The 144,179-nt window shown below is 43.7% G+C and overlaps 2 protein-coding genes and 1 long non-coding RNA gene across 6 annotated transcripts in view; 1 reads left to right on the top strand and 2 right to left on the bottom strand.

Moving 5' to 3' along the window:
- Nucleotides 1-40,233, bottom strand: part of LOC139565345 (protein CBFA2T2-like) — a 50,590-nt gene extending 10,357 nt beyond the window's left edge. The window contains exons 1-4 of one of the 4 annotated variants that reach the window (XM_071385598.1): nucleotides 40,009-40,233; nucleotides 2,190-2,342; nucleotides 1,113-1,354; nucleotides 1-76 (exon numbers count right to left, since the gene is read on the bottom strand). The exon at nucleotides 1-76 is cut by the window's left edge and continues 14 nt beyond it. In XM_071385598.1, coding sequence (XP_071241699.1) covers nucleotides 1-76; nucleotides 1,113-1,354; nucleotides 2,190-2,342; nucleotides 40,009-40,036 — 499 coding nt within the window. In that variant the 5' untranslated portion in view covers nucleotides 40,037-40,233. Of the gene's footprint in view, nucleotides 77-1,112; nucleotides 1,355-2,189; nucleotides 2,343-5,683; nucleotides 5,995-8,590; nucleotides 8,766-23,227; nucleotides 23,560-40,008 lie in introns of those variants that run through there. The other 3 variants (XM_071385609.1, XM_071385588.1, XM_071385619.1) reach the window with 3 other exon arrangements.
- An 18,024-nt stretch (nucleotides 40,234-58,257) lies between these two features.
- LOC139565342 (uncharacterized) lies at nucleotides 58,258-67,701 on the bottom strand. The gene is made up of 6 exons (XR_011672892.1): nucleotides 67,144-67,701; nucleotides 65,750-66,722; nucleotides 65,143-65,394; nucleotides 64,652-64,947; nucleotides 60,354-64,573; nucleotides 58,258-60,022 (listed from the first exon to the last, which is right to left on the bottom strand). It is a non-coding gene; the product is annotated as an uncharacterized lncRNA (long non-coding RNA).
- Nucleotides 67,702-73,565: 5,864 nt separating this feature from the next.
- Nucleotides 73,566-143,315, top strand: LOC139565333 (alpha-1-syntrophin-like). The gene is made up of 8 exons (XM_071385564.1): nucleotides 73,566-73,920; nucleotides 92,228-92,413; nucleotides 116,021-116,207; nucleotides 117,175-117,364; nucleotides 120,017-120,147; nucleotides 121,134-121,330; nucleotides 122,558-122,745; nucleotides 141,639-143,315. Exons 1-8 carry the CDS (start codon nucleotides 73,638-73,640, stop codon nucleotides 141,729-141,731), a joined length of 1,455 nt encoding a protein of 484 aa, XP_071241665.1. The 5' UTR covers nucleotides 73,566-73,637; the 3' UTR covers nucleotides 141,732-143,315.
- The last annotated feature ends 864 nt before the right edge of the window (nucleotides 143,316-144,179 follow it).

The following is a 144,179-nucleotide window of genomic DNA, read 5'->3' as shown; positions in this document are numbered from 1 at the left end:
TGACGAATGGTCTCAGGGGGAAGTTGGTGGCCTCTTGGAGCCGCGAGTGGAACTCCTCGATGGTGACCGTTGAATTCTGGGACACAGGGGAGAGATCAGCCAATCACAGTTCCCCCCTCAAGGTTTAAAGTCTCCAACACTGAGCTAGACAATTGTGCGTGTTTCAGATCAACCACCGTTGCAGTCGTCAGCAACCGCAGACTGACTGATCTACAAATCAGTTGGCGTCATAAATAGTCCAACTACGGTGGATCAGTCCATTTGTAGATCAGTCAAAATGGATGCTCTCGGACAGGATGATAAGACTTTGAAATCGCTTCGATCACTGAGTGACCAGAGCAATAACTACAGAGCAGTTTCTCTTTCAACTGTCAATCAACCTGTCGACGGATGAAAGATGATTGTGCACAAATGATAGATAGGTATCAATATGTTGCAGATGGGGCCTGTCAAAACCCAATACTGTGGGTCCACTTAAGCCACATAGAGCGATTATACGGGCATATAAGCCTACATAAATAAACATATTTTTTATACTGAACAAAATTAGAAATGCAACATGTAAAGTGTTGGTCCCATGTTTCATGAGCTGAAAGAAAAGCTCCCAGAAATGTTTTATAAGCACAAATGCTTATTTCTCAAATGGTTGTGCGTAGATTGGGTTAACATCCAAATTTGTGAGCATTTCTCCTTTGCCAAGATAATCCATCCACCTGACAAGTGTGGCATATCAAATAGCTGATTAAACAGCATGGTCATTTCACAGGTTCACCTAGTGCTGGGGACAATAATAGGCCACTCGAAAATGTGCACCCGGACAGCTGATGAAACTGAGGGGTATTTCTGATTTACTTATATGAACTGTAACTAAGTAAAATCTGTGAAATTGTTGCATGCTGCATTTATATTTTTGTTCAGTATATATGTTTGGCAGATATTTGTATTGAAATCAACATTTATGTTGAAATATCTCATTCGATTAAATACAATTCTGTTAAACTCAATTCAGTTTATTCATCCCGAGGGTAAATGATCATATCGCTTCGAAAAATCAAATGCAACACATCGACGTCTCCATCCATCGTTCCTAAAATGTTATATCAACCACTTACCACGAGGGCCAGCACCAGGTTGCGGACGCTCTCTCCGATTTCGGGCGAGATGTCGTTGCCGAACTGCTGCAGCGTCGTCAGGAAGCGTTTGAGCTTGCTGAGCTGCCTGGCGCCGCACGTGGCCGGGAGCTGCTGATTGGCCAGCGAGGAGGAAGAAGAGGAGCTAGGCCCATTGCTATAGCGCTGGGGCGGCGAGGGCACGGCGTTTAGCATGGGTGGGGAGTGGTGGATCCCATTGGTCACTGGGGGAGGGAAGAGGTGGGATGGGGAGGGAGAAGAGCCAATGAGAGGTCAAAGAAGTTATCAGAGGAGTTGATAGACTGAATGGGTTGACACAATCTTTCATACTGGAATCCTCACATCTTTTATCATGTTGAAGATTTAAGGCCATTAATTAAGGCCGACAAAGAAATGAAGACATAAATATAGCAAAATCATGTACCACGATCCACTAATCCAGGGGTGTCAAACTCATTCCACGGATGGCAGAGTGTCTGCAAGTTTTTGTTTTCTCCTTTCAATTAAGATCTAGACAACCAGGTGAGGGGAGTTCCTTACTAATTAGTGACCTTAATTCATCAATCAAGTACAAGGGTGGAGCGGAAACCCGCAGACACTCGGCCCTCCGTGGTATGGGTTTGCCACCCTTGGATCAGGGGATTGTGGTACATGATTTTGATATATTCATATTTTGGTACTCATTTATATGAGTTTGACACATGTGCCCTAATCAATGTATGGATCACACAGCTCAAATCTGCTGGTTGCTATTAAAGGGTTCAATCACAACTTCCATTTAAGTCACAATTTTCACTTGATGTCACATGCGGTTACGATTCACCCCAAAGCGTGCAGGTCCCTGGAGGCTCCTCTAGGGGGGGCTAGTGGCGGTGGGCGCTGTCATGGTGGCAGCGAGACTATGTAGAGTGGCATGTATGGTCAAGTTGCCACTAGAAGCTCATCATGGGTCAGTTTTGTATTTCCCCCATTGATGTTTGAGTTTGGGATTGGGAGAGGAGAACAGGATCTTAAAATCTGCACCTAAGGGAAACTTCACCCCGGGCACTCGGTACTCACGTGTGGTGGAGGAGAAGGAGGCTGGCCGGGGCCCGCTGGGGTTGATGGAGGGCAGGGGGGGCATGGTGGCGCTGCTGCTGGGGGCTGGTTTGGAATGAGTCTTGACATCCACAGGAGAGCCGGGCATGGCAGGGGTCTTCTTCTCTCCACTGTCTGAAGGGGGAGAAAGAGGGGAGGGGGGGAGAGAGAGAGAGGAGGCGTGGTCAATAGGTGCATGTGGGGAGTGGTCATTACGTGGTCGAGGTGTATGTACACACACACACACCTCAGTTGGTAGAGCATGGCGCTTGCAACGCCAGAGTTGTGGGTTCAATTCCCACGGGGGGACCAGTATGCAAAAAAAAGTATGAAAATGTATGAACTCACATGAACTAAGTCACTCTGGATAAGAGCGTCTGCTAAATGACAAAAACATTTAATGTAAGTAGGTTTGAAGTCTAGTTTTGATCATCAGCCACTCAAGTTAAAACACACACTATCCTAAGCCTCAGTGTGCATGCGTGCTATGAAACGCAATCCAACATTTTCAGATCCAGCTCAATCTTCTCAATGCAGACTCTTCAAGTCCCTGCCTTTGTCAGAGAAAATAAATAAATAAATAAATGAAAAAACAGCAACAGAACTTCCCGCCTCCACACCCACCCCCGTTTGCCCCTACTAGAGAAACCCAGATGTCTTGGGGTCTAGCCTTGCGATCCTCCACCCCTCCATTGAGATCCATGGCAGAAGTGCTAATGAAGAAAAACCATTGTGTCCATGGAGAAGAATGGCTTTTCATTGAGACAGAGGGACAGGGGCCGAAGAGAGAGGGGGAAAGAAGGAGAGAAAAAAAAAAGTGGGGTCCGGGAGCTATTTCACGCTTTACTAACAAGATCGCAAAAGCTTTTGAATGTTAAACGCATACTTCTCAATATGCCACGGCCAATGAATGAAATGAATGGGACCACCAGATCAGGGGATGGGAAGAGAGAGAGAGAGGGAGAGAGAGGGAGGGAGAGAGAGAAAGATGGTAATAATCTTTGGATCAGAGGGTGTCTTTGTTGGGGCAGATCCCATGAAGGCTGCATCTTGTCTCCATTTGGAGTGGATCAGACGCTTCCAACTGCTTTTAGACGGACGATTAATAGACAAGCAGGGTTTTAAAGGGTCAAAGGTTGGGTGAAACGGCTCTTTTCAATGGAGTTCCGTGGCTTTAGGGTGGGACTATTGTGCTCTTTTGATGCTATGAACTGAGTGTCTGTCTCGTCGTACAAAAACATATGAATGCAATAGCCAGCACTTCAGTGACGTTTAAGTGCGTATGAATCCCCGATGGAAAGCGATATTGCATTTCATATACAAGCGTGTGACCACAGAAATGTGGGTAAAAACTAGGGTGAAATCAAAAGACAGAACACTTTCGATATGGCTCCAATGTGGAGTTATTTGGCATGTGGAAATAAACAATAAGCATCGCGACTCATTGGCTCGTAGACGTAACCCTCAGAAAAGGGAAAAGAAACAAAAAAGGTATATGCTTGCTTTGTAGTAGTTACTTCTCTTTTTGAATTGTCAAAGCCAGCACACAAGCGTGTACACACACATTCCCACACAACAGCGAGGGTTGACTTGAACTGTCAGGCTTGCAACCGCTGCACCCCACGATTTGACAGCTCCTTCTGCCCCCGAGCCCCACTTTGACTCTACCCTCCCTTTCTCCCTCTTCTTGTCCTCCTCTCTCTCTCCATCCCTCTCCCTCCACATCCCGTGGCCTGCCTGCTATCGTTCCACCTGTTCACTAGAGCAGGGGGCAGGAAGGAGGGCTATACAGAGCCATTTGGGCTTCCGTCACACACACACACACACTCCGTGCCAGCACGTCACAGGGAGCCGCATGGCGCACACTCACTCCCAGGTTCCAACGCTCCACAGAATCCTTATGGTCAGGAAATGAGGATGACGTCTCAATAGCACAATCCACGGGACGTATAACTTAATAATAATAATATCTGTGCCAACACAATTAGTATGCATTATGCATTCTATTCAGGACTGATATGCAACCCAACCCTCCATTGCTTTCAAAATATTCATTTTTATTTCAGTTGATCCCCGACCTCTATGTACTGGTACGCCGTGTATATAGCCATGTTACGTTTACTCTTTATTGTTAATCACTGTGTATTTATTCCTCGTATCACTATTTCTCTCTATACGTTTATAAATAAAAAACATCTTTATCTTAACTCTGCATTGTTGGATAAGGATTCGTAAGTAAGCATTTCACTGTTTGTCTACACCTGTTGTTTACAAAGCATGTGACAAGTACAATTTGATTTGTGCTTCGCTTGAGTACATCCGCCTCAGGTCAGAAGAAGACAACGCTGTCTGGGTTCACGCTCTTCTCAAGAGGTCATTTCCCAGGATTTTTAAATAACATTTCTACCAGGACATAAAAAGGGAGACAGATTTCAGACACGGCCTCGGTCTCGGTCTTACCTACTACTTACTAAAACTTAAAATGCTTAATAGTAAGGACTTAAATATGGGTATTCGGACATGGCCAGTACTTGAGCAGACGGTGTATTACAAGAACGCTTTCTTATGAAGCCAATTTTGTAGCATGATTTACTACAGTACCCCACACAGCTCTAGCATCACGCACTAGTCAAATCAAAAACTGGGAAACCTTGGCTATGACAAAGGTCATCGAGAAGACAATGCATGGCACCGTTACAGATCATTTAAACGCAATGTTTACATTAGTGGGCCACAGCCGGACGACTTCATTTTTTTTTTGCCTGGCACCTGAGACCCCTACTACTGTCAGTCTGAAGGACACGTCAAGCAGCTGGCACGTCAGCCCAAACACACACACACACACACTATTAGGGTATAAAGAATATGGTCCAGCGGTAGCTCGGAAAGACACCTGTGTTTACCAGTCAATATTTGCCTTGTGCCAGAAGTTTGTCTAGCTGGCCTGAGTGCCACCTGTCACCATATCCCTGATATGGATAAAAAAAAAAAAAAGGATGACCATAGAGAGAACAACAACAAAGAAAATGAAAAGTAATGCTGTAGTGTACATAGAAATACAATCTAGAATGGCTTGACTTGAGGCCCATTCCATAGCTTCTATTTTTATGGGAATGTGAACATTCCCTGAAGTTGTTTCAAAGACCTGGTTTATTTAAAAATTATTTTTCGTGCAAAGGATAATACAATAGATTAGAATACACTGGAATAGATGGCTTTTAAATGTTCCCCTCCCTACTCAGAACACTCCCAGCAACATTATTGCTTGAGAAATTGCTCTTTGCTAAGAAGCCATTTTTGACTAGTGTAATTGAAAAAAAGTCACAGTAAGGTACTTAATTGTTACCATGAAATTATTACGGCTGCATTGGTCCTTTAATCTGCATACTATGTATTACTACTAAATCGTACTACATCCTGTTTAGTACAAACGTATACCATATGAAACAAATATCAACATTACTACTCATCCATACTGTGAAGGCGTCATCGAATTCGGAATCGCACTTGTTCAGAGCCAAAATCGTTGATTTTTGTCGAGAATTGTTCCTCTATTCTGATTATCAGCTGTCGAACACACGTGGGTGTGAAAAGACAATTATCTTCCTCGAGAGTGTGCAGCAAATTCTACTAGATGAAAAGCCGAAATGAGTATGACATCTGGGCATTTAAAATACTAATTTATCAAAATATTATTTAGGCCGACTAAAACTGAAAAAGAATTACAACCTTCAACGGCCTACTACGTAGGACGGAAGTACGCGTATTTGGACACAGCCTACCTCTTAAATCGTTCATGTTATTTTCTTATTCTATATAGATAGATATCTCCTGTGCACCAGGTGTCTCCAATCTCCCACTCTAATAAGCAATCTAACAGCTGTGGAGAGACTGTCACTCAGGGGGGGTAGATAGGTTTTGAGAAACAGATGAAGCAGTGAACTGGAATGGCCGACATCCTCCTTGCTGTGGTCTATTCCCTCATGGCCCGTAAAAGAGTCACTGCATTTAATAACTAGATCAAATGTGACACGTGTGTCTTGAGGGTAATTGCGTTATATTTGAGTGGGTAATCAGATGACAAATGCAGATGAAAGAAGAAAGTTGAAGTTTAATGTTTAATTGATAAGAGTGACTGAGATAGGAGTGTGGTAGAGAAATGTCAATTATATGTCATCAGATACGAAAGCTCTGAGTCTCATACTGGGATGAAGGCAAGGAAACAAGGATACAAGGAAGGAAATAAAGCATACTATAGAGTCTCCAAACTCCACTCTGGACCTTGAAAAAATGACCTTGAAAAAAAAACTGGCTTCATTGTTCCCCTCTAATCAGGGACTGATTTAGACCTGAGACACCAGGTGTGTACAATTAATTATCAAGTAGAACAGAAAACCAGCAGACTCCTGACCTCGTAGGGTAAGAGTTGAATACCCGTTATAGGGTGCCCCGAGCGGATTGAAAACATGCTTTGGTGATGAAATGTTACATCTTTGTTATAAAATATACTAAACAAAAATCAAAAAAATTAACATGCAACAATGAATGATTTTACTGAGTTACATGTCATATAAGGAAATCGGTTAATTGAAAAATTCATTAGGCCCTGATTTATGGGAATACAGATATGCATCTGTTGGTCACAGATACCTAAAAAAAAAAGAAAGGTAGGGCGTGGATCAGAAAAACCAGTCACTATCTGGTGTGACCACCATTTGCCTCATGCAGCGCGACACATCTCCTTCGCATAGAGTTGAACAGGCTGTTGATTGTGGCCTGTGGAATGTTGTCCCACTCGTCTTCAATGGCTGTGCAAAGTTGCTGGATATTGGCGGGAACTGGAACACGCTGTCGTGCACGTCGATCCAGAGCATCCCAAACATGCTCAATGGGTGACATGTCTGGTGAGTATACAGGCCATGGAAGAACTGGGACATTTTCATCTTCCAGGAATTGTTTACAGATCCTTGCGACATGGGTCCGTGCGTTATCATGCTGAAACATGAGGTGATGGCGGCGGATGATTGGCACGACAATGGGCCTCAGGATCTTGACAAGGTATCTCTGTGCATTCAAATTTCCATCGATATAATGCAATTGTGTTTGTTTTCCATAGCTTATTCCTGCCCATACCATAACCCCACAGCCACCATGGGGCACTCGGTTCCCAACGTTGACATCAGCAAACTGCTAGCCCACACAATGCCATACACGTGGTCAGAGGTTGTGAGGCCGGTTGGACGCACTGCCAAATTCTCTAAAACGACATTGGAGGTGGCTTATGGTAGAGAAATGAAAATGTAACTCTGGTGGACAATTCTGCAGTCCGCATGCCAATTGCACGCTCCCTCAGAATTGGAGACATGTGGCATTGAGTTGTGTGACAAAACTGCACATTTTAGAGTGGCCTTTTATTTTCCCCTGCACAAGGTGCACCTGTATAATGATCATGCTGTTTAATCAGCTTCTTGATATGCCACACCTGTCAGGTGGATAAATTATCTTGGCAAAGGAGAAATGCTCACTAACAGAGATGTAAACACATTTGTGCATAACATTTGAGAGACATAAGCTTTTTTGTGCGTATGGAACATTTCTGGGATCTTTCATTTCAGCTCATGAAACCAAACACTTTACATGTTGCGTTTATATTTTTGTTCATTGTACATTTTACCAAGACAAATATAATTATTTATGTTCTGAATCGTTCAGTGGGGTCTTTAACATATCATTATATCCCAAAAAACTAGATTCGTAACCTAATACATCTGATAATAAGCACCGAGCTCTGTTGACATGTTTCTTGTCACAACTTTTGAGGAACTTTTCCGTGGGTCGCAAAAAGCTAAATTAGCATGACATGAGCCGAATTAAACATAAAAGGCAATGAAATTAAAATGCTTGGTCCAGAACTCCATTGATATTTCATAGAAATATGCTTATTTTTGTGAGAAATATTAGAAAGAGGAATTAATAATTAGTATACTAAAATTGAGATCCAGCTTACCTCTATATTGTTTTGTGTCCTGCAGATTCGAGAAGAAAGATGAGTTGGGGAAAGTGAGCCTTAATTCTTGCACAGAATTTCTCTCTGGCCTCCATTGATTTAGTTATCCTAATTCTGACCATCCTACAAGGGTAAAAACTCCAATAACTTTTGAACAGATGATGATAGAGACAAGAGGTTTGGACCATTGTTTTCTTTTATAGGATTATATACATCATTAACATATTTGACCCATTGGTCAAAATGTATATTTATGGATCGACAACTCATAGCCATGTCTGACATGTATTGGGGTGCACAATCATAGCTTGATTTAAAAAGCAATAGAAGAATCTTAAAATGAATTCTAAAAAAATAAAACAAAAAATAAACTCACAAACAGCCAGTGCAGAGACTTTAAATCCGGTGTAATGTCTGCTCTCCGTCTTGTCTTGGTCAGTACCCATGCTGAAACATTCAGTGCACAACACATCAAGTCACAACTCTGGGATATTTCCTGGCGTGTGGCCATTCCGACCCACACATAGCCAAACGTTATGTTGTAAATCAAGGACACCTGACAGACAATGTGACAGTCCCACAACGACGACACCAATGTCTCAAACAACAAACGGAAAAGAGCTTCTGCATTTGAGTAAATAGTCAAAATGACTCGCCTTTCGCTTCACAAGCAAGTCACGTAGAGCGCTTCTAAATGACTAATTCTACTTGTGTTTATAGAAAGATACATTTCCATCAAAAGGCCTCGGTAGTTCTACGCTCTGAATGCTTAGAAATCCATATAAAAGAAATGACAAAACCCCCCAAAAAAGGACCATTGCACCCACCTAACTACCGCCCTCGCACTCCAACCGACAAAACTCTCAGGAGATAGATATATACATAGAGAGAGAGAATGAAAAAAAGAGATAGCGAGAGAAAGAGTTGGTCAAAAAGAGGACAAGAAGAGAAGGCTGCCCGCAAAGCCAAGGACACCAAAGGGTTAAGCTGTCGGCCCCTTAGCACCACCACCGCTACCATTGCTGCCTCAATCCCTCCAACCCCGGTCCCCCCCCCCCGCCATATGGATCTAATCGGGCAAGAGGCTGGCCAGCTGGGACCCCCAACAGTCACCTGTGATGGAGAAAGAGGAGACAGAAGGGCCTCAGCTCCCCCAGCCAAGGGGAGAGACACAATACTGTGTTCCAAGGGAAGGAGGAGGGAGAGAGGGATAGAGGGAGGAGGGGTAAAGACACGAGGCACTGAATGCAGCGGGGTGAGAGTGGACTTAAGGCTGGAAACAAAGCCTGCACCTGGTCTCTGCCCGTCCACACGCACTGACAATACAGCTCACATCTGTTACCCTCTCTGCCTTTCTCTAGCTCGGTCTGTCGCCCATACACACACAAACACATGCGCAAAAACACACAGCACAAACACACAAAAGCACACACGCAAAATAACACAGACATTTCACACAAACACCTGCGGTCGGGCCGAGCCATCCTCGTGTCCTCCACAGCTAAGCAACAGGTTTGAACAACTTCCCCCATGACAACTGGGTAAATAAAAGCTTAGGGCTTGCTCCTAAATCGGGGATATGTCTGTGTGTGTGAGTGTGTGGTGTCAGCTTTCTGATATGCGGGAGGCATACGCTGATAGCTCCATTCAGCTCATTTGAAGAAGAAAAAATAACTTTATTTATAGTCTTTGCCTCGACGGCGACAACTCCAACCTGCCAATGAAACATTTTATAGTAACCTACCTAGTGTCCAATCAACTGGGGTTGTTAAAATTATTAATTTACTACCTATGGACAGGTAAATAAAATCTAGAATATTCTGTGGGGCCTTGATCCAAGAAAGACTCAAATTAAGTCCTGCCTAACATTTCAGACAGCCAAACTGTATCCCAAACGGCTGCCTATTCCCTATATAGTGGAGCCCTATGGCCTCTGATCAAAACGAGTGCACTATTAAGGGAATGGGCAGCCATTTGGGACGTACCCCAAGTCTGTTGGACAAGCAACGTCGGGGAAAAGAAATTGGTCTACGCGTTAGAGGCGCCACAGAGGGGAAAAGGCCTCGAAACGGCCCGGCTGTGTGTTTGTCTTGGCTCGCCTTACATCTCCAGCCCGCAGCAAACTACATAGATGGACCCAGGCCCCACGTCAACAGGGTACCTTTGTGTGTGTTTGTGTGTGTGTCCGCGTGTGTGTGTCCCGAGTGCGTGTGAGTAAGTAACAGATGTGTCGTCGACGTGGGCCCATCGTGTTTCTCAGAGACGGAGGGATGGGAGAAAAGAGGAGGGGGAGGCTTCTCCTGACCGATCAGGGTGGGAGCACACTTTGGCCCCAACCCCCCCCCCAAAAAAAAATCCAGTCTATAACCTCGTCTCTCAGCAGTAATTACAAAAACACAAAACGGCTGTCCTGTCTGGTGCCTGTAAAAAATGAATGCGGGGATGGAATAGCACTTACTGGCACTGAACGACAGAGACACAGCAGAGAGAGAGGAGAATGAAAAACGAGAGAGCAAAAGCATAGGACTGTACGGTGGGAAAACGCCAGCTATAAAATAAAATAAAAAGTGGACCCGTGACAAAAAAAAGTGACATTGAATTCAAAAAGCAGGGAAAGAACGGGGCGATTGGGAGAGAGGACTCATAAATACTGTAGGGCCAGTGGGAAGGGAACGGCTTCCACGTGGAGATGAGATCAGAACTCTGGGTTTAAATGGCCCTCCATGTGTGTGACAGGGTGCATCCCATAAGGCTCTGGTCAAAGTAGGGCACTATATAGGAAATACGGTGCCTCTACACCCCCCCTGGACACTACTCAATCCCAATTGTTAAGAATGGCTGTGCCATTCTTCTATTTCACAGAGACAATGGGGGTTTGCCTTCATATTGTGCATTTTGGGTGTGTTTCCGTTCCACACAGAGTATTGTTGCATTTGATGAATGTATGAATCCAAATGGCTTCGGCCAACCTCTAGAAACCTGGTTAACGGATTTGATTGAATAAGGTCATTTTAAAATCTCTGTGGACTGCATCTTCATTTAACAAAACAAGTAATAGGGAAGTCTTCTGATATACTAGTATGTTGGACTCTGAAACAGAGCCACACACACACACAGTCTGCAACCAATGGCTCGATTGTCACTTTTTGACTGGGAGTATCATCCATTTCAGAGTGGCACAACACACACCTGTGTCACTGAGTGCCGCTGGGTGCAATCTGTCTGTCTTTCTGTAGAGGCTAGTACCAGGTGTGGGGTCAGTCACCACGTGAGTGGGAAACTCATACAAAATTCGGTGAACACACCTGTGCAAAACAAAATGCTTGTCCAAAAGCCAAAGATCACACACACCGGATGAAGTGACATAACCCCTATTCCCATCCTTCATCCATCCCCATACCAGCAGCACTCCTTCTCATTGCCCTGTAGATGATCTGCTTATAGGGTTACAGCCCTTCTCACCTCTCCGTGCCAAATTGATTTGCTTGCAAACAATCATCCGAGTCCCCACCACCCTGATGTCTCTTTCAACTCCAGCTGCGCCCATGAAAAACGACCGCCGACAATTACACGACACATAAAAAAAACGGGGAAGCGGCGCGAGTAGTGTTGTCGTCCATTCGGATTTTACCTCAACTTTCTGCCGCCACTTTTGATTGACGATCCGGCTCGCAAAAAAACACACCGATAAAACTCCCTTGACACGGCGCACGGTCGTAAATCAGAGAGTGGTGGGTGCTTTTGAGTTCTTCCGTCTTTGGAAGGGTCAGACAAACCGGCTCCTATTCATTACGAACCGCCTGACATTCCACTTAACCTGCTGGCCTGGACAGCACTCGTTTTTTATCATGTCGGACATGGACAGTCAGAGAGGCAGCTCCGAGGCAAAAGTGTGTGACACTAGTCTACTATAGCAGGCACAGGCAGCGTTAGTCTGATTAAGCAGCCTGTAAAACCAAATTAGTTGGTATATACAGCCTGAAACTAATGACTGCAAAATCCCGGAAAGTATCCTTACAAGCCAGAATGTTTAATAAAATTACATGTAAAGTAGGCGACTAAACTTGGCGTCTGAGTTGAGTGTCCACTAGTGTGCCCAGCGGACTGGAGCCCCAACGTTACATAAAATAAAATTATCAAAAACAACTTATTTCAGAACCCAATGAATAGCCTGCAATGACACAGAACAACGTTGTGTGTAATTCCTCAAGTCTGCACACACATCGTCGCCGCTCAACTCCATCGTAAATGGCGGAGCGGAGTTTAATCGGCTACATTTAAACTTAAAGCGGCAATGTATAGAGGGTATGAAGCTTCACAGTTGTGAAGCTTCCAGAGGTCTGCAGAGGCCAAATCAAGTACCATACAGCATTTGTTTTTTACATTGCATAGGCTCGGTATAGTTCCACATTGACATGATTGGTTAACGGAAGACGGAAGGGGCGGTACGTTCTGTATAAACCTGCTCTGTGAGGTGCTTGTGTGCAATAACTCAAATTGCCTTTTGCACTCCTTCCAAACAGCGTGATAAAAAATTTAAAAAAAGGGGGTAAAGTCTACAAAACTTGGTGCACTCTGTTCATAACAGATTCTAGTTTTGGGAACAAATGTTGAATCGATGATAACATTTGCAGAATGTAGGCCAAAATCCATCTTGTTCCATCTTCTCCCACTGCCCGCCAGTGGGCTTCCTCTCACTAACATATTTGGTAGTAAGAGGAAACGCCAACCGGATGCTTCACATTTATACATCTAGTGAAATATCTTTCTCATTGTTCTATCTGTGGCTCTACTCTGCTCCCTGAAGTACAATAAGTATGAATGCCCTGACTTCTGAAGAGGCCGCATTGCAGTAAATGCTGTACGGCCAATGAAGACTCCATATTGACCATGCTTCTAGCTTTCCTCGGTTGTCTGTGCGGTTTGTCCTTCAGCTGCTCATAATTTGAGTCAAAAATATCCACAGGATAGTAATGTTAACCCCACTTAGAGTCGGTAGGTAGCTTATATGGTTTGCTTTGGCACCAAGGTAAACGTTAGTTTTATATTGGATAGGCCTATTTGGTTCTCTCATCAATAGCTATTGAACCAAGCATGCCATGACAATGAAAATATTCTGAGTCAGGGGAATATGGAGAACAATCCATACCTTAAAATATATATATATGTATATCTTTAGATGTTTTTGAAGATTGAAAACTTGAACATACCATTTTCATTAATACATTCCTGTAGTTATGTCTAAAATAAGAGTACGTTTAAATCTGGCTTGTATAGGGACCATTTCCATGATTTTGCAGGCATTAGTTTCAGGATGTGTACATACCAATTCATTGTGTATTACAGCCTGATTGAACAAACTAAGGCAGTGTTGTTCATACAATTGGATGCAGGCTTTCAACAGGAACGAGAGAGGCTAGTAAGACAAGCGTGTTTGAGACCAGGTGCAAGGAGGGAGGATTAATATGCACAGCTCCACCAAGGCAAACAGGAGGTCAATCAAAGCCAGATGTTCAATACGCCACAGGCCGTGTTTAACGCATTAATAAGCCTTGGGTTTTCACGACGCAGATTATGACGGTGGAATACTTGCACGTAGACAGAGGGAAAAACAACAGAAGATGAGTAATAAAAGTGATAAATAGTCAGATATGGGAAATGTTCGGAGTATACCCGCTGAACTCAAAATGTTCTAAGTTGTTAAATGGTTGGGAGCAAGCCAGGAGAATGGCCCTGGAGTATGTGTGTAAAGCATTGCAGTGTAATGTTGGACTTATAACCTACTGTCTTGCATTGACGTGGAGCCTACAGGCCTCTTCACATGCAATGTAGGCTTATCCTTACCCAATTTATTTGCCAATTTACTTGATTCATGAATTAGCTTTCAAGAGTCCACTAATAGCCTAATATTCTCTCTGCAACTTCAACATGAAACCCGTGACCTAAGGAATGAGGGTGGAGTGAATAAAAATACACACATGGAGACATAACTATTTCCACATTCATGCAATGCCCCATTAATCATCAGCCAGCCATATGTGCCCATTTCCCAGGTGTGTGCCAGAGTAGGCCCATGTATGTACTAATCCACTGGGGTTGAGCTATGGGTTAAGGCGTCCTCATACTACGTTCTGTTTGCGTCTAGCAGAACTCGGCTAGGCGTAACCGAACGTCTGTGCTCGCATACTCCCGATAAGACCTTCGCATGCAAAATGAGAAAAAAAATGACTTGTTTGTCCCAACAAACAAGCAACAAAATAGCCACAGTACAGTTCAAATAAAATGTGATTTGTTGCACGCGCCGAATTCAACAGGTGTAGCCCTTACAGTGAAATGCTTACTTACAAGCCCTTAACCAACAATGCTTTCAGAAGAAAAACATTAAGTAAAAAATATAAGTAAAATAATTCAACAGCGGCAGTAAAATAACAATAGCGAGGCTATATAAAGGGGGTACCAGTATAGAGTCAATGTGCGGGGGCACCGGTTAGTCGAGGTAATATGTACATGTAGGTAGAGTTAAAGTGACCACGCATGGATGATAAACAGAGAGTAGCAGCAGTAAAAGAGGGGTCTGGGTAGCCCTTTGATTAGCTGTTCAGGATTCTTATGGCTTGGGGGTAGAAGCTGTTAAGAAGCCTTTTGGACCAAGACTTGGTGCTCCGGTACCACTTGCCGTGCGATAGCAGAGAGAACAGTCTATGACTAGGGTGGCTGGAGTCTTTGACAATTTTTAAGGCCTTCCTCTGAGACCACCTGTTATAGAGGTCCTGGATGGCGGGAAGCTTGGCCCCAGTGAGGTACTGACCATACGCACTACCCTCTGTAGTGCCTTGCTGTCGAAGGCCGAGCAGTTGCCATACCAGGCAGTGATGCAACCAGTCAGGATGCTCTCGATGGTGCAACTGTACCCATGCCAAATCTTTTCAATCTCCTGAGGGGGAAATAGGCTTTGTCGTGCCCTCTTCACGACTGTCTTAGTGTGTTTGGACCATGATAGTTTGTTGGTGATGTGGACACCAAGGAACTTGAAGCTCTCAACCTGCTCCATTGCAGCTCCGTTGATGAGAATGGGGGCGTGCTAGGTCCTCCTTTTCCTGTCACCTACAATCATCTCCTTTGTCTTAATCACGTTGAGGGAGAGGTTGTTATCCTGGAACCAAACGGCCAGGTCTCTGAACTCCTCCATATAGGCTGTCTCATCGCTGTTGGTGTCATCGGCAAACTTGATGAAGGTGTTGGAGTCATGCCTGGCCATGCAGTCATGAGTGAACAGGGAGTACAAGAGGGGACTGAGCACCCACCCCTGATGGCCCCCTGTGTTGAGGATCAGCATGGCGGATGTGTTGTTACCTATCCTTACCACTTGGGGGCGGCCCATCAGGAAGTCCAGGATCCAGTTGCAGAGGGAGGTGTTTAGTCCCAGGGTCCCTATCTTAGTGATGAGCTTTGAGGGCACTATGGCATGAATAGCATTCTCACATAGGTATTCATTTTGTCCAGGAGGGAAAGGGCAGTGTTGAGTGCAACAGAGATTGCATCAGCTGTGGATCTGTTGGGGCGGTATGCAAATTGGAGTGGGTCTAGGGTGTCTGGGATAATGGTATTGATGTGAGCCATGACCAGCCTTTCAAAGCACTTCATGGCTACAGATGTGAATGCTATGTGTCGGTAGTCATTTAGGCAGGTTACCTTAGTGTTCTTGGGCACGGGGACCGTGGTGGTCTGTTTGAAACATGTTGCCATTACAGACTCAGTCAGGGACAGTTTGAAAATGTCAGTGAAGACACTTGCCAGTTGGTCAGCGCATGCTCAGAGTACACGTCTGCCTTGTGAAAGTTGACCTGTTTAGAGGTCTTACTCACATCGGCTACGGAGAGAGTGATCACAGTCGTCCGGGAACAGCTGATGCTCTCAAGCGAGAGCCCTGCCACATCCGATAAGCGTCGGAGCCGGTGTAGTACGATTAAATTTTTGTCCTGCATTGACGCTTTGCCTGTTTTTGGTTCGCCGGAGGGCATAGGGACGATGTCATGTCATGGATGGCGATGTCATCGATGCACTTATGAAGCCAGTGACCAATGTGGTGTCCTCCTCAATGTCAGAATTTTTTATTTATTTAACTAGGCAAGTCAGTTAAGAACAAATTCTTATTTACAATGACAGCCTACCCCGGCCAAACCCGGACAACGCTGGGCAAATTGTACACCGCCCTATGGGACTCCCAATCACAGCCGGATGTGATGCAGCCTGGATCCGAACCAGGGACTGCAGTGACCCCTATTGCACTGAGATGCAGTGCCTTAGACTGCTGCGCCACTCGGAAGCCCAGAACATATTCCAGTCTGTGCTAGCAAAACAGTCCTGTAGCTTAGCATCTGCTTCCTCTGACCATTTTCTTATTGACCGAATCACTGGTGCTTCCTGCTTTAGTTTGTTTGTAAGCAGGAATCAGGAGGTTAGAATTATGGTCAGATTTACCAAATGGAGGGCGAGGGAGAGCTTTGTACGCGTCTCTGTGTGTGGAGAAAAGGTGATCTAGAGTTTTTTTCCCCTCTGGTTGCACATTTAACATGCTGGTAGAAAATAGATCAAACGGATTTGAGTTTTCCTGCATTCAAGTCCCCGGCCACTAGGAGCGCCGCCTCTGGATGAGCATTTTCCTGTTTACTTATGGCCGTATATAGCTCATTGAGTGCGGCCCTAGTGCCAGCATCGGTTTGTGGTGGTATGTAGACAGCTACGAAAAATACAGATAAACTCTTGGTAAATAGTGTGGTCTACAGCATATCATGAGATACTCTACCTCAGGCAAGCAAAACCTTGAGACTTCCTTATATTTCGTGCACCAGCTGTTGTTGAGAAATATACATAGACCGCCACCCCTTGTCTTACCAGAGGCCGCTGTTCTATCCCGCCAGCTGTATGTTATTCATGTCGTTCGTTCAGCCACGACTCGGTGAAATATAAGATATTCGTTTTTAATATCCCGTTGGTAGGATATATGTGATCGTAGTTCATCTATTTTATTATCAATTGATTGTATGTTGGCTAATAGGACACTATGGTAAAGGTAGATTACCCTCTTGGCAACGGATCCTAACAAAGCACCCGGATCTTCATCCACGATACCTCCGTCTCTTTCTCCTGCAGATGACGGTGATGACGGCCTTGTCAGGCGTCTGAAGTAAATCCTTCCCGTCTGACTCGTTGAAGAAAAAGTATTCCTCCAGTACGGGGTGAGTAATCACTGTCCTGACATCTAGAAGCTATTTCCGGTCATAAGACACAGTGGCAGAAACATTATGTGCAAAATAACTTACAAATAACGCGAAAAAACATACAAAATTGCACAATTGGTTACGGGATCGTAAAACAGCAGCCATCTCCTTCGGCGCCATTCTAGCGCAGTTCCTCAAAATAGTCTGAATTAATTTAAGATAAATCAAGAAATCTGTAAATCATTTTGTCGTTTTTGCCGGGGAGGCCTTTGTCGCTTCATTTTTCATCAGGCTAAGATGTTTGGTGCAAACTAACTTCTACTTGCCTCAAGGACAAATGTAGTGTAAACAAACAGCCGGAAAAAATCTCTGCCGAACTCCAAAACAAACTAAAACATCACAAAATGTCATCATAATATACAGTATGTGCGAACAGGCGCGCCAAGTTTCGACTGGATAGCATGCGACAGGCTTTAGTCAGTCCTAATGTTGGAGCTCCACTGCCTTTGCCAGAGAGAGAGATAAGGACAACAAAGGGACCAGCTGTGCTTAGAACAATGGAGAAAATTTGTGTGGGGGGGGGTGCTGGGGATGGGTGTATATGCATTTGTGTGTTTCAGTGCAGTTGTGTTACGGCTGTGAAGATACCAGTATCGCAATATTATTTTTATAGCAAAAATGAAAACACGAAGCAGATCAGGCTCTTTGGTCCTTTCAAAACCTGCTGTATGTAAAATATTGTGTGCTATAGCTTGATAAATAAATCAAATGTGACTCTGGATGACAACATAATGATGTTTTCCTAAAGTAGTTATATCCGCTTCTTATTTTGTTTCCTTGCCATGCTACTAACGAGTATCGCGATACTGGTATCGTCCCGGCCCTGATTGTGTGTGGGTGTTCCACACAGTGTGTGTGCACATGATTGTGCGTTTCTAAGAGCGTGTCTGTGCGCAAGATTGTGTGTTCCTACTTGGGTGTGTGGGGAGTGCAATACTGTTTTTCTATGCTCTATACTACCTACATTCGGGGGCCCAAAGCGGGGGTGCGTCTCGCTTCTCTGTACAGTCAGTCGCAGGTCCATACCTCACGGCTTAGGAGAGGAAAATAGACAATAGGACAGAGAAGACCGCAGAGAGTTTGTTTGCGCGCCATAATTAAATACATACTTGGTAATGTGAAACAGAAACCTGGGAGTGGAACAGAGGAGGCTAGCGGCAGGAGCTATGGGAGGACATGCTCATTGGGACGGCTGGAATGGAATAAATGGAACAAAAATCAAGCACATCAAACAAATGGCAACCACATGTTTGACTCCGTTCCATTAATCCCATTCCAGCCATTACAATGAACCCGCCCTCTTATAGTTCCTCCCACCAGCCTCCTTTGGAAGGGAGGCATGTGCTGACTTGAGAGGAAGGGGGGGGGGGGAGTAGGAGGGAGGGAGGGAAGGAGAGTGAGGAAGGTAAAGGAGGAAGAGAGAAAGGAGAGGGATCAATAGGAAGGGAAAGAAAGAAGAGAGAGAGAACCGTGAGAAAGGAGAGGATAGAGTATGGAGAGTGCAATAGTAAGAAAGACAGAAAACGGGGCTACAGTACGAAACATATGAAAAAGAGAGCGGGGGGGGGTTCAACAAAAGGGGAGCGAGAGGAGAGTGGATAGTGTAGAGAGGGTAAGGGAGAAAAAGGGGGAGGAGAGACAGAAGTGTTTGTGTTGGATGGTGGCTGTCGTACAGCCTGTGAGGTGGGCCTGAGCCAACACACACACACACACACTCTGTAGAGGTCACGGATGATAGATAGATCAGAGAGAGGGAGAGAGAAAAACAGATATAGAGAGAGAGAGAGAGGTGTACCTCTGGCAGTCTGTGGGCCCTGAGCATGGTTCTGATTGAGGTCATGCATGGGGAAAGGGAAAAGAACACACCAAACAATCTCCTTTAAAGGGATACTGTGTGATGTAGGTTGTTTATCTACTCAGACAAACTCACGAAGACCATTTTTGTCTCTTTGTGCAGTTTATTGAAGTTAGCATATCGTTAGCCTAGCACAATAGCTGGAAGTATTTTACCTTTATTTAAAATCGGCATGTCAGCTAAGACGGCCTAGGAACAGTGGGTTAACTGCCATGTTCAGGGGCGGAACGACAGATTTTTACCTTGTCAGCTCGGGATTTGATCTTGCAACCTTTCGGTTACTAGTCCAACGCTCTAACCACTAGGCTACCTGCCGTCCCATAAAGTATCCCGTTACAGTAGCCGGCTCCTCTCAAAAGCAGGGGCCTAGACAGATACAACATTGCGCCTGACTTGGTAAGTAGATAAAACAACCTAAATCTCCCTTTAACACAGCTTCTATCTACGAATCAACCTCTCACTTACACACACCGCGACAAAACAGTGTCTCCCTTGAAAGCAACTCCCTACCCACACAGAACCTAATATATACAAATCACACACACACGTACTTTCCCTTACACACAAACACAGAGAGGAGCAGGTTGAGAACTTCAAGTTCCTTGGTGTCCACATCACCAACAAACTATCAAGGTCCAAACACACTAAGACAGTTGTGAAGAGGGCACGACAAAGCCTATTCCACCTCAGGAGACTGAAAAGAATTGGCATGGGTCCTCAGATCCTAAAAAGGTTCTACAGCTGCACCATCGAGAGCATCCTGACGGGTTGCATCACTCCCTGTTGTGGCAACTGCTCAGCCTCCGACCGCAAGGCACTACAGAGGGTAGTGCGTACGGTCAGTACATCACTGGGGCCAAGCTTCCCGCCATCCAGGACCTCTATATCAGGCGGTGTCAGAGGAAGGCCCTAAAAATGTCAAAGACTCCGGCCACCTTAGTCATAGACTGTTCTCTCTGCTACCGCACGGCAAGTGGTACCGGAGCGCCACGTCTAGGTCCAAAAGACTTCTTAACAGCTTCTACCCCCAAGCCATAAGACTTCTGAACAGCCAATCAAAGGGCTACCCAGACCCCTCTTTTATGCTGCTGCTACTACTACTCTCTGTTTATTATCTATTTATGGTCACTTTAACTCTACCTACATGTACATATTACCTCGACTAACCGGTGCCCCCGCACATTGACTCTGTACTGGTACCCCCTGTATATAGCCTCACTGTTGCTATTGTTATTTTACTGCTGCTGTTTAATTATTTGTAACTTCTTTCACATTTTACTTATCTATTTTTTTACTTAACACGTTTTTTCTTCTTAACTTCTTAAAGCATTGCTGGTTGAGGGCTTGTAAGTAGGCATTTCACTGTAAGGTCTACTACACCTGTTGTATTCGACACGTGACAAATACAATTTGATTTGTACTCCCTACACACACAGAACCTAATATATACAAATCACACATACGTACTTTCTCTTACACACACACTACTTTTTCTTACACACACACACAACACTCAAAGGACCACAGACGATAGGGTTCACCAACCACCACTGACACTAAGGGCCATTTCTCAGGGGCTCAACATGCCGTTTAGCGCCGTCACTCCCCCCCCCCCCCCCCCCAAGACGGGAAACATATCTCTTCAAACCAGTACAGTGAACAAAGGCCTGCGGTTCTGGGTCACTGGGCTGGGGCACAAGGCATTACCCTGAGCAGTCCCCACCAGAGCCATAGGCTCCAAGCCAGACCTATGACTCTGACACTTCTCAAAAGAAGGGGGCCCTCATAGGACCTCAATGGAGAACTGGTTGGGGGGGGGGGCATTCACACACACTCATGAACTTACACGCTCATACACTTAAACACAGGCAATATCTTCCCCCCCACACCACACAAGCACTCTCTCTCATACACACACACACTAACTCCTCATATACATATAGACAGTTTGCTCTAAAATGGACATTTAGAGAGAGCAAATTGTTGTGATTGGGGCCTCTTCTGAGCACAAGATGACAGGTCATCGTCATCCCCACCTCACCCCTCTTCCTCCCCCAGGCTAGATATCACAGGCCTAATCACTGGAACTATTCAAGAGCTTCCTGCTCCGCAATGTTTGAAGCAGCTGCTTGGAACTTCTGTGTGTGTGTGTGTGTGTGTGTGTGTGTGTGTGTGTGTGTGTGTGTGTGTGTGTGTGTGTGTGTGTGTGTGTGTGTGTGTGTACCAAAGAGAGCGATGGAAAGAGGGAGGGGAAAATAAATGTAGCATTCTAAGGATTTTAATGCTGAGTGGACAAAGGTTAATGGTGTCGATGACTTCATGACAGTCTGATCTTTCTCATTCATCTCAGCAATTAATCACTAATAATTGGTATAGACTAGGTATGCATTCATACTTCATAGGTAAGAGAACGTAGGTGGATGAGTGTTTGAATGGATTTTTCAAAACTGTATTGTAAAAGTGTATCACAACTGTGTATCACACAGTTTTGTGATACAAAACTGTATCACAATATCCTAATATTTCTATATAAACCAAATGACAAATGATTCGACTTTGAAACTGTTGAAAATGCACGTGTGGAGACGGAAGAAAATGGGGGCCCATATCTTTCTCTCTCACACACACACGGCTCCTGCTGTCAGGGGTGTGACAATGTCCAGCCGGCCCCCAGACTCGAGACTTCATGGTTTGAGCCTGCCCAGTCCTATCTCCCTACAGGCATGGAGTCCTGCTCTACTTGGCTGAGACTTGCCAGGTCCCCTCTCTGTCTGTCTCTCTCTCTCTCTCCCTCCATTCCTCTCTCTCCATCCACTCCACCCCAGCAAACATAAATACACAGAGACGAGTCCATTCACTGTACCAATAAGACTAGCCTTCCCCTTCATTGTTTTACCTCAAAACATGCCCAGGCATCACCCTTTGATGCAGCAGAGCTCTTCTTGAAAAATATATAGCTTGCCCTACACTATAATACATGTACTAGGTATGTACTTGAGTTGCTAACAATTTCAATTAATTATTAGCTATGGAAAAGTGTGAGGCTTGCACACAGTTTTAGCAACAAGAGTATTCTCTGGATCATGGCTCTCCAACCCTGTTCCTGGAGAGCTACCATCCTGTAGGTAGCTCTCTGATTCTAATAATTAGCTGGTTGATAAGCTGAATCAGGTTAGTTACAACTGGTGTTGGATTGAAAACCTACAGGACGGTAGCTCTCTAGGAACAGGGATGGAGTGCCCTGCTCTGGATATTACTCTTAACAACGTGTTGCCAGGTAAACTTTTAGGCATAAGGAAAGCATGAAAGATCGCAATATCCTTCCTTAAATCGTCACTGACTCGTCATAGCCTCACCTCAACATAAGCGTTCATTTTGTTTACCTTGAAAGCATGGAATAGCCTGGCAGTACAGCCCACAAGCAAATGATCACTTGTCACTCAAAACAACTGAAAAAGATCTAAACGACTAAGCAACCTCCGAGTAGTAAGTAGTCCTGCATTTACAGTGTCGGTTCCAATTCAAAACCAGACCCAATGCCATAGCAAACAGTCATTTGCAATAAATACTGAGCTGACAGAATTGGTCTCAAAAGGCTGCGGTTTTGTTGGTGCTAAGCTAACTCTTAGCCATGTGCATCCCTCTCTTCCCTTGGCAGACAATGATAAAGAGATGAGGAGAAGATAAGAAAAGGGGGGGATGATGCACCATCTGTACAGAGGCTAATTGGGCTAGACAAAGCACACACACACACACTCTCCTTCGCTCAATCACACACCGAACTCACTGAAGCGCATACACAGAGACAGATTAAATACAACAAAAATAGAATATGCACTTGGCGCACACGAGGAAAAGTGAAGGAATATGTTTTTACCTCCACCCTAGTAGAGTCGGCTCTTGTCGGTCCTACTTCAGCTGGGGTGCCTTTGCTTTCTTATCTTTATCTTCTCTCCCTCTCCACGCCTTCATATGTCAGGCATGTGTTTGCGTTCCCACATATGTGAGCCCCAGTGTGGCCGAGTCCAGAGCCAAAGAAACACAGATGGCTCCCAGATGGAAGAGGATATCCAGGCAGTCCAGCTCTGTTCGTTCTCTCTCGCTCTGTGCCTGTTCTCTTGCTCTCTCTTTGTCACTGCTCTCTCTCTCTCTGTCACACACACACTGTGTGTTCTCTCTCTACCTCTCGCTCTGCTGTGTGAACCTCGCTCTCTCGCCCTCCCTCTGTCTGTCTGTCTCTCTGACTCCTCCTCCCTTTTCCCACAGACTCTCTCCTCTTTTTCCAGGGACAGTCTGCTGGGCTGATGTCACCGACAAGGCCACGTCCCCCCTATTTAATGTATTTACCGACGGACCTCGTGATTAACATAACTAATTGTACTGGCACCTTCAGGCTAAACAAAGGCTGTGACAAGTAAGGGGGGGGGGTTGGGGTTGGGGGGCATTACTTTCCTCTATACCCCCCCCCCCCTTCAAGAGTGGGGCTCTCACAATGTTTTATACCCCCTCTGTAGCCCTTTTTCTTTCTTTGGCTCTCTTTTTGTTTCACCACCTTAATGCAGTCTGGTAGGCCATTGAATCCAGTGTGTGCACACTTGAGGGGAGATGAATGCAACCTCTTGTCCTCAAGCTTCACTGAGTTAAATTTAAGCCAGCAACTGATTTATCGGCAGTACAAGAGAGAAAGCGAGAAAGACTGATACAAATCGTAGAAAGTGGATGGTTTTGCTTTTCGCCAACATTTTGGGGGGGGAATGAAACCTCTAAAAAAATATAATTATAATGCAGATTTTAGATTGTCAAGACTGGGTTCCTTCTAATTCTGTGGTGAGTCAATGATTAGGCTCTATAATTGACAACTGGCAAACCACGTACATATAATCAAGGCATTTCAAGGCTCCAGACAGGAGTACTCTAAATAGCACACAAGTGCTCAAACAAACAAACAAACAGCAGTCCAAGACAAACACTAACAGTTCATTAAGACGTGATATAACCCGTCCTTGCACACACACACACACACACACACACACACACACACACACACACACACACACACACACACACACACACACACACACACACACACACACACACACACACACACACACACACACATCCTAATTGCCTCCCAAGGTTCAGCTGATACTGCAGGTTAAAACGAGGCAACTGAGCCAAGCGCAGACACACACACACACACACACACACACACACACACACACACACACACACACACACACACACACACACACACACACACACGCAGAGCACAGCTTTATTTGATATCCTTGGACTGATACATTTAGAGAGTGCATCTGGCCAAGGGAGAGAGGGCCAGGTGGCCGTGGCAGAAGGAACAGGAGGTGCAGCACTGACTGCGGGTGCTCTGCAGATGATAAGCCCAGACGCTACGCTCGCTAGCCCTACAGGTCAGTGTGTCCATGCTAGCTAGCACTTAATTCAGATAACACACACCAACCAACCATTCTTACTTAGCCTTTAGCTTTCTCTGCCACGCATACCGTCTGAACTGTCTATGTTTTGCCAATAATCGCTGCATAGAGGGAGAAAGCAAAGCATACACTTATGTAGTCATTTTTTTAAGGGGGAAAGTCAATATTGAATGCGGTATGGAATTGCTTTAGCTCCTTCATGCAGTCTCCCACAGCTGTTAACCATTGTGCTAGGCTATGCGGCCGAGACTGGGGAAAAAAAGGAAAAGGGGACGTTGCTAGCTGCCCACAAAATGAGACACCCCAGTGAACCTCGAGCATCTGTTTCTGTTCACACGCTCTCTCTCTCCGAACATCTACTTTTAGAAAAATAAACAGAGTGCTTAAACGACAGCACCGGCACTCTCCTGTAGTCCAGGGGTGGGAGGAACGAGGAGTTTGGGGAGTTTGGATGTTTGGAGGGTCTAAAGGGTAGAGAGAGAAATATATAATCATTACCTCACCCACTCACTAATTACGCCTTGTGATGGATAGCTTGTTGTGTGAGTGAGGGGAATAGAAGGAGGATTGTGGCCTTGAGTCCACAATGAGCTCATACAATGCAGCTATGGGTCGAATAGATACAGATGTGTAGGGCCAATACCTTGACCATTTGGAGCGTGTGTGACTGTGTGTGTGTGTGTCACCTGCTTCGTAAAACAAAAGGTGTAGACTAACAGTGAAGTGCTTACCTACGGGCCCTTCACAACAATGCAGAGAAAATAATAACACAGGGAATAAATACACAATAAGTAACAATAACTTTGCTATATACACGGGGTACCACTACCGAGTCGATGTGCAGGGGTACGAGGTAATTGAGGTAGATATGTACACATAGGTAGGGATAAAGTGACTAGGCAACAGGATAGATAATAAACAGTAGCAGCAGCGTATGTGATGAGTCAAATGAGTTAGTGCAAAAAGGGTCAATGCAGATATTCCGGGTCGCTATTGGTTAACTATTTAACTAACTAGCAGTCTTATGGCTTGGGGGTAGAAGCTGTTCAGGGTCCTGTTGGTTCCAGACTTGGTGGATTGGTACCGCTTGCTGTGCGGTAGCAGAGAGGACAGTATGACTTGGGTGTCTGGCGTTTTTGACCATTTTTAGGGCCTTCCTCTGACACCACCTGGTATAGAGGTCCTGGATGGCAGGGAGCTTGGCCCCAGTGATGTACCAGGTCGTATGCACTACCCTCTGTAGCACCTTGCGGTCGGATGCTAAGCAGTTGCCATACCAAGCAGTGATGCAGCCAGTCAAGATGTTCTCAGTGGTGCAGCTTTATAACTCTTTTAGGATCTGAGAGTCCATGCTGAATCTTTTCAGCCTCCTAAGGGGGAACAGGCGTTGTCGTGCCTTCTTCGCGACTGGGTTGGTGTGTGCAGACAATGTTAATTCCTAAGTGATGCGTACACCGAGGAACTTGAAGCTCTAGACCCGCTCAATGTGGATCGGGGTGTGCTCGGCCCTCCGTTTCCTGGAATCCACAATCAGCAATCACAATCAATCCTTTGTCTTGTTGAGGGAGAGGTTGTTGTCCTGGCACCACACAGCCAGGTCACTGACCTCCTCCCTAATAGGCTTTCTCATCGTCATCGGTGGTCAGGCCAACCACCGTTGTGTCGTCAGCAAAATTAATGATGGTGGTGGAGTCGTGCTTGGCCACGCAGTTGTGGGTGAATAGGGAGTACAGGAGGGGACTAAGCACTCACCCCTGAGGGGCCTCCGTGTTGAGGGTCAGTATGGCGGATGTGTTGTTGCCTACCCTCACCATCTGGAGGTGGTCCGTCAAGAAGTGCAGGATCCAGTTGCAGAGGGAGGTGTTCAGTCCTAGGGTCCTGAGCTTAGTGATGAGGGTACTATGGTGTTGAACACTGAGCTATAGTCAATGAACAGCATTATCACGTACAGTAGGTGTTCCTCTTGTCCAGGTGGGAGAGGGAAAAGGGGACATTGTGGTCACACCTCGGTAAGTGATAATTTTTTGGAGGACCCAATATCAGTGAAAATGACACAATTCCCTTCACTATTGAGCAGAGACTAGGGACACTCCCGGGACCACTCTTTACATTTCCTGAAATTTTTTATGACAAGACCCGGGAAATTAGCCTACAACATTTCCCCCCAATGTTGCACTCATGCAATTACACAAAATACACAAGATGCGCAGCAGCAGATTGTCCCAAAAAATAAAAAAGCACATTAACAGCACATCCAAACAGGTTGTTGCATAGAAACCTTTAGAATAGTGTATTTACACAAAGTCACCATAAAATCAAAGCACATGAATGATTGACACTGCCGGACTGCACACTAGACGGACTGCACACTAGACCCGAATGCAGTTAAGAGTTCTAATCAGATCTGAAAATTACATCCCGGTCCGACTCAAGCCCGGTGACCTGAAGCCCGAGCCCAGGCCTGGTACGAGATCACAGAAATGAAATGAGCCCGAAAAAAGGCTATATTGATTTAAACTGGTGTTGAGAACAAAGGGGCAGAGGCGGGCGGCAGCGGAGTGAGGAGACAAGGAAACAGCCATAACTCATAACCCACCTTAGTTATGATCAACTGAATGATGAAAATATTGGAATAAAGTAGGATAATGCAATTGAAGGCATGTATCAAATTCTTGTTTGTACTGAAACTCCCAAAGTCATATCCAACCGTTATACTAAGTTAAATGTATGTGGTCACCTAGATTATATTTCCCAGCGCCGTTTTGATTGGGATAGCGCCATCGCGCGGCTTTGAGACGAGCGTGGGAGACTCATCTAGGTAATTCAATCATTATCAGATTTTTGTTTGTTTCCACTGTATCTCTGTTTGGATATTTGGTAACAATTTCGGCTGGGGAAAGTTGACGTGAGGGCTAATGATAATCTTTATTCTAGTTTGCTCGTCTATTAGATGATCAGGAACATTTTGCTAAGCATGTCGTACGAGTGGATTTTTGCTTTTCACTCCCGTCCTACCCCCGACCAAAAACCCGTGACTTGTCTGATAATTAGTAAATGTGATTTTTTCCCCCACTGAATCTCTGCCTGTATATTTGGTTAACGGATCTCTGGCTGGAAGTGGAGGTGGCAAGCTCATTTATTCATTCGCTCATCTATCACTGATCAGAAAAACAATTTAGCATGCAATAATGTAGCCCGAATCAAGTGTATTATATATCTATTGACTCACGTAGTAGTAGCCTATATATAGAGTTAAGTCCAAGTGGTGCATTCTGAGACCAAGTTGAGTCGAGTACCAAGTTCTTTTCAAGTCAAGTCTCAAGGCAAGTCAAAAAAATCTATACATGCAACTACTTGTTCAACTCCATATCTTGGTCTATTTATTAAGGCTACCAGACAGACATTTTCATTCTTCTATCTACAACACATTTAGATTATTCTATGTAATTATAAAATAGGGACCTTGTAGCAGTGGTAAGGGCATGAAATCAGCAGAAGGCAAGGCAGCTTGACGTGCTCAGTGTAGATTTATTTGCAGGTCTTGGTGATCCAATGGTGAAAGCACCATATCATACAAAACATACAAGTAGATTTACCAAATATAATAGCCCAAAAAAAATAGCCTCCGTATCAGGCTTAACCAGTCCTAAATGAACGGACACTGGTAGAGGACAAGACAGCATAGCCTCCCCTTGAGAACCCAAATCAAATCTGTCCAGCAGGAGCTCAAACAGGTACATAATATAAGCACTTGGCTCCCAGGACCATACAATTACCCATTTGGCAATTACAACCACTGGTTCTACATTGTAAAAGGCAATTTCCACATCCATTGTTACATTTGTCTTAATCAGACTTAATGATTATTGATATTTCAACACCATGCATACGTGGAACAATCCTTTTCTACTATTCAAAGTTCAGACTCCAAAGCATGGAGCGCAGGCCACGTAGCCTATTTCGATGCGCACCGAGGCGCGCGCGCTCCTATTACGCGCGAACAAAAATGTCAGCGACACAGACACGTCGAACTCCCGACATAACCTGGGAAATATGAACGAAGGAAGCCATACATTGAGTAAACAGAACTTCTACCTGCAAGCTTCATAAGTTAATGATCAATTTCAAGCAATTTGTACATACCTTTGCTAGTAATTGTTGCCACATTGCTGGTGAGCTTGCAAAGTAAACAGTTAATAATATTCTTGATCACCATTTTTTTTTTATTAAAAAATGCTCCATATTTATTTATTATGGCAATCCTCTCTCACTACAATTTGATGTTTGCGCTGCACCCGATCCTATAGCTATACTGCAAATCAGCAATCTGTTCGCTAGCTCACCTAACCTGTGTTGATTGACAGTCCAATCAGACGGCCGAGTGTGCGTTTCAATAGCCAATCTGTTGCAGGTTTTTTTGTAAGGGCAAAACTGTGACTACTGTCTCTGGCTGCATGTAGAGTAATCCAGGTAGACTCTGTGCCACAAAATGACTGACAAAATATGACAAAACGTGAGTCCACAACTCTGCTATTTTCCTATCATCCCAATCCCACTGAAACCCAAAATCCTGACTCCCGTCTTGCATGAAAATTCCTAACTTTATTCTGTAATCCATAGGTTGCATTATCAAAGCACGTTTCGCCTATACATTTCAAAATAGAGCTAAAACATTTCCCCCCGCCTCTCTGTGCTGTCTTGTATTGCTGCCCATATGAGAGCTTCCGTAGAGAATGTGTGATCAACAAATGGGATGTGACTAGATATGGATTTTTTTTTAATGAGCTGATGAGATATGTCATTGTTTGAGGTTATCTAGCAAGTTTAGTAACTTTGGTCATTTTACTTTTGTTTGACTGCCGTTACAAAGTTTGTATGATTCAACAACTCTATAGCCTACTCGGGCTGCTTCCTGAGCGCGCTCTGTGTCGAGATACCCTAGGCCTACTGGTAAAATGCACTGAATTAATTGAGGAACATAACGCTCAGAATTTGTGAACGGCCTGTTTCGAAATTCACAACAATGTCATTGGCGATCAAAGTTACTCTATCATTACTAAATATCAGTTTCATCTGCTGTTAAATCTTTACATAGTGGAGCAGCCAAGACAGCAATGTGGCCCAGCGCCCCTCTCATTTTGGGAGAACCCTAGCATAGTGACCATATCTTGGATTTAAATGCTTTAATAAATGGGCACTTACATTTTTTGCGGTATTTCCCAGGACTCTGGAGATAAATATGAATTATTCCCGGGAATTGAAACTTGTTAGATTTTCAGGAAAATATGAATCCCTAGCAGAGACAATCAATACCCCATCATGACCATAGTCACATTACCCAAATGTACTTATCAGGGATGGAATATGTCGTGTGGTCTCAATCAAAAACCATCCTCATTCAGTGAAAGACCTAGACACAAACAGTTATGCTCCCCTCTTGGAGCGAACCCAAAAGCCTTTACACACAATTTACACTCGCACCACCTTGTGCTAGGAAAACACAGCCAACCCCGGTCAGCTGAGGTAACTACTGAAAGGTGTCATTATCATCACAAAAGGTGGCCACGTAGCCTCATGAATGGCTGTGGTAGCGCTGATGGGAGGCTCCATCTCAAAGGGGGGGGCTGGAGTAGAAGAACCTTGCTTCTTAAATGGGCAATTATCTCTAGGCTTTTAACATGCCCCCAAGGGCAACAAAGCTGGGGCTAGCCCAACAGCACTTTGGGCCCTGCTCTTATCCGTGCGGGAGAAAGCTACCAAGCACCACAACGCAACAGGAGCCCCAGGAGCCCAATTGTGCTAAGGCGACACACGAATGATCTGAATGCAATCAACGGCTAATGTATTAGCATTAGCGCTACGTTTGGTTTACATCTGTGACGGCTTCAGTCAAGTGTCGTGCAGTATTAGCATACGAAGCCATTCAAGAAAGTTTTAGATAACAAAAGTTTGAGAACCATGCAGGGGGGAAGGCAGCAGCATTTACTTAAATGACATTGGTGATAATGGCGTCATGAACGTTAATGCTTAGTAAACATGCTAATGACAGACAAACAAGGTAGCCAACTCAGGAATTAAACAAACAAGGCAGCTTGAGTGTTTGCAAATGCATTTTCTATAAGCCACGCGACTTAATCATTAACTTTATTTGCAATGCTGCGCAAGCATGCTAACGCTAGCCAAATTGAGATCCATGCAGGAAGTCAACAACAACAACACTGGGATGCTGCAAAGTGTCTTTCTTTCAGCAGTAAAGTACCTATTCTCCCCCACACATTGTTTTAAGTAGACACTTGTGAGTGTTTGTATGTGTGTGTTATTGTGTACGTCTGTTGGCGGCCACGCTTGTCTTTCGTCATTCACAGGCTTGAGAGCCAGCCAAAACAGCTCACTCCTTTGGCTTGCCTCCCACTCACCATATCTCAGCCCACAGGAGTTCCTTTGGAATCAATGAAAGCACAATGCACCTGCATCTCTGACTCTCACTCTCTATCTTCTGCTTTTATTTTCAAGACTCCCGCCTTAGATTTCTGGAGGAGGAAACCGCAGTCCCGTCTGATCTTTTAATGCCATATTTTCCATTACATCTGCTGTAGGGACAACTTGACGGGAGACATAATCATTTTCTCCATGTCTGGTAGGGTCATTAGCAGTGAAGGAAAAACATGCAAAATAAATAAGATGCTTGGCAGTGGTATGGTCACACGCTAAATCTAGGGGACTATTTTATTCGCTGCATACTCAGCACAATAATGATATCAAATCGGAACAGGCCATGTGAAGTCCTATGGGTGTTCTCTTCTTGGCCTCGTCTCGTCTCCCCCCTCTTTGCAGCAACTCAATTCAAAGCTATCGATTCACTCAAAGGCTCGTTCGCATATCATCCTGGGGATATTAAAAACAAATGGGTGGGTGGGGGGGGGGACGCTCCTAGCGAAAACACAAGAAAATCCATTGACTGCTACTTTACCCCCCCCCCCCCCCCCCCCCATTTACTCCCCTCCCCTCCATTACCCCCAAGCTCCACCTTACCCTCCCCATGAGCTATTGTACCCTCCCTTTCAGACACTCCTATATCACCAATAACAAATGGGTCCCTTTTTTTTTCTTTCTTTCTTTCTCTCTCTCACTCACCCCCCCCCCCTTTCTTGTTCCCTCTCTCTCCTTCTCTCCCTTGCTCTCGATGAAAGGCAGGCATTGAGCCGGCAGTGGCATTCCAAAACCTCAGCCCACGGCTCCAGAGTGTCTGGCTATTCAACACTGCTGGGAGCGATTAGTTTAAGTAAGGCCTGACCCGCCTACTCACCCATGGAAAACCGTCAGATCTCTTGTTACACTTTGGTTGGAGAAGGGAGGACTGTGCATTCGAGTGCCTGTGTGTGCAACTGTGCATGTGGTGTGTTAATGTGCGAGTGTGTGTGTGTGGTTGTGAGAGAGCGTGTGTGTGCAACTGTGCATGTGGTGTGTTAATGTGCGAGTGTGTGTGTGTGTGGTTGTGAGAGAGCGTGTGTGTGTGTGTGCGCACACGCTAAGAATTTATGAGAGGTGGGTCACACGCTCACTTGGCTGCATCTTCCCTAAGTTTCCACAGAGGAAGGCCAAGAGTGGGACAGACGCCAAACCTTTTCTCCAATAACTCTGTTAAACGATATTCAATAACCACCTTCTCCTTTTCTCTCCAGTTAAACCGTGCACCAGATAAACCAACCGGGCTATCCGTGGCTGACTCCATATATAGCTAAAGCCTTACATGCCCTTACTTACAGTATTCTAATCATTAAAGTGTACAAGGCAGCGAAAGATCTCTTGAAGTTTGGCCTGCTCTGCCAACCTTACCAAAATCTCAGCACATAAACAACTGCTTAGAAGCAAAAATAAATGCCAGACCGACAGTCGGAGTGCAATGTGCATGCTTTCTATGATGGTACTGTTGCGTTCATACCTACAGTATGCAGGCATAAAGCCTTCTTTCTATAGTATAGCCTAGTAACATATACAATATGCATACTACGTTCTTAGTTTCTTATAGTCTACACCTACAGTGTTATAAGTCATTTGAAGTCTACGGTTAACATAAGCACAGTGCATTAATGTACTTAACAGCCACCTTGTAAAACAATGGTGACTTTGCTACTGCTTTTTATAGGGAACAGACATTTCGCATGGCAGTATAGGGCAAGTAAAAAAATAAATAAGCACGAACCGCATTCCTCTTAATATTAAATGGTTTAACCTGAGCTTCATTCCAAGATGGTGGTTTGTCGTCCATTGTGCTTGCAGGAAGGACCTGACAATAGTGCCACTTTCAGCCCTACAAAGAACTTTATTGTTCCTGTCATGTCAGAGACGAAACAATAGACAGGTGAAATGAAACGTACGTCAACACGGGGGCCCAGGAAAGAGAAAGTCCTCATCTTTTGGATTCAAAGGCGTGCTTTGACATCGCCAGCCAAAGACCTCTCATCTCATTGGGGTGTTCGGTTACTGTGTGTGTGTGTGTGTGTGTAGTTATTTTGTATGTGTGTGTGTGTTTCTTCCTCCACCTGCAGTTGATCCCATAATAACCTTCTAGTTATCCCTCGGGCCGGAGCAGCTGTGTTGTGCTCTTGCCTGGCGACGGCCACACCTGTGTGGTGTGTTTTGCAGGTGGCTCATCTGGAGGGTTACATTGGAAACACCTGGCCAAGCAGAGATAGAGCCTGCGGGGGGGATTTGTGAAGGGCTCAATTACAGCTTGGCTAGATAAGGACTCTGGGGCATAGCCCAAACACACACACATACACACACACACACAGACATGCCTTACTCAAGGTTCAGTCGCAGGGATGTTTAGACTTATCGAAGGTGCGCTCCTCTCCAAGGTGTGTGTGTGTGTGTGTGTGTAAAAGAGAGAGAGAGAGAACCAAACCCCCCAGACTGAGGATGATGAGCCCACCTGCCTCGGCTTTGTGACTATAAGAGTAAAACGAACAAAAAACACTACTAGAGGAAAGAGACATTAACATCACATACACTACATGACCAAAAGTATGTGGACACCTGCTCGTCGAACGTCTCATTCTAAAATCATGGCCATTAATATGGAGTTGGTCCCCCCTTTGCTGCGATAACAGCCTCCACTCTTCTGGGAAGGCTTTCCACTAGATGTTTGAATATCGCTGCGGGGACTTGCTTTCATTCAGCCACAAGAGCATTAGTGATATCGGGCACTGATGTTGGGAGATTAGGCCTGGCTTGCAGTCTGCATTCCAATTCATCCCAAAGGTGTTTGATGGGGTTGAGGTCAGGGCTCTGTGCAGGACAGTCAAGTTCTTCCACACTGACAGTTCTTCTCGACAAACCATTTCTGTATGGACCTCGCTTTGTGCACGGAGGCATGGTCATGCTGAAACAGGAAAGGGCCTTCCCCAAACTGTTGCCACAAAGTTGGAAGCTCAGAATCATCTAGAATGTCATTGTATGCTGTAGCGTTAAGATTTCCCTTTACTGGAACTAAGGGGCCTACCTCGAACCATGAAAACAGACCCAGACCATTAATCCTCCTTCACCAAACTTTACAGTTGGCACTATGCATGTTCTTCTGGCATCCACCAACACCAGATTTGTCCGTCGGACTGCTAGATGGTGAAGCATAATTCATCCCTCCAGAGAACGCGTTTCCACTGCTCCAGAGTCCAATGGTGTCGAGCTTTACACCACTCCAGCCAACGCTTGGCATTGCGCATGGTGAGCTTAGGCATGTGTGTGGCTGCTCGGCCATGGAAACCCATTTCATGAAGCTCCAGACGAAAAGTTATTGTACTGAAATTGCTTCAGAGGCAGTTTGGAACTCGGTAGTGAGTGTTGCAACCGAGGACAGACAATTTTTACGCACTACGCGCTTCAGCACTCGGCGCTCCCATTCTGTGAGCTTGTGGTCTACCACTTCGCGGCTGAGCCGTTATTGCTCCTAGACATTTCCACTTCACAATAACAGCACTTACAGTTGACCGGGGCAGCTCTAGCAAGGCAGAAATTTGATGAACTGACTTGTTGGAAAGGTGGCAGCCTATGACGGCGCCACGTTGAAAGTCGCTGAGCTCTTCAGTAAGGCCATTCTACTGCCCGTGTTTGCCTATAGAGATTGTATGGCTGTATACTCGATTTTATACACATGTCAAAAATGGGTGTGGCTGAAATAACCAAATCCACTAATTTGAAGGGGTGTCCACATACTTTTGTATATATAGTATAGGTCTGAATAGATCACATTCCAACAAAACATACTGAGAGCAAGTTGGTCTGGTAAATTGGAGATACATGAATAACGGAACAACAGTAGGGTGGTTGTTTGTTGGTTTGGCAATGCCACTGTCAGCCAGAGAAATACGCCGAGAAGGATTATTACCAAGGCAAGCAAGGTGCTTGGAGTCAAACAGACAGGCCTGGATGAGATCTTTAAGGTCAGAACTCCGCTTCAAGGGGGGTTTAGACCCAACCCACCCCTGGACTTTGAACTACTCCCCTCTGGGCGCAGGTATAGGGCACCCCTCGGCAGGAAAAACAGAACTAGACAATCATTTGTGCCATGTGTCACATCCCTCCTAAATAGCTCGGGCTAATGTTCCTCTCGACCCAGTAAGGCCAGCAGGCTAGTCTCATTTTATTGGTATGTAACTGTTATGAAAGTTATATTGTCAATTTGTTTTATATTTAAACGCCACTTTAAAAGTGTATGTGACACTGCAACAAAATTTCCCCACGGGGACAAAGTCAGTAAAATAAGAACTGCATTCAGTATGATCTAAAAGACTGATCCTAGATCAGGACTTTATGATTACAAACCCTGAACAGACCTCCATCCATGAGCGGCTCTGAGGCTCAGCAGGACTGGAAACAGAGCAGAGACGGATGGGGTGCAGTTTGATGAGATAGCATGAGGAGTCATAAAGCACTCGTACAACAGAGACACATGGGAAGAGTTGTAAGGGAGACTTTTCCTGAATCTTTCATCATCCGCCTTCATGACGCAAGCCTTGATTTAGGTCAGCCGGTTAGCCAGAAAAGGTTAGCATGAGCTCTAAAGCACATAACAAGACAGACTTGGACAGTGTTACGCATTCTTTGTCATGAGCTGATGTTTTCTTTTACAGCCAATGATGTGTCGCGTCAATATCCCGATTATGACAATGTAAAGAATGCTTTGCGAGAGAAGGTTCGCAGCAACGTTGTCCAAACTTGAGTTTCTCATTTGAAAACCAGTCCATATTGTACTATCAGTCTTCAATGGGAAACTCATACAAGCATGGATTTTAACTCTCCTCTGGGTGCTGACAAGCCCACTGCAGCTGAGCCCCAACCCCATTGACCAGGAGAGAGAGTAAGCGAGAGGGGTAGAATATCCCCGAAAGCCGTGGAGAATAGGGGGAACCAATCCTAACTAGGCTTTGTCTGGGCTGGAAGAGGGAAGAACGGGTATTAAAAAAGCATAATGTGGTGATAAGTTCCTTTCAGTTCCCTTTTTACACTGTGAACGCTCTAATTTACTACTGGGTGACTAGTACTTTTGTTCTCGGTCAATGTCCTCCTCTTAAAGTAGGAGACTAAATAAATGCCTGCATATAATAAGGCCACCACGTCCCACCAGTCAAATGCCCGAAAAATACAGCTGGGTAGAAAGGATACATGCATTTCCAATGACGGTTTTGAAAGAAACACTTTTCACAGCAGGACACAAAGGTCTTATCCATTTTGGGGAACTTTCAAAAGCCCCTAAGAAATATGCTAAACATATTCCGAACCCCATAGCTGGTTTCAAACCCTTGAATGTGTCATATAATATCAATGTGTAACGCGGCTACAATGACACTACCTACATTATGAGGCTAGTTAGTCAAACAAAATGACAGTGTTAACAGCTCTGCGAAGAGAGCCCTGTAGTCAACTCAACGCCATAACAAAAAGACCCTGAGAAGTAATCATCTTAAGACGGTCTGCTGAAAAACAAACCAAGGGTTTGACATGGAGAGAGGAGCGGAGAGTGGAGAGAGGAGCGGAGAGAGGAGCGGAGCACGCCCCAGCGCAGTCCCACTAATAGGTCTCGTCTCCTGTAGACTGGCATTCCAGAGGATTGTTATTGGCGGGCGATCCGAAGAGCAGGGCCCACATCTGGATCCAATCCTCCCACCCGGTCCGTGCAGCGCGCAGCAACAAGAAACAGCTGTGCGAACCTGGCGTCAATTAGCTTCACATTCTCCTGACAGTTAATCCGTTCCTCTCCCTTTTTTTTCTCTTCCTCCCTCACTCTCTCTTTCTGTCTCTCTCTCTCCTTCACTTTAGGTTGCCTCACAGGCTGAAGTAATAGGGGTTTGTGAAATAAGGAGCAGTCAATAAGGAGCATGGATGGCCGACGACTATCTCATGAAAACACGCAACATGAGGGTCTGTCAAGGGAGAGCCATTGAGTCAGTGAGTCGTGTTTAGCCTTTTGGAGGAGATTTAGGGTAGATGTCATGACTGTCAAAACATGGGTCAACTTCAAAATGGATGTGAGGGAATAGATTGATTTATTTTGGGTGAAAGGTTGGTTTTCATTTAGACTTTTGGAGTTGGTATTTAGTAGTTTAGTAGATTAAGACCCTCATTACTGAATAGAAGACTTTGGAACAGAATAATTGTTTTTGTTGTGGCTCTAACTGATGAGGTTATGGAATAGCGAGGCACCCTGATATTACTCAACACTAAGCATGAAAGTGTGCTCAAGTTGTTTCCACTCATAACAACACTTCACAAATGTCTAAGAATGATCTGCCTGTGCACACACATTGAACAAAATGTCATCACCCATCAGTGATGAGTCAAACCTCAAACCCAATTCAATTCCACCCCGCTCAAATCATCCGCATTTCTGAATCAAACATATATTCATCCTCTGATAGTTAATGGGAGCCAGACTTAGAGCAAACCTCCTCCAATCTGATGGGCCTGACGACGGAGCTGGATGAGCCCCCAGCCAGAGCAATACCGTGGGGCCCAGTAAAGCATTAACAGGTGTTACTGGTGGAAAAGACCCACTCGGAGACCAGAGAGAGCAGCACATGAGAGGAAATGAGGATGCTGGGCTGACTCACTCCCGCTACAGGCAGCTCTCTCTCCAGAGCGCCAGGGAAATTGTCCCACACGACAACACAAAGGGGCCAGATCTGGCAACCCGGACGAGCCACTCGAGCCAAACTCAATTAGGAGCCTAATGCAAACCTGCAGGGCTTTGTAATTTATTTCCCTTTTAAAAGTCAGGGGATTGGAATCTGACTCGCTCACACACACACACAAAAACAAGCGAGAAAGAAAGAAGGAAAAAGGGGGAAATTGTAGAAGCGTCCAACTTGGCCACATGTTTTCAAGTGGATTTAATTTAATCAAGAGACTAAACAGCAACAATTTGGGGGAATGATTGAGAAAGAACATGAGGGATGGTGTACTCTCTTTGACACGTTTGTTATCACACACTATCTCCCAGCAAAGACAACGAAGGCACCACTCTCCCATCCATACTCTAAAACCGTTAATTTCATTACAAAAAAACAACTACGTACTACCTAGATGTCATTTAACATGTATTCAGGTAAACATTTTGGACCAAAATCCCAGAACACTAAGAACCGTAAAACGATTACAGTTCTAACATGGCTGCCAGAGGAGCTCTGCTGCTCCCTGCTGGTTACTGTAACAAAATATGAGCATCATTATCATCATCATTACTGTCTTGTCTTTGTCAGGCCATCGTTTGTTATTATGACGTTAGGGAAAAAAGGGAGACGAATTGGTGCCCCCGGGTCAAACAATGATACAGTTGTGCCCTGAGGCTCTGGCTAGAACTGGCGACCCCACTTGCATTGCATGACTGTGCCTTTGTCCCACAGGCTAAGTAGACAAGTGGGAGTTCTCGATTGGCAGTCTTTCGACCGCCTGGTGTTATTGTCTTGAAAAGCTGTAAACTCCAGATGGTGCAAAACTTTGCCTGGTGGATTAATTCCAAATCCTCCAATGAAAAGGCACATTTAGAGTGGCGGCCATGCTATTGAATCAAATTGGAGCATAATAGCAGGATAGTATGAGCTATATGAGGGCAAAGCTCACAACAGAAGGAAATGCATGTTCTAATAGCCTAATGTTAGGCTACAAAAATGTAATTATCTAACCATGACATGAATGAAACTGGTTGATTATGTTTACTTACGATGAAAGTTATGAGGTAATAAAACAATGTATTTGGTGAAATAATGAGACACATTTGCATTGACACCGAATGTGTGAATATTTTGGTAAATGTTGGTCCCATTGAACGTTTGCACTTTCAGTCAAAATATTGAGGTGAAACTGAAAAATGTCTGCATGCTGAACATCATAACATTACATTAGGCTACAAAACACCCTGGACAAAAGACTGTTTCCGCATTGGTCCTGAGTGTGCGAGACCCAGGTGTAGGTGACGTAGGTTTATGTGATTTTTGCACTTTTCCTGTTGAAAAGTGATATCCCAAGTATAAATATAGTAAAGTAAGCACACTAAAAGGGTCAAAAAATATGTTTTGAGAAAAATCGTGTTTTTGAGACACAACTGCAAACTTCAAGGAGCAGAGCATTAGATGAGTTGGTTTGATGGGAAGTTGTGATGTCATCGGCCTCCCCCTTGCTTGAGGAACAATAGATAACAAAAGAGGAAAGCCCCCCCCCACTTGACTTACCTGGACCACCTAACCACCTATTGAGATGTGCCTTTTGTTAAGTAAATCAGGTGTTAAATGAGGTGAAAATGAGTCTGACTGCCACTTTAAATTAGCAGAGACGGAAGAGGAAGCCAGACACCCCACTCCCCTGTTTGTTTTCCTTTTTTTCCTGGTTAGTTCATTGCCTTTAATTTACGTAGACCAGACCCAGCTACTATTGCATTGGTGTCTATGGGAGACAGACCCAGTTAAGTAGACCGGAACTGAACAATTATATTCAATGGTAAACGACCTGAGTAATATATCTTCATTTATCCACCATCTTTGATTTTAGCGCATCTGATCCACACAAATTGTCATAGGATAATATACAAATAATCCAAATAATAATACCCAAAACGCCCACAAACACGTGTTGCGTGTATTTTACAACACCAAAACATATACCACCCCACAGCATTAGCCTACATAGATACTAGTTTAGTTAGGCTACTTACATTGAAAAGCACCCGGAATCCCGACCATGCTCTTCGCACTTTGAATGACAGTGTGCACGTTTCAAGGTACAGCCAACTGTAATTAAAATGATATGCTCGTCGATTGATATCTCGCATTGGCTTGTTGTTTCTCAATAAAGATAAAAGCCCGCTGTGATTCGTAACACTGCATCAGGTATCACCGGGCATAGGCTGCTACTGTAGCAAGATTGCACTGAATATTTGAGTGGGCGGGACTATTTGTAATCCTTTCGCCAAAAAGCAAATACACTGCTGCGTTATTACACCGTCGTAACAGCAGGGAAATACGGACACCAGTGTTTTGGAAATGATTAACGCGAGTCACGACAATAGACCACCACTTGCTCACATATCGGTTTAGACCAAATGTTTTTTTTGCTTGGAGCCATTTCTCTTAAATCAAGATATCAATTAGGTTTTTGGCAATGCGTATAGGTCATATACTGTAGTCTTAATATCATTAGGCAACATTTTATCCATGGTGAGAATGTTTAGATTGATTCGGTGCTGTATTTTGGTCATGTTGTAGGCTAATTTGAGCCATCACATGTGCTAATCAGTACATTTATATTTACGAAAAAAGTCTAAAAATCTATGAACTCATTACTCTTAGTCGTTCTGGATAAGAGCATCTGCAAATGACTAAAATGTAAAATATTTGATAATATAATAATAATGTATATTTCACAGATGGACGTAGGCCTAAAACACATACACATCCAATATTTATTTGAGGCATCCTCGTGCCATGTATAGTGTTGCTTTCTTGCCTTTCAACAACACAACAACCTATTGAAAGCAAGGAATGATTGGCATTGGACCCCATCCAGGCCCTCATATGTTGTTTCTCTAGCAAACACGATATTTAATTTGGTTGCTGAGAGCTAGCCTTCCAACCCCCCATTCCCCTCCCCCAACCACGCAAACACATGCCACATGCTCCTGCCTCCTTCCCCCTCTTCTCCTCCCCCATCCACCACCCCTGCAAGGCTGCCACCTGCTCTAGGGAGCATGATGCACAGCTGCTGAGTTACAATAACAAATGAACGCCCACCATGATCCGGTCCAATACCTGCTACTACAGGCTGCAGCCCATCAACCCAACCAGGGACCTTCACCTATCGGAGGGTGGCTTGAAGAGGAAGCAAGAGAGCTTGTCATCTTTGGGTCTGCTCTTGTCTGCTTTCTCAACTGCATCGAACTGATCTGTACGAGAGTGTGTTTGGACAAGGAGTGAGAGAGGGGGGAGGGAGATATTATGGTCGTATGTGTTTACTTTGACAATGTAGGAAAAGTGCTTTAACTTTCCATGTCAATAAAGTTTATTGAATTGCATTGACAGAGGGAGAGGTTGTCACCTTTGAGTCTGCACTCAACTGCATCTACAGCATCTTCCAACATTTGAGGTGGGAACAGGCATTTTGCATGTAATCCCCTATTTTTTTCATCATCTCCATCCACATAGTTTACTATTCTAGGGAACAGATGAATAGGGAATAGATTAATAACATTTATGATGGAAGAAATTCAAGGCTGGGTTTGATAGGTCAAATTCTCACACCATGGCGGAATTATATATATATATATATATATATATATATATACAGTACCAGTCAAAAGTTTGGACACACCTACTCATTCAAGGGTTTTTCTTTATTTTTACTATTTTCTACATTGTGGAATAATAGTGATGACATCAAAACTATGAAATAACACAAAACTATGAAATAACACATATGGAATCATGTTGTAACCAAAAAAAGTGTTGAAATAAATTTTATATTTGAGATTCTTCAAAGTAGTTGCCTTGATGACAGATTTGCACACTCTTGGCATTCTCTTAGCCAGCTTCATGAAGTAGTCACCTGAAATGCATTTCAATTAACAGGTGTGCCTTGTTAAAAGTAAATATGTGGAATTTTCTTCTTAATGCATTTGAACCAATCAGATGTGTTGTGACAAGGTATGGATGGTATACAAAAGATAGCCCTATTTGGTAAAATACCAAGTCCATATTATGGCAAGAATAGCTCAAATAAGCAAAGAGAAATGACAGTCCATTACTTTAAGACATTAAGGTCAGTCAATCTGGAACATCTCAAGAACTTCGAAGATTTCTTCAAGTTCAGTTGCAAAAACCATCAGGCGTTATGATGAATTTGGCTCTCATGAGGACAGCCACAGGAGAGGAATACCCAGAGTTACCTCTGCTGCAGAGGATACGTTCATTAGAGTTGCAGCCCAAATAAATGCTTCACAGAGTTCAAACAAGAGACACATCTCAACATCAACTGTTCAGAGGAGACTGTGTGAATCAAGCCTTCATGGTCAAATTGCTGCAAAGAAACCACTACTAAAGGATACCAATAAGAAGAAGAGACTTGCTTGGCCAAGAAACATAAGCAATGGACATTAGACCAGGGGAAATCTGTCCTTTGGTCTGATGAGTCCAAATTTGAGATATTTGGTTCCAACCGCCGTGTCTTTGTGAGACGCAGAGTAGGTGAATCGATGATCTCATCATGTGTGGTTCCCACCGTGAATCATGGAGGAGGTGTGATGTTGTGGGGGTGCTTGCTGGTGACACTGCCAGTGATTTATTTAGAATTCAAGGCACACATAACCAGCATGGCAACCACAGCATTCTGCAGTGATACGCAGTGTACTATCATTTATTTTTCAACAGGACAATGACCCAAAACACACTCCAGGTTGTGTATGGGCAATTTGACCAAGAAGGAGAGTGATGGTGCTGCATCAGATGACCTGACCTTCACAATCACCCAACCTTAACCTAATTGAGATGGTTTGGGATGAGTTGGAACGCAGAGTGAAGGAAAAGCAGCCAACAAGTGCTCAGCATATGTGAGAACTCTTTCAAGACTGTTGGAAAAGCATTCCACATGAAGCTGGTTGAGAGAATGCCAAGAGTGTGCAAAGCTGTCATCAATGCAAAGGGTGGCTACTTTTATGAATCGGTTACTACATGATTCCATGTGTTATTTCATAGTTTTTTATGTCTTCGCTATTAGTCTACAATGTAGAAAATAGTAAAAATAAAGAAAAATCCTTGAATGAGTAGGTGTGTCCAAACTTTTGACTGGTGCTGTATATATATATATATATATATATGCCATTTAGCATACGCTTTTATCCATGCATGCATACATTTTACATTTGGGTGGTCCAGGAAAGTGTTGACAAGTGATAACCTTTTAGAGTAACTAAACAGTACCTAAAACCGCTAGTAAAACAACTCAGTAACACGTTAACAAAAGATGGCTAAAGTCAAAGACTGGAGAGTCAGACGGCCGGGATTTGCCGTCATTATTTCCCTGTGCGTGACAGCTGGCCTCGGCGTCTTTGTCACCGCTCCTTTAATCACACACCAGCAGGTCTGCTGCAGCCTGCCACTGAGCTGTGGGTGACCTGACAGATCGCACACCCTGCCACACTTCCTGCTCCTACTGACTGTTCGGCCCTTGTCCGGTGACTCTTAACCTGACCCGGGGCCGAATTTGGGTCTGGCGGGGTTAGGTGGGGTTAGGGCCAAGGCCATGGTCTGGTGGGTTTGGGGGGCCAGCAAGATGGGTCGCGGTTGTCGTGGTCGCTGTGGTCGTCATTCATCAACTCTGTGTCTGCTGTCCACTTGTCCTCCTCCCCCTCTTTTTTTGTCCTCCGCATGTTGATCCCACACAGCGGCACGCGTATCAGCTGAGCTCAGGAAACGGTCGTGTCAGAGGGGTCATGCGGCAGACGCCGTGTTAATTCTCTAGAATTAGCACTGCCATCACCCTCAACGTGCGCGCACACACACAGACACGCACACCATCCGTCTTGACACACACATGCACACCACCACCCCTCAACACGCACGCACGCGCACATACACACACACACAACCTCAATACACACATGCTCCAAATCCCGCTAGTACTACCCCATCAATCAAATATGAGACAGTGCAAAGGGCATCCATATCATGCGTGGGGTTAAGCGTAGGGGGGAGAGCAGGGGAGGAACCCCAGACAGACAGACAGTGTGGATTACAACATCCATGGGCCAGATGGAGAGAGAGAGATAGCCCATTATGTAGATCCTCCCTCTGTCCTCATGCATCTATACCTTTACATTATTCAGGAAGAAAAGGGCAAAAGTAAATAATGAGCGCAACGAACGCCGAGGGGACAATAGAGGACAGAGCGATAGGGCAGAAGGCGCACAGGTCTCAGGTGCAGCCTCCCTGACCTCGAACTCTCCTTTGACCCCTCATTGCCATCCAAAATCTCACTCATGACTCGAGTCACCTCTGTCTGTGGTACTGTATATTCCAGGTGGGGGATGGATGGTTAATGGATGGACTGAGTCGCCCTAACCTATCCACCCCAACTTATTAAAACGCATTGCAATGTAAAGTACTATATGCGCACTGCGTTCATCTGAAACCAGCTGTTGCCAACTAACTAGGGTGTGGGAAGATGGATGTTCTCTCTGTCCCTGTCTCTGTCCCTGTCCCTGTCCCTGTCCCTGTCCCTCTCCCTCTCCCTCTCCCTCTCCCTCTCTCTTTCTCTCTCTCTCTCTCACACGCGCGCGCGCACACACACACACACACACACACACACACACACACACACACACACACACACACACACACACACACACACACACACACACACACACACACACACACACACACACACACACACACACACACACACACACACACACACACACACACACACACACACACACACACACACACACACACACACACACACACACAAACAAACTCCTGGTTTGACAGTGGAACAGGTGGACCAGGCTAACAGTCAGGGCCCTGGGCCGCGTAACCTTGTCTCAATCAGGGTGGCAGAGCCCAACCTCCATCCCTCCCCCCACCAACCCCTTGACAAGCTGCTGGGGGTAGCAGGCCAGGCTGCCAGCCGTCCACTCAGACAGACACACTGGCCCATATGGCAGCAGCTCTGCAGATCTGGAGAGGGGGAAGGGGGTTGAGGTGGAGGGGGGAGTTTAAATTAATCAGCAGACCATCCCCAACTGTCCACCACTCCACCGCCACCGTCTTCAGGGAGTTGAGACCGTCTTCAGGGAGTTGAGACATGGTTTAGATTGTGGTTGATTGTGGTTACGTGTCTGTTTTTTTGAGGGGAGGATTGTGTTTGTATTTGTGAATGCATATGTTATGTTTGTATATGCATACACACACACACACACATGACCCTCAAAATACACACATATAGTGCCTTCAGAAAGTATTCACACCCCTTTACTTTTTCCACATTTTGTTATTACAGCCTGAAATTTTAATTAATTAAATGGAGATTTTGTGTCACTGACCTACACCAATACCCCATAATGTCAAAGTGGAATTATGTTATTTTATTAATTAATTTAAAATGAAAAGCTGAAATGTCTTGAGTCATTAAGTATTCAACCCCTTCATTATGTCAAGCCTAAGTAAATTCAGGAGTAAAAATGTGCTTAATAAGTGGCATGGACACTGTGTGCAATAATAGTGTTTAACATGATTGTTGAACAACTACCTCATCTCTGTACCCCGCACATACAATCATTTGTAAGACCCCTTAGTCGAGCCGTGAAAATCAAACACAGATTCAACCACAAAGATCAGGGAGGTTTTACAATGCCTCGCAAAGATGGTCACCTATTGGCAGATTTTTAAAAATCAAGAAAAAACAGCAGACATTGAATATCCCTTTGAGCATGTTGAAGTTAATAATAACATTTTAGATGGTGTATCAACCCACCCAGTCACTACAAAGATACAGACATCCTTCCTAACTCAGTTGCCGGAGAGGAATGAAACCTCTCAGGGATTTCATCATGAGACCATGGGTGACAGTTACAGAGTTTAATGGCTGTGATAGGAGGAAACTGGATCAACAACATTGTAGTTACTCCACAATACTAACCTAAATAACAGACTAGTTTCTCTTCATTACTCACAACCCTGCGTGTTGGAGATTTTCTAGGGTTGTGTCCCCTTCTCTACTCTCGCTAATCTCTCTCTTCTACCCTTTTTTTTGGACGGACCAGGAGGCAGCAACAGTAACAGTGGCTTGACTGCGGCTGGCGCTGCCTTTCTGGTCCAGCAGAAAAGACCGGTAATGCCTGAAGGACTGGAAGGACCCCAGACAGCATCACTCCCCCCAGACAGCATCACCACCAGAACCAGAGGCGAGGACGAAGGACCAAAGAGACCAACCTACGCCGGGAGCGAGCAGACCACAGGGGAGTCGCATCCAGCAACTGCCAGCTACCGCTACCCCTCCCCAACACAAAGACACAAACACACCGTCAACAACTCTACCAGACCAACCATAGCCGACTGACTAACAAATTGAAGGACTGATGATTGTTACATGATATTTGATTGAATTAATGTAGTTTTTGTTTTTGGTAATTGTTTTTTTGTTTTTGTTTTGATTTGAAAAACTTAAGTTAGATTATCGATTATTTATTGTTAGAATTTTTGTTTTTGAATCTTAACATTTTATTTGAAATTTGACCATGTAACGATTTTTGAAATATTCCAATAAATTGACCTAAATGAAAATAAGGAGGTCTACACAGAATAAACATATTCCAAAACATGCATCCTGTTTGCAATAAAACAGTAAAAGTAAAAAAAATGTGGCAAAGAAATGAACTTTATGGCTCGAATACAAAGCGGTATGTTTGGGGCAAATCCAACACAACACATCACTGTGTATCACTTTTTCATATTTTCAAGCATGGTGATGGCTGCATCATAACATGGGTATGCTTGTCATTGGCATGGACTAGGGAGTTTTTGGGGGGATAAAAATAAACGGAATAGAGCCAAGCACAGGCAAAATCCTAGAGGAAAACGTGGTTCGGTCGGCTTTCGAATTGACACTGGGAGACAAATTCACCTTTCAGCAGGACAATAACCTAAAACACAAGGCCAAATATACACTGGAATTGGTTACCAAGATGACATTGAATGTTGTGGCCTAGGTACAGTTTTGACTTAAATCAGCTTGAAAATCTATGGCAAGATTTGAAAATGGCTGTCTAGCAATGACAGCCTACTTGACAGAGCTTGAATCATTTTTTAAAGAATAATGTCCAAATATTGTACAATCCAAGTGATTCTAACATGTATTCTCAGGGGGTTGAATAGTTATTTAATCAAGATATATGTGTTTTATTTTTCCTTAATTTTTCACAAATGTTTGAATTTTTATTCCACTTTGATATTACAGATTATTTTGTGTAGATCGTTGACAAAAATGACAATTAAATCCATTTGAATCCCACTTTGTTACACAACAAAATGTGGATAAAATCAAGGGGTGTGAATACATTCTGAAGGTACTGTACACACACACACACACACACACACACACACACACACACACACACACACACACACACACACACACACACACACACACACACACACACACACACACACACACACACACACACACACACACACACACACACACACACACACACACACCCGCCTCCCAAACACACCTGCACGCACACAAACACACACACGTGCGCTCACACATACAAACACACACACAAGGAAATCAGAATCATCTGCATCTATGCAAAGTTTAATCTTCCTGAAGATGATTGTGTGCTTATATATATAGCTGCGTGTGCTCACTTTGGTGTATACCTGTGTGCAAATGCATTAGTGTGTGCTGGCTCCATTGTGTATGTTTGGATCTACACACGAGTGTGTGTGTGTGTGGGATATTTTGTGTTTGTATGGATCTATACGGTTAACCCTCAAGTGTGTGTTTGTAACTACGCTCATGGGCCTTTGTTGAGTCTTATATGAACCCATGGTGTTCCATTCATTGTAGCTTTTAAGAATATTAAATTGTATCCTTTAGAATGGCTTGGGGTGGCCACCTGCCGTACAAATTACAAAGGAGCAACAGCATGACAGATGTATGAAGACTAGGTCATATGGTCAAAGAATTTGTCATAATTGTGCCCATTGTTATGTGTGCCACTCAAATCAAGCAGCGTTGTCCACATAGATATAACCTCTGATACCGAAAGTCTTAAACATGAATAAATCATAAATACTAAAGTAATTCTTGTTGCAGTGACTTGGAAGCCTTAATTTTAATAACAGTGCTTGTGTCTGTGACTATCATATCAGTCAGTGTATTTTGACCTCGGTCAAGGCCTTTCAAATTTACAGTGTTTTAACACATATCAGAGTGGTGGCAATAAATGATATTGTCAGACCTGGGAATGTTATTCTGGGATCCAACTTTAAACACACCACTTACTCAATCAATCAATCAATAAATGTCTGTTTGTCTGTCTTGCTATCTATCTAGACATCTTTAACAGATGAATTTAAGTAACCTTTGGATATCAGCCCAAGTGTACATGTCTGTGTTTGGATTTCATGTCTGTGTGTGTGTGTGTGTGTGTGTGGGGGGGGTATTGAAAGTATATTGAAATGGACATCTGTCTGGAAATGCTGTACTCAAGACACTATTGGGGTAAACACTTAATCCTATGGTGCATGGAGTGGGGTGGGGGGGGGGGGGGGGGGGGGGGGGGGGTGTTGGGGTACAAAGGGTGCTGGGGGCATTTATGTGGCTTGGCTTTGTATCATATGAATATGTATCACCATAACAAAGCTAGGGATAGATGGCATTGAACACAAGTTCACACAGACAACAGGGCCCGTATTTATAAATCGTCTCAGAGTAGGAGTGCTAGTCCCCAGTCCATGTAATGTAATTCATTATGATCTGAAAGGATAAACTGATCCTAGATCCGACTCCAGACTACATATGCCCCCCCCAGTGGTGGGACTTCGATTTCCGCTTATGAGTGACTTCCCCATTTCATTCTTACATAAAGTATTGTAGTTACAGTAGCAGTATTGAAAAGTATTAAAGTATTGTAAAGTATTATAGTTATAGCTGAGGTCAGGGATCATCCCACATTGCTACATTATCCCAATCATCTAACTAGATTTGGGAAACCGGTATGTTTGTATCACATTTAGCTTTTCCTGTTTCTCATGTACTGTTCTGTATTGCTCCGGGGTGAAGTTTCCCTTAGGTACAGGTCTAGGATCAGCATCCTCTCCCCCAATCCTAACCATTAATTGGGAGACTTCACCCTACACTCTTCTGTATCGGCATTTCTTATGTGTCGCATTAGTGTCACCCCAGGATGAGCAGACATAACATTCTTATGTGAAGAGACCTGATAGTTCACATGGAGTCACATGCAATAGATAGGTTTGACCACCAGAGGGTAACAAAGGTTTGGGAACCAAAGAAAGATGATCAAACAGCTCCATTTACAACTTCTTCTTAGTTTCTTAGTTACTTTTCATTTTGGTATTTGCAACATAACAGTATAAGTATAAGCCCTTCAAAAACTATTATTAGTACAAGCACACCTGAATAGAAAATATTAGAAAACGTATTCCACACACGTTGTATTGCAGTTCATGTCCCTTGGGCCAACTCTTTCCTCTGTGCATCATCATGTGTTAAAGGTAGACTACATACATTTTGAAGGGACTCCGTTACTTCCTACCTGTATCCTTGTCAGGGTGAGTTGCAGTACAAAAAAGACAACCTAGAGAGAGAGAGAGGGACATGCATACAGGTTGAGGGCCACTCATTCTAAATAGGGGTATAGTAACTGCTGTGCTGCCTTGTAGCAGATACAGTTCAGCAGTGCATTTACAGCTAACCTACATAGCTTGACGGACTCAGACAAGCTCCTTTCTCCCAACTGTCTGGTTGCATTCCAAATAGCACCCTATTCCCAATTAGTCCATGAGCCAGGGGTGTCGGTCGGGATCACTTGGGGTGACGGTGTCTCATAGTGATTTCTTTGAAGGTCTATGTCCCTAGAGTTGGAAAATGTGTGATAGCAGTGCAGCTATGGTATCTTTCTGTGTGTTATCACTCTTTCTTTCATTTGTCTATCCCATTCATTCTTCCAATAGAAATATTACCCCATGACAAACGATGTCAGTATACAACAAGTAATTGCTCACTTAAACCGTTTAACCATATATCATTGGAAAGCTTAGATTCACATTCTCCACATTGATACTGAGAGCCTTAAACATGAATAAATAATAAATACTAAAGTCAATCTTGTTGCAGTGACTTGGAAGCCTTAACTTTAAAAATGGTACTTGTGTCTGTGACTATCATATCAGTCAATATACTGAACCTCGCACAAGGCCTTTCAAATAACAAATGATTTTTTACACTGTTTTAACACTTAAATCAAAGCTGCAGCAATACATTGTATTGTCAGACTTGAGAATGTTATTCTGGGATCCAACTTTAAACACACTTCGACTTACTATCTATCCACCCATCCCTGTCTGTCTGTCTGTCTGTCTATATACAGTTCTTTAACAGATTCATTTAAGTTACTTTTGGATATCAGACTAAGGGTCGGTCGGGCTCACTTGGGGTGACAATGTTTCATAGTGATTTTTGAAGGTCTATGTCCCTAGTTGGAAAATGTGTGAAAGTAGTGCAGCAGTGGTAGCTGTCTGTGTGTTATTACTCTCTTTCACCCTTCTATCCCAGGACTCCCTCCAGTAGGGTTTCGTTTCAACCTCAGTTCTAACTAACCTGATTGAGTTTATCAACCTGCTAATTATTAGAATTTAAAAAAAATAATAATAAACACACACACAGCTAGAATAGGGTTGTCACGACTTCTGCCGAAGTCGATGCCTCTCCTTGTTCGGGCGGTGCTCGGAGGTCGACGTCACCGGTCTTCTAGCCATCATTGATCCATGTTTCATTTTCCATTGGTTTTGTCTTGTCTTCCTACACACCTGGTTCCAATCCCATGAATTTATTGTTGTGTATTTAACACTCTGTTTTCCCCCATGTCCTTGTCAGAGATGGTTTATTGTTATGCTCGTGATTTATGGACTGGTGTGCGACGGGTTCTTGTACCCACGTTTATTTTATTATGTACTTTGGTTGGAGTTTTTTAACATTATTAAACTACTCCATTATACCAAGTTTGATTCTCCTGTGCCTGACTTCCCTGCCACCTACACACACGTCATGACAAGGGTTCTAAAAAGATGTATAGATACAGGCACAGAATTCACGCATTAAACCCACAGGAGCCGTTTTCTTATAGGGCCACTAAACTTTATGGGGACTTATTGGACAACTTCGCCTGACCATACCTGTATGAAATATAATAGCATGTCCAAAGACATTAAGTTGTTCATGGTGATGTATAACACAACAAAATGAGCCAGATATGTAAAGATTATCAATTATTGATAGAATTGTGGTAAGAATGTGCCCAAATATCTGTCCAAATCACTGATTTCTGAAGGTGTTATGATCAATAACTTGCAATATTTAATCTTCAAATATGTGAAATTGTAACAAAGACACAGGAAGCAGGTGAAGTCGGAGAGTTTAAGATGAACGTACATAGAGCGAGTACAAGAACAAGCGTAGCGTCTGAACACACAGAAACAATACTGCCTGATGGGTGATACAATGGAATGGCCCCACAAACTGGGGGCTCAGCTTCCAGCAGAGCTGGAGATTACTGGTGGAGAGCCAGTCGTGATCACCTTGTATGGAACACTGGAGCCTCACTGCAGTGGTGGTCCGCCTGCTCCTTCTGGTGGCGCCTCACGTGGGCAGCGTTCCAAACCATGGAAAACAGAAAGTTAAACGTTTTGACCCTGAGGTCTTCATCAGGCATCCATATATACACACAGGGACAGTACTCAATGACATCACTTCCTGAAACAGGAGGTAAAAAAAAGTTGTATAACAGTTTCACAATATTAACATTCAAAGTATCAAAATATATGATCATACACAGAGAATGTGATCAATATTTACAGTAATATACATACATAAAATATTCAATTAGGATTTCTTTTTAAATATACAATAAAAATGGTTTCAAGTCAAACTCCTCGTTAAGGCCAAGAGGAGACAATGTGTTGAGCCTGTGGATTCAGAAAGATTCCCTTTGAAGAAGTTGCCTCTCAATGTCCCCTCCCCTGCATGACATCTTGACCATTTCTATTCCAATGTATCTCAGAGAACTAATAGGATGTCCAGCTTGTACAAAATGAGCAGCAACCAGATCTTTTGTCTCACCTGTCCATATATTGCTGCGGTGCTCACTGATCCGTGTCTTAAGGCTTCTACGTGTTTTCCCTATGTAAGATAGACCACAAGGACATTTCAACATGTAAATAACATTGGTGGACATGCAGGTAATCAGGCCCTTGATCTTAAATCTTTGTCCTGTGCGTTCCAAACCACTCTTCCACCGCAGGAGCGGCGGTCTGGATTGGCGTCCACGGAACCAGGGTCGGCTGGTACCCCAGGATGCGCTGGAAGGGAGACAGGCAGGAAGGGAGACAGTCCTCAGTCCACCTGCCCGTTGGACTGAGGACAGTACCTGGAAGTGAGGCTGACCGTGACCCCCAGCTTCTCCATGAAGGCTCTCCATACCCATGACGTGAATTGGGGGCCATGGTCGGAGACAATGTCCTCCGGGAGGCCATAGTGCCGGAAGACCTGCTGGACCAGTGCCTCAGCAACCTGGAGAGCGGTAGGGAGACCAGAAAGTGGGATAAAAACAGCAGGATTTAGAGAATCTGTCCAAAACAACCATAATAGTGGTGTAAACATCAGAAGAAGGGAGATCAGTGATGAAATCAACAGACAGATGAGACCAAGGCCGCTGAGGTATGGGAAGGAGTTTCCCTGCTAGAGCGTGCCGGGGAGATTTGGTTTGGGCACAACGGAGCAGGAGTTGACATAGCAAACAACATCCTGCGCCAAGGTGGGACACCAGTATGTAGCGGAGATTAATTGAATGGTGTGGGTGATACCTAGGTGTCCAACTTACAGGGGCCACCCTTAAGGAGAGATGAGATGATGGATCTGAAGATTTTAATGAAGCGGTGGTAGAAGTTGGCTAACCCCAAAAACCGTTGTAGTCCCTTTAGGGTGGTTGGGACTGGCCATGAGCTGATTGCGTCGACCTTCCTTTCATCCATAACCACTCCCTGCGGGCTGATCCGGTATCCCAGGAAGGAGACAGCGGCCTGATGGAACTGGCACGTCGTTGCCTTGACGTACAGGTGGTTCTCCAGGAGATGTTCCAGGACTTCCCGGACGTGGGAGATGTGATCCTCAAAGGTGGACGAGTAGATCAGGATGTCGTCGATATACACGACCACCTGACGCCCAAGCATGTCCCGGAACACCTGGTTCACGAAAGCCTGTAACATCGACGTAGTGCCCAGACATCGTGCTGAAGGCCGTCTTCCGTTCATCCCCCTCCCGGATGCGGATAAGATTGTAGGCACTTCACAGGTCCAGGTTAGTAAAAAAATAAAAATAAACAGGCACCGCGGAGCTGTTTCATGGCGGCCGGCACCAACGGGGAGTGATACTTGGTGGTGATGGAATTGAGACTTCTGTAGTCTATGCACGGACGTAGACCACCCTCCTTCTTGGCCACGAAGAAGAAGCCTGCCGACGCAGGGGAGGTGGATGGACAGATGAAACCCTGTTGGAGAGCCTCCTGGATGAGGCAGTATTCTGTAACGAGGATGCAGAGAGTCAGGAAGCAGATGCAGTCGGTGAGTTTAATATGACCGACCATAGAGCAAATACAAGAACAAGCATAGAGTCTGAACATGAACACAGAAACAATACTGCCTGATGGGTGATACAAAGAAGTGCTAGATAAAGGGGAAGCAATCACGGAAGTGATGAAGTCCAGGTGTGCCTGATGAGGAGGCGCATGTGTGCGTAATGAAGGTTGCCAGGTGTGCTTAATGATGAGTTGCCAGGACCGGTGGTTAGTAGACCGCCGACGTCGAGCGCCGAAGCGGGAGTAGACATGATATATACAATATGTATGTGAATAGTCATGGATGTGACCTAGGATAACATTGTTTATCATTTTAATCAGCTCACATCCATGACTATTTACATGTACATATCAATTTGACATGTTTGAAGATGAAATGTTGCAAATATTGATCATAACATCTTCAGAAATGTTGGGAACATTCTTACCACAATTCTGTGAATAATTTAACATCTTTATATATCTGGCACACCTGGCTTATTTGGTTGTGTATTATACATCACTATGAACATTTTAAAGATATAGGATTTTAGGGTATACTACAATTATATTTATTGGAAAAAGTTTTCTGTGGGGTTAAAGGGGAATGGAAACACTAGGATTTAGAATGATAGCTAACTGTAAATCGCCATTTTGGCATTGTTGCGTCACTGACAGGAGAGAAAAGTTTGGAACTCACCAAAAATTGTTTAAAGAAATATTAAAAAGTATGCATTATTATAATTTTTTTATATTTTACTTCCAAAAATGACTGAATTCATCGAGAGTAGCGCTGAGTCGGAGAATGAGTTTATAACAGAGAATGAAATAACGTTAGTTAGGGAGCCAATAAACCTACTGAAGCAGTTCATGTTTGAGCCGATCGTTACCTCAGATCAAAGTGTTTGTTCTCGTTGCAGTAACAAAACAGATGTGCCGCCTGAAACACCCCAGCTAGAGGGTCGGCGTAGCGGTGATACAAACTGGTTTGAGTGCGGATACTGCCAGATAATGGCTAGAGTATTAGTATGTGCGTTGTAGAGAGATGGTGGTGATACAGCACAAAAGCGGATGGTGGCTGTATTACATCCAGTCAGGGGTTCCTGTCAGTCTGTCTGGATGACGATGTATTGGACGTGTCGCTAATCCTTGTGAAGGACTTCCTGGCAGAAGAGGTTACTCGACCAGTCAGCAGCCGGTATGCCAGTTAAATAATTGCTGAAATGTTGGTTGATTATAAATTGTTTAAAGTTAACATCAGTAGTGGCTAGGTGCTAAATATATATAAATCAGTAACCTACCTATGTTTATCACAAGCGCTGTTTCAAACTAGGGTGACCAGACGTTCCCGTTTTCCGGTGGACAGTCCCGGTGGCCTGTCCCCGGTTTGAGCTGTCCCCGGTTGACGTCTCAATTGCGTTGTGCTTGTTTTGGCCAACAGAGGGGGCTGCTCGCTATAGCAGCTTCATTCACTCTTCTTCTTCTACTAACTACACGCTCGCGATAGTTTTAGAGGAAACTGCTGTGGAAAACATTTTCATGGATAACATTAGCAGTGGAGAGGAAGGAGAGGAGGAAGACTGGAGAGGAAGAAGAGTGAAGGAGATAGAGGAGGAAATGTAAAGATATGGTTACAGAGCCTGCCAATTTATTATTCCAAACAATGTTTTTGAGATAAAATACAGAAATGAGGCAAGCAATGGGAATCTGTTAACCAAAGTATTATATCTAATAGTGTACTATTTATTATTAAAGATTCTAGAGGAAGGAGAAGGAAAAATGAAGGGAGTAAAAAGAGTGAAGCGAGGAGTGTAGAAGAGTGAGGTGGAAAGGTAAAGAGAAGGAAAGGAAGAAAGATCAGGAAGACGATTGGAGGTGAAGAAAGTAAGAAGAGTGACACAAGGAGAGTGAAGAAGAGCAGACGGAGGTACAATGACTCTTTCCAAGAAACGGAAATGCACTTTTTATGAAAAACATGATGAGAGCATTTCCATTTATACGCTCAGGTCAAGAGGATAGAATGGTTCACTGCACCCTTTGTAATTCCTCTCTTTCAATTGGCAGCCAGGGAAGAACAGCAGTGGTAGAACATCAGCAGACGAAAAAGCATAAAGCCTGATTGCCCGTGTTGGTATGCCCTCTGTCACCACATTCTTCAAGAAGGTAGAGCCTTCCCAAGAAGAATATGGTTTAGCTGTGCAGGAAGGTGTCTTTGCAAACCACACTATGCGACACAATCATAGGTACAGATCTATGGACTGCACAGCACAACTGACACGGAAGCTTTATGAGCCAAAGTTTACATGTGCTAGGACAAAATGTGACACCATAGTGAGTAATGTGTTAGCAACATGGACAACTACTTAGGTAACACAGGACCTAGACCAGGTTGAATTTGTGTCCCTGTCCATTGATGCGTCCAATCATGGACGTGTAAAGCTGCTGCCAATAGTAGTCAGATATTGTAAGATATATGATGGCAGCACATCTGTGGAAACGGCTTGATTTTATTGAATTGAAAGGAGAAACGGCAGAGGAAATTGCAGCTGAGGTCCTGGTGGTCATCCAAAAATGTAACCTGGAGAACATTCTCTGCCGACAACACAAATACCAACTTTGGAGGAGTGAATAAGCTGGTGAGGGTCAATGTCCATACCAAAGTTAAAAATGCTCTGCAGCGGGAGGTGATTGGCTTAGAACAGCCAGAACAGCCTTGAATATGATGTTGAGTACCTGCTCACAAAGATATATGGATATTTTCATATTTTCACCGTCAGAGTAGAAAGATTGAAGAGCTTTTGTGAGTTTGTTGGCCAGGAGTACCATAACATTTTAGGACACAGCGATGTTCGCTGGCTGTCCATGCTCCCTGCTCTAGAAAGAGTGCTGAAAATGCATGTGCCATTGAAATCCTTTTTTCTTTCTGAAGACGAATGCCCTGTTGTCCTGCAAACAGTGTTCGAAGATCCACTGACTGAACTTTGGCTGGCCTTTGTCCATGGAAACCTGACCGTATTCAGTGACACGATCAAGATGTCTGGAGGCCAGGACCACTGTGCTGTGGAGTCCGCTGCAATTCTGAGAAACGTTGAGGCAAAATTGACTGCAAGACGTGATGACAACTTAATTCCAGTTTTGGTCAGAGGACTTCTGAGTGAGCTAGAGGAAAATGGAGCCATGTCTAAAGAGAGCTTTCTCAAAACATCCCAATCATTCTTCACTATGGCTGTGAACTACTTTCAAGCATGGGGAAAGCACACAGATAATCTAAAAGATTTACATTGCCTTATTTTAAAAAGGCAACCTCTGCGTGAAGAGATCCAGAAGGCAACAGGCACACTGCAGGAAAAATGCCCCACTGTGACCATCAACGAGGATGCATTGTGTGACGAGGTTACTGGCCTGCAAGAGTTCCTAAAGGGGGGATCGCTTGAAGAATGGAAAACATCTGAGACACCGCTTAGTCAGAGATGGAGCACGGTGGTTACCCACTTCAAAGAGAATGACATCCCACACACTAACCTGGCTAGATTAGCGTCTGTTGTTATGTGCTTACCTGGAAGTAATGCACCAGTCGAGAGAGTGTTCTCCCAAATTAATGATATATGGACAGCAGCAAGAAATAGGTTCACTGGTCCTACCATCAAGCCCATGCTTATTGTGAAGACAAAAGTCAACCTCCCCTGTCAGGAGTTCATGGAGAAGCTGGCCAAAAACAGAGCAATCCTGAAGAAAATACATTCTTCTGAGAAATATACAGATTAGGTTGGTATACGTATATTATGTAGTTACCAATCATCAGCATCTTATTTCTTTATTATGTTGTCAAGTATTTCACATACACTATTGTGTTTTTTCAATTTTTCACATGAATGGCTGTTCAGATTGGACAGTTCTGTCTTGTCTGTAATGTTTCTGTAATATAGTTGTTTTCTCTGTCTATCACAGTGTGCCTGTTAGACTAAATACATTAAACCGGAATTGTCCACATTTCTTCCCCCATAGATAATAACATTGGATATTTTAATGATATATTGACCACCGAACTGGAAATGTCCCCGGTTTCCATTTCAGTAATCTTGTCACCTTGTTTGGCTGATGATAACTCATTCACCATTTGATTCGACGACCGGAGTTCGAATAGCAGACAGCATCATTAATTCATGAAATCTCATTCTACCCAATAATGGAGTGCTCATTATAAATGCATTGTGATTTAGTTTCGGTATCAGACTTTTCTTATGATTTTGTTTGCAGAGCATACAGGCTGGCAGTTTATCGCCAGTTCACCCTATGGGCACAAGGGAGAATAGGTCAAGACATAGGTCTAATACCTGCGCCTTATGTAAAAATAGTATTAGTAGGTTTGGCCACTATAACAATAGGTTGAAGCGTAACCTTGCTTTGAAGATTAAAACTTTTAACGCGCAATAACCGCCGAGTCCCTGTGGTTAGAGTAGTGACTTCAACTAGCTTTGGCTGCCATCTATTGGAAAGGAATGGTAACTACACTGGACAGCTAGCTGGCAGAGTCAAAGGAGAATTTGATAATATATGCAGACACCTTTATTCAAAGTGCACTGGGTACATCGTAGTGGAAACAGATCATAGAAACAGGATTACAAAATACATATTCCATTACAGGGTTATTAAGGTGTTTTTACAAGTTCCAATGAAACAAGAAGAGGATTCACAAAAAAGGCTTGTGATTGCAAGTCTTTGCCTCATGCTCAAGATCATGAGACAAACAACTTGTAGTATACCTTAAACTGGCAATCAGCAGTTGCTACATCCATTTTTGCACTTATAAATCAATGATATGTAACCATTGATTCTTGAATAATCTAACTTATAAATGCCTCATGGAGCTTAGTTCAACGGTCGTACCCCATCAGAACCCCAAATATAAGCTTGTTTCACTCCAACATTTGTAAACAAAGAAAATGTAAACAAACACAATATAGCCTCAAAACATGGTCAAAACTATAATTTTGATATCATGGATGGTCAGTCCTCACATCTATAACTCTGTCTGTGAATTTGAGTGTGGTTACATTTAGGGCTGGGCGATATGGCCTCGAAGTAATATCTCTATATTTTTCAGCGGCTTGGACGATTCACGCTATATATGTCGATTTTTCTTGTTTTTCTGTAAAACAATTAAAAAAAGACCAAGACATAATTCTTAACCAAATTTTCTTATTAAAATTTTAAAAAAGATACCAGGCCTCAAGGCCTATTTGTGCAAACTTGCCAGGCTGTCATCATTGTATGCAAATAAAATAAAAAATGAAGAATGACAAAATGTATCCTTAAGAAGAATTTGCACAATAATAAACCAAATTATAAAAATTCTGTCAAACAAAATATCTTCTTTTACTTTGTTCTCCACAAGTTGCTGGCGAGGACACAAGCCTGTCTACTGACTCTGGCTTGAGGCATGCCCTGTGACATGTTACAATGTTCCCACCTGTGCTAAAGACCCTATTCGAAGGGGCACTTGTAGCAGGAATGCACAGGTACTTTTTTAGCAATATTACTCAGTCTTGGGAAGTTGGCCTCATGGAGCCTCCACCACTCAAGTGGGTCTTTGTCTGGGTCTGTGGGCCAGACAGCACTGTCTTCTTGAAGAAGCTTGCAAGTGTTTTCTTGCCTTTCTTAGACACAGGTTTACTTTCTTCTTGGCGCACAGTTATGCCAGGGTGACGTGTGCTTTCCTCAGCTAGCAGAGACTTCACCTCCAAAACAGCTCTTTGTTTGATGCTCTCAATCTTGTCATCTGCTATATATGTTGTCCTGAACCGGGGATCCACCAGCGAGGCCATTTCAAGGAGTTCAACTGTGGCAGGATCTTTGTACTTCGTACAGTTGAGATACTGTAGTGTGGCACTCTTGATTTTCTTTGTGAGCGTGCCCTCACCTTCCTCTGGCTGCAGGAGGTTGCTGTTGAACAGGTTTAGCACAGGCTTGAGGTAGGAGACACTAACGTAGTTCTCCCCAGACAGAGCGTCAGTGAATTCCTGTAGTGGGCCTATGGCATTGTTCACCGACTCCAACACGTCAATACCCTGATAGCTTTTCTTCTCTGAGCCCAGGACCCGGGCTATGGCCTTTTCTTGTTCCAGGATTCATTCTATCATCTTCTGTCTTGACCCACACCTGGTTGGGGACTTTGTGATGAGCTGGTGAGGGGGTAGACTGAGCCCAGCCTGTGCTACAGACAAGTCTCTCCTCTTCCAGCTGAAGGAAAAGGTGCTGACCAACTTCTTGCACAATCCAATGGCACGGTCAACTCGTGGGTCTTTCACACCATTCTCTGAAAAGAATGAAGAAAGAAAGGATTCTAAGAATGGCAGCATTTTCAATAATGTGACAAGTACAGCATTCAGTTGACCTGTCAAACCAACACCACCTCATCCCACACGTCTATTGTTTAGGAATGTTTGACCGCTAGCTGTTTGAATATGTCATTTATATAATCATTTTGATTGAAAATGTATTAATTTAGTTAATTTGTTATAATTAAAACAGCCTGTGGTTATTTGCTATTGGATTGTCAGAATGACACAACGACGAAAACATCAGCCTACAGCTGGCCTGAACATAACTTTTTTTAATGCACTTTAATTATCCAATGTCACACTTACCGATGGCGAGGTGAAGCCTGTGCCCAAAGCACTGCAGGTGGGTCCAGTTGTTCAAGCGCAATGTTTTTATCATGTTGATCCCGCTGTCAGTTGTTATGCACACCTGTCGGTCTTCGCTCATCTTCCGCAATGCCAGAGAGTCTTTGACACCCTGGGCTATTACATCACTCGCATGATCATCGGGGAAGTAAGACGTCTGGAGGCAGACATTTTGCAATTTCCAGTCTTCATTTATGTAGTGGACTGTCAAACGTAGGTATGTATGGCTCTGACGTTCTGCTTGACCATAGATCGGCTATGGTGGAAAAATAAGAAACACTAGCCAGCTTCTCTGACTCTTTCGCGGGTAGCAGTGTATAATCGCGGCAGGGCTTCTTCCGTGAAATACTTGCGGCTTGGCAGTTGATATTTGTGGTCAACTGTAACTTGCATATTTTTAAAGCCTGGCTTTTCTACTGTAAAGATTGGGACCATATCTTTCACTATGTAATAGGTCCCTGCATCCGTTATCTCCTTCCACCTCAAACCTTTCTTGTCATAAGGGATTACGTTTGAAAAGGAGGCGGCTATGGTAGTTTGTCTTTTAGCAGACGTTTTGGGAAGGGACTGGAATCGGCATTGCGTAGTCTCATGCATTTCTCCTATTCCACCGCGTGTTTCAGTTGCAGGTGATGGAAGAGGTTGGTTGTGCCGCTGCTTTTCGTAGCAATTGTCTTTCGACACATTTTGCACAGGGCATTTGTTTGCTTAACATTAGACCTCTTAAACCCGAACCACTTCCATATTACTGAAAAAACATTGCTGCCCTTTTTGGGGATTATTTCATCCTCACGAGAGGCTGAGCTGGCTACCTCACTTTCCATTTTGGTGGAACTCTTACCGCCGCTACACTTCTCCCGCATGGTTATGTAACAGTATAACTTTAGACCGTCCCCTCGCCCCGACACGGGCGCGAACCAGGGACCCTCTGCACACATCAACAACTGACACCCACGAAGCGTCGTTACCCATCGCTCCACAAAAGCCGCGGCCCTTGCAGAGCAAGGGGAAACCCTACTTAAGTCTCAGAGCAAGTGACGTAACTGATTGAAATGCTAGTAGCGCGTACCCGCTAACTAGCTAGCCATTTCACATCCGTTACAGTTACAATGTGTGAAAGGCTGTCTAGGGTTGTGATTGGTGGATACCCTCTGTGCACGTGTTGTCACGCAATTAGGACATGATTCGACATTGGGCTGACAGAGAGGAGACCGTGAGATGCTGCATTTGTAAAACATTACAACATTATAACAGAACCTCTATGCTATGCAATCTGGTTTCAGAGCTGGTCATGGGTGCACCTCAGCCATGCTCAAGGTTCTAAACGATATCTTAACCGCCATCGATAAGAAACAATACTGTGCAGCCGTATTCATTGACCTGGCCAAGGCTTTCGACTCTGTCAATCACCACATCCTATGATTGCCTCGCCTGGTTCACCAACTACTTCTCCGACAGAGTTCAGTGTGTCAAATCTGAGGGCCTGTTGTCCGGGCCTCTGGCAGTCTCTATGGGGGTGCCACAGGGTTCAATTCTTGGGCCGACTCTCTTCTCTATATATCAAGGATGTTGCTCTTGCTGCTGGTGAGTCTCTGATCCACCTCTACGCAGACGACACCATTCTGTATACTTCTGGCCCTTCTTTGGACACTGTGTTAACAACCCTCCAGACGAGCTTCAATGCCATACAACTCTCATTCCGTGGCCTCCAACTGCTCTTAAATACAAGTAAAACTAAATGCATGCTCTTCAACCGATCGCTGCCTGCACCTGCCCGCCCGTCCAGCATCACTACTCTGGACGGTTCTGATATGTGGACAACTACAAATACCTAGGTGTCTGGTTAGACTGTAAACTCTCCTTCCAAACTCACATAAAACATCTCCAATCCAAAGTTAAATCTAGAATTGGCTTCCTATTTCGCAACAAGGCATCCTTCACTCGTGCTGCCAAACATACCCTCGTAAAACTGACCATCTTACCAATCCTAGAATTTGGCAATGTCAAATACAAAATAGCCTCCAACACCCTACTCAACAAATTGGATGCAGTCTATCACAGTGCCATCTGTTTTGTCACCAAAACCCCATATACTACCCACCACTGCGACTTGTACGCTCTCGTTGGCTGGCCCTCGCTTCATACTCGTCGCCAAACCCACTGGCTCCAGGTCATCTACAAGACCCTGCTAGGTAAAGTCCCGCCTTATCTCTGCTCGCTGGTCACCATAGCTGCACCCACCCGTTCCAGCAGGTATATCTCACTTGTCACCCCCAAAGCCAATTCCTCCTTTGGCCGCCTCTCCTTCCAGTTCTCTGCTGCCAATGACTGGAACAAACTACAAAAATCTCTGCAACTGGAAACACTTATCTCCCTCACTAGCTTTAAGCACCAGCTGTCAGAGCAGCTCACAGATCACTGCACCTGTACATAGCCCATCTATAAATAGCCCAAACAACTACCCCTTCCCCTACTGTATTTATTTATTTGCACCCCAGTTATTTCTACTTTGCACACTCATCTACTGTCAAATCTACCATTCCAGTGTTTTAATTGCTATATTGTATTTACTTCGCCACCATGGCCTATTTATTGACTTTACCTCCCTTATCTCACCTCATTTGCTCACATTGTATATAGACTTATTTTTCTACTGTATTATTGACTGTATGTTTGTTTTACTCCATGTGTAACTCTGTGTTGTTATATGTGTGGAACTGCTTTGCTTTATCTTGGCCAGGTCGCAGTTGTAAATGAGAACTTGTTCTCAACTTGCCTACCTGGTTAAATAAAGGTGAAATTTAAAACTTGTAAAAATTAAAAATAACAGAACCTCGATTCTTGCGATACAGGCGTTTTCCATATCGCACTAAAACAAACTGAACTATATCACCCAGCCCTAGTTACATTTCTCCAGCTCCATCGCTCAGGTTTTTACCGGAAGAGGAGCAGGAAGGACACTTTGTTATTGTTTCTACTGCTGATTGCCACTTTAAGAAGTTAAGTTACAGATTAAATACACACCAAAATATGTTACAGATACTCTAAAAATGTCACATCACTCAGACAGTTAGTGAATACACAGCATGCAGCCATGCAAATGTAACGGATGTGAAATGGCTAGCTAGTTAGCGGGTACGCGCTAGTAGCGTTTCAATCAGTTACGTCACTTGCTCTGAAACCTAGATGCAGTGTTGCCCCTTGCTCTGCAAGGGCCGCGGCTTTTGTGGAGCGATGGGTAACGACGCTTCGTGGGTGTCAGTTGTTGATGTGTGCAGAGGGTCCCTGGTTCGCGCCCGTGTCGGGGCGAGGGGACGTACTAAAGTTATACTGTTACATTGATGCTGTTGACCTGGATCACTGGTTGCCGTGGCCTTTGTGGCGCGATGGGTAACGATGCTTCGTGGGCGACCGTTGTTGATGTGTGCAGAAGGTCCCTGGTTCGCGCCCGTGTCGGGGCGAGGGGACGGTTTAAAGTTATACTGTTACATTGATGCTGTTGACCCGGATCACTGGTTGCTGCGGAAAAGGAGGAGGTTGAAAGGGGGGTGAGTGTAACGGATGTGAAATGGCTAGCTAGTTAGCGGGTACGCGCTAGTAGCGTTTCAATCAGTTACGTCACTTGCTCTGAAACCTAGATGCAGTGTTGCCCCTTGCTCTGCAAGGGCCGCGGCTTTTGTGGAGCGATGGGTAACGACGCTTCGTGGGTGTCAGTTGTTGATGTGTGCAGAGGGTCCCTGGTTCGCGCCCGTTTCGGGGCGAGGGGACGGTCTAAAGTTATACTGTTACACAAACAATCAATCAAATGTATTTTACAAAGCCCTTTTTACATCAAAATAATAACCACAGTGGTTATAGAGGGTGTCACAGTTCAACACCTCAGGAGCAAATGTCAGTTGGCTTTTCATAGCTGCGCATTCATAGATCAAAACAGCAGGTCCGGGAGAAAAGGAGAGAGTCGAAACAGCAGGTCTGGGACAAGGTTGCACGTCCATTGAAACGGGTTAAAAAAAACGGTGGAAAAACAATTCCACTCCGATTCCCTTTATGGATGTGTGTATCTTTGAATTTGCTGTTGAACGGCCTGCTCCTTCTCCAATTTCGGGAAACACCAGCCCACTCCCCCAAAGTGACCGCCACTCTCTCTCTTTGGGCACTCAGGAGAGTCCGCTGGGATGGTCCTAGAGACAGATATAAGTTACACAAATCATTTTAGGTAATTTCTCTCTATATGTCTACATTTGACATAATACACTTACCATTGGCACCGCGGTCAATGATGCCGTGTAGGAGCTCAGAAGGGAAACACCATGTCTTCTCCTCCTTGATGGGTTTCACCACAAACACCCTGGCAGCCTTGAGAACTCTTGCCTGAAACGCTGCACTCCCTCTTCTGTTGTAGCCTGCTGTCTGTCCACTGAATAATTGTGGTCCAAGGCAGCCACTTGGGGTTTGCGATCATCCTCAGCTGGCCAAACTTGTTCCTCTTGGCCACGTATTTAGTGTACAGGGCATGTACACTCTCGAGTTCAACTTTCTGAACACACTTCGTCACCTACAAAAAATAAAATACCTAATTCATGTAACTAGAGATTAATAAGTAGGCTACTACAATTACAGATTTTATTTAAAATAAATTGGTTGTAGTTATTCACATAGGGATACACAAAAACAAGGTTTTGAAAAATGTGCTAATTAATTTACTCAAAATGTTGCAGTATATGTACAGAAAAAATTATGTTTTCTTTACCTTCTCTAGATCCAACAATCTTGGGTTGAGGATGATTTTCCTCACTGCCGACGATATGTTCATCCAGGGTCGCATTCCCTCTTCTTCAGGTGTGTGTGTGTGTGTGTGTGTGGGGGGGGGGGGGGGGGTGCTCACAGCAGTTGAGTGTGTTCATTTGTGATGTGGTGAACTGCGATGATCCACTTTTCTTTTAGCACCTGGACACTCCCACCAGCAGTGGCGGCACAGTAATGCCCTCACCCATGGCAGTACCTGAGACGCAGGGAATAAATGAGACCCCTGAGTCACTGACTTCATAATCATATAGTTCTGATTTTATATATGACAGTACCTCTGGCTTCCCGATGAACACCAGCTGTTTCCTCAGACCTTTGGCAATGTGCCACAGGCCATACTCATGCCAGGTATCAGCATGCGAGTCCCTCAAATGCACCCTCACACTTGGATGCCTGTCAGTGGCCAGGGTTTCAATACTGCATCCATGGGACTGTTAGTAATAATGATTGTATTATCCTAAAAAGGTACCTACATCCTCTTCATACATCCACCAAATACACACTTACAACCCTTAAGCTAGCTACAAAATATAGGTTAGGCTATAGCTTACCTCAATGTGTTGCAGGCATCTCTCTAATCCCTCCGTCTCCAACCAGTAGCTGTTCTTCACTTCGGTCACATGCACAGTCTCCTGTGCGAGGATCAGGTTGGAAGCAGAGTCCAGGATGGTGTAAGTGCCAAAGGAGCCACAATGGCCTGGCGAATCACACCGTGCGTCTCCAGATATGATAAATGGACTGTCAACAATTGTAGCCAGATTGGCCTCCGTGTGCTGTGTCCACGTGTAGTTATCCTCTAGATGCACTGTTGGTTTGCGAACTGTCGCAGCGACATGTACACCAGGCTTAGGAGGTGACATGTTTCCACAAAAGTGGAGTGGGAGCCACCAGTAAGGAGGGGCGCTGATGGCAACAACAGATTCCCCGCAAACAACTTTCCCACTCTGGTCTGGGACTCCCACTTCCTCCTGTGGCCCACGACACACTGTCTCCATGGTGATGACAAAACCATTTATTTTTGTGGATGAACTGATGACACCAGCTCGACATCATGGCTCATGGCAGACAATGAACAACTCCTTCAGCTTGCTATAAAAGACTATGTATTTCGGATCTTGCACACACTCTTTGATAGCATATTTTTGGCTCGCACTGTGATTCTGAGCTCTCAGGTTCATACAGCAAGTTCTGGTCTTCATTGATCTCACTCTCCGTTAGCTCCATCTGGGGTGTATAGGGACAGGCCTCGGTTGTATACTGATGGTCGTGAGCGCAATCTAGCTGGGCCCCGAGCTCTTTAGTGATGGTCCCGGTGGACCTCTTCTCCACAATTAAGGCATCTATTAGGCTATAGGTCTATTCAAGAATCACTGCATATACTGTATATTGCCAATTTTATATCCAGGGATGACCTATTGTGTCTTGAAATAAACGATAGCCTTAGAAATAACATGGATTTGCTAGTGCCTCCTACTGTACAGTCTCCTCCAGGATGAAAACATTTTCAGGGATGAAGATGTCATCCTGAAAAGAAACAAACGTTTTGTTAATTAAGACAACTGAACCCAAATATATCAGTTGGCGTTAACAAGCTACCTGTCTTGTATGCTATGGCAACACACAGCCAGTACAGGGACATTTATTTTTCAGCAAACATTAGCTAACAAAACATTCAAAAAACAAAACTGTCAACAAAATGTACTACAGTACTTGACCATATGAGGTGGAAGCTAGCTACAGTAGCTAGTTACCTAATAACAGGGCTACACAGAGAAACTGTGTTGCAATTTTAGTTGCAGTTGAGTTATGTTAGTTTGCTGGGGGTTGTTACACAAAACACTTCAGACGCAATTAGTTACCTTCAACTAGAGTTGAAACAAGGTTGTCCAGTGTCTAACGCTAGCCTAGTCAACAACCGTCATGGCTCATGAACGGTTAACTTTACCTCAGGCTCCATTGACTCCTTTTAGTTCGGCTTTTGTTTGACTCCGAAACCGAAGTCAGCGATGTTGATGATGGTCGGTTGGTAACCCCTACACCATAACCGTCGAAAATTAAAATTGAGGGGAAGCAGAGAGCTTCAACGTAGGCCTATGACTCCTTTCCATTCGGAAACTCCCAGCTGCCGCATCGAAAGTGCACTTCATCGCAAAGTCTTCCTCCGCGAAGTGCTGGCTGCAGATCCTGCTAGCTCGAGCTGACACGTCCTTCCTTTTCAGGACATGGAGCCACTTCTTCAAAAGTTGTGGGTCCTTGAGCAGCCGATGGTAGCTTACCGAGGGATTTCTTTGGAGCCAATTCCTACAGCCTGGTGCTATACAGTTCATATTTTAATTACCTCGTTGTTGCCACCTTCGTTGTCCGCACCTAACCTCACTCTCTTCGATTCACTCTGCGCGAAAACTCAATACCGCAGACAATTAGCTGATTCTTGACAGGACGCAATGGTGTCAGTCATTACTATGGCAATTTAAAATGGCGATGACCATAGCTCAAATAAACCTTGTCGACGATCAAAATACTAAATATAGAGATGTTTTTATGTTAAATGCACATGTTTAGTATTAGTGGATTGAATACATGTCTTTGCTTTGATTTACTTCCTAAAGTGTTTCCATTTCCCTTTAATGTGTGAATTCTGTGATTGCCTTCTTGTATCTACAAATCTTTTTTAAACCCTGTTCTAGCTTTGAGTGTGCAATTTGGTGCCTCAATCACCAAAGTTACAATCCAAAAACATAGCTGCCCCTTTACATGGAATTCTATGGCTAAGCTTCCAACATTCGAATGTCAATTGCACATTATAGGCAACTTTTAAACAATAGTTTTAGCTGGTGCTTTTAAAGTTAGTTATATTATATATAATTTGAATGGTAATTTCATGACCTTTCAGAACCACTTGTAAAATAAAGTTAGAAATGTATCAGGGTTTCCTATTTAAAGACATTTATACAGATAATTCTGCTATGTACCCTACATGTACATTCTGAAAATATGTCTGATGGATAGCTGTGAATCTAAGCCTTCTAATGCTTTATGATAAAAGGGTATAAGTAAGAAATACATTCTTGTATAATGACATTGTTTGTGAATGGGATGGAGGGATGAAAGGAGTGATACTGATAACACACACAAAGCTACCATTGCTGTACTGCTATCACACATTTTCCAACTCTAGGGACATAAACCTTAAAAAAGATCCCTATGAAACATCACCCCAAGTGAGCCTGACAGACCAAATTTGGGGGTCTGGCTCATGGACTATATGTAGGGTACTACTTTTGACCAGAGCTCTATAGGGCCCTGGTCAAAAGTAGTGCACTTAATAAGGAATAGGGTGCCATTTGGGACAGGGCCTCTGTCTGTCTGATCTACTAAGAGCTCACTCTTCTCACCCCTCAGGGATTTACAGTTTGTCTGTGTCAGGCTCTTTAGAATAGTTGGCAGATAGGGTTGGTATTGATTCAGTTTTCAGAGCCCTATATTACCTCATTTACAGTACGGTGTTAACTCGTTTTGAGGAAGGGCCATATGCTAAGAGCCCAAGAAGCGGTCAATATAGTCTGCATCCCAAATGTAATTCCTTATATAGGGAGTGCACTACTTTTCACCAGGGCTAATTGGGGTCCAATGGTGAATAGGGTGCTGCTTCTGCCTTTCACAAATACTGTATAGGACTAGTGAGATGGTTGTCTTCTATAAACAGTTTATAGGTTATTGATGATCCTATTACACTGGCAATTTTAATCTGAAATTGAACTGGCTTGCTCTTTCTCAGCACTTTAATAAAGTAGGCATATGCTTCACTTAGTTCATTTAATGTGTCTTTTCCAATGCTAAAACGAAAATGGATACATATCATGTTACTTCTTAACCTTTTGAGGTGAAAAACTGTAGTGGACTAATAGGCTATGTAAATTAATGATATAAAGTTGCCCTCTGGAAGCATAGAGGGGTGGTGATGGGCAAATTAAATACACTGCTCAAAAAAATAAAGGGAACACTTAAACAACACAATGTAACTCCAAGTCAATTACACTTCTGTGAAATCAAACTGTCCACTTAGGAAGCAACACTGATTGACAATAAATTTCACATGCTGTTGTGCAAATGGAATAGACAACAGGTGGAAATTATAGGCAATTAGCAAGACACCCCCAATAAAGGAGTGGTTCTGCAGGTGGTGACCACAGACCACTTCTCAGTTCCTATGCTTCCTGGCTGATGTTTTGGTCACTTTTGAATGCTGCCGGTGCTTTCACTCTAGTGGTAGCATGAGACGGAGTCTACAACCCACACAAGTGGCTCAGGTAGTGCAGCTCATCCAGGATGGCACATCAATGCGAGCTGTGGCAAGAAGGTTTGCTGTGTCTGTCAGCGTAGTGTCCAGAGCATGGAGGCGCTACCAGGAGACAGGCCAGTACATCAGGAGACGTTGAGGAGGCCGTAGGAGGGCAACAACCCAGCAGCAGGACCGCTACCTCCGCCTTTGTGCAAGGAGGAGCACTGCCAGAGCACTGCAAAATGACCTCCAGCAGGCCACAAATGTGCATGTGTCTGCTCAAACGGTCAGAAACAGACTCCATGAGGGCCCGACGTCCACAGGTGGGGGTTGTGCTTACAGCCCAACACCGTGCAGGACGTTTGGCATTTGCCAGAAAACACCAAGATTGGCAAATTCGCCACTGGCGCCCTGTGCTCTTCACAGATGAAAGCAGGTTCACACACACATGTGACAGACGTGACAGAGTCTGGAGACGCCGTGGAGAACGTTCTGCTGCCTGCAACATCCTCCAGCATGACCGGTTTGGCGGTGGTTCAGTCATGGTGTGGGGTGGCATTTCTTTGGGGGGCCGCACAGCCCTCCATGTGCTCGCCAGAGGTAGCCTGACTGCCATTAGGTACCGAGATGAGCTCCTCAGACCCCTTGTGAGACCATATGCTGCCGCGGTTGGCCCTGGGTTCCTCCTAATGCAAGACAATGCTAGACCTCATGTGGCTGGAGTGTGTCAGCAGTTCCTGCAAGAGGAAGGCATTGATGCTATGGACTGGCCCGCCCGTTCCCCAGACCTGAATCCAATTGAGCACATCTGGGACATCATGTCTCGCTCCATCCACCAACAGACTGTCCAGGAGTTGGCGGATGCTTTAGTCCAGGTCTGGGAGGAGATCCCTCAGGAGACCATCCGCCACCTCATCAGGAGCATTCCCAGGCGTTGTAGGGAGGTCATACAGGCACGCGGAGGCCACACACACTACTGAGCCTCATTTTGACTTGTTTTAAGGACATTACATCAAAGTTGGATCAGCCTGTAGTGTGTTTTTCCACTTTAATTTTGAGTGTGACTCCAAATCCAGAACTCCATGGGTTGATAAATTTGATTTCCATTGATAATTTTTGTGTGATTTTGTTGTCAGCACATTCAACTATGTAAAGAAAAAAGTATTTAATAAGAATATTTCATTCATTCAGATCTAGGATGTGTTATTTTAATGTTCCCTTTATTTTTTTGAGCAGTGTATTATCACTAAAATGTGATTGTATTGTAATACATTTCTACTAAAGGTATTGGGATATTTAGATCTACACCAATCCCCATTAGCTACAATGCAACACCATACACATCATGTTTGTTTCATAAAAGGGTAATGAACGAGTTATAACATGATATCAATCTTTTATTTGAGAAAACATCTAACCCAAATCATGGGAAAATAGGGTGAGGTCAAAGATAACGTCTCAGAAATAAAAATAGAAACAGAAATAGGTAGGCTACTGCATTGCAGCATTGTTCTGATATCATTATTGTTACAAACTATTATTCAAACAATAAATTGATTCATGGTAACTTGTGATGTCTGTTCATATAATGATTTATAAGACTTTATTAATGGTCTTATTGTGAATTATGAAAGTCCAGCACACAAAAAAACTATTTTCTTTCACAAAAAGCAGTGGAGTAAGGTACTTTAGTAAAAATACTTTAAAGTAGTTTTTTGGGGTATCTGAACTTTACTATTTATATTTTTTACTACTTTTACTTTACTACATTCCTAAAGAAAATAATATACTTTTTACTCCATACATTTTCCCTGACACCCAAAAGTACTGGTTACATTTTGAATGCTTAGCAGGACAGAAATGGTCCAATTCACACACTTACAGTTGAAGTCGGAAGTTTACATACATTTAGGTTGGAGTCATTAAAACTCATTTTTCAACCACTCTACAAATTTCTTGTTAACAAACTATAGTTTTGGCAAGTCGGTTAGGACATCTACTTTGTGCATGACACAAGTAATTTTTCAAACAATTGTTTACAGACAGATTATTTCACTATATCATAATTCCAGTGGGTCAGAAGATTACATACACTAAATTGACTGTGCCTTCAAACAGTTTGAACATTTTCAGAAAATTATGTCATGGCTTTAGAAGCTTCTGATAGGCTAATTGACTTCATTTGAGTCAATTGGAGGTGTACCTGTGGTTGTATTTCAAGGCCTACCTTCAAACGCAGTGCCTCTTTGCTTGACATCAAGGAAAAATCTAAAGAAGTCAGCCAAGACCTCAGAAAAAAAATTGTAGCCCTCCACAAGTCTGGTTCATGCTTGGGAGCAATTTCCAAACACCTGAAGGTACCACGTTCATCTGTACAAACAACAGTACGCAAGTATAAACACCATGGGACCACGCAGCAGTCATACCGCTCAGGAAGGGGACATGTTCTGTCTCCTAGAGATGAACGTACTTTGGTGCGAAAGGTGCAAATCAATCTTAGAACAACAGCAAAGGACCTTATGAAGATGCTGGAGGAAACAGGTATCTATATCCACAGTAAAATGAGTCTTATATCGACATAACCTGAAAGGCCGCTCAGCAAGGAAGAAGTCACTGCTCCAAAACCGCCATAAAAAAGCCAGACTACGGTTTGCAACTGCACATGGGGAAAAATATTGTACTTTTTGGAGAAATGTCCTCTGGTCTGATGAAACAAAAATAGAACTGTTTGGCCATAATGACCATCGTAATGTTTGGAGGAAAAAGGGGGATGCTTGCTAGCCGAAGAACACCATCCCAACTGTGAAGAATGGGGTGGCAGCATCATGTTGTGGGGGTGCTTTGCTGCAGGAGGGATTGGTGCACTTCACAAAATAGATGGCATCATGAGGCAGGAAAATTATGTGCATATATTGAAGCAACATCTCAAGACATCAGTCAGGTAGTTAAAGCTTGGTCGCAAATGAGTCTTCCAAATGGACAATGACCCCAAGCATACTTCCAAAGTTGTGGCAAAATGGCTTAAGGACAACAAAGTCAAGGTATTGGTGTGGCCATCACAAAGCCCTGACCTCAATCCTATAGAAAATGTGTGTGCGAGCAAGGAGGCCTACAAACCTGACACAGTTACACCAGCTCTGTCAGGAGGAATGGGCCAAAATTCACCCAACTTATTGTGGGAAGCTTGTGGAAGGCTACCCGAAACATTTGACCCAAGTTAAACAATTTAATGGCAATGCTACCAAATACTAATTGAGTGTATGTAAACTTCTGACCCACTGGCAATGTGATGAAATAAATAAAACATTCTCTCTACTATTATTCTGACATTTCACATTCTTAAAATAAAGTGGTGATCCTAACTGACCAAAGACTGGGAATTATTACTATGTCAGGAATTGTGAAAAACTGAGTTTAAATGTATTTGGCTAAGGTGTATGTAAACTTCTGACTTCAACTGTATCCCTGGTAATCCTGATTGGCGGACTCACTAAACAAACATGCTTTGTTTATAAATGCTACTTCCGACTTCAACTGTATCCCTGGTAATCCTGATTGGCGGACTCACTAAACAAACATGCTTTGTTTATAAATGCTGTCTGAGTGTTAGAGTGTGCCTCTGGTTATCCGTAAATAAAAATAAAATTATGCCATCTGGTTTGCTTTATATAAGGAATTAGATATTTTTTATACTTTTACTTTTGATACTTAAGTACATTGTAGCAAATACATTTACTTTTGTATATATACTTAAGTATATTTAAAACCAAATACTTTTATACTTTTACTCAAGTAGTATTTTACAGGGTGACTTTCACTTTTACTTGAGTCATTCTGTTAAGATATCTTTAATTTTAGAATTGGGTACTTTTCCCACCACTTACAAAAAGTATGTTGGCCACTGCTTAAACTTAATTAATGAAAAAAAAATCTCCCCTTTATATTTGCTAATCGTATTGTGCTCAATTAACTTCAATACTTGGTAGAGAGTACTAGGCTAAACCTCTTTGAAGAGGAGAGAGAGAGAGAGAGAGAGAGAGAGATAGAGTTAGAGTTGGAGGAGGGGGCTGCGCCTCTTGGCATCTCCCCCACCCATATCTCTTTACACGACTACCGAGTGCCAACCCGTCTAGAGTTATTCCAGGAATGTGTTGAACATGGCTGCCACGATGAAGGCACAGAAAACGGGACTGTTAGAACTTCGAGTTACCGTGGACCGTTGGATCCGTGTATTAGCCACACTTACGGAGGAGACTTTAACCGTGAGCCCCGGAGAGGTCGCCGAAGACATAGTTAAACCCAACCCAACTCCCGCCGGTGCCATTAACGGAGACCCAGGCAACCTCAGCTCCTCTCCGGTCCCAGAAACAATCACCAACGTTAAGCGCACGGTGCGAGTTATCAAGCAAGATGTGGGAGGACTTGGAATTAGTATTAAAGGTAGGTTCAATGTAGTGCGTAATCAAACGACACTCTAAAACATTTATTTGGTCCGTTTTTCAAGTTTAACAATGTAAGCTACTCGACACTTGCGTTGGACTTTACTAAAAGTAAACATTGAAAGTACCAACATCCCTCACCGAAGACTTCAACTCTTCGAAGGTCAGTAATTGGGTTGAAGTTTTTTCCATGGGTCTTTTCTCAATTGGATTTGTTCAACTCCCGCGTCCGTTTTCCTCAGTCCTCTCGACTCCTTTTGAAGATAATCGAGGAGAGGTTGCGAGAGTGAACGTTGGGAGAAAATGCGCTTGTATGAAATGAGACTTGGTTGTCATCAGGCAAATTTCATTTACAGGGTGGAATCCCAAAATAAATGTGTAAAGTGATACAAAAATAAATAACAATACTTGTTGTGCAAGACATTTTATAGATAAAATGATAAGTAGCATATTGTTTTTAAACGTGTACATGCTTTTCTCCTCACACAAAACAAAAGCTGATTCAAATGAGGTGTGGCAGATTTAAAAACAACTCCAGGAAGAACTTGGGTAGGATACACATGACTATCATAGATGAAAGGTGTCTATCGAGGGGAGGACACTCTTCCATTCGCTTAATAATTGAGAAAAGGCCATTCTGTAGTGCACTAGACTAGGCTGTTTCATGCTGAAGTGCAGTAGACTAGGCTGTTTGTGATAGCCTAAGTTGTTCAACAGCGGAACCTTTTGAAAAAACATCTCAAACTGTTCTCACCAATAAAGCTATTAGAAGCTATTCCAGTAAACCGTGCAACCAACTCTATTTCTCTGAATGTTATTTTGACGACCCGATTCTCTCCCCTAAACATGTTATGATAGGGTGAATATAGCCTACCAAGAAAGTTTGTCAGGATGCATGGTAACTTCAAGTGAAAGGTAGCCTATCTGCCATGCTGCTGTGCAATAATGGCATATAGTAAACTCTTCGTATAGAAATACGAGCTGATGTTATATAAGCACCACTGTGAAATAGTTACATGATGTCCTGGGAGTGAAATGTTGCCTACTGTAGTCCCATGGGAACAAGGAGCCTGATGTCCATACAAAAAGCTGACATTTAAGATGATTTGGCACAGCTGCTACATCACAAAAGTACGGTCTGCATGTCGAATTGAATTAGGACATCTATTTATTAGGTGACCTGCTTTTCTTTTAATGATTGTGTTCACAAGTTATTACCAACATCAAAATGTCTCCACATACACTGAATGTACAAAACATTAGGAACACCAGCTCTTTCCACGACATAGACTGACCAGGTGAATCCAGGTGAAAGCTATGATCACTTTTTGAGGTCACCTCTTAAATACACTTCAATCAGTGTAGATGAAGGGGAGGAGACAGGTTAAAGAAGGATTTTTAAGCCTTGAGACAATTGACATGTGGATTGTGTATGTGTGCCATTCAGAGGGTGAATGTGTAAGACAAAAGATTTAAGTCCAAGAACTGCAGCCAGTACTGGGTTTTTTCACGCTCAACAGTTTCCTGTGTGTATCAAGAATGGTCCACCACCCAAAGGACATCCAGCCAACTTGACACAGCATGGGCCAGCATCCCTGCGGAACGGTTTTGACACCTTGTAGAGTTCGTGGCCCGACGAATTGAGGCTGTTCTGAGGGCAAAATGGGTGCAACTCAATATTAAGAAGGTGTTCCTAATGTTTTGTACTCAGTGTATCCCATGGTCCTTTTGGAGTATTCCACAGTCAACGTTATGGCTCAAACTTGTGATTAGGAAACAAATCATCTATCTGCTTCCTGCATGATCGCGATGGAAAAGCAGGTCAACAAAAACCCTTTGAGACGCACCCTTTCAATCTAAATGTAGCCTCGTGACTATTTATTGTACACCGTTGTAGTATGCACATGCAATCAGATAAGGTGATGGAACATGCTTGTAGGAAAAGTAAGACTTTTGAGGTCTCAAGCTGAAAATACTGTATTTCTAAGAATACATCCCATCTCCTGTTTGAGCTTAAGAAGGTGTGTGCTTGTTTGTTTGTTTGTGAAGAGCAGTAGCGGTGTGTGGGTAAAATCACTGGGGAAGCCAAGCCAGGAAAAAAAGCCATATTACAAGCTATGTGTTGTGATAACTGTGTTGTTTGCTCGATAACCTGTTAGTTCATATGCCTTGTGCCGTGATATATAGGCATAAGGTCGAGACAAAAGAAAACACAGTGGCGGAATAAATTCAACGACACCTTTGTTTCATCACAAAACCGGAGCGCAACCTCTGTCCGGTGAAGTCCACAAAGCATATTGCATGTAACAAACAGTTACATGATCTACAGCAAGGTCAGGCAAGTTAATGTTTCCGACCTTTTCGGACTAATAAATAACTATTGATTTAGGACCATGGAGAGTTACCGCAAGTCGCAAAGAAAACAGGAGCTGCATGCACTAGTCCAAAACCATTTCAACTTCAACATTTCAACATAATCAAATCACCTATGCTTAGTCTAATACAGTGACAACTACAAGATACCAAAAATAATTTAGTCCAATCAACGTAAGCTAAATATGGCGCGGCTGTCCATGGTTCTGATTTCTGTGTGTGTGTTTTCGTGCGTGCATTTGTGCAAGTAGAAAAATATGTTGACTCACCCTACTTGTAGAGAAATGCCAATGCCATCCTCCTCTCTTTCATGTTGACGAAACGGTCTATGACTCTGTCATACACTACACGCTTTTATTTTTTGTTGTCCTAGGCTACCTGGCTAAAATGCTTGCTCACTAGCCTAACTTCCTTTCATGGGAAACGTTGGCTAGTTAACATTAGCTACAGTTACAGCTGCAAGTCTCTTGGAGTATGTCGCTATAAGCTTGGCACATCTAACCACTGGGATTTTTGCCCATTCTTTGAGGCAAAACTGCTCCAGCTCCTTCAAGTTGGATGGGTTCCGCTGGTATACAGCAATCTTTAAGTCATACCACAGATTCTCAGTTGGATTCAATCAATCAATCAATCAATTTTATTTTATATAGCCCTTCGTACATCAGCTAATATCTCGAAGTGCTGTACAGACACCCAGCCTAAAACCCCAAACAGCTAGTAATGCAGGTGTAGAAGCACGGTGGCTAGGAAAAACTCCCTAGAAAGGCCAAAACCTAGGAAGAAACCTAGAGAGGAACCAGGCTATGAGGGGTGGCCAGTCCTCTTCTGGCTGTGCCGGGTGGAGATTATAACAGAACTATGCCAAGATGTTCAAAAATGTTCATAAGTGACAAGCATGGTCAAATAATAATCATGAATAATTTTCAGTTGGCTTTTCATAGCCGATCATCAAGAGTTGAAAAACAACAGGTCTGGGACAGGTGGCGGTTCCATAACCGCAGGCAGAACAGCTGAAACTGGAATAGCAGCAAGGCCAGGCGGACTGGGGACAGCAAGGAGTCACCACGGGCGGCAGTCCCGACGCATGGTCCTAGGGCCCAGGTCCTCCGAGAGAAAGAAAGAGAGAAGGAGAAAATTAGAGAGAGCCAAGATTTTCAAAATTTCCATAAATGACAAGCATGGTCAAATAATAATCAGGAATAAATCTCAGTTGGCTTTTCATAGCCGATCATTAAGAGTTGAAAACAGCAGGTCTGGGACAGGTAGGGGTTCCATGACCGCAGGCAGAACAGTTGAAACTGGAATAGCAGCAAGGCCAGGCGGACTGGGGACAGCAAGGAGTCACCACGGCCGGTAGTCCCGACGTATGGTCCTAGGGCTCAGGTCCTCCGAGAGAAAGAAAGAGAGAAGGAGAAAATTAGAGAGAGCCAAGATTTTCAAAATGTTCATAAATGACAAGCATGGTCAAATAATAATCAGGAATAAATCTCAGTTGGCTTTTCATAGCCGATCATTAAGAGTTGAAAACAGCAGGTCTGGGACAGGTAGGGGTTCCGTAACCACAGGCAGAACAGTTGAAACTGGAATAGCAGCAAGGCCAGGCGGACTGGGGACAGCAAGGTGTCATCATGCCCGGTAGTCCTGACGTATGGTCCTAGGGCTCAGGTTCTCAGAGAGAACGAGAGAATTAGAGAGAGCATACTTAAATTCACACAGGACACTGGATAAGACAGGAGAAGTACTCCAGGTAACCAACTGACCCTAGCCCCCCGACACAAACTACTGCAGCATAAATACTGGAGGCTGAGACAGGAGCGGTCAGGAGACACTGTGGGCCAAATAGGAAGGATATAACCCCACCCACTTTGCCAAAGCACAGCCCCCGCACCACTAGAGGGAAATCCTCAACCACCAACTTACAATCCTGAGACAAGGCCGAGTATAGCCCACAAAGGTCTCCACCACAGCACAAACCAAGGGGGGGCGCCAACCCAGACAGGAAGATCACGTCAGTAACTCAACCCACTCAAGTGACGCACCCCTCCTAGGGACGGCATGAAAGAGCACCAGCAAGCCAGTGACTCAGCCCCCCCTTGGTCTGGGCTTTGACTAGGCCATTCCAAGACATTTAAATGTTTCCCCTTAAACCACTTGAATGTTGCTTTAGCAGTACGCTTAGGGTCATTGTCCTGCTGGAAGGTGAACCTCCATCCCAGTCTCAAATCTCTGGAAGACTGAAACAGGTTTCCCTCAATAATTTCCATCCATCATTCCTTCAATTCTGACCAGTTTCCCAGTCCCTGCCGATGAAAAACACCCACACAGCAGGATGCTGCCACTACCATGCTTCACTGTGGGGATGGTGTTCTCGGAGTGATGAGAGGTGTTGGGTTTGCCCTAGATATAGTATTTTCCTTGATGGCCAAAAAGCTACATTTTAGTCTCATCTGACCAGAGTACCTACTTTCTTTAAGCAATGGCTTTTTTTCTGCCCACTCATCCGTAAAGCCCAGCTCTGTGGAGTGTACGGCTTAAAGTGGTCCTATGGACAGATACTCCAATCTCCGCTGTGGAGCTTTGCAACTCCTTCAGGGTTATCTTTGGTCTCTTTGTTGCCTCTCTGATTAATGCCCTCCTTGCCTGGTGCGTGGCAGGTTTGTTGTGGTGCCATATTCTTTCCATTCTTTAATAATGGATTTAATGGTGCTCAGTAAGATGTTCAAAGTTTTGGTTATTTTTTTATAACCCAACACTGATCTGTACTTCTCCACAACTTTGTCCCTGACCTGTTTGGAGAGCTCCTTGGTCTTCATGGTGCTGCTTGCTTGGTGGTGCCCCTTGCTTAGTGGTGTTGCAGACTCTGAGGCCTTTCAGAACAGGTGTATATTTACTGAGATCATGTGACAGATCATGTGACACTTAAATAAAGTCCACCTGTGTGCAATCTAACTAATTATGTGACTTCTGAAGGTAATTGGTTGCACCAGATCTATTTAGGAGCTTCATAGCAAAGGTGTGAATACATATGCACGCACCACTTTTCCGTTTTACATTTTTCTAAACATTTTTAAACAAGTTATTTTTTTCATTTTACTTCACAAATTTGGACTATTTTGTGTATGTCCATTACATGAAATCCAAATAAAAATCGATTTAAATTACAGGTTGTAATGCAACAAAGTAGGAAAAACACCAAGGGGGTGAATACTTTTGCAAGGCACTGTACCTGTGCTCAGTTAAAACAGCCGCAAAGCTGGTTAGGAAAATTACTCAGTATAGCCAATGACAATACAGTGCCAGTCAAAAGTTTGGACACACCTACTCATGTTTTTCTTTATTTAAATTTTTTTCTACATTGTAGAAAATAGTGAAGACATCAAAACTATGAAATAACATATGGAATCATGTAGTAACCAAAAAAGTGTTAAACAAATATATTTATATTTGAGATTCTTCAAAGTATCCACCCTTTTCCTTGATGACAGCTTTTCATACTCTTGGCATTCTCTCAACCAACTGCTTGAGGTAATCACCTGGAATGCATTTCAATTAACAGGTGTGCCTTGTTAAAAGTTAATTTGTGGAATTTCTTTCCTTAATGTGTTTGAGCCAATCAGTTGTGTTGTGACAAGGTAGGGGTGGTATACAGAAGATAGCCCTATTTGGTAAAAGACCAAGTCCATATTATGGCAAGAACAGCTCAAAGAGAAACGACAGTCCATCAATACTTTAAGACATGAAGGTCAGTAAATCCGGAAAGTGCAGTTGCAAAACCATCAAGAGCTATGATGAAGCTGGCTCTCATGAGGAACGCAACAGGAAAGGAAGACACAGAGTTACCTCTGCTGCAGAGGATCAGTTCATTAGAGTTAACTGCACCTCAGAAATTGCAGGCCAAATAAGTGCTTGTGGCTGGTGTTGTATTAGTTTCAGCCCCCTTTTACAAAATGACTCCCCCTAATGACATAAACATTTAATGACATAAATATATTTTTTTGCGGCTTTGAACATCAATTGGAACTGTTTAAATAAGTGAAACCGACCACCAACCGGTGACTCCCCACTGTCTCGACAGAGTGGCGCTGCCACGTCAAGCCGAGAGAGAGCGAGCAAAAGGCAGGAGGCGGCCAGCTGACACCACAATGCGAACAGCTGACAAGAAGCTCCCAGAATGCAGTTGTCATTGGCCTGAGATGAAAGCTATTTGATGGCAGTGGAGCAGTCTGTCTGGGATGTTTATTTTCAGAAGCCTACCCTGGTTCGGTGGAGGGAGGCATGGAGTCGACCTTGCGTTTGGTCCAAAGTGCCGAAGTGCATTTAAGGCCGGATAGGCTTGAGACCTAAAGTTTGTTTTGACACCATATACTGTACGATAGGTAGGAGTAGACCGGTGTGCAGAAATTAGTGCACAACTCAGATGTTCAGTTCATGCAACAAATCTTATGTTAAATAGTTAGTCAGTTTGAATAAGCATTGGTTGTATCCCTCAAGGGTAACAAAGCGAAACACAATTGGGGCCCTCCTTTTCCGTTCTCATAGACTAGACGTAAATGTAAATCCGAGACACTCAAATTAGTATTATATGTTACATTTGGTATGGTTACATAAGACCGATGTTTTGCCTTAAGCAAAACGAAAGTAGGGTGGTTGGTTGGGGTGGATGGGCAGGTGTATAACGAGAATGTCGAATCTCATAACGGACAACTTTAGCATTTTAGCTAATTAGCAACTTTTCAACTACTTACTGCTTTTTAGCTACACTAAAGAACAAAAATATAAATGCAACATGTAAAGTGTTGGTCCAATGTTTCATGAGCTGAAATAAAAGATCCCAGAAATGTTCCATATGCACAAAACGCTTATTTCTCTCAAATTTTGTGCACAAATTTGTTTACATCCCTGTTAGTGAGCATTTCTTCCTTGCCAGTATAATCCATCCACCTGACAAGTATGACATATCAAGAAGCTGATTAACTTCTAGTTCCTCCCAAACCCGGATCCGGGAGCACCCCCCACAGTAAAAAAGCTGACTAGCATAGCCTAGCATAGCGTCACAAGTAAATACTAGCATCTAAATATCATTCAATCACAAGTCCAAGACACCAGATGAAAGATACATTTCTTGTGAATCCAGCCATCATTTCTGATTTTTAAAATGTTTTACAGGGAAGACACAATATGTAAATCTATTAGCTAACCACGTTAGCAAAAGACACCACTTTTTTTACTCCACCACTTTTTTACTCCATCAGTAGCTATCACTAATTCGACTAAATAAAGATATATATAGCCACTAACCAAGAAACAACTTCATAAGATGACAGTCTGATAACATATTTATGGTATTAGAAAAATGTGCATTTTTCAGGTATAAATCATAGTTTACCATTGCAGCCACTATCACAAAACTCACCAAAGCGACTAGAATAACTACAGAGAGCAACGTGTATTACCTAATTACTCATCATAAAACATTTCTTAAAAATACACAGCGTACAGCAATTGAAAGACACAGATCTTGTGAATCCAGACAATATTTCAGATTTTCTAAGTGTTTTACAGCGAAAACACAATATATCGTTATATTAGCATACCACATGAGCTAACATCACCCCAGCATTGATTCAAGGCAAAAAGAGCGATAACGTTATCACCACCAAAATATATTAATTTTTTCACTAACCTTCTCAGAATTCTTCAGATGACAGTCCTGTAACATCATATTACACAATGCATATAGAGTTTGTTCGAAAATGTGCATATTTAGCATCACAAATCGTGGTTATGCAATGTAATCTGTCAAAACATGGCATGCATTCTGGCCGGCGCCATCTTGGAAAGGCACCTAAGTTTACGATTATTTATCGATTAGATTGACTAAAAAAATACAGGTTGGACAGCTAATGAAAGATGCGTTAGTTATTAATGCAACCGCTGAGTTAGATTTTTAAAATTAACGTTACTAGACATACAGTGTGCGTTACAGCCAGACTAGTGCCGCAACAATGGCCGACAAATGCGTTTACATTTTTCCACATAAATACGGAATAAAATCATAAATAGCTCTTACTTTTGGACGAGCTTCCATCAGTATCTTGGGCAAGGTGTCCTTTGTCCAAAAGAATCGTTGCTTTGTTGTAAAACGTCCCCTTCAACTTCGGAACTAGCCGCTAACAATAGCTACGTGGCACACACATGTCCAAATCCTCAAAGCGCAATACTACGAAAATTCCGAAAATAGCAATATACTCGCATAAACTGATATAAATCGGTTTAAAATAACTTCGTTATGATGTTTCTAACACCTATATCGAATTAAATCACAGACGGATATATCTTAGCCCGATAACGAGAGCTTTTGAGCATGCCATTCTGATGTCCTCTCTTGCGTCTTGAGGAGCGTTCAAAAGAACGGACATGTCACTCCATGGCCTTTTATAAACTCTGAGAAATACGTAGAGACTCCATTCCACTTCTCATTGGTTACTAACATCCAGGGGAAGGCGGGTGCAGTTCATTTCGACCCATAGGGCACATACAGAGTTTTAAACTGATCTCAGAACAGAGCCTAGTTTTCAGACCTTCGCATGTCCTGTCATGATTTTCGCTGTAGAAAGAGTTATGGTTCACCCACAGACATAATTCAAACGGTTTTAGAAACTAGAGATTGTTTTCTATCCAATAGTAATAATAATATGCATATTGTACGAGCAAGAATTGAGTATGAGGCAGTTTAATTTGGAGACGATATTTTCCAAAGTGGAAACAGCACCTCACTGTATTGAGAAAAGGTTAAACAGCATGATCATTACACAGGTGCACCTTGTGCTGGGGACAGTACAAGGTCACTAAAAAATTTGCAGTTTTGTCACACAACACAACGCCACAGATGTCTTCAAGTGTTGAGGGTGCTTGCAATTTGGCATGCTGACTGCAGGAATGTCCACCAGATCTGTTGCCAGCGAATTGAATGTTCATTTCTCTACCATAAGCCTCCTCCAATGTCGTTTTAGAGAATTTGGCAGTATGTACAACCGGCCTCACAACCGCAGACCACTTGTAAACATGCCGGCCCAGGACCTCCACATCCGGCTTCCTCACCTGCAGGATCATCTGAGACCAGCCACCCGGACAGCTGATGAAACTGTGGGTTTGCACAACCGAAGAATTTCTGCAAAAACTGTCAGAAGCTGGTCGTCCTCACCAGGGTCTTGACCTGACTGCAGTTCGGTGTTGTAACCGACTTCAGTGGGCAAATTCTCACCTTCGATGGCCACTGGCATGCTGGAGAAGTGTGGTTTTCACAGGTGGGTACTGGTTTCAACTGTACCGGGCAGATGGCAGACAGCGTGTATGGTGTCGTGTGGGCGAGCGGTTTGCTGATGTCCACGTTGTGAACAGAGTGCCGCATGGTGGCGGTGGGGTTGTGGTATGGGCATGTATAAGCTACGGACAATGAACAATGGCAATTTGAATGCATAGGGATACCGTGACGAGATCCTGAGTCCCATTGCCATTCATCTGCCGCCATCACCTTATGTTTCAGCATGATAATGCACGGCCCCATGGCACAAAGATCTGTACACAATTGCAAGTAGCTGAAAATGTCCCAGTTCTTCCATGGCCTGCTTACTCACCAGACATGTGACCTATTTAGCATGTTTGGGATGCTCTGGATCGATGTGTACGACAGCGTATTCCAGTTCTCGCCAATGTCCAGCAACTTCGGACATCTATTGAAAAGGAGTGGGACAACGTTCCATAGGCCACAATCGACAGCCTGCTCAACTCTATGCAAATGAGATGTGTCGCGTGAGGCAAATAGTGGTCACACCAGATATTGACTGGTTTTCTGATCCACACCCCTACCTTTTTTTAAGGTATTTTTTTTATTTAAATTTTTTTATTTTTTATTTCACCTTTATTTAACCAGGTAGGCTAGTTGAGAACAAGTTCTCATTTGCAACTGCGACCTGGCCAAGATAAAGCATAGCAGTGTGAACAGACAACACAGAGTTACACATGGAGTAAACAATAAACAAGTCAATAACATGGTAGAAAAAAAAAAAAAAAGAGAATCTATATACAATGTGTGCAAAAGGCATGAGGTAGGCAATAAATCGAATAATTACAATTTAGCAGATTAACACTGGAGTGATAAATCATCAGATGATCATGTGCAAGAAGAGATACTGGTGTGCAAAAGAGCAGAAAAGTAAATAAATAAAAGCAGTATGGGGGGTGAGGTAGGTAAATTGGGTGGGTAGTTTACAGATGGACTATGTACAGCTGCAGCGATCGGTTAGCTGCTCGGATAGCAGATTTTTAAAGTTGTTGAGGGAGATAAAAGTCTCCAACTTCAGAGATTTTTGCAATTCGTTCCAGTCGCAGGCAGCAGAGAACTGGAAGGAAAGGCGTCCAAATGAGGTTTTGGCTTTAGGGATGATCAGTGAGATACACCTGCTGGAGCGCGTGTTGCGGGTGGGTGTAGCCATCGTGACCAGTGAACTGAGATAAGGCGGCACTTTACCTAGCATAGCCTTGTAGATGACCTGGAGCCAGTGGGTCTGACAACGAACATGTAGCGAGGGCCAGCCGACTAGGGCATACAGGTCGCAGTGGTGGGTCGTATAAGGTGCTTTAGTAACAAAACGAATGGCACTGTGATAAACTGCATCCAGTTTGCTGAGTAGAGTATTGGAAGCTATTTTGTAGATGACATCGCCGAAGTCGAGGATCGGTAGGATAGTCAGTTTTACTAGGGTAAGTTTGGCGGCGTGAGTGAAGGAGGCTTTGTTGCGGAATAGAAAGCCGATTCTTGCTTTGATTTTGGATTGGAGATGTTTGATATGAGTCTGGAAGGAGAGTTTGCAGTCTAGCCAGACACCTAGGTACTTATAGATGTCCACATATTCTAGGTCGGAACCGTCCAGGGTGGTGATGCTAGTCGGGCGTGCGGGTGCAGGCAGCGAACGGTTGAAAAGCATGCATTTGGTTTTACTAGCGTTTAAGAGCAGTTGGAGGCCACGGAAGGAGTGTTGTATGGCATTGAAGCTCGTTTGGAGGTTAGATAGTACAGTGTCCAAGGAAGGGCCGGAAGTATATAGAATGGTGTCGTCTGCGTAGAGGTGGATCAGGGAATCGCCCGCAGCAAGAGCAACATCATTGATGTATACAGAGAAAAGAGTCGGCCCGAGAATTGAACCCTGTGGTACCCCCATAGAGACTGCCAGAGGACCGGACAACATGCCCTCCGATTTGACACACTGAACTCTGTCTGCAAAGTAGTTGGTGAACCAGGCAAGGCAGTCATTAGAAAAACCGAGGCTACTGAGTCTGCCGATAAGAATATGGTGATTGACAGAGTCGAAAGCCTTGGCCAGGTCGATGAAGACGGCTGCACAGTAATGTCTTTTATCGATGGCGGTTATGATATCGTTTAGTACCTTGAGCGTGGCTGAGGTGCACCCATGACCGGCTCGGAAACCGGATTGCACAGCGGAGAAGGTACGGTGGGATTCGAGATGGTCAGTGATCTGTTTGTTGACTTGGCTTTCGAAGACCTTAGATAGGCAGGGCAGGATGGATATAGGTCTGTAACAGTTTGGGTCCAGGGTGTCTCCCCCTTTGAAGAGGGGGATGACCGCGGCAGCTTTCCAATCCTTGGGGATCTCAGATGATACGAAGGAGAGGTTGAACAGGCTGGTGATAGGGGGTGCGACAATGGCGGCGGACAGTTTCAGAAATAGGGGGTCCAGATTGTCAAGCCCAGCTGATTTGTATGGGTCCAGGTTTTCCAGCTCTTTCAGAACATCTGCTATCTGGATTTGGGTAAAGGAGAAGCTGGGGAGGCTTGGGCGAGTAGCAGCGGAGGGGGCGGGGCTGTTGGCCAAGGTTGGAGTCGCCAGGAGGAAGGCATGGCCAGCCATTGAGAAATGCTTGTTGAAGTCTTCGATTATCACGGATTTATCGGTGGTGACCGTGTTACCTAGCCTCAGTGCAGTGGGCAGCTGGGAGGAGGTGCTCTTGTTCTCCATGGACTTTACAGTATCCCAGAACTTTTTGGAGTTAGAGCTACAGGATGCAAATTTCTGCTTGAAAAAGCTGGCCTTTGCTTTCCTGACTGACTGCGTGTATTGGTTCCTGACTTCCCTGAACAGTTGCATATCGCGGGGGCTCTTCGATGCTATTGCAGTTCGCCACAGGATGTTTTTGTGCTGGTCGAGGGCAGTCAGGTCTGGAGTGAACCAAGGGCTATATCTGTTCTTGGTTCTGCATTTTTTGAACGGAGCATGCTTGTCTAATATGTTGAGGAAGTAACATTTAAAGAATGACCAGGCATCCTCAACTGACGGGATGAGGTCAATATCCTTCCAGGGTACCCGGGCCAGGTCGATTAGAAAGGCCTGCTCGCAGAAGTGTTTTAGGGAGCGTTTGACAGTGATGAGGGGTGGTCGTTTGACCGCGGACCCGTGGCGGATACAGGCAATGAGGCAGTGATCACTGAGATCTTGATTGAAGACAGCAGAGGTTTGAGGGCATCAAGCTTGGATTGTAGGACTGCCGGGGTGTTAAGCATATCCCAGTTTAGGTCACCTAACAGAACAAACTCTGAAGCTAGATGGGGAGCGATCAATTCACAGATGGTGTCCAGGGCACAGCTGGGAGCTGAGGGGGGTCGGTAGCAGGCGGCAACAGTGAGAGACTTATTTCTGGAGAGATTAATTTTTAAAATTAGAAGTTCGAACTGTTTGGGCATAGACCTGGAAAGTATGACAGAACTTTGCAGGCTATCTCTGCAGTAGATTGCAACTCCTCCCCCTTTGGCAGTTCTATCTTGACGGAAAGTGTTATAGTTGGGTATGGAAATCTCAGAATTTTTGGTGGCCTTCCTAAGCCAGGATTCGGACACGGCAAGGACATCAGGGTTGGCAGAGTGTGCTAAAGCGGTGAGTAAGGCAAACTTAGGGAGGAGGCTTCTGATGTTGACATGCATGAGGCCAAGGCTTTTTCGATCACAGAAGTCAACAAATGAGGGTGACTGGGGACATGCAGGGCCTGGGTTTACCTCCACATCACCCGAGGAACAGAGGAGTAGTAGGATGAGGGTGCGGCTAAAGGCTATCAAAACTGGTCGCCTAGAGCGTTGGGGACAAAGAATAAAAGGAGCAGATTTATGGGCGTGGTAGAATAGATTCTGGGCATAATGTGCTGACAGGGGTATGGTGGGGCGTGGGTACAGCGGAGGCAAGCCCAGGCACTGGGTGATGATAAGAGAGGTTGTATCTCTGGACATGCTGGTCTCAATGGGTGAGGTCACCGCATGTGTGGGGGGTGGGACAAAGGAGGTATCGGAGGTACGGAGAGTGGAACTACGGGGTCCATTGCAAACCAAAACAATGATAACTAGCCTGAACAACAGTATGCAAGGCATATTGATATTTGAGGGAGACATACAATAAGGCATAAAGTGATTGCAGGTCTTGATTGGGAGAGCTAGCTAAAACAACAGGTGAGATAACAGCAGCTAGTCAGTTAACACAGCAGCAGCAGGTAAAAATGAAGACGGCTAAGCAGAGAGGGTCGGATTAACTACACACAGATCATGAGTTAAAGCACAGAGCCGACAGATAAAACACAAATAAACGGAATGGAGTACCGTGAATTAATGGACAGTCAAGCAAGCATCAGCTATGTAGCCAAGTGATCAGTTTACAATTGGCTCATTCATCCCCCTCCTCTCCCCTGTAACTATTCCCCAGGTCGTTGCTGCAAATGAGAACGTGTTCTCAGTCAACTTACCTGGTAAAATAACGGTAAAATAAAATAAATAAATAAATAAAATCATAGTGTCCAGGGGGCAGCCGTAGATGGAGCAGTGAGGCCTCCACTAAGCTAGCCCGCGGCGTAAGATTGTTCGATAGACCTGTTCAGATAGCAGCCGATATGCTCAAGACAGCTAACGATTAGCGGGCCGCAGTTAGCATATGGGCGTTCAGGTTACGTCGCGATGGAGGGGCCAGTTGAATAACTCCCTCGGGCAGATAACGTCGGTATCCCAGTCGTGAAGGCCCGGTGGGGCTCCGCATCGGCAGTAAAACGGGTCCGGATAGGTAATTGTAGCCCAGGAGTGGCTGATGGAACTCTTCAGCTGGCTAGCTCCGGGATAATTGGTGTTTGCTCCGGAATTGATGTTAGCCAATAGTCACTCGGATAGCAGCTAGTTAGCTGCAAGATCCAGGTGTAAATGTCCAGAGCTTGCGGTAAAAATCCGGGGATATGGAGAGAAAATAGGTCTGGTATGCTCTGGTCTGAGTCGCGTTGTACAAAACTGGCAATAGTTTTCCGAGCTAAAGGATAGCTGATAAGCGCTAGCTGTGGTTAGCTGAACTACTCACGTTAGCTTGTGAGCTGGCTAACTTCTGGCTAGATGAATAACTCCCTCGGGCAGATAACGTCGGTATCCCAGTCGTGAAGGCCCGGTGGGGCTCCGCATCGGCAGTAAAACGGGTCCGGATAGGTGATTGTAGCCCAGGAGTGGCTGATGGAACTCTTCAGCTGGCTAGCTCCGGGATAATTGGTGTTTGCTCCGGAATTGATGTTAGCCAATAGTCACTCGGATAGCAGCTAGTTAGCTGCAAGATCCAGGTGTAAATGTCCAGAGCTTGCGGTAAAAATCCGGGGATATGGAGAGAAAATAGGTCTGGTATGCTCTGGTCTGAGTCGCGTTGTACAAAACTGGCAATAGTTTTCCGAGCTAAAGGATAGCTGATAAGCGCTAGCTGTGGTTAGCTGAACTACTCACGTTAGCTTGTGAGCTGGCTAACTTCTGGCTAGCTTCTGTTGTAGATTTCGGATACGAGGTGAATAATACCTTTGAGGAGAAAAAAAAAACACATCCGCACCACATTTGGTGAGGTAGGTTGCAGGAGAGTGTTTTGAAGTTGAGTTTTTAAGAAGAAAAAATATATATATAAAAAGAAATGCGAAGAAAAATATATAAAAAATATATACACGGGACAGGACGAGGACAAAGGACATCTGACTGCTACGCCATCTTGGATTCCTTTCCTCTGTGACCAACAGATGCATATCTGTATCCCCAGTCATGTGAAATTCATAGGTTAGGGCATAATTCATTTATTTCAATTGACTGATTCCCTTATATGAACTGTAACTCAGAAAAATATTAGAATTTTTTGCATGTTGCATTTATATTTTTGTTCATTGCACTTTACAACTACTTATGATGTTAGCTAACTCTTCCCCTAACCCTAACCTTAACTATTTTACCTAACTCCTAAACATAACCCTAACCTTAACTCTAACCTTAACCCTTACCGCTAGCCTAGCTAATGTTAGCTAGCTAGCTGACATTAAACACCTAGCTAGAATTTGTTACATATCATACATTTTGCAAATTTGTAACATATTATACATTTTGCAAAATTAAAACTTATTGTGCGTTTTGAAAATTCGTAACATATAATACGAAGTCGCACAAAAACCATCAGGCGCTATGATGAAACTGGTTATCATGAGGACCGCCACAGAAAAGGAAGACCCAGAGTTACCTCTGCTGTAGAGGATAAGTTCATTTGAGTTAACTGCACCTCAGAAATTGCAGCCCAAATAAATGCTTCACAGAGTTCAAGTAACAGATACGTCTCAGCAGCAACTGTTCAGAGGAGACTGTGTGAATCAGGCCTTCATGGTCGAATTGCTGCAAGGAAACCACTACTAAAGGACACCAATAAGAAGAAGAGGCCTGCTTGGGCCAAGAAACACGAGCAATGGATATTAGACCGGGGGAAATCTGTCCTGTGGTTCCCACCGTGAAGTATGGAGGAGTTGTGATGATGTGGGGGTGCTTCGCTGGTGACACTGTCTGTGATTTATTTAGAATTCATGGCACACTTAACCAGCATGGCTACCACAGCACTCTGCAGCAATACGCCATCCCATCTGGTTTGCGCTTAGTGGGACTATCATTTGTTTTTCAACAGGACAATGACCCAACACACCTCCAGGCTGTGTAAGGGCAATTTGACCAAGGAGAGTGATGGAGTGCTGCATCAGATGACCTGGCCTCCACAATCACCCAACCTCAACCCAATTGAGATGATTTGGGAGGAGTTGGACCGCGGAGTGAAGGAAAAGCAGCCAACACAGCCAAGACAACTCCTTCAAGACTGTTAGAAAAGCATTCCAGGTGAAGTTGGTTAAGAGAATGCCAAGAGTGTGCAAAGCTGTCGTCAATGCAAAGGGTGACTACTTTGAAGAATCTAAAATATATTTTGATAAAAAAAAAAAATTGGTTACTACATGATTCCATTTGTGTTATTTCATAGCTTTGATGTCTTCACTATTATTCTACAATGTATAAAAAAGTAAAAATAAAGAAAAACTGGAATGAGTGGGTGTGTCCAAACTTTTGACTGGTACTGTGTATACTGTATATATATTTACAAAAAATATATAGGGGGGATTGGAAATGATTCAGACAAAAAAATAATAAGAGAAGTGTGATTTCTTTTTTCGAATTTCACATATTCAAGTTGATTGGCTTAAATGTAGTTTATGACATATAGCCCAATATTGCATATTGTCTATGATTTGTTCATGATCTAATCTAAAAGTCTATTTGGAGTTTGTTCCTTGGTGATTTCGATTTGGTGATGTTACAGTCTGGGATTACATTATCTGGTAGTTCTATTTTTATCAATTGAATCACTGAGGATTTTTTCTGCTCTCGCCTCCCACACAATTCACCAGGCGTCAGAATCTCAATTTGGTGGCCATAATTTCTGCATCTCAATCACTGATCAAACAACCATCAAATGTCACACTGGCGTGCAACGCTAGCCCCACTCAGAAAAGGCATAGATCATGTTGACAGCGGAGGGAGTCGCAGTCTGTGGCGATGCCACTGTGATTGAGATGCATGGGTGTGTCAGCCCCGGCATCTTTTATTTAGGGCACCTGGCTCTAGTCTCAGAAGACGATGCATGAATTAAATCCGTAGAATCGCCCGTGGGAGCCAACCTTTGAAATATATATTCGGAGTTAATTTGATTTAATCCTCTTTCGGAACATTTCTCAGCCACCCCAAGGCCGAGACCCAACTGGCACTTGACATTATTGACAATATTTCCCACGAAGGGCCCTCTGGAATGGGCAGATTCATCAGCCTATGAACTGACCTTCATTATCCTGTTAGAGAGAAGGGACTGCAGCCGGGCAAAGTGGATGACTGGTGTCCTCGTATTCTCTACAACTGCAGTCTAAATGTGAAACCAGTCCCTTGCTCAGCTTTTCAAATTAAACCGTTGAGCACTGTCGCGAGTGATGCAGTCTTATGTACTTACTATGAACTCTGTTCTGTCAGTCAATCTAGTCAGTCTCAAGAGTACCTACACCCATGGAGCAAAACTTTCCTTGTGCATTGCTACGTTCCTTTCTCTTAAACAACTTTCAACAAACTTTCTAAGATTCCCAAGATACACCTCAAATGTTAGTCACTAGTATCAGATCCACTGGGCAAAAAATGGTTGAATCAACATTTTTTTCAAAAAGTTTTAACCTAAATCCAATGACATGGTGAAATGTTTTGTTAATTTCACGTTGAATTCACATTAGTTGACAACTCAACCAAATGTTAATGTGCCCAGTGGGGAGGGACTTACTTTAAGCCCTAGGATAAAGAGTATGTATTCTAATCCTGTAGACCACAATATTTTATATTCATGCACAATCTAAGCCCTGTAACCATCTGGTTTTGTAGTTTGTACGTGAAGCGTACTGTGTCTCATTGATATGAACCGAGCCAATGCCATGTGCTCTACTTTATATATTTTTTTAGATTGAACCTTTATTTAACTTGGCAAGTCAGTTAAGAACAAATTCTTATCTTACAATGACGGCCTACTTTACAGGTGGAAAAGAGAACAAAATGCCCATTCTCATCTCGAAAATCTTCAAGGGGTTGGCGGCTGACCAGACAGAGGCCCTGTACGTGGGTGACGCTATCCTGTCGGTCAACGGCGCCGACCTCCGGGACGCCACACACGACGAGGCCGTGCAGGCCCTGAAGAAGACGGGCAAAGAAGTCATCCTAGAGGGTAAGCAACACCAGGATATTAAGGCATGGCCGGTGTTCCAGGAATTGTTCTAGCGTGACCAGGTCAATTATCGACACTGGTGTAGAGGTTCAAACCATGAATTGCATGGTGTGTACTGCTTTGGTTCTCTTATAGCCATGAGGTAGATTCCTTCTCCTTCAGTGAATTAGAAGCAAGATGAATTGTAAGTGAGTGAACAGTAAGTAGCGAACAACTGCCAAGAAATAGAAAGGTCTCACCTAGAGGAAAAGCCTCTAAGAACACTGAGATAGAGCGGTCCGTAGTTTTATTTTGGGGGCCGTAGAGCGGGCTTATCAGAGTCGATCCTATTGAACCAAAAATAATGGCTGCCGCAAATCTCATCAGAACCCATCAAAACGTCTTGGATAAACTGACAATCCACTCAGTTTCATTAGTTCTGTAACTGTTTCATCCCGAAATGAGATCCTGTCATAAATCGGGAAACTTCTGGAGACTTCTAGGCTGCCGGTCGGCACTGCGGGGGAGAGATGTGGAGAAAGTCCTGGAGGGGATCCTGTAGGTTCACTGCTCTCTGTCTGTTACACAGGCCAGGCAGCGCCCACAGCAGGTGAAGGGAAACAGACAGTATTGAATTGGAGATGAGGTCTTTAGCTGCAGGGAGTGGGATTAATAGAAGGCTTTCATGTTGTCCATCGATTGCATGACAGCTGTTCTCTCCCAATCTTTTATGTACATAATGAAAATGCACATCATTGGTCAGAGCTGGTATTCTACGCTCTACAAAATTGATTAAGATTGTGCTAATGCTCTAGAAGGGGAGCACAATATCCACAAGAATAGTTTTGAGTGGATTTCTGTAATGTTTAGTTAGGATGTAAACCACCAACCTCTCCAGTCCAGTCTAGATCGCCCACTGAGACATACAGTATACAGTGGGTGGATAAACCAGTTTATTGATGTGAGGGAGACAGACCGTCAGAGGAAATGTTTCAGACCCTACGGCTAAGTCCCACAATGCTACAGTGCTCTACAGCCCGGCAGTCAAGCAGATGAAATCACTCTAAATCCCTCTGCCCTGTCAACACTAGAAAAGCATTGATGTCAGACAACTCATCCACCAGGCCTGTGATCATTAATGTCAGAAATCATTTCATAGTTAACTCACACTGAGGAACAGATGTGGCAGCAAATGAGTCGAGAGGTTTCGGGACTTTGCAGTGGTGGAGGTTATTGAGAGGCTTTTGTTGTGTCTGGAATTGCACCTGCAGCACCGGCATTATCCACCAGTTTGTAAACAACAGCGCTAAACTGTAGGTAGTTCTGTTGAATTGTAGAGTTCACAACAGAGAAGCTGTTTGATGTCATGGCGATGTGGCATTTGATTAGCGTGGCACCTTTGATAACAGTCTGACTTCTATGACTTGGAAAAGAAAGAGAAGTACTCGTACGCTGCCTCTGTGCTCCTCTTAACAACGAACTTCCATAGCTTTCCATCGAGTTCAATCAGATCATCTTGATCGTGAAAGCCCCTCCATATGGCATCTTTGGGAACGTTTTTATTGTCGGGAGTATTTAAATCACTTCACTAAATGGAGTGCTGAACTAAATACAAAGACATCACTTCCACACATTTAGCTCAAACACCTCATGATGAGCCGTTATAATTCTACTTGAGCATTTGACCACAGCGTGACTGTTTTATTAGAACGAATTACGTCTAGAATTGGTATTAGATTCAAAAACAGGCATATGTGTTGTTTACCTGTTATGCCTAATGAATGTTTTTAATGGCGCTCATGTGATTTGTATCATTTGCAACAGATATCCCTATTTCAAGCTTGTGGTATGTTACTGTCGATTATTGTACCACCGAGTTCGTGATGATAATGTGATGATAATGTAGCCTAAGACAAATGGCATAATGGGCAAACATTACTACATTACATTACTCACAGATATGTGAGGAGTGTAGAGGTTTCAGCGGAGAGTAGAAAGGCTCTTCGGTGTATTCCCGTGATTCCTCCGTCAACGTGGAAATGGAAGAACCAGTCCAACTCGGCGGCATAAACACCTGAGAAGGTCAGATACAGATAACAGCAAAGCATCACAGATAAAATCAGTAAGCCGCAGCTGGCTTTCATTTCCTATCTGAGTTAACAGGGTGTGTGAGAGAGAGAGGGAGGGGGGGGGGTCCCCTGATGTGGGCATACTTTGTGTCCACACCCTATTATCACTATAGGCACACACCTGCAATATATCCAATATAATATAATATAATACGATATATTCTTACTACTATATAACATAGACTACTTTATTGAGACTGCATTCATGGCTGCCAATAGCCAGCCAGGCACCGTTCCCACACAGTGAGAGTGAACCAGGGGGAGAGAGGGGAACAGTGGAAGCTGCTGAGGGAAGGACGGCTCTTAATAATGGCTGGAATGGAGCAAATGGAATGGCATCAAACACATAGAAACCATGTGTGTGATACCATTCATTCAGCTCCAGCCATCACCACGAGCCCGAACTTCCCAATTAAGGTGCCACCAACATCCTGTGGAGAGGAAGGATGGAAGCATGCTCCATATGGCAACCAGGCCTAACTGGGTGTCACAGGGGGTGGCTGGGTGGCAGTGAGGTGACACCGTGGCATGGATAGGAGATAGAGACAAAGTGTGTCTGTGTGTACATACAGCTTACATACACAGGTTTGTGCAGTTTTTAGTGTGTCTTTGTGGGAGGTTGGGCGGGCAAGATTGCTGATGGTGCACCATGTGCTGTGGCGTGGGGCAGAATGCGAGGCTTCTAGGGTAAGGTGGTGGACAGGGAAGAGCTCTCCCTAAATCCCACCAGACCAGTAAGCTTCAGCTCCATAGGTGGTACCTACATAGCCCACCGTGTGAAAAGGTTTTGGATTGTGTCCCAAAAGGCCCGCTACTACCTACTTAGTGCACTACATAGGGAATAGGGTGCCATTTGGGACGTAGCCTTGGTTACTGCTAATGAGATAATAAACATAGCCTACCGGTACATGTATTCAGTAGAGACCAACGGATGGGGAAGTAGCGAGAAAGTGTGAGAAAATTTGGCAATCGCAGCACTGTTCCTCAACTATAACCATGTGTGTGATGCCAATGCAGCCGTTTTTTAATCTCAATATCAAATCATTTCTGGGTAGCAATTAAGTACCATACTGGGGTTTTTTATGGTCAAAAATAAATAAAAATAGCTTCCGAGCAAAGATAGATTCCTAGGACTGTCTGGGAGTGGTCTGAGTGGGGAGGGGAAAACCGAAAACTAGCTGTTGTTTGCATTGAGGTTTGGAACTCATTTTCTTATTGATCTGTTAACTAATTTACCACTTGGCGATGTCACCAGGCAAGCCAAAACTCCATCCCACCAAAACAAGATGAAATTTCAGGCGGTCTTTTCAAACAACTCTTACACTAAAGGGGTATTATCATAATTTTCATAATTTCAGGGGAAAAAAGTTTTTTAGTGCGCTGGGCCTTTGTCAGGCTAACTTTCAGTTGAATTTTACTGGACCAGTCTCTGGCAATGGCAGTAAATCCGTGGGTGAAATGTGCTGGTGCCCACTGCCAAGCCATTTAACGAGGCACACTGGTCACGACTGACAGAGCGGCCCAGCCTGCCTTCACACATAGCTAATGGGGCTCTGAGGACAGTGTAGACCAGGCTGTAAAATGTCGACCATTGAAGCATTACACTGACAAGGCAATGACAAATAACTCTGGAGCTATTACAACCACAACCCTGCGCTCCTCGAACTAATCGGGCACTTGAAAAGTCCCTCTGTGTTCCTCTTTATTTGAGTGTGTGTGTGTAAGAGAGAGAGAGTGTGTGTGTGCAAGTATGTGCCTCTGAGTAGTTTACAAAAATGTGTGTGTGCATGTGTGCCTTATGAGTAGTTTAGTGTGTATGTGTGTTCATGCCAAAAATGTGTGTGTGTTTCTCAGTCCACATGACAATGATGCTAATATGGCCTAGCCAAGTGTGTTTTGTCCAACAAATAAGGCTGAGGGGGTCAAGCATCTCTGTGACATACACAGCTTCCCACAGTGCCAAATTCCCGCCTGGTCCTCCATGTTCTTCTCAGAGTTCTTCAACTGCAGCCACAGCCAAACTCCCTCACTGAAGCAACAGGTGATGGCGAGCAACTATGTCCACCCCTCCCTCCCCTTCCCTGCATATCCCAATCCCTGAAGGCTGGGAAACCGGGAAGCACTATAGGATCTGTGGTAATTCCTCTCATCCCGACGTTCCTGTTCTTTCCAAAGGCCGAAGTGAGAAAAGCCAGAACTCCCCAGGGCTTATGACACATGGGCAGTGCTGCAGACTTTACATTGATCTTTTTTTCGACATTTCTCGCCTGTTATATTTCCCTAAAGTAATTGAGCCTCCGCATCTTGGCACACGCAGCTGTCCTACCTATTTTTCTTCCTTTTGAGGTTGCCAGTAAGGCAGCGCAATTTGATTAATTGGCAGTTGGGTGCCAGTTTTGTGCCCACGCAGCCTTGTGTGAGGTAACAGCCGGAGCTAACCTGACCCTAGCTCTCGTGCGGCAGGGCTAACCTCTGCTAACATGTAATCAACTTAGCAAGGCTTGTAGCTTTACTGTAAGCTTAGTGACTGGCTGGTTCTAACTTCTTACCAACAGCAAGAATACATAAACATGAATTTGTTTGAGAGTTGCTAACCTCCTCTTCAGAATGGTTTTCTAAAGGGTTAAAAATATAAAATGTTTACAGGGAATTGTTAAGCTCCCTGCTAAGCAACGCCACACGGATCACTACAGGCTGACAAACATAGGTTGTTTTGTCAGAGGTTTTCTGGTTAATTAGCCTGTCAATCAAAATAAATTGGCTGATGAAACTCGATGACACTATCTCAGTGGTCCACATCAAAGCAACCAAGGATGGTGCCAACAAAATGGCTGATGAGCCAGTTACGGTATTACCCCCCCACAAATTAATTGGAGCTAACCGCTAACCTTTGAAGGACCACCATGCTTTGTTCCCTGAACTAGTCCTCTCCTCTGGCATTGTAGTGCCCAAGGTGTTGATACATGATATCGCCAGAGGTGAAATGTCCAGCTGTCTTTCAACTCCATACACAGAAAGTGACTAATGACCACACAGAGGCGCTTTTATAGAAGGCTCTGTTTGTTTCAAACTTTTACTGAACTTAGGTCAGTGGACGAAGTCAGTTGTCCTATCTGGCCTGCTACACTAGACGTGTAACTTTTGCAGTCTGTGAGATAACCCTATTCATTTCTTGCGCTGCTCTGGTTCCATTTTCAACATTTCTACACGCAGCTCAGGCCCGAGAACCCTTGATAAAGTGGCTCAAGCACTGCTCTTGCTGGTCAAAAGATTTACCCTTCCAGTGTAACAGTTACGCTTCCAGTGTAGCAGGTAAAAAACCTACTGTTTTCTCAACGGCCCAGCCTAGCTCCCAAGTAATAAGAAGAAAGAGAGCTTTTGTGGATGGGGCAGTCCTGCATGTGTTTGAGTCTTGATTTGATTAATAATAATTGGAATAATAGCCTGTTATTTAGCTATGCATAATATGTGTATGGTTGTGAAGAGAACCAAGTCATGCAGACTCTTTTTTTTAAATAACTTTCACGTTTCAGGTAAGACCCAGATGCAGACAGTGTCGAAGTAACCAAAGTTTATTACTAGTACAGGGGTAGGGAAAATGACAGATCAAGGGCAGGCAGAGGTCAGTAATCCAGAGAGGGTGAAAAAGGTCCAGAATGGCAGGCAGTCTCAGGGTCAGAGCAGGTAGGGGTCAATAATCCAGTGTGGTGTGGCAAGGTACAGAACGACAGGCAGGCTCATGGCAGAATGGTCAAAACCGGGCAGAACTAGAACAGAGAGACGCAAGGGGGAAATCCCTGGTAGGTTTCACGAAACAAAACGAACTGGCAACAGACAAACAGAGAACACAGGTATTTAGCACAAGTCTCCAGTCATCTCTTGATATCGAAGTAAGTCGCCCCACGTGACTTACTTTGCTATAAAGGGATAAAGACTGTTCTTTTGCCACCTTTTAGTCAGATCTTTGGTTGGTTGCTTGTTAGGTGAGGGTCAATGACATTTAGACTCAGTGCATTCAGGAAATCCATTGAAATTATGTTAATTAATTTGGAATTCTGTAAGACTTGGGCAACACAGCTTTGCCTTTAGAGTATACATCAGAATTGTATTTTGTGGTGTAGTCATGACAACCACATGGCCAGGAGTTGGCTAAAGTAGAATGAAACAGGGCCAGATTTACTAAGTGTTTGCACCACATAATTTATTTCTGCAATAAAACACCAAAAACAAAGCTAAAACATGATACTGTTTTCTTTCTCCTAACCTTCACTTAACTTTTTGGTCTGTCCTCAATGATTAATAATTTTTTAGAAAAACAGGTGCAAAGAGGTAAAGTAATTGGTAAGAAGATAATTAGCATGAGTACATTGACTACTTCTACTAGTGGTGTGCCACTGACAACAACAACTAGCTCCAAAACCTTATTGGGGTTGGGATCCTCGGGTCTCTACAGTATGTGTTTACATGGTCGGACCACCGGCCTGGGGAAAGATTTGCACGTCCTGTTCCCAAAGACGTTCTGGACTGAGTGCACATTTTGGTCAGGCTCATATGTAGATTAGTACCACAAAAGAAAATGGTTCAATTAAATTACAACTCACCTTAACCATTTTTCTTCCATAGTGTGAAGTTTGCTTTTGGGGGCCAGGGGCCCCCTGAACCCCCATACCCCCTCCAAGCAGGCAAACCCCTTAAGGACCAGTGCCCCCACCCTACCCACTCACAGAGGCCTAGTTCTTCACAAGAACTCCTTAACTCATGCTGGCTGAGTTTGTCTATGGAGAGATGTGTGCCATGAGTTAAAATCACTGATGCCTGTGCCTTCATGTCATCACAACAGCCCCTTCTAACAAATTGGTCAAAAGTCTATTGTGTCTATTAGTATGTCTTATTATGTTGACCCATAGACATATCAATGTGTCATTCCATCAGTAGAGTCCCTTTATGTCCTTCAGACATTATGAGTGTACATTTTGATAAAACACTAACAGTTGGATCACATACATCCAGGGGCACAACTTTAACTGGGTACTGGGGGACATGACCCCCCCCCCCCCCCCACATTCTGAAATTGCTTTTTTGTCCCCCCCCCCCCAATTTTATTGTGGCGCTGTGATACAAAAAGTGCCGTCGGTGTGCTTTAGGACCATGAGGCCGCTTCAGAGCAGTCGGTTAAGCTGTTTGGCTGTTTCAGATAGCTGGATTTAGGACCAGGCGGACGCCACAGAGCATTCAGACAGGCTGTGTGAAGGCAAAGCTTCTGAAAGGCTGCCTTATAGGACTGGCACAGGAGAGTTGAACAGAGGCAGCTGCTGTCTGTGTGTGTTTAGCTTTTTCTCCGAGTTGTAAAAGCAAGCAGAGCAGAAACTGGCTACTCTTTATTTGACTTTATTTGGCTGCCAAGGTAACTGCTGTTTGACTTAACAGAAAAAAAGCATTTATTCCCAGTGCTGAGCTAGTAGTGTAACTGACATGTAACATTAGCTAATCTTTCATCCCCTCTCGACTGAAGTTCTGTAGCTACCACAGCCAGCTCTATCCTCTAGCTATCTGTCAAGTAGCAGTATCAAACAGCTGTTGTGTGTATAGAAATGTTTTGTAGCCTTTGTTTTGTCCCGTTTCAACAGAAGTAAATAAACTTGGCTAGTTTTCGCCAGTTGATGTACCATTAGAGCTAGCCAAAAGTTGGCTAACGTTATTTTTAAGTTATTATTTTCAAAATAAAACATTGAACATTTATAGTCAAAGCATAGTGTAAAAGCAGGTGAGCTGGTTCTACTCTTTTTCTACCATTTTCTAGTGTTTTGTGGTGGAAAACTGAGCACGTCGAGCATAACATATCAACCTTGTTTCCCATAGATAGATAGGCAACAAAAAAATGTAACATGTTCAAAGCTTCCATTCCCCCTGTCACAAGAGCAGTAAAGGCTGATTTAAGATGAAATCGTCAACCCTGATACTGTCAACCGTGTCACTTTTATGGTGACTTTCATAGTAATTTTTCTTAATTTAACCTCTTGAGATGGGACATTTTTTGTTGTTGTGAAGTTGAACATGTGCTCTTTATGACAGATAAATTATAAAAAGTTATTTGTCACAAAGTTACACTACCCAAAAGGCACTCTATTAGTGTAATGACAAATATTATTATATACACTGAGTGTACAAAACATTAAGAATACCTTGCTAATATTGAAGCCTGGTGGACCATTCTTGATACGCACAGAAACTGTTGAGCGTGAACCTAGCAGCGTTGCAATTCTTGCGCCTGTCTCAAGGCTTAAACAGATTTCTTTAACCTGTCTACTCCCCTTCATCTACAGTGATTTGAAGTGGATTTAACAAGTCACATCAATAAAGGATCATAGCTTTCACCTGGATTCACCTGGTCAGTCTATGTCATTGAAAGAGCAGATGTTCATAATGTTTTGTAGACTCAGTGCATAGACAGGTAGCTGCCAAAATAAAGGAAACACCAACATAAAGCGTCTTAATAGGGAGCTGGGCCACCACGAGCCAGAACAGCTTCAATGCTCCTTGGCATAGGTTCTACTAGTGCCTGGAACTATTGGAGGGATGCGACACTAATTTACGCCAGTGATTGAAAGTCCATAATTTGGCGTTTTGTTGATAGAGACGGAAAACACTGTCTTAGGCACTGCTCCAGAATCTCCTTTAAGTGTTCAATTGGGCTGAGATCTGGTGACTGAGACGGCCATGGCATATGGTTTACATCGTTTTCATGCTCATTAAACCATTCAGTGACCACTCATGCCCTGTGGATGGGGGCATAGCCATGGTAGCGAAAATAATGTCCAGCATTTTTATACATGACCCTAAGGATGATGGGATGTTAATTGCTTAGGAATTGCTCAGGAACCACACCTGTGTGGAAGCACCTGCTTTCAATATACTTTGTATCCCTCATTTGGCAGTTAGAGCGTTGGGCCAATAACGGAAAGGTTGCTGGTTCGAATACCCCAGCCGACAAGGTGAAAAGTCTGTCGATGGGCCCTTGAAAAATAAAAATAAAATAATTTTTTTAAATTTAATTTGTCACATACACATGGTTAGCAGATGTTAATGCGAGTGTAGCGAAATGCTTGTGCTTCTAGTTCCGACAATGCAGTAATAACCAACAAGTAATCTAACCTAACAATTCCACAACTACTACCTTATACACACAAGTGTAAAGGGAATAAAGAATATGTACATAAAGATATATGAATGAGTGATGGTACAGAACGGCATAGGCAAGATGCAGTAGATGGTATAGAGTACAGCATATACATATGAGATGAGTAATGTAGGGTATGTAAACATAAAGTGGCATAGTTTAAAGTGGCTAGTGATACATGTATTACATAAAGATGGCAAGATGCAGTAGATGATATAGAGTACAGTATATACATATACATATGAGATGAGTAATGTAGGGTATGTAAACATTATATTAAGTGGCATTGTTTAAAGTGGTTAGTGGTACATTTTTACATAATTTCCATCAATTCCCATTATTAAAGTGGCTGGAGTTGAGTCAGTATGTTGGCAGCGGCCACTAAATGTTAGTGGTGGCTGTTTAACAGTCTGATGGCCTTGAGATAGAAGCTGTTTTTCCAGTCTCTCGGTCCCTGCTTTGATGCACCTGTACTGACCTCGCCTTCTGGATGATAGCGGGGTGAACAGACAGTGGCTTGGGTGGTTGTTGTCCTTGATGATCTTTATGGCCTTCCTGTGACATCGGGTGGTGTAGGTGTCCTGGAGGGCAGGTAGTTTGCCCCCGGTGATGCGTTGTCCATGTAACAGTATAACTTTAAACCGTCCCCTCGCCCTGACACGGGCGCGAACCAGGGACCCTCTGCACACATCAACAACTGACACCCACGAAGCGTCGTTACCCATCGCTCCACAAAGGCCGCGGCCCTTGCAGAGCAAGGGGCAACACTACTAGTAGGTATCAGAGCAAGTGACGTAACTGATTGAAACGCTACTAGCGCGTACCCGCTAACTAGCTAGCCATTTCACATCCGTTACACTCACCCCCCTTTCAACCTCCTCCTTTTCCGCAGCAACCAGTGATCCGGGTCAACAGCATCAATGTAACAGTATAACTTTAAACCGTCCCCTCGCCCCGACACGGGCGCGAACCAGGGACCCTCTGCACACATCAACAACTGACACCCACGAAGCGTCGTTACCCATCGCTCCACAAAAGCCACGGCCCTTGCAGAGCAAGGGGAAACCCTACTTAAGTCTCAGAGCAAGTGACGTAACTGATTGAAATGCTAGTAGCGCGTACCCGCTAACTAGCTAGCCATTTCACATCCGTTACACTCACCCCCCTTTCAACCTCCTCCTTTTCCGCAGCAACCAGTGATCCGGGTCAACAGCATCAATGTAACAGTATAACTTTAGTACCGTCCCCTCGCCCTGACACGGGCGCGAACCAGGGACCCTCTGCACACATCAACAACAGTCACCCACGAAGCGTCGTTACCCATCGCTCCACAAAAGCCACGGCCCTTGCAGAGCAAGGGGAAACCCTACTTAAGTCTCAGAGCAAGTGACGTAACTGATTGAAATGCTAGTAGCGCGTACCCGCTAACTAGCTAGCCATTTCACATCCGTTACACTCACCCCCCTTTCAACCTCCTCCTTTTCCGCAGCAACCAGTGATCCGGGTCAACAGCATCAATGTAACAGTATAACTTTACGGCGTCCCCTCGCCCCGACACGGGCGCGAACCAGGGACCCTCTGCACACATCAACAACGGTCGCCCAAGAAGCATCGTTACCCATCGCTCCACAAAGGCCACGGCCCTTGCAGAGCAAGGGGAAACACTACTTAAGTCTCAGAGCAAGTGACGTAACTGATTGAAATGCTAGTAGCGCGTACCCGCTAACTAGCTAGCCATTTCACATCCGTTACATCCAGACCTCACTACCCTCTGGAGAGCCTTACGGTTGTGGGCGGAGCAGTTGCCGTACCAGGCGGTGATACAGCCCGACAGGATGCTCTCGATTGTGCATCTGTTGAAGTTTGTGAGTGCTTTTGGTGACAAGCCGAATTTCTTCAGCCTCCTGAGGTTGAAGGTAGTGCAGCTCATCCAGGATGGCACATCAATGCGAGCTGTGGCAAGAAGGTTTGCTGTGTCTGTCAGTGTAGTGTCCAGAGCATGGAGGCGCTACCAGGAGACAGGCCAGTACATCAGGAGACGTGGAGGAGGCTGTAGGAGAGCAACAACCCAGCAGCAGGACCGCTACCTCCGCCTTTGTGCAAGGAGGAGCACTGCCAGAGCCCTGCAAAATGACCTCCAGCTCTACCTGAGCCACTTGTGTGGGTTGTAGACTCCGTCTCATGCTACCACTAGAGTGAAAGCACCGCCAGCATTCAAAAGTGACCAAAACATCAGCCAGGAAGCATAGGAACGAGAAGTGGTCTGTGGTCACCACCTGCAGAACCACTCCTTTATTGGGGGGGGGCGTGCTAATTGCCTATAATTTCCACCTTTTGTCTATTCCATTTGCACAACAGCATGTGAAATTTATTGTCAATCAGTGTTGCTTCCTAAGTGGACAGTTTGATTTCACAGAAGTGTGATTGACTTGGAGTTACATTGTGTTGTTTAAGTGTTCCCTTTATTTTTTTGAGCAGTGTATTTATTTTTTATTTACTCAAGTGTTTTCTTTATTTTGGCAGTTACCTCTGTACGTTTCTCTGTATTGACCTTATTCCTGTTGGAATTTATTCAGTTTATCTTTGAGACGCTTTTTAGATGGTGTGAAGTCTCCCATAGGTAAAGATCTAAGATCGACTTCCCCTCCCCATTCCTAACCTTAACCATTAGTGGGGGAAATGCAAAACTGAGCCCAGATCAGTGTCTCGGGGCAACTTCACCCTACAACTTTGGTCCATACAATAACTATTTAGCCTACATCTAGAGACATACTGTAGCAGTAGCCATGTCGCCACAAGAACCGCTATGGGCGCAACAAGAATCACCTCTGGCATTGGGCTTGGTTTACATAGACTGTTAGTACTTACATTACCTTTGGCATTACCTTTGACTGCAAAAAGTGTAGTTCTGAATACAAAATAGACAAAAATGCACAATTAAACTACTTTTTTGCCGGCACTTACACCTTCCAATGGCTACTTGGAATAGGCAAATATTTATATTTTTACATGTGGTAAAAAAGCCCGAAAAGTGGAAGGCTGACGGAATCGCAACTGTAGATGCATATTGAAAAGTGGGAAAATGAGTGCTGAATTCAGTTAACTTTCCCGACTTTGACGAAATTGTACATAATTACCTCTCTTTACATTTTATGCAAAGCAATCACATTTTTAAGTTATGCTGTATATCTGAATAAGTTAGGAAGTAACCCCTCTGGCTGAGTCCCAAATGGCACTCTATTCCTGACATAGAGCCCTAGTTTTGACCAGAGCCCCATTTGGGATACTGACTGTGACCCACTTGGCTGTTGTCCATGATTGTAATGATTTGGACTGTGTGGATGATTTGCCTATCGCACTTGGAGTTAAATCATTTTTTATTGGAGGGAATACCTAACTTCCTTACCCACTTTAGCCAAGTGAGTCAGTCCACATAATTGGACACACATTACAGGCCTGGCTCTTATCAATCTTATCCCATTAAGTTCAGGAAAGACCACACACATACTGTACCCTCACGCACACACACACCACATCACATGTGGCTTTACTAGACTCCATTGCACATGTTAGTAAGGAGAAGAAAAAACAAATGAGCTGGAACAAAGGAAGTCTCTGTGAAAATAACGCAACATTGTGTCTTGACTGCAACCATGACACATTGTTTACACACACACACAATCACTTAGAAAAGGGAACCGAGCACTGTGTGTCCGGTGTAGCACTGGGGTGTTCGTATTTGCACAGGCACTGTATTAGGGACTGTACTATATATTGTTTTTGTCTGCCAGGGACATTTTGCGTGGGAGGTTAAGGGACATTCCACTGGCTAATAGAGCTTACGGGGCGAACAGCATGCTTCAAAAGTCACAGTGTAGCGAATGAAACGGAATTCCAGCGGCTCCCACAGCAACAACAAGAAGCAGGGAGCTCAGCCACAGAGCATTGTTGTCTTTGACTTGATAACGGAGAGTTGTGTTTGCCAAGTCAGACCGCGAAACTAATGGACCCTACTGGTCCCGCTTTAAATGACGTTCAGCTTATAAAGGCACTACATAAATGTGTTACAAAGCATCTATATCCCTATGTCATGCTTTATAAAGGGTTCATTAACACGGCATAACTGTGTGATATAAACATGTGCTTTATAAAGGGTGACATGTTGTGGCACATGCTCCAAAGTGAAGTCATGTTAGTCACATTACACCTTAACTCGTTCCCAGACGCTTCCGCCCAAATGTGCGGAAGGTCTGGTGGACCGACACATCAAACGTGGCCTTCATTAGTTAGGGTCAGGTTTCAAATCTAATTTTAAGAAGAGGAATTGTGGAAATGGGCAGGGTTTAGCCATAATTATGACTTTGTGGCTGTGTTAACTAGAGACGACTAGGGGGAATGATGACTAATACTTTACTCAGTAAGGTCCCTCCCATAGAATTCTATGGTCACTCCCACTAAGGCCAACTTTGAAAGGTTTACATACCAGGCTTATATGTGCTGTGTGCACAATAGCCTGGGGATGATGTTACACCAAATAACAAATACCTTGATGAAAGCCCTCAACATAAGGCAATTGAAAGTGACTTTATTCTGGAACCAAATGACATGTTCCTCATTACACAAACACATACACACACAACAATATAACAAGCCATTCCTTGGGGTTCTGGGCCCAGTCAGGTAATTTGACCCAACAATATAATGAGCCATACCATGCAGTGCTGGGCCCAGTCAGGTCTTTGACACATTCACCCACTCCCCCGCTGAAAGATCAGTCACAAAATGTTTGCACCATTGTAACAGGTTGTGAACAAGCCCTGGTCTCCAGCATGGGAACAGACAAGGAATACCTGATGTGGTAGTCTCAGGTTGGACTGCTCCAAATCATCTTGGCTCTGACACACACACACAAACACAAGCTTTGCAGGTCCATCAACCCATTTAAATACCCCTCTCACACCCTACAGTAACCTGTGGCTGGCCCTCGCTACATATTCGTCGCCAGACCCACTGGCTCCAGGTCATCTATAAGTCTATGCTAGGTAAAGCTCCGCCTTATCTCAGCTCACTGGTCACGATAACAACACCCGCCCGTAGCACGCGCTCCAGCAGGTATATCTCACTGGTCATCCCCAAAGCCAACACTTCCTTTGGCCGCCTTTCCTTCCAGTTCTCTGACAGTGTCATAAAGTGTATTTTCTACAAGTTATTTAAAATATGACTGTAAAGAATTCATTACAACAACAGAGGACTTAAGAAAAAAACATTAAAATGAAAGGAAACCTCTTGGCAGGGAAAAAACATAAATCTGGGTTTTGACACTCTTATGTAGGTGTCATAACCAGACAAAAAAATAACACAATATGTCACAACAGGTCTAAATATATGGGTCATGACAGTGTTACAACATATTATTTCTTGGTTATGACCATGTTATGATGCTGGGTGTCAAGTAAATTGTTACGGGGGGGGGGGGGGGTTATTTAGCTGAGCCTGCTCGCTAGCTACATTTCATTAGCTAGCTATCAATTGTTGTGAAATCACTGAAATTATTTGAAATAACGATTGAGGTAGCTATGTAATCTAACTCAACAGTTAACATCTACAAACTAATTTAAATTACAATGGATAAAGGTTAACTTACACATTTTTCGCTGTCCAGTGGCACCACAAGTGGGCATTTGACTTGCAAACTCATCGCGTGCCTATACTGCGCTACAGAAACACTGTTAACCAAACAACAGTGCACTGAATTAAAGGGTAACTACACTCAATAATCAAAGTTTCTTAGATTTTTCCAAGACCTCAAAAGTCATCCCCTGATGTGACTTAAGCATTGTTGTGAACTCAGAAAATCTAATTTTGTTGTTTTTCTATAAAGTAGTGTGAAAAAACGGAGAAAATCCAAAACCTGGAGAAACAAAACAGAGAAAACAGAATTTTAAAAAATTCAAAGAAATTGGGCAAAAATATAAGCGGATTTTGAAAGGCCCTACTAACGTTTTTGGCTGTGGATGACTGCATTTTTTATGTGTTTGTCATCCTGCAGCACAGCATTTTGGGGTCAGTTGAGGACAGGTTCAATATTGGTTATGCACCCAAGACGGAAAGAGGTTGAGCCATCCTAGAAATGTTTTAGAGTAATATAATATATACAATTTAGTAGACGCTTTTGTCCAAAGTGACTTATAGTCATGCGTGCATACATTTTTACATATGGGTGGTCCAGGGAATAGAACCCACTATCATGGCGTTGCAATGCTCTACCAAGATGCATGACAAGGTTATAAATGCTTTGTGAAGCCTCAATTTAATATGATTTATAAGGCCTTTATTAAGCATTGAGTATGCCACCCTTTATAATATGTCATAGTTGACGTAGTGGGTTATGTCACATTTGACATACATTGGTGGTTACGTCACACAGATATGCCACATTTATGAACCTTTTATAGAGCATGACATATGGTTATAGTGACACATTTATGTAGTGTTTATGAAGGCTTTATGAAGCCTTTATAAGCTGCATGTCATTTAAAGCGGGACCAACCTGGTCCACCATGCTGACTGACTACGGCAGTGTACCCCCCCGGTCGCCAGTGGACAAGCATTGTGATGTGGACCCAAAAGTGTGCGTGACATGGTTTACCACCATAGCACATCTCCCCCGATAATAACACCAAAGGGGGATTTGTTAAATATGTTTCCATTTACCCCATCCTTTTGAGTTTTTGGACAATTTAAGTGGCGACTGCTGTGATCTCTTTTTTGGCCCGTCTGGCGATTTAGTGAACGCTTTAGGAAAACGCCCCGAGTTAAGTGAATAGAGTCTAACTGAATTGGGTAGGAAATGTATAGTCGGGATTTGTGAGTTCAATGTAAAGACTCCCAAAGAAAAGCTTAGTGGGAGATTCTGCAATTGGAGCAAAGAAACTCCACACACGCACACATAGAACTACTTTCGAGGCCTGCCAGATAAGCTGAAGTAATAACAGTGCTGTTTCAGCTAAATTTAGCCCTACATTGAATGTGGCCGCCACTGGTATTCATGGAAACATTTGGATTCTGTTAAACATCATTTGCCTCTGGTTGAATCGAGCTTAGTCATATTTTCCACCCCAGCATTCTCTTACTCTCTACAGGGCCAAGCTATTCAGCGGTGGCCTCCTCCCTTCCCTTTCCATTGGCTCCGATTAGTGATGTAGAGAAATAGAAAATACCTAATACTATTCATCTGGAAAATACCAATGAATCTCGCCCACTCCTAGTCTTTGGATAATGGGAATTTATCCAAACATATGTAAGCCTACCTACTTTTAATTTAGCATCCAAGCCCATTCACTCAGTACCTACAATGCACCATCTACCAACACCAAGGGTTATACAGTATATAAGCTACCTGAAGAAACTTCTGAAAATAAAAAGACATCTGTCTCATGCAGGGGAGTGAAAGAGAGTGACCCGGCTCTACATATTTTACTGGTTTGTGACTCACTGACACCGCCCCCGGTTAGAGGGGAATTAAAGCAGCCCGAGAGTTAACACACACAGGAGATGATGAACATGGGTATGTACATTGGTATGTACACGGGTATGGTTTCTGTGTTCACGCATTCCATGCACATACGTATGTCCACCCATACTCACAGACTGGAATAACACTGTTCAGGTACGGCAATATTTACTCCCGTGGAGAGTGTGGGTCAGGCTGGCTAGCCAATCAGAACCTGGAGAGACTGCATGGCTAGAGCGTGCACAGTGGTGAGACACATAGCTATTGTCCGATTGGCTGAAGCTATGAGCTGGAGGCGATATCGATCTCTCACGTGAGGAGGAGAAAGGGTGAGGATGGGTGAGAGTCAGACAGCGCGGCTCCAGCCAGACATAAACAACAACACACGCTGGAAATGAGTCCTACAGCGCCCTCGGCAGGGGGATTCTGTAACAGGGAGAGTGGGGTAAATTTTGCAATTTTTTACATTCAGCATCACTCTGTCAAGGGAAATATAGTATTATTTATAACAAAGATGTACATAGATTTCAGGATGTTGTGTATCCCTGGAAATAATCAGAATTCATGTGAACATAACCGTTTTGAAAACATAGCTTGTCCCCCCCAAAAATGTGCTCTTGGCACAACTTAGAGACTGAAAAAAGAGACTGAAAAAAATATATCTCCAGGTCATCAGACTGTTAAATAGTCACCACTAGCCAGCCTCCGCCCAGTACCCTGCCCTGAACTTAGTTACTAGCCGGCTCCCACCCGGTACTCTACCCTGCACCAAACCTTTTCCACATTTTGTTACGTTACAGCAAACATCGGTATCGGTCCAATGTCTAGTTTAATGCCGATGTGCAAAACCGATGTCAAAGCCGACGTGCATACCTATATGAGGTAGGTACGTAATGACGCCACGTAAAATGTTGCGCTACACGTGCAACACAGCATTCCTAACCTAGCCCACAATGTCTGCTGTGTGGATCGAGCAGTCATTTGAAAGAATAAGAAAATTTCAGCGAGACAACTCAAAGGCGAAATCCATTAACGCCAAAATAATGGAATTCATTGCACTTGACAATCAAGCGCTCTCTGTCGTGGGTGATGTTGGCTTTCGCCGACTGGTACGCATGTTGCCCTACCGAAGTTACACAGTAATAGTGTCACTGCTATTAGCTTCACGACATACTATGGAACGCCGTTTGGGTCTTTGCGTGTCAAAAAAGATACACGTCAAATGACGCTGTTTGACGAGTCAAATAACACAGTTAGATTATAGAATGTTGTGTGTTCTGAATTTGCATGTGCAAGCCAAGCGCCACCACTACTATCAGTAGCACTGTCAAAGCTGTAAAAAAAGTCTGCAAACAAGCAAACACCGGCCACGAACAATGTGTTTACAATACCGCATTGGTAATAAAGCATTATTTGTTCGACCGCAACTTCTGGGATAGCTAGCTTTAGCTTGGTACCTAGCTAGTACCAATACAACCATCCTGAAAACAATGACCAGTAGAAACTGCAGTCATTGTCATTATTCTTGGCAATGATTTAGGAATCCTTGTGAGGAAGTATTAGCTAGGTTGCCACTTGTTGTTCACTTATTGAAATTGAACTTCAGTTCATGAAAATACATAGCTAGCCAGCTTCTTAACCCTGTTGCCCAAAGATAAGCAGCCAGCTAGCTTCATCTGGCTAGTGAGGCTCGACCAGACCGGGTTATGTGTTGTGAAGCTAGCCACAATAAGGATTAGGCTCAATAGTGGAATTTGCGGTTTGCCTTCACTCTTTGAAAGTGATGCAGAAGGTTACAATTGGTGGAATCATGCCATATTTAGAATAGATAATGTTAAACAAGGTTGAAATGTGAAGCAATGAAATGGGGTATCAGTCTACTCGGTGACACACACAGAACACAACTGTGAAGAGTTTGCGCCAATATTAGCGTTGTAGCTCTTATCGCTGGACTGTGACTGTGTGAAATCACCTCCCCAGTCAGCCTATTGTGTGTATTTACATTCAAATTGTACTGTACAGCTTTACCTAAGGATTGGGGATCAATGAAATGGGGTATCAGTCTACTCAATACACAATATATTTTTTCCCAACGTCCTCCTCAGAGTTATCAGACTCCAAAACATCCAGGCAGTGTAAGGACCGACGCCAGAGATGAGAAGCAGGTATTGGGAGTCAACATTTAAGAAGGAACAGACATGAAACAAGACAGGCACAACGTCAGCACACGGGCAAAACAACGACATTCGACAATCAATACAGCAGTGGGGAACAGAGATGGGGAACTGACAAATATAGGGGAGGTAATAAACGGGTGATTGAGTCCAGGTGAGTCCAATAATACGCTGATGCGCGTGACGGGGAAAGGCAGGTGTGCGTAATGCTGGGGAGCCTGGCGCCTTCGAGCGCCAGGGAGGGGGAGCGGGATCAGGCATGACACGCAGTATTGTTTTTCCTCGGGAATAGTGTTCAATACACATATGTTGACAATAAATGGGCCTCAGATCACAGTTCTTTCAGAGTCCCGCAATAAGAGCTACGACGCTAATGTTCTCTGGGTGTCACCGAGTAGACTGATACCCCATGTCATTGATCCACAATCCATAGGTAAGGCTGTACAGTAAAATAAGTATGCCCCCAGTGCAATTCTAAAGTATAATACAGTACATCCAGTGTGATTTCAACAGATTTTTGTAAAATTAACACATTATTGTCTTTTGTTGATTTTATAACATTCCAACCTCGTTTAGCATTCAATTATGGCATAATTCTACTACTTGTGTTAATTTGCGTCACTGTCAATGACATTCTTTTATTTTGAAGGCAAAGTCCACTATTGTGGCTAATCCTTATTGTGGCTAGCTTCACATAGATAGGTCTGACCACCATTAATCAAATAAGAACTGTCTTATGAATTATGGTTATTTTAGATGATGACACCTAGCTACAGTGGGGAGAACAAGTATTTGATACACTGCCGATTTTGCAGGTTTTCCATCCCCACAGCATGATGCTGCCACCACAATGCTTCACCATAGGGATGGTGCCAGGTTTCCTCCAGGCATGACGCTTGGCATTCAGGCCAAAGAGTTCAATCCAAGCGGGCTGTCATGTGCCTTTTACGGAGGAGAGGCTTCCATCTGGCCACTACCATAACGGTCTGATTGGTGGAGTGTTGGTGGTTCCAAACTTCTTCCATTTAAAAATGTTGGAGGCCACTGTCTTCTTGGGGACCTTCAATGCTGCAGACATTTTTCCCCAGATTTGTGCCTCGACACAATCCTGTCCTGGAGCTCTACGGACAATTCCTTCAACCTCATGGCTTGGTTTTTGCTCTGACATGCACTGTCAACTGTGTTTTCTATGGGATCGAAGGCTCACTGTAGGGAATATAGCTTCTCCCTGTCAGAACTCTACACACGGCTAAGCTACATCACAAATGGGAAGCTAGGCTAAACTCTAGAAGGGCAATTAGAAGCATGGTAGAAGCATAGTATCCAGGAGTCATCGAGGCTTGAAACACTGGTGGGCTGTCAGGTGTGTGTGTGTGTGTGTGTGTGTGTGTGTGTGTGTGTGTGTGTGTGTGTGTGTGTGTGTGTGTGTGTGTGTGTGTGTGTGTGTGTGTGTGTGTGTGTGTGTGTGTGTGTGTGTGTGGGTCAGAGTTTGTGGTGTGAAAGTGTTGCCCAGGTAACCATGTTGGTAGTCTGGTACAAGTGTGAGGGGTGTTAGACCAGCACATATTATGCCACAGAGAGATTGAGAGAGAGGGGTGGGGACTGGGAGAGAGAGAGAGAAGGCAAGATATACAGTATAGAGAGCATCAGTGTTTCCCGTAAGTACATGGAGTAGGCAGCCAAATAGAAAAAGTAAGGATACCAGCGCGTCATTTTGTAATTTGGGTGAACTATCCCTTTAACAGTTTGGCCTGTCAATCAATCACTGTGGGAGGGATTGTCAGGGGAGGGAGCAGGATGTTTGTAAGTCAGAGTTGCTATGGTTTCAGACCTGTCAATCAATCACTGTGGGTGGGACTGACGGAAGGCGATAGATTAGTAATCTAGTCTGAAAAACTAGTCTAGTCCACTATTTCAATCTAGTTTATTGTGGCAAAAACCTAAGAAAAAAGGTTGTGTTCTGTCAAGTAAACATGGATTCCCTGTTGAGAAACAACGTAGAATTGCAGGAAAATTGTTTTAAAAATGAAGGAGGACCCCCACCAGATTGTGCACCCTTACTTTTATACAAAGTCAGGCAACAATGAATAAACCTACAGGTATGATTGAATAATGAAGCAGGTGTTAAACATGGGCTTTACTACACAGAGAGCAACTGTTGACTACTCCATTGTCGACACTTTAATCAAATCAGTAGTCCTATAGCAATACATTTTATAATACCATATTAGTATTATGACATTAGCTTTTATAACCTTAAATCTGCTTTATTTTATCATATTTTGGACCAGAATAAGGCTCTCTCTCTCCACTACCTATTGTTCCTGCATTGAGGATTCAATATCTTCATCGAGTGTTTTCATAATTTATCTGCAGGTAATCGGCAAATAGCAGTAGTACCCTACCAGTATGCAAATTAGGGAGCCAAATGAACCCATCACTGGGCTACACTGACGAGTGTCTTCAGTGATCACAGGCAAGTCTCAACATGGGCTTTGAATCCTATGAAAATACAAAGCTCTGACGAAGGCCGTGAGGCCGATACGTAAGCTTATTAAAGATCAGTGATACTATCAAGAGTAATGTGCGGTTTCCTTTTTCCCTAATCCTAGGAAAATACAAATAAGATCTTTGGTTTACTTGTCCCGATGCGATACCATGGACATATAACTACGTTGTATGATGTATATATATTTTTAAGTACTTTTTTATTTAACCATTATTTAACAAGGCAAGTTAGTTAAGAACAAATTCTTATTTACAATGATGGCCTACCCTGGCCAAACCCTAAGCCGGACGACGCTGGGCCAATTGTGCACCGCCCTATGGGACTCCCAATCACGGCCGGTCGTGATACAGCCTGGAAATAGCAAAGGGATAAAGGAGATTTACTTTATTCAGTCAGTTTGACACCTTTTACTTTATTCAGTCAGTTTGACACCTTTTATGAATTAGTCAACACTTGCTGTTCAGTTGTCAATCAAAGCACAGTAAATAGCCTATGCGCCCCGCCTCCGTGACTATATAGGCCTATGAAACACTTGAAAGAAGGCGGCAGGTATCCTAGTGGTTAGAGCGTTGGGCCAGTAACCGAAAGGTTGCTTGATCGAATCCCCGAACAGACAAGGTAAAAATTTGTCGTTCTGCCCCTGAACAAGGCAGTTAACCTACTGTTCCTAGGCATTGTTCATTGTAAATAAGAATTTGTTCTTAACTGACTTTTAAAAAAAGGGTAAAATAAATTAATATGCCACAAAACAGAAATTAAGTGGATTTCAACTCATCTTTATTACTCACAGTACATTACATGGGACGTGTAAATTCACTCACAGGAGACGATGAATAAGCATCATGCTCTCCCTCCTCCGTGAAAAGAAATTAGACTGTAGCCAACCACAGCTCACAAAAATAACACATGTACCGAGAGGCGGGACATGCAGCAGACTGACAAACCAGCAATATTTCCCTTTCATTGCTCACTTTGTGACTGACAGGCGCCTGACCTATCAATAGATCACTAGAAGATTCATATTGTTCATTCTAGCTGGAGAAGGCTAAACTGTCTTTTCTGACAAGCGAATTGAAACTTTTAAATGAAAAGAAACCTACTTCATTTATGAAGTGGAAAAAGTAGCCGGCTTACATATTCTGTTATCGGCTATTTAGCCGACGGACGGCGCTTACGGAAAACACTGGAGCACACTGCTGCCTCTGACTCTTTGGTAGGTCTCGGAGAGACTAACTGACTGACTGACTTTTGGGGTCAGAGGAAGCCCCTGTTTGTCCCCTGAGAGAGGACCACTTCACACCTCCCAAGTGAAACCTGAGTCGTACCCTTCTGGTCCCTCTCTCCCGTCCTCTGGTCTATTTATACCCCAGCCTGCACTGGCTCCCCATACCACAGCCTAGTGTGCAGCAGAACTGCCACCACTCTGGAGGAGGAGGAGGCTGGTGTGTGCGTTTGTGTGTTTGAGCGTACACGTGCATATGAGTGCGTGGGCTTGAATGCATGCATGTGTGTTTGTGCGTGTGTGCGTGCGGTTGCCATGTGAGTGTGTGTCTGGTGAGTGAACGAGCAGGCTGGCTGTGGTGCGTCTGTGTGGGCATAGGCCATGTGTAAGAAGCATGTGTAAGACAGAGAGCGGGTGCTTGAACGACAGGCAAGGCAAGGCGAGCAGAGGATCAGGATTTGGTCACAGCAGTGAAAGAGAATACTCGCTCATGAAATGCGCAACATTGATAGGAGCCAAGGCTATAGTTCAAACTCCAACTTCATTTGGCTAATTAACCTTCTCTTGCACACTCCATCAGCTAAACACTGAGGTGCGGTTTCCCGGACACCGATAAGGCGTAGTTCTGAACTAAAAAGCATTCTCATTGGATATTTTTAGTCTAGGAGTAGGCTCAACCTGTGTCTGGGAAACCGACCCTCAATTGTTCTTTAACTGAGTTTAAGCTTAGTCGTGGATTAAAAATCCATTTAAATTAAAATCCTCCATTGAGTATGCTTTTTCAGTCCAAGACTAGGCTTAATCTGTGTCTGGGAAACCCCAAAATCCACATAATTGTTCTTACGGCTTGCAATTCACCTTATATGACACCTTCCTTAATACAAATTCTCTTTTTTCCTCTCAGTGAAATACATCAAGGAGATGTCGGCCTTTTTTAAGAACACCTCCCCCGGCGCACCCTTACCCTGGGACTCCCCCCCTGCCACATCACAGAAAGGCGCACACGCCCCTGCCGAGCTGGAGGCCAGGACCATATCGCTGAAAATGTGCCAGGTGACTAGGAAACAGTGCCCCCCGGACACAGAGAACAGGTACTGCGGGTGAAAACCAGTCCCTGAAAACCGGAACATTCGGTTGTTGGGGTCTTGGCACAGGCTAATGGGGAACTGAGTTCCACGATGAGAGAGAGTTAGAGAGAGAAACTGGGTACAATGGCTTGTAATCGTGAATTCGGTAAGATGTTCATCAAGTCAAAAGACCCACAAGGCACTCCTTTTGGAATAGAAACGAAGGTCCGTTGGAGGTAACGAGCAGCCTACTTAATATTCACCTGAAGCAAAGTAGCGCTGCTCTGTTTCATCTCCTTTTTCACAGCAAGTTCTGAGCTCCGTCTGCCGTCCCCGTTGGTTTGACTTTTAGTAGCCTATGACCTGATGAAAATGATTGAACCTTTGTTTTACTAAGCTTAGTTAAAGGTATGTAGTGGAGCACTAGTGTGTGTCCTACTTCATCTCTCTTTGTATCTCACCTTTGGTATGAAAAATTCAGTCAAAAAGAAGCACACTGGTTGTTGGACACTTGCATTCTCCACAATGAGCTTTATTGGGGCTCAAACCAACGTTTCGGTCAATGTTAACACATTGTGGAGCATACCAGGGGGCTAGTGTTTATTTTTCCAAGTATGAAAGACCTTGAATGACAAATACCCGACAAACTATGTTTAGGTTAGAATCACCTCACGTCAAGTTACCATGGCTACTTTGTCCAGAGGTAAAGTGGATGAGAATATTTTCCTTTAATAGTATGTCAATTCATTTGTCACAGGAGGATAGCTAATTGACACTCCTCAACTTCAAGGGTCATCAAAATGTGGATTTTAGTGTATTCACAAGGGACCTGACCACAGTGAATACTGTTTTCTTGTGTTCGTCTCCCCCCTTTCTCTTCTTACCTCTTTTATTTCGCCCCGTCTCTCTCTCTCCCGTCTCTCTCCTCCCCCATTTCTCTCTCTCTTTCTGTCCCCTCTCTTTCTCCCTCTGTCCCCTCCCCTTCACACAGGTACTTTGAGGTGATCTCGTCCAGCAGAAAGAGCTCAGTGTTCCTGAGGGCCAAGGACCCCGTCATGGCCCAGTCCTGGTACAACGCCATCCAGGTAGGGGTCTTGGGCCTGGTTCCCCGCGTCAGGGATGAGTTGAGGGCCATGCAGGCGGGCCTGGAGGTCAAACACATGGGCTGGATCACTGAACAGGTACAAAGGGTCAAAGGTCAATTTTTTGGGGTGTTTGGTTTTATGCATTTATATGGCAGGCAAGCCTGGGTTCAAATAATATTTCAACTCTTTCAAATACTTTGAGCATTTGCTTTAAGGCTTACACACTCTGTTCAGAGGTGCTAAATACTCTCCACCAGCAAAAACTATTGTTGTGTCTGAGCCCTTAGCGTGCCAGGAGTGCCAGGTGGGCGGGCTTTGCACTTTTGAGACTTTTCTATTTGTTCTATTGCATCAGACAAGCTCAATCAAGCACATATAAAGTATTTGAAGTGATTTCAAATAGTATTTGAACCCAATTACTTAAATTATTCAACCCTAACCAAGAAAGGCCTTTCTATTGGTTGGTCAGCTAATGTGTCCCTTGAGTGCGTTCCAAAGAACATTGGGGGGAATGCATTTTAGGATATACAGTGCATTACACATTTTTCCACATTTTGTTACGTTACAGCCTTAATTTAAAATGGATTAAATTAATTTTTATCCTCATTAATCTAAACATAATACATAAAGACAAAGCGAAAACAGGTTTTTAGATTTTTTTGCAAAGTTATAAAAAAATAAATACAGAAATACCTTATTTACATAAGTATTCAGACCCTTTGCAATGAGACGAAGATTCAAAATTGATCATCCTTGAGATGTTTCTACAACTTGATTGGTAAATTCAATTGATTGGACATGATTTGGAAAAGCACACACCTGTCTATATAAGGTCCCACAGTTGACAGTGCATGTCAGAGCAAAATCCAAGCTATGAGGTCGAAGGAATTGTTCGTAGAGCCCCCGAGACAAGATTGTGTCGAGGCACAGATCTGGGGAAGTGTACCAAAAAATTTCTGCAGCATTGAAGGTCCCCAAGAACACAGTGGCCTCCATCATTCTTAAATGGAAGAAGCTTGGAACCACCAAGACTCTTCCTAGAGCTGGCCGCCTGGCCAAACTGAGCAATCGGGGGAGAAGGGACTTTGTCAGGGAGGTGACCAAGAACCCGATGGTCGCTCTGTGGAGATGGAAGAACCTTTCCATGTGTTTGTTGCCATTCCATTCGCGCCGTTCCGGCCATTATTGTGAGCCATCCTCCCCTCAGCAGCCTTCACTGCCTGGCACCATCCCTACGGTGAAGCATGGTAGTGGCAGCATCATGATGTGGGGATGTTTTTCAGCGGCAGGGACTGGGAGACTAGTCAGGGTCGAGGGAAAGATGAACGGAGCAGAGAGAGAGAGAGAGAAGAATGGGAGAAATTCCCCAAATACAGGTGTGCCAAGCTTGTAGCGTTTAAAAAAAAATACATTTGCTAATATTTTTAAAAACCTGTTTTTGCTTTGTCATTATGGGGTATTGTGTGTAGGTTGAAGAGGGGGAAAAACCGATTTAATCAGTTTTAAAATTAAGCTGTAACGTTAACAAAATGTGGAAAAAGTCAAGGGGTCTAAATACTTTCCGAATGCACTGTGTGTGGAACAAAACAATCCCCAAATAATGTATTTTAATGCGTGACATACATTTGTAAATGTATTTGTAATACATACATTTGTATGGACATTTATTATTTGGCACATTTTTTTTGTTGTTGAAATTTTTCCTATGTATTTTTTTCAGCATTTAGCATTTTAGCAATGCGAAAGCCAGATTAGCAATGAACAGAATGAAATACGGAGCGTCTGACTCTAACACTGTGTTCTGTTTAAATGCATTAGCGACTAGCCTAGAAGCAGCCGACTGAAGACTGTACGACATGTCTGTTTGGTTTATTGAAAGCAACTTTCTGTGTTTTCTGAGAATAGGTTTAGCATTAACGTTAGCCTTGTGCTAAGGAGCTGCCAGCTAATAGGTAGTATGTTGTCTATTTTCAAACCCGGATCCGGGATCGGTATTAAGTAGAGGTTAAAAAGGAAAAATAATTAACGTTGTTCAAGGAATAAAACATATAGGGCCGGTTTCCCAGAGACAGACTAAGTCCTGGAATCAGAATTATTTTAATGGAGAATAGCCATAGAGACTGCTTTTTAATTCTGGACTAGGTCCATATTGTTGAAAACCCAACAACAATGTAGTAAAAGCCCTTGATGGACTGAACATTATCGTCAAGCACCACAACACATGGAATTTTCCACAAAGAATATATTTCTTTCAATGATGTAAAGCAGCCTTGCCTACCGTGAATGCTGACAAATCGATACATTTTGGGATGAAAGGAGCGAAATGTAACTGCCCTCAAATTGTCAGAAACTAGACACTCGTTGTTGTTTCTGCTGAATAAATGATGTTGTTACACATTCCCCTTGTTTGTACTTTAGTATGGAATTGAAAATTAATATTTGATCTTAACCTTTTGTCAAAGAAGCATTGGAATATGCGACAGTGTCATCATGACAAAGGGTGGCTATTTGAAGAATCCCAAATATAAAATATAATTTGATTTGTTTAACACTTTTTTGGTTACTACATGATTCCATATGTGTTATTTCATAGTTTTGATGTCTTCACTATTATTCTACCATGTAGAAAATAGTAAAAATAAAGAAAAACCCTTGAATGAGTAGGTGTTCAAAAACTTTTGACCGGTAGTTGTGTTGTGATATTTGATTCAGAAAAAGTGTGTGTGTCTGTCTGTCCTCTCCCCCAAGGCGACCCAGGGTCCAGAGAGACCGGTGCTGGCTCTGCTGACTGAGAGAGACCTGCTGCTATACCCCACCCTGCCTGACACTAAAGACAGCATCAACAGCCCAGTCAAGAGCCACCCGCTCATCACAACCAGGTAGGACACACATACACACACTATCTAAAACCTTAGCCCCGGGTACACACCAAACATTTCCCCAAAAAGCTACCTTTTCTTAAAGGGACATGCTCTCTTAAAGGGATGAGCAATGGAACCGGGTATGGTGGCAATCTTTGATTTGCCAGTGCTTTCCAGTGCAAATAATGCAGTCAGAACTGGCAGATTCAGTACATCACGTAAACAGTAATGAAAAGACGCGTAGAAAGGTTTAACCTTGCAAGATTTTGTAACTTTAAACCAGTCATGTATAAGTGTGTACGTGCCTGTCACCTAACACATGTGGGAGTGTCACACTGTGTAGGGTTGAAACCAGACAGTCAAATATCCTTCCAGCCAAGTCAGTTAAATGACGAGCCACGTCTTATAAGATCATTAGGTCAAAAAGTTATTATCTCATCATAACTAGGAGGGACACATTCGCATGTACACACACTACCTTGTTTGCCTGTACTGTATTTAAAGCCAGTCTGTCAAGACATTCTGGCCAAACAGCAAATCATACTTAAACACACCCCAAACTGGGCTATTGGCATACTTAATAATCTTCCATAAATGGCCCATTGTAAATGTTCACGCATGTTGTCATATTAATGTGCAAATGATTAGGAAAACCAGCAAGTTGTGTTTTGGGTTTTCTCCACCCCTCATGGTTCTCTCTCTCATTTTCCACTCTTTCTCTGTTCTCTTTTTTTCTTCTCGCTCTTTCTCTACTTACCCTCTTTCTCCTCCCTCCCTCCCTCCCTCCCTCCCTCCCTCCCTCCCTCCCTCCCTCCCTCCCTCCCTCCCTCCCTCCCTCCCTTCTCTTTCATGTCCTACTCTTCCTCTCCCCCCTCACTCCACCCTTTTCTCTCTTCCACCTTCTTACCACCTTTCCCCCTCTATCCCTTCCCTATGCCCCCTTTCTCCATGCCATCTCTCTCCCCCTCTCTTACCCTCCCTCTCCCCATCCCCGCCTCCTCCAGACTGGTCCACTCGGGTCCGGGGAAGAGCTCTCCCCTGCTGGATTCGGAGCTCTCCTTTGGGCTGCGCATGGGCACCAAGCAGGGTGTAGAGACCCACGTATTCCGGGTGAACTCGGCCAAGGAGCTTTCAACCTGGACCCACATGCTGGTGGACGGCTGCCATAACGCCGCAGAGCTCATCCAGGAAGTCACCACAGGTACGGATGAAGGAGTAGCGGAGGAAGTTAGCCTGCTGAGCTAAAGCCTAGGGGAGCTAATGCGAGTCTTCAGGTTTCGGACAAGGTATGGAACGAGGAGCCTCCGCCAAGTTAGCCCGCTGAGCATAAGCCTAGGCATGAGCTCGGGAAGTTAACACAAGTCTTCAGGTCTCAAACAGGGTTTCATTACAGAACCATGCTCGTGTCATGATGGGTCTGTGACAGGAGGACTTACGTTAGCTCCTTGAGAAAATGTCTAGGCTTTTAGCTCAGAAGGCTAACACGGTCTTCAAAAGTTAATCTGTAGGCCAACTGCAATGCAGGTCAAAACATTGGGGATTGGAAATGATGCAGACAATTGCATTGACAGAAGCCACAGTCTATCTTCAATATTAAAGCTGATCTACCACCCCCCCCCCCCCCCTAAAAAAAATACAAAAAAATGTACATTTTGGATGTTACTGCATCTTCAGGGGCATGTTTTAGAAATGTATTTCATTACACTATTATTATTAATTATTTTTATTATTCATTCATTCATTATTCATTATTGCTATTCAACTTGGTGCTTGGCATCACCCTCTGAGAGAGTTTGTCACACTAACGATGTATCGTTGCTGCAGAACAGGTATTTTGAAAAGTAACATTTAAATGCTCCAACTGTAAGTGTATATGTCATCATGGATTCCTGCAAAACAACAGCAGATAGTCTAGCAAAGACCGACAGCAAGTATGTGCAGGTCTGGCTGTTTAAATAGGGTAGTACTGCCCTCTACTGGTTTTGTGGTGTGGTGCAACATATTGTCAATAAAAAGTCACTCATTGCATTCATGGGAGGCAGCCACATCTAAGCTGGACCTACAAAATAAATGAATTGCAACTATCTGCATTCATACTGACTATATGATCAATGTCGAGAAGTATGTCTCATAAGAGCTGTCCTTGTCAATTTTTCAGAGAACAGATCAGTCAATACACTACTGTACCTTTAGTATTTCGTTTTGTAAGGGGAGTGAAACAGAGTAATGACCGCATTTACAATGTTTAGCAGATGCTTTCATCTAGAACGCCTTACAATAAAAACTTTTAGGGGTGGTTTTCTGGACACAGATTTAGCCTAGTCCTGGGATAATACGCAAGATCAATGAAGAATCTTCATTCTGGGAAACTGGCCCTTAGTGACCAACCAACCTGTGTTACCCTTTCCCCCCCTGTGGTCCCTGGCAGCCTGCAGCTGGAACGGGAAGGAGTGCAACCTGGGAGTTCACATCGACGAGGGCTTTTCCCTGTTCACCGAGGAGATGGGCATCAGGAAGACGGTGCTCCTCCAGCAGCCCTTCGAGCGCCTGCGCATGTCCTCCGACGACGGCGTGCGCATGATCTTCCTCGACTTCGGAGGGCCCGAGGCGGAGATTGTGAGTTGGACTGACGACTGGTTGGTCGGTTGGTTATTTGTTTGGTTGGTCTGGCTGTCTTTCTTTCTCTCTTTTTCTCCTTCTTTCTCTGTTGTTTACTCTTTCTTTCTCTCGCTTCTACTCTGTCTTTCTCTCTCTCTCTCTCCCTCATCCATTTTCGTTCACGCCGACATTGCACCCATAGAAAGATTACGCCTCGTAAATGATGCCCTGGACACGAGTAGAGAGGGGTTACATCACCCCTGTTGACTTCAGAGGACAGTCTGTTCCATGTGCAGGTGTTGGGCAAAATTATGAGAAAATAATGGTCCCTACAATATATGAGGATATGGAACAGTCCTTCTCAACAACTGGGTGTGCCAAAGTGAAATAGATAATATACTAAAGTGAAATAAACAATAAAAAATGTACAGTAAACATAAAAGTTCCAAAGGAATAGAGACATTTCAAATGTCATATTATGGCTATATACAGTGTTGTAACGATGTGCAAATAGTTAAAGTACAAAAAGGAAAATAAATAAATATAAATATGGGTTGTATTTACAATGTTTGTTCTTCTCTGGTTGCCCTTTTCTTGTGGCAACATGTCACACATCTTGCTGCTGTAATGGCACACTTTGGTATTTCACCCAATAGATATGGGAGTTTATCAAAATTGGATTTGTTTTCAAATTATTTTAGGGTCTGTGTAATCTGAGAGAAATATGTGTCTTTAATATGGTCATACATTTGGCAGGTTAGGATGTGCAGCTCAGTTTCCACCTCATTTTGCGGGCAGTGTGCACATAGCCTGTCTTCTCTTGAGAACCAGGTCTGCCTACGGTGGTCTCTCTCAATAGCAAGGCTAGGCTCACTGAGTATGTACATAGCCAAAGCTTTCCTTAATTTTGGGTCAGTCACAGTGGTCAGGTATTCTGCCACTGTATACTCTCTGTTTAGGGCCAAATATAATTCTAGTTAGCTCAGTTTTTTTGTCAATTCTTTCCATTGTGTCATGTAATTTTTTTTTTTTTCTCATGATTTGGTTGGGTCTAATTGTGTTGCTGTCCTGGGGCTCTGTGAGGTCTGTTCGTGTTTGTGAACAGAGCCCAGGACCAGCTTGTTTAGGGGACTCTTCTCCAGGTTCATCTCTCCGTATGTGATGGATTTGTTATGGAAGGTTTAGAAATAGCTACCTTTTAGGTGATTTTTGGACATTAACGGTTATTTTCTGTTTTTTTATTATTAGCAGGTATCGGCTTAATTCTGATCTGCATGCATTATTTGGTGTAATACGTTGTACACAGAGGATATTTTTTTGCAGAATTCTGCATGCAGTCGCAATTTGGTGTTTTCCCCATTTTGTGAATTCTTGGTTGGTGAGTGCACCCCAGACCTCACAACCATAAAGGGCAATGGGTTCTATAACTGATTCAAGTATTTTTTAGCCAGATCCTTATTAGTATGTCAAATTTTATGTTCCTTTTGATGGCGTAGAAAGCCATTCTTGCCTTCTCTCTCAGATCGTTCACAGCTTTGTGGAAGTTACCTGTGGCACGGATGTTTAGGCCGAGGTATGTAGATGTTTAGGCCGAGGTTTGTATAGTTTTTTGTGTGCTCTAGGGCAATGGTGTCTAGATATAATTTGTATTTGTGGTCCTGGCAACTGGACCTTTTTTGGAACATCATTATTCATATTTTTGTCTTACTGAGATTTACTATCAGGGCCCATGTCTGACAGAATCTGTGCAGAATATCTACGTGCTGCCGTAGGCCCTCCTTGTTTGGGGACAGAAACACCAGATCATCAGCAAACAGAAGACATTTGACTTCAGATTCTAGTAGGGTGAGGCTGGGTGCTGCAGACTGTTCTAGTGCCCTCGCCAATTCGTTGGTATACAGTGCATTCGAAAAGTATTCAGACCCCTTTACTTTTTCCCAAAAAATGTACGTTACAGCATTATTCTAAAAATGATTAAATAGTTGTTTTCCCTCATCAATCTACACACAATACCCCATAATGACAAAACAACAACAAAAAAATTTGCAAAAACTTCATAATATTCAAACCCTTTACTCAGTATTTTGTTGAAGCGATTACAGCCTCGAGTCTTCTTTGGGATGATGCTACAATCTGGGAACACCTGTATTTGGGGAGTTTCTTCCATTCTCCTCTGCAAATCTTCTCAAGCTCTGTCAGGTTGGATGAGGAGCATCGCTGCACAGCTATTTTCAGGTCTCTCCAGAGATGTTCGATTGGGTTCAAGTCCGGGCTCTGGCTGGGCCACTCAAGGACATCCAGAGACTTGTCCCGAAGCCACTCCTGCATTGTCTTGGCTGTGTGCTTAGGGCTGTTGTCCTGTTGGAAGGTGAACCTTCTCCCCAGTCTGAGGTCTTGAGTGCTGTGGAGCAGGTTTTCATCAAGGAACTCTCTGTACTTTGCTCTGTTCATCTTTGCCTCGATCCTGACTAGTCTCCCAGTCCCCACCGCTGAAAAACATCCCCACATCATGATGCTGCCACCAGCATGCTTCACTGTAGGGATGGTGCCCGGTTTCCTCCACATGTGACGCTTGGCATTCAGCACAAATAATCTTGGTTTCATCAGGCCAGAGAATCTTGTTTCTCATGGTCTGAGAGTCCTTTAGTGCCTTTTGGGAAACTCCAAGTGGTCTACCACGTTCCTTTTTACTGAGGAGTGGCTTCCGTCTGGCCACTCAACCATAAAGGCTTGATTGGTGGAGTGCTGCAGAGATTGTTGTCCTTCTGGAAGGTTCTTCCATCTCCACAGAGGAACTCTGGAGTTCTGTCAGAGTGACCATTGGGTTCTTGGTCACCTCCCTGACCAAAGCCCTTCTCTCACGTTTGCTCAGTTTGGCCGGGCGGCCGGCCAGCTCTAGGAATAGTCTTGGTGCTTCCAAACTTGTTCCATTTAACCTTTTTCACATGTGAGTTCCAAATATCTCTATCGTTCCCCCCAGTGTTTTTTTTTATTCACATGATGTCAGATTGCGCTCACTGTTCCAAAATGTGATTGTTACACAACAGGACAGTTCATCTGCACTGCCCTCAAACCAAGGCACGCAGCCTGTATATACTTATAAGTTGTTTCATCTTGTCAATTTCAAATGATTTTCTAACAAGTTTAGTTTTCTAACAACAGTTTGATTTGAGGTGTGTTCCGCCTCCTCATTAATTCACATAAAATTAGGCCATTTCACTTTTTGCGGACAATTTATTTTTGAGGCATTACTGACCCGGGCAAACTTCCCCAAGCACTTCCCAATTGTTTCTGCAGACATTTGCGCATCTCCAGTCAGAACAAGACCTGCACACACGTGTTCACATTTTCCGTCTGGTGCCCACATCGCATTCATCGTTGTTTTCATTACTACATGATCATTGGAAATGTATCCGTTTCTATCAAAGTAAGTGCCTTATTATGTTATAATAGTTTCTGTATGTCGTGTTATGTCGTTTCTACTGTAGCTCACTGTGTGTATGGAGCATAATATTTTTGTGTTTATCCCTTATAACCGCGGACACGCGAGGTAACGTTACTAATTTCATAACCTTTATGGTCTTCTATTCAATTGTGCTATTAGCTCCGTAAAACAATGGTAATTGCGTCAGAGAAGTACTTTCAGAAACCACACACACAAACAAACATTATTTGCCAATATCATAACTGGAACTGGGCATCTTTGGAGCTGGAGATTGAGGCCAGCTTTTGTATGCTAGCGTACACTCCTGAACAGTTTTACTGGATGAAAACACAGCAAGAAAACACATAGGCCAATATGTTGAACAACAACAACAAAAACTTGTTTTACTGAAGGAGAAAAAAAACGGAATATGCATCACCCATAATTCATATTCATGCAGTGAATGAACAACAACTGCATTTCCACCCCCCCACCTCTAAAGGCATAGTATCACGGCAGGTCACCTGTCAAGTCACCCGTCAGGTCAGTCAGTCACTTATTGCTGCAGATGTGCTCAATAGTGCTTGAGCATATGATACTCCCCAAAGCATGGTGAAACACATAGAGGTGTGTCACAAGCTAAGCACATGTACTTTGTCAACCTCCTCTGCTTACTTCTCCTGGTGTCAGACAGGCAGACTTTGCAGTACCTCCGTGTGTGACTACTTTGAGCAGCAGTTTGAGGGGAAAATGCCATGCAGTGAGGCGTAGGGGATTGTCCGCAGCAGGACGGCCCCCAGTGGGTGGGCGCCGAGGGGTGTGGTGCTCCTCCAGCAGCTTTCTCATGAGGTTCTCTCGGTACTTTTGGTAGGTAATTACTTTACCTATGGGGGAGAGAGAGTGGGGAGGATGAGGGAAGGGAGATGATGATGAGGCAGTGGGAAGGTGGGTGAGATATTGTCACTATAATTGCATAATGGAACTGTATGTGATTTGTATGTTAACTGTACGTCCAATTACAAAAAATACCTTGTTCAGTAATCATCTCACCTGTTAGTTGGTGGTGAACTATGTGGCCGTTGAGGGCAGCAGTGTCGATCAGATGGAAAAATATCTTCTTATACCACTTGGTTGTTGTCCGAGTGCATTCCACAAAGCTGTTTATCATGTCCGCCTTATCCACTGCCCCCATTATGAGGTTATAGTCAAGCACACTGTCTGGTTTGATTTCTCTCTCCCATCAGGTGGTCCACCTTCCCTGTGACCAACATGGTTGCTGTGTGGACAGTGGAGAGGACATGGACGTCTCATTTGTCATGTCACTTTACTGCCAGCTGTTGACCGTTCTCCTTGATCTCCACCTCCCCTCTCTGCATCATCCTGCATCCGAATTCTGGCATCCCCTTCCTGTTCGACCTAACTGTGCCACAGGCCCCTGTGCTGTTGGAGAGCAGATGCTAGAAGAGTGTGGGACTGCTGTACCAATTGTCCACATACAAAGTGTGTCCCTTGCTGAGATGAGGAGACAGCATGGTCATCACCACGGACCCGGACACCCCAAGCCCCTCATAATGTTGGATCCTGTGTAAACTATAATTTCCTGGACAAATCCTGTCTTCACGTCGCTCATAGCAAAGAATCAATAAATCACCATCAGAAAATGTTTTGTGTGGTATTTATTTATTTATTTACTGTTTTATTCATATGTTTTCAAGTACTGATTACTAATCATGCATTCTAATTCTTGCATAGATTGTAATGGACACATATTATGTGTGTAAAATACTTTTTCGACGGTTGTACTGATTATGATGAGCTAAGCTAATTCCAGCTATGTGTGCAGCCATGTTTGTTGACATAGAATGCATTCTGGGTTTGACGTGATGATGTGAGGGAGGGTTCACTCATTTTTCGAGTAAACTTCCGGAAGTGATGTGAACGATGGTAGACGACACACCCCCTTCAACATGCATACTGCAAACAGACCAAACTCATCTTGTCTCCTCTTATCTCCACCTGTCTTTGGATTACTTTCGATTTCTAGAAAGTGTTTTACTCAATTATTCAATGGTGATCTCATCCGTGATGTGATGAATTATAAATAGTCATTATTATTAACTAATTCATATTGTGGTTTCTGTCAGCCGAGAGTTATCTAAACATGACCGCTTGTGTTACGTCAATCTTTCCTCAGTTAGCGCGAGGACAAAGGTAGCCTACATTTTCCAGTTTGGATGATTGTGTTATGCTGTAGCTATTCAGTGAATGTCTGAACATTGCATCCAAAAATGAACTAGTCACATTCACGACATAATTTTGTAAGGACTGTGTTTGTGCAAAATGTTTCTGTGAAAAAACAGTGTGGCCAGCTCAAATGCTGATTGTTGCATCAATCGAAACTGGACGTTCTGAATAAGCGTTCTAATCACAGCCTACGCTGCAGGGACCACTTTAGAATGATCAAACCCATTTGTTGGTATGTGTGAAAAGGTTAAGAATGATGGAGGCCACTGTGTTCTTGGGGACCTTCAATGCTGCAGAAAGTTTTTGGAACCTTTCGCCAGATCTGTGCCTCGACACAATTCTGTCTCGGAGCTCTACAGATTCGACCTCATGTCTTGGTTTTTGCTCTGACATGCACTGTCAACTGTGGGACCTTATATTGACAGGTGTGTGCCTTTCCACATCATGTCCAATCAATTGAATTTAACACAGGTGGACTCCAATCAAGTTGTAGAAACATCTCAAGGATGATCAATGGAAACAGGATGCACCTGAGTTCAATTTCGAGTCTCATAGCAAAGGGTCTGACTACTTATGTAAATAAGGTATTTCTGTTTTTTATTTTTAATACATTTGCTAAAATTCTAAAAACCTGTTTTCACTTAGTCATTATTGTTTATTGTGTGTAGATTTGATGAGGGAAAAAATTATTTAATCAATTTTAGATTAAGGCTGTAACGTAACAAAATGTGGAAAAAGTGAAGGGGTCTGAATACTTTCCGAATGCACCGTATATGTTGAAGAGGGTGGGGCTCAAGATCAAATCAAATTTAATTGGTCACATACACATGGTTAGTATATGTTAATACAAGTGTAGCGAAATGCTTGTGCTTCTAGTTCCGACAGTGCAGTAATATCTAACAAGTAATCTAACAATTCCCCAACAACTACCTAATACACACAAATCTAAAGGGGTGAATGAGAATATGTACATATAAGTATATGGATGAGCGAAGGCCGGGTGGCATAGGCAAGGTGCAATAGATGGTATAAAATACAGTACAGTGGGGCAAAAAAGTATTTAGTCAGCCTCCAATTGTGCAAGTTCTCCCACTTAAAAAGATGAGAGAGGCCTGTAATTTTCATCATAGGTACACTTCAACTATGACAGACAAAATGAGAAAAGAAAATCCAGAAAATCACATTGTAGGATTTTTAATGAATTTATTTGCAAATTATGGTGGAAAATAAGTATTTGGTCACCTACAAACAAGCAAGATTTCTGGCTCTCACAGACCTGTAACTTATTCTTTAAGAGGCTCCTCTGTCCTCCACTCGTTACCTGTATTAATGGCACCTGTTTGAACTTGTTATCAGTATAAAAGACACCTGTCCACAACCTCAAACAGTCACACTCCAAACTCCACTATGGCCAAGACCAAAGAGCTGTCAAAGGACACCAGAAACAAAATTGTAGACCTGCACCAGGCTGGGAAGACTGAATCTGCAATAGGTAAGCAGCTTGGTTTGAAGAAATCAACTGTGGGAGCAATTATTAGGAAATGGAAGACATACAAGACCACTGATAATCTCCCTCGATCTGGGGCTCCACGCAAGATCTCACACCGTGGGGTCAAAATGATCACAAGAACGGTGAGCAAAAATCCCAGAACCACACGGGGGGACCTAGTGAATGACCTGCAGAGAGCTGGGACCAAAGTAACAAAGCCTACCATCAGTAACACACTACGCCGCCAGGGACTCAAATCCTGCAGTGCCAGAAGTGTCCCCCTGCTTAAGCCAGTACATGTCCAGGCCCGTCTGAAGTTTGCTAGAGAGCATTTGGATGATCCAGAAGAAGATTGGGAGAATGTCATATGGTCAGATGAAACCAAAATAGAACTTTTTGGTAAAAACTCAACTCGTCGTGTTTGGAGGACAAAGAATGCTGAGTTGCATCCAAAGAACACCATACCTACTGTGAAGCATGGGGGTGGAAACATCATGCTTTGGGGCGGTTTTTCTGCAAAGGGACCAGGACGACTGATCCGTGTAAAGGAAAGAATGAATGGGGCCATGTATCGTGAGATTTTGAGTGAAAACCTCCTTCCATCAGCAAGGGCATTGAAGATGAAACGTGGCTGGGTCTTTCAGCATGACAATGATCCCAAACACACCGCCCGTGCAACGAAGGAGTGGCTTCGTAAGAAGCATTTCAAGGTCCTGGAGTGGCCTAGCCAGTCTCCAGATCTCAACCCTATAGAAAATCTTTGGAGGGAGTTGAAAGTCCGTGTTGCCCAGCAACAGCCACAAAACATCACTGCTCTAGAGGAGATCTGCATGGAGGAATGGGCCAAAATACCAGCAACAGTGTGTGAAAACCTTGTGAAGACTTACAGAAAACGTTTGACCTCTGTCATTGCCAACAAAGGGTATATAACAAAGTATTGAGATAAACTTTTGTTATTGACCAAATACTTATTTTCCACCATAATTTGCAAATAAATTCATAAAAAATCCTACAATGTGATTCCCTAGGAATTTTTTGTTTTGTTTCTGGTGTCCTTTGACAGCTCTTTGGTCTTGGCCATAGTGGAGTTTGGAGTGTGACTGTTTGAGGTTGTGGACAGGTGTCTTTTATACTGATAACAAGTTCAAACAGGTGCCATTAATACAGGTAATGAGTGGAGGACAGAGGAGCCTCTTAAAGAAGAAGTTACAGGTCTGTGAGAGCCAGAAATCTTGCTTGTTTGTAGGTGACCAAATACTTATTTTCCACCATAATTTGCAAATAAATTCATAAAAAATCCTACAATGTGATTTTCTGGATTTTCTTTTCTCATTTTGTCTGTCATAGTTGAAGTGTACCTATGATGAAAATTACAGGCCTCTCTCATCTTTTTAAGTGGGAGAACTTGCACAATTGGAGGCTGACTAAATACTTTTTTGCCCCACTGTATATCCATGTGATGTGAGTAATGTAAGATATGTAAACATTATTAAAGTGGCATTATTTCAAGTGGCATGGTTTAAAGCAACTAGTGATCCACTTGTTAAAGTGTCCAGTGATTGGGTCTCAATGTAGGCAGCAGCCTCTCTGAGTTAGTAATTGCTGTTTAGCAGTCTGATGGCCTTGAGATAGAAGCTGTTTTTCAATCTCTCGGTTCCAGCTTTGATGCACCTGTACTGAGCTCACCTTCTGGATGATATCGGCGTGAACAGGCAGTGGCTCGGTTGGTTGTTGTCCTTGATGATCTTTTTGGCCTTCCTGTGACATTGGGTGCTGTAGGTGTCATGGAGGACAGGTAGTTTGACCCCAGTGACATGCTGTGCAGACCGCACTACCCTCTGGAGAGCCTTGCGGTTGAGGGCGGTGCAGTTGCCGTACCAGGCTGTGATACAGCCCGACAGGATGCTCTCGATTGTGCATCTGTAAAAGTTTGTCAGGGTTTTGGGTGACAAGCCAAATTTCTTCAGCCTCCTGAGGTTGAAGAGGCGCTGTTGAGCCTTCTTCACCGCACTGTCTGTGTGGGTGGACCATTTCAGTTTGTCTGTGATGTGTACGTCCAGGAACTTAACACTTTCCACCTTCTCCACTGCTGTCCCTTTGATGTGGATAGGGGGTGCTCCCTATGCTGTTTCCTGAAGTCCACAATCATCTCCTTTGTTTTGTTGATGTTGAGTGAGAGCTTGTTTTCCTGACACCACACTCCGAGTGCCCTCACCTCCTCCCTGTAGGCTGTCTTGTCGTTGTTGGTGGTCAAGCCTACTACTGTTGTGTCGTCTGCAAACTTGATGATTGAGTTGGAGGTGTGAATGGCTACGCAGTCATGGGTTAACAGGGAGTACAGGAGAGGGCTGAGCACACACCCTTGTGGGGCCCCAGTGTTGAGGGTCAGCAAAGTGGAGATGATGTTTCCTACCTTCACCACCTGGGGGCGACCAGTCAGAAAGTCCAGGACCCAGTTGCACAGGGCGGGGTTGAGACCCAGGGCCTCCAGCTTGATGATGAGCTTGGAGGGTACTATGCTGTTGAATGCTGAGCTGTAGTCAATGGACAGCATTCTTACATAGGTATTCTTTTTGTCCAGATGGGATAGAGCAGTGTGCAGTGTGATGGTTATTGCGTCATCTGCGGACCTGTTGGGGCGGTATGCAAACTGAAGTGGGTCTAGGGTGGCCGGTAAGGTGGCGGTGATATGATCCTTGACTAGCCTCTCAAAGCACTTCATGATGACAGAAGTGAGTTCTACGGGGCGGTAGTCATTTAGTTCAGTTATCTTTGCCTTCTTGGGTACAGGAACAATGGTAGCCATCTTGAACCATGTGGGGACGATTGAATATGTCCGTAAACACACCAGCCAGCTGGTCTGCGCATGCTCTGAAGACGCGGCTAGGGATTCTGTCTGGGCCAGCAGCCTTGCGAGGGTTAACACGTTTAAATGTTTTACTCACGTCAGCCATGGAGAAGGAGAGGGGCCGGGCTCTTTGTTAGCGAGCCGCGATGGTGGCACTGTATTATCCTCAAAGCGGGCAAAGAATGTGTTTAGTTTGTCTGGAAGCATGACGCCCGTGTCCGTGACGTGGCTGTTTTTGTTTTTGTAGTCCGTGATTTCCTGTAGACCCTGCCACATACGTCTCATGTCTGAGCCGTTGAATTGCGACTCCACCTTGTCCCTGTACCGGCATTTCGCTTGTTTGATTGCCTTGCGGAGGGAATAACACCACTGTTTATATTCAGCCATATTTCCAGACCTCTTTCCATGGTTAAATGCAGTGGATCGCGCTTTCAGTTTTGTGCAAATTCCACCATCCATCCACGGTTTCTGGTTAGGGTAGGTTTTAATAGTCACGGTGGGTACAACATCTCCAATGCACTTCATTACAAACGCACTCACCGAGTCAGCATATAGGTCAATGTTGTTCTCTGAGGATGACCGGAACATATTCCAGTCTGTGTGAACAAAACAATCTTGAAGCGTGGCTTCCGATTGGTCAGACCAGCGTTGAATGGTTCTCGTCACTGATACATCCTGTTTGAGTTTCTGCCTATAAGACGGTACGAGCAAGATGGCGTCGTGGTTGGATTTGCCGAAGGGAGGTTGGGGAAGGGCTTTGTATGCATCACGGAAGTTAGCGTAGCAGTGGTTGAGAGTATTAGCCCTACGTGTCGTGCAATCAATATGCTGATAGAATTTAGGTAGCATTGTTCTCAAATTTGCTTTGTTAAAATCCCCAGCTACAATAAATGCAGCCTCCGGATATATAGTTTCCAGTTTACATAGAGTCCAGTAAAGTTCCTTGAGCGCCGTCTTGGTGTTCGCTTGAGGGGGAATGTACACAGCTGTGACTATAACTGCCGAGAATTCTCTTGGTAGGTAAAATGACCGGCCTTTGATTGTAAGCAATTCTAGGTCGGGTGAGCAGAAGGACTTGAGTTCCTGTATGTTGTTATGATTACCCCATGAGTCGTTAATCATAAAGCATACACCCCCGCTCTTCCTCTTCCCAGAGAGGTGTTTATCTCTGTCGGCGTGATGCATGGAGAAGCCCGGTGGCTGAACCGATTCCGACAACAGAGAGCCATGTGTCTGTGACACAGAGAATGTTACAATCTCTGATGTCTCTCTGGAAGGCAACCCTTGCTCGAATTTCGTCTATCTTGTTGTCAAGAGACTGGACATTGGCGAGTAGTATACTCGGGTGTTATGTATCCCGTTGTGTATTACTGTATTGTTTTAGGGATTCGCCATTGTGAAGGCGTAGGCTCAGGTTTTCTGGGTCTCTGTCACGCCCTGACCTTAGAGAGCCTTTTTTATGTCTCTATTTGGTTTGGTCAGGGTGTGATTTGGGTGGGCATTCAATGTTCTTTATTTCTATGATTTGTGTTTCTATGTTTTGGCCGGGTATGGTTCTCAATCAGGGACAGCTGTCTATCGTTGTCTCTGATTGGGAATCATACTTAGGCAGCCTGTTTTGCCACCTTAGGTTGTGGGATGTTGTTTTTGTTAGCTCTGGTGAGCCTTCAAGACTTTACGTTCGTTGTGCTTTTGTTGTTTTGTTTGGTGTTCGTTTTTTTAATAAAGAAGCATAAACACGTACCACGCTGCACCTTGGTCTTCTTCCGACGAGAGTTACAGTCGCTATGTTTTTGTTTGGATAGGTTTCTCAATTTATTTCTTCGTTTTTTGCATTCTTCATCAAACCATTTGTCATTGTTGTTCATTTTCTTAGGTGTTCTGCTTGAAATGTTTTGATTTGATAGGGAAGCTGAGGTCAAATATACTGTTTAGGTTTTCTACTGCCAAGTTTACACCTTCACTACAGTGAAACGTTTTGTCCAGGAAGTTGTCTGAAAGGGATTGAATTTGTTGTTGCCTAATTGTTTTTTGTTAGGTTTCCTTCCATCTATAGCATTTCTTAATATTATGCAGTTCCTTTGGCTTTGATGCCTCATGTTCAAGTAGACTGTGATTTGACTGTGATCTGATAGGGGTGTCAGTGGGCTGACTGCGACGCTCTGAGAGATTCTGGGTTGATATCAGTGATAAAGTAATCTGCAGGACTACTGCCAAGGGATGAGCTGTAGATGTACCTACCATAAGAGTCCCCTCGAAGCCTACCATTGACTATGTACAGACCCAGCATGCGACAGAGCTGCAGGAGTTATGACCCGTTTTTGTTGGTTGTTTTGTCATAGTTGTGTCTAGAAGGGCATATTTGGTAGGGAATGCTGTCACCTCCAGGTAGGTGTTTATCCCCCTGTGTGGTAAGAGTATCAGGTTCTTGTCCATTTCTGACATTTAGGTCGCCACAGACTAGTACATGTTCCTGGGCCTGGAAATGGTTGATCTCCCCCTCTAGGATGGAGAAGCTGTCATCGTTAAAGTATGGAGATTCTATTGGCATGTAGGTAGCACACATGAGGACATTTTTCCTTATTAATTTCTAGGCAGATGTAAAATGTTCCTGTTTTGACTAATTTAATAGAGTGGGTTAGGTCTGATCTATACCAAATTAGCATACCCCCAGAGTCTCTTCTCTGTTTCACACCTGGTTGTGTGGGGAATGGGACTACCAGCTCTCTGTAACCTAGAGGGCAACCGATGGCTCCCTCTCCTCTATACCATGTTTCTTGTAGGATGACAATGTCTGTATTTCCACTTTATTTGATGAAGTCTGGGTTCCTGCTCTCTCTTTAATTAAAGCCATCAGCTGTGTTCTTTTGCTACAATATCATGTCAGGGATATCAGCACATCACAAAGAGCCTCCTTAGAATAACAAAGAGTGTGCCCGGCTCAGGTTACTGCCATCCTACACCTCCTACCTTCCCTCAGTCCCCCATCCCACCTCTCTCTTTCCCTCTCTCTCCATCTCTCCCTGTCATTCTCTCTCTCCATCTCTCCCTGTCATTCTCTCTCTCCATCTCTCCCTGTCATTCTCTCTCTCCATCTCTCTCTCCCTCCCTCTCCATCTCTCCCTGTCATTCTCTCCCTCCATCTCTCTCCCTCCCTCTCCATCTCTCCCAGTCATTCTCTCTCCATCTCTCCCTGTCATTCTCTCTCTCCATCTCTCCCTGCCATTCTCTCTTTGCTGTTGGTGTCCTTCTCTTGTTCACATGGATGCTAATTCCAACCCGAGTTAAGTGTGCGTAAAGGGAACGTAATTCCTTTTTTATGCACATTTCTCTCCATGCGAATTCTGAGCTTGAACTTAAGTGTGAAAATAGCATGCTATTCACTCGCTATTAGTTTGGTTTGGATATCAAATAAATGAAGGCATGGCGGAGGTGTGTCTACAGATACGCCGTATTCTGACCTTGACTTAATTCCCCTCATAATTCCACCACCTTAACGCACAATCAAATGATGAATAAGGTTGAGCAACCTGTCGGTTCCAAATGGAACCACATCTACTTTCTTTTTCCCGATAGAAGTAAAAGCATTCTCCATGCACTGTATTGATAAGAGCTATATAAATAGAAGTAAAAGCATTCACCATGCACTGTATTGATAAGAGCTATATAAATTAGTAAACCGTTTGGATAAGGAGATTATAAATATAAATGACAATTGTTTTATATTTATTTCACCTTATGATCTCTGGAGACAAATGTGAAACCAGTCACATGGCAGCAAACTGAAGCACGTCAACATATCACCTTTTCCACAGTGAAGTTGATGAAATGTTGGCCTTATAACTTGCAGATATGAAATGTGGAGACCCAAGCTATTAGGCTTCTGTAGCCATGTGCAAATGACAGTATAGTGCCAAACCTACCGAGTTGACTTATGATTTCTAGAATTATATGCCCAGACTTTTCACGGTATTTTCTAAACAATTTGTTACATGTTTAAATATTAGCCGCTATCGTTAGCCACCGTCAGTAATACCAACATACATTTATAACTGTCGCTTTAGTCTTAGTTCCTTACATTTTGCATCATTCCATTACATCGTTAGTTCACCTTTCTTCCCTCTGTCATGTTTGTGTGGTTGTTCCTGAGGATCGCTAGCAATAGTGGATCATATTAGGCTAACGTAGTACAACCTATTTGACTCATTATTTAATGCAGACCATAAGTAGCAGTTTAAACCTGTAGCCTGGCCCACGTTTCACAGCGACTGGGCAGTTGTCATACAGTTCCATGATTAGTTGGAATTAGGATAGATTTCGAGGACTACTGATCAACCCCTACTGTACACTTTTCTCACCTTCCAATATATCATGGATTAAACAATTTAATATGGCAACTTTCAGGACAAATCAAACCACTGTGTTTTTTTATCCGCCAATATATTTCATGCATAAAGGCTATCCAAATCTTTTTTTTAATTCATGAATACTTTCCTAACCCTAAATAATATATAATATCAGAGTATATTTAAATCGACCGATTGGTACTGAAAAAGTACAGAATATTTTCCTTGCCAAAAAAACTAGACCGATATAAAAAAAGAAATGCGGCCTTTTAAGCATTCTAGTACAGTTAAATAGTTAACACACACACACATGGATGCAGCGGTCTAAGGCACTGCATCTCAGTTCAAGAGGCATCACTACAGTCCCTGGTTCGAATCCAGGCTGTATCACATCCGGCCGTGATTGGAATTCCCATAGGGCGGCGCACAATTGGCCCAGTGTCGTCCAGGCCGTCATTGTAAATAAGAATTTGTTTTTAACTGACTTGCCTAGTTAAATCCAGTCGTTCCTCTGGTGATGTAGAGGTTAACCCAGGCCCTGCAGCCCCCAGCATCACTCCCATTCCCCAGGCGCTCTCATTTGTTGACTTCTGTAACCGTAAAAGCATTGGTTTCATGCATGTTAACATTAGAAGCCTCCTCCCTAAGTTTGTTTTATTCACTGCTTTAGCACACTCTGCAAACCCGGATGTCCTAGCCGTGTCTGAATCCTGGCTTAGGAAGGCCACCAAAAATCCTGACATTTCCATTCCTAACTATAACATTTTCTGCCAAGATAGAACTGCCAAAGGGGGTGGAGTTAGCCTGCAGCAGTTCTGTCATACTATCCAGATCTGTGCCCAAACAATTTCAGCTTCTACTTTTAAAAATCGACCTTTCCAGAAACAAGTCTCTCACCGTTGCCGCTTGTTATAGACCCCCTTCATCCCCCAGCTGTGCCCTGGACACCATATGTGAATTGATCGCCCCCATCTATCTTCAGAATTCGTACTGTTTGGTGACCTAAACTGGGACATGCTTAACACCCCGGCCATCCTACAATCTAAGCTAGATGCCCTCAATCTCACACAAATTATCAAGGAACCTACCAGGTACAGTCCTAAATCTGTAACTATGGGCACCCTCTTAGATATCATCCTGACCAACTTGCCCTCTAAATATAACTCTGCTGTCTTCAACCAGGATCTCAGCGATCACTGCCTCATTGCCTGCATGCGTAATGGGTCCGCGGTCAAATGACCACCCCTCATTACTGTCAAACGCTCAATAAAACACTTCAGCGAGCAGGCCTTTCTAATCGACCTGGCCCGGGTATCCTGGAAGGATATTGACCTCATCCCGTCAGTAGAGGATGCCTGGTTGCTCTTCAAAAGTGCTTTTCACTCCATCTTAAATAAGCATTCCCCATTCAAAAAATGGTAGAACTAAGAACAGATATAGCCCTTTTTTCACCCCACACTTGACTGTCCTTGACCAGCACAAAACATCCTGTGGCGTTCTGAATTGGCATCGAATAGCCCCCGCGATATGCAACTTTTCAGGGAAGTCAGGAACCAATATACTCAGTCAGTTAGGAAAGCTGAGGCTAGCTTTTTCAAACAGAAATTTGCTTCCTGTAGCACTAATTCCAAAAGTTCTGGGACACTATAAAGTCCATGGAGAATAAGAGCACCTCCTCCCAGCTGTCCACTGCACTGAGGATAGGAAAAACTGTCACCACCGATAAATCTACGATAATCGATCATTTCATTAAAGCATTTTTCCACGGCTGGCCATGCTTTCCACCTGGCTACCCCTACCCTGGCCAACATCTCAGCACCCCCTGCACCAAACTTGCCCAACCCCCCCCCCCCGTCTAGCTGGGCTAGATAATCTGGACCCTCTCTTTCTAAAATTATCTGCCGAAATTGTTCAAACCCTATTACTAGCCTGTTCAACCTCTCTTTAGTATCATCTGAGATCCCCAAAGATTGGAAAGCTGCCGCGGTCATCCCCCTTTTCAGAGGAGGAGACACTCTAGACACAAACTGTTACAGACCTATATCTATCCTGCCCTGCCTTTCTAAAATCTTTCGAAAGCCAAGTTAATAAACAGATCACCGACCATTTCGAATCCCACCGTACCTTCTCCGCTATGCAATCTGGTTTCCGAGCTGGTCATGGGTGCACCTCACCCACGCTCAAGGTCCTAAACGATATCATAACCGCCATCGATAAAATACAGTACTGTGCAGTCGTCTTCATCGACCTAGCCAAGGCTTTCGACTCTGTCAATCACCACATTCTTATTGGCAGACTCAATAGCCTTGGCTTCTCAAATGACTGCCTCACCTTCCTGCTGGTGATTCTCTGATCCACCTCTACGCAGACAACATCATTCTGTATAGATCGGGCCCTTTTTTGGACACTGTTAACAAACCTCCAAACGAGCCTAAACGCCATACAATACTCCTTCCGTGGTCTTCAACTGCTTTTAAAAGCTAGTAAAACTAAGTGCGTGCTCATCAACCGATTGCTGTCTGCTCCCGCCCGCCTAGCATCACTACTCTGGACGGTTCTGACCTAGAATATGTGGACAACTACAAATACCTAGTTGTCTAGTTAGACTGTAAACTCTCCTTCCAGACCCACTGGCTCCAGGTCATCTATAAGTCTTTGCTAGGTAAAGCCCCGCCTTATCTCAGCTCACTGGTTACCATAGCAACACCCACCCACAGCATGCGCTCCAGCAGGTATATTGCACTGGTCATCCCCAAAGCCAACACTTGCTTTGGCCGCCTTTCCTTCCAGTTCTCTGCTGCCATTGACTGGAATGAATTGCAAAAATCTCTGAAGCTGGAGTCTTATATCTCCCTCTCTAACTTTAAGCATCAGCTGTCAGAGCAGATCACTGTACCTGTACACAGCCAATCTGTAAATAGCACATCCAACTACCTCATCCCCATATTATTACTTACCCTCTTGCTCTTTTGCACCCCAGTATCTCTACTTGCACATCATCATCTGCACATCTATCACTCCAGTCTAATGCTAAATTGTAATTATTTTTTGCCTCTATGGCCTATTTATTGCCTACCTCCCTACTCTTCTACATTTGCACACACTGTACATAGATTTTCAATTTTTCTTATATTTTATGTTATTGACTGTACGTTTGTTTATGTGTAACTCTGTGTTGTTGTTTTTGTCGCACTGCTTTGCTTTATCTTGGCCAGGTCACAGTTGTAAATGAGAACTTGTTCTCAACTGGCCTACCTGGTTAAATAGAGGTGAAAAAATAAATAAATAAAGGTTACACACACACCACACTGACCAAAAAGTTATTTTGTTGGCATTTACGTTTGTCCCCATTTCCAGTAAAACATAATCAAACCTATTTCTTTCACTTACTTGCTGTGCTGTTTTGTTGTTCAGTCGTTTCATTCTCAACCAGGATTTCTATGGAACACGGTTTGGGTCTTTGCTATCAAAAAATATATATGTCAAATAACACTATTTGACGTGTCAAATAACACAACATAATCTGTTTCAGTAGCTATAGTTAGCTAGCTAACTATATAGCTAGGTGTCATATAAAATAACCTTAATTTATAAGACAGTTCTTATTTGATTTATGGTGGTCGGACCCATCTATGTGAAGCTAGCCACAATAAGGATTAGCCACAATAGTGGACTTTGCGGTTAGCCTTCAAAATAAAAGTATGGCATAATTCTACTATTTGAATTAATTTGCATCACTGCCAATGACATACTTTTATTTTGAAGGCAGACGGCAAATTCCGCTATTGTGCCTAATCCTTATTGTGGCTAGCTTCACAACACATAACCCGCTCTGGTCGAGCCTCACTAGCCAGATGAAGCTAGCTGGCTGCTTATAACGTTTGCCTTTGGCAACAGGGTTAAGTAGCTGGCTAGCTATTTATTTTCATGAACTGAAGTTCAATTTCAATCGGCAATGCTGTGTTGCACGTGTAGTGCAACATTTTACGTGGCGTTATCACACATGTTATATAGGTATGCATGGTAGCTTTGACATCGGTTTTTAACATCGGCGTTACGCTAGACATCGTTCAACTAGTTCACCGATATATCGTGCATCCCTAGAATATATGTGTATTTGGATGGTTTTCTTTCATTGATCCCTATTCTGAACCCCTCTATATAGTCTTTCAAGAAAATTCTAATTAAAGGTACACCGTATTTAAAGGGATGACTTTAGATACATGTACTCAAAACCCTATTGAATGAAAACTTCATGAGAAAATCTGTTGATCAGCAAGTGGGAGGGTTTTCAGGGGTTGATTTCAATTTATGCAGTGTGCGCAAGTTGCTGCACCTGCAAAGCCTGTTATGCACCTGCATAAAGTAAGTCTGAATACCAACTATTGAGATGTGCTTAAATCAAAACGTGTAAAAAGGAAATAGATTTCCTAAGTCTGAATCGGGCCCATGATGAACCCCATTTTCAAACCCCCAAAAACATTTCAATACAGAGTAAACTTTTCAACTTCTCTCTCCCCCCTTCTTTCTCTCTCTTACCCTCCCTTCCCTCTCCTGCAGCAACTGGACCTCCACTCCTGTCCCAAGACCATGGTGTTCATCATCCACTCCTTCCTCTCCGCTAAGGTCAAGCGGCTAGGCTTGTTAGCATGATAACCTCCCCCACCCACCCTGAAAAACCACCGAACCACCCATGCGTATTTACACGCAGCCATGACTAACGTTAGGAGGATGTGATGTCACTGCAGAGGATATGATGTCACCGCTCTGTTTCAAACCTCACCAAACTCTTACCAAGGGCCACCGTTGGTCAGAATCAAAGTGGGAAGCGAGTGGATTGAAGATATACTGTACCTGCAATAATGATGCTTTCAAAGGTCCTTATCAGTCGTAAGGGCAACATCTGTCCTAAGAGGATATTAACTTACGAGAGCCAAACGTACACGTATGACAGCCTACATAGCACTGTTGCCAAGCTCAAGGGCTAAATGTTTGAATTGCATTTGATTGTTTCATGGGTCATAGCATGTCCGTTGTCGTAAGAGATAAGTCAATTGATATAACCTCTCACAAGTGGTTATAACAGGCACCATTGATTTTACAACGGCTTCAAAAAAAGTTACACAATTTTAAACTGTTACATGCACTATTGACTGATTGTGTTGAACTATTCAGAGGGTTTACTGTTTTGCCATAAAAAAATTGAGAAACATTATTTTATGTCTGCTATTAGAGCAGTTTTCCAAGTACTGATTCAGATACATTTTGAGTGCAGCGAAAACCCTTTTGACTCTGCATTTCTTTAGTAGGTTCATAAATGTTTCCCGTAACCAATATCAACATGAAGATAACTTAAAATGTGCTTTCTGACATATAGTTTAACACCTAAATCCAGACATTTAGATACAGGCACCAAACGGATTGTTGCCACTGTAATTTCACTTAACAAAAGCTACACAAAAATTAACTGGAATGACTTTATGCATAAGATTACTATGCATTTATAGATACAGTATATACAGAATTTGACGCGTTATCATTTCTGTCGAAGGAGTGCATACTACGACCCCTTTTGATTTAGGAAGTCGTCCCTCAAAACTAGATCGTTTGAGGAAAGATCGATGGAATGGTTCTCCCATAGGTATAACCAGCCATATAGGTGTATGTAACTCTATAGTATACGTATATGTATGTATTTGGCTCTGGGTATAACATTATCAATGAATACATTGAAAGTGTTTCCTATTAAAAGAGTTATCAGAGTATATGCTACAGGTACTGAGTTGTGTTATATTTAAACCTTTTTAAGTCCTTACAAAGCTAGTTGAATACACATTATGTTCTCTTCTTAACAACTACAGCCAAAATCGCTGATGCATTTCAACGATATAAGCTTGTTGGGGACTCATGATGCAGTTTTTATACAGTGTTAGTCCTTTTGTTAGGAGTGTGCATTTACAGAAATCACACCAACTTAAAATGAACAGAAATGGGGTCTATAGTTTACATGACAATCTGTGTTCAATTGCCCCCATTTCTTTTGTGTCAACGGACTATTCACTACTCGTGGCCTTCTCTCTACAATGCTAAACAAACCTAAATTAATATATATTTCAAACTAAAACTTGTTTGCTTTCAATAAGAAACATTTATTGTATATTCTTATTTCAACAAAAGGTGTGCCTTGCAGGGTTGTTTGTATATAAAAGTGTAATAAACTTTGATTGTTAACTTTTACAGGGTTTTATTGGTAGATCTTTAGATATCAGTTTGATTAACAAGCTGCATATGTAGTAGGGATCCCACCCCCAAAAGTGCAGTAACTGGAGTGTACTGTGTTATTTTGGAAGCAGTGCTTTCCTAATAACTTCAGTGTACTGCAGTTGAAGTATAACTGGGTCATTCCATGAGTAGCGTACGTTTTGCTTCCCTTTGATATTTTAAGTAGACATTTTTCACAGATATTTAAGCCTGTTATGTTAAGTGAACGGCCCTTTAATATAGACCATATGGAACATTTTTTAAATCTGACTTGCTAATGTGCCAAATATCTGCATCCCTCGTCATGTTTTTCAGACTTCTAGGAACATTTTAACCCACTTAATTGGCACTTACTATAATCTTTTTATTTATTTAACCCCCTGAGTTAGGAAAACATGTTTTTTATGAAGTTGAACATATGTTCTTTATGACAGAATGTTAAAATTAGGTGAAATTAATAGTTTTTTGGGACCAAGTTTCACTACCCGAAAGGTACTCTATTGGTGGATTGTACTGCATTGTACTGCATTGTACTGCAGTTAAACGTCCTCTAACTGCAGTTATATACTGCAAAATAAGCATACTGCACAACAGAAAAACAGTGTTATTTTGGACACAGTACTTGCAGTATAGTGTGCTGCAGTTATACTGCACTGTAACTGCAATCTTTTTTCGTAAAAGGAACGTACGGGCAACCCAGGATGGGAACACCAGTCCACTTCGTACCCACAAAGCAACATTTTGACATGCCATCAAATGAACTATCAAGGTAGTCCTCATTGGATGGCCATGGCTTCTTTCTCTTCCAAAAATGTACCATGGTAGTACATAGAGCTGGTC

Source organism: Salvelinus alpinus, chromosome 2, assembly GCF_045679555.1.
Source record: "Salvelinus alpinus chromosome 2, SLU_Salpinus.1, whole genome shotgun sequence".
NCBI lineage: Eukaryota > Metazoa > Chordata > Actinopteri > Salmoniformes > Salmonidae > Salvelinus > Salvelinus alpinus.
This window is presented reverse-complemented; position numbering and strand designations above follow the sequence as displayed.

Coding starts and splice junctions, on each gene's coding strand:
- LOC139565333 (XM_071385564.1), top strand. CDS start 73,638: ATGGCTGCCACGATGAAGGCACAGAAAACGGGACTGTTAGAACTTCGA. Junction 73,921..92,227: donor ACTTGGAATTAGTATTAAAG/GTAGGTTCAATG, acceptor CCTACTTTACAG/GTGGAAAAGAGAACAAAATG. Junction 116,208..117,174: donor CCCCCGGACACAGAGAACAG/GTACTGCGGGTG, acceptor CCCTTCACACAG/GTACTTTGAGGTGATCTCGT.